This window comes from Myiozetetes cayanensis, unplaced genomic scaffold (assembly GCF_022539395.1).
Source record: "Myiozetetes cayanensis isolate MyiCay16 unplaced genomic scaffold, myiCay2020 scf7, whole genome shotgun sequence".
NCBI classification, from domain to species: Eukaryota; Metazoa; Chordata; class Aves; order Passeriformes; family Tyrannidae; genus Myiozetetes; species Myiozetetes cayanensis.
This window is the reverse complement of record NW_026087964.1, coordinates 21,776,658-21,920,836: the sequence shown is the minus strand read 5'-3', so window position 1 is coordinate 21,920,836 and position 144,179 is coordinate 21,776,658. Positions and strand designations below refer to the sequence as shown.

Sequence of the window (144,179 nt, the reverse complement as noted above, 5' to 3'; positions counted from 1 at the left end):
AAAGGCTGCCCCAAACCATTGTGGGTGTTAAACTTACTACAAATCATTAATGACTGAAATTCTAATTTATAATAATCTGAGGTAGTATTGCTCCCCCAAAACATCTCTAGCTATCATTAATTTTATTTGTAGAAGCAATTTTTCCTGATTATTTTAAACCACTAATATGCAAATGCCAGCAGAGGACTCTGTATCCAAATAGGAAGATTTCTTACCCTTATTAGTTCAGGAATAGGTTATTCCTTATGGTGGGAGACAGTGATGGGGAAAAGGCCAACACTCAGAATCTTGCAAGGATATGGCTAAGCCTGGCTGTATCTGTCTTAACCTTGAGGACTGGAACCAGAGGAGAGCTCTGCAGTGAGCCAGGTCAGTTTGCAAACAGCATAATGTTGCTGATGTAAAGTCAGGTCTTATTGACTCAGTCTGCCTTTCATGTAAGCGTGCACTGCTGTCCAACCAGAGCTGGTGAGCTGTCACCAGCCTGCAACATTAGGACTTTCAAGTTGTGTCTTCCCTAGGCTAGGTCCTCTCCACTGCATTGCATTACATCTGTCCAGCTCAAATACTGCTGGCATCCAGTGATCAGTTTCCACATGCATGCATACAGGAAGAGGGGGCAGAGAAGAAGGGTCTTAAAGTTGGTTTCCCCCAAATTGTATTAAAATGTATGGATAGGTAAGGTGATAGATCTTCTTAATCCTCCTTAATCATCATGGAAGGTATACTAGAAAATATCACAAAACATGAAAAAATTCAATGTTTCCATCACAAGGGAATCCAACCATAAACCACAAACTGATTGGAAAACTGTGACCATCTAATAGTTTTGATTCTTGTGTGGTTTATCATATACAATATATAATATATAGTGTGCAATATATAAATATGTGTGTGTCTGTGCATGAACACACCTGTGTTTTAAATATGTACAGACATGTTGCTATGTGTCAGGAAGGTGATGCACAGTGGTCCTTCATTTGAGAAGTTTACTCTGTAGTCCTGAATTTATAGCTGAGTTCCAGGTGAGAGCTTTCTCCTTCACAGATGCATGTTATCATTAGGATATAAAGTTCCAAGACAAAACAAACTTTATTTCTGATTTAAGAATGTTGTTGTGATGCACAGATGTGAAAATGACAGTATTGCATAGCCAGCAATCAGTATTTAATTTGTTAAAAGCTTGAAGAGAGAGCAAAAAATTTTCAACCGTCTTTTGTGACTGTTTTGGGGAGTGAACAATGCACTTATGCCTGGAGGTGATCATTCAGACTGATGGCAGGAGATGAAGGAATTGGTAGTGCTGTGGCCACAGCTGCCTGTTTTACTAGCTTTGTGTATAAATTAGAAAACATCAAGCTCTACCAGGCTGGTACCTTTCACAGGTACTAAATTCACACAAAGGAATAAAACCTGGAAGGAAAAAAAAAACACCTGGGATTTTTTCATTAATTAGAAGAAGAAAAAGAACACAAGCTGACAGTTACTATTCAGGTTTATGTTGAAATGAACATGTTGTATTGATCTAAGCACAGAAATGTGTCTTTCTTGTAGTAGTCAAAGGAAAGAATGGTCACATTCATCTTGAAAACCAGCATATTTTAAGTAAAGTTTTACTAATTTTTTGACGACCTGTTTAAAGTTGAAGGTTTGTAATAAAATATAAAGCATATCAAGTAACCTGAGTCATAATTTACTTAGGACACTTTTTCACAGCCCCATGTACACCCATTGAAAAGATGTTTCTTGAGATTAAAATGAAATGACTAAAATGTACTTTCCATAATTTCTTCTCAGTTTGTTCCTTCAGTTTGTAACTTTCCAATTATACCTTCCCAAGTCTCCCAACTAATTCCTGTCCTGTTCAGAGCCCAGAGTAAGACTGAGAATCAGCCTTGTAATTTTAAGTTAGCAACAAGCACATTCTCTCAATTGTACCTTGAAATTATTTTTATGCAAAAATCACTGAAAAGTATCAGCTGTGGTACGCAACTGAACTGATATAGGTGAAGCAGAGAGAGAGTGTCAACAACAAGAATTAACAAAGCTAAACCTAATTCTGTCTTCTCTCACTATTTTGTGATCACTTCTGACACTTCATGCTTACTCATATTTATTTCAGGCAGGAAAAGTTCATTTTGGATACGTGTATGGCACAAGTGCCATAGGGTGCCTTGTTATGCATGCCCTGCTGAACCTGATGAGTGACTTGGGAGTCTCGCATGGCTGTGTTGCAAGTGTCTTGGGCTATTGTCTGCTGCCCATGGTGATCCTGTCATCTTCTGCAGTTGTCTTCTCACTGCAGTAAGTACCAGTCTATCACAACAGGAATCCTGTGGAGAATAGTAAGTTAGAAGGCTGGTGTTGTGCAAAACATTTTATAATTGCTGTTTCTTTATTTGTTCATAGCATCAGGCCTCTCATCTTTATGTTTCCTTTCCTCCTGTATACCTACTTCTGTTGGGCAGAATGAAATAATGATGTAACCCTTAATGATTTGGAGAATTAGAACAAGCGTTTAAGATGTAGTAGAGTTGTATATATATATATATATATCTGAGATATAGTTGTGATGTAATTGCAAACCTGAAAATAACCAAATACTTTGAAATGCCACATGTACAGTAGTGTATGTATCTGTGCACATGTAGAGGATTATTCAGTTATATGTCTATGGATAGAAAACTTTTTGGCAAGCCTCTCTTTCCTCGTCATTTGGTAAGTCGTTTGAGATACAGACTACGTTTACCTCCCTGTTCACATATGGCAAAGTACAAGAAAGTTCAAGATCTTGTCTGAAGGCCTTGAGCAGTACTTTTACCTGTTTTAAACATGTTATTAATGGCAGTTTTCCTTCTTAGACTTTGTTCTCTGACATTTTTAACTCTCCAATCTGTAATTTATGGAACTTGGCAGCTGATAGATAAGAAAATGCCCCTGTTTGTTTTCTTTGGAAAAGTTGTGTGTGTGTGTGTGTATATATATATATAAAAAATATAATTTTTGTAAGGAAATTATGTAGCAGAAAGAAGATTTTGGGCACAATTCTTATTGCATGTTTCTGTGGAGCTATGATGGCTTAACATGACCACATTCCATGTATTAAAGTGTTTCTGAGCTGTTCTTGATAAGATGGATAGTAGTGACACTGAAGTGACATTTATTCTCTGTTGTCCTACACTTCCCATATTTTCTTGATTAACCTGTTTAATAATCCAGCCTAATAAAATGTGCAGATACATAGTCGTAAGACAGATGGGGTGAACTCCAAACCAGCTGTTACAACTGTGCAGGGTACTGTTGTCTGTACAAGGAATCCCCCATCACACACTACACATTTGTAAAATGCTGCAAATTTACAGACAGAACATATTTTGAAAATCTATAAATGCTATATTGTGATAACCTTTAAAAAAATGGAACTGTTTATTTCTAAAATGGGTTGATAATGTTAAGTACCTATCCACAGGATTCTGCATTCTTTCTCATTTGCTATATGAAACTGCTTGAAAAGAGCAAGTACCGAGGTTAGCTATTGCAAACATGCTATTAAAATTAAGTGGCAACTTTTAAATCCAACATACACTTCACTATTTTTAATTTAAAAACTTATTTAAAATGGCAAAGGAAAGACAGCAATACATTCATGGGGTTTTTAGTATTTGTAAAAATGTTATTTCTATGTCAAAGTCTAAAGAGCTCACCTCAATTTCTTTTTCACAGAAAATATACCGAACATAGTGCAGTCATCTATTGCAAACATGTAGCAATCAAATCTCAATTTTCACGATTAACTATTTCACTGTAACTAAATGAAGCAATATATGGGACATTTTGGGTACTAAATAGCACCAAAGAGAAAACTTGCATGGACCTAGATTTGTTTGTGCCCCATCTATGTTGTTATTATGTGTAAGGCCAAGTTGATTAGGTCATCTTTCTGTGAGAAACACCAGCAGACTTTTTCCTGGAAAACCTCCAACAATTCTTTACTGTCAAAGCCCCAGACAGAATGGTCAAGCTATTTCCTTAACTAAACAGTGAAGGAAATGAATGTAAGAGCGGAGAAAGATGTTCGTAGACCCAGCCAGTGCAAAGGACTCATCTGCAGGGTGTGAGAGAGAGAGTAGTGGAAAGGGTCTGCTCACATCTGTACCCCCATCTCAATCTCATGCCAGTGCAGCCCCAGCCCTTTTGTGAACAAGTGACCAAAGAAGTAGCGCTTCTCCCAGGCTAGAGGATTTGACCTCATGGATGTGCCAGACAAAAGTTCTCTGCCAAACCATTCCTTTCAGCAATAACACGTTAGATTGAGGTCTTAATTTGCAAGTGCACACAGGTATCTCTTGGTTCCAATATGATTTTATGTCATCTTTCCATCCTGCTTTCTGCCAGTCCTGGAACAGACCATAAGAGGCCATTGGACTTCAGTCCAAGGCAGAGCATCCACAGCTCTAAATTTTGCTACCGTGTGATAGTCCCCTAAAGAGTCATTATACTAGTTGAAAATGTTTATTGCATGGTATGTTGCTGTTGCATCCCATCCCTCTGCCAGCATGGGTACCTGCTGAAAGAGCCATCCATACTAGCTCTGAATTTCTGGCTTTCTGTTTATGTGAGAAGCTTTGCATCTCCTCTTGGAACAGAGGCCAGAAACTTGCTTCACAAAGCTCAGTGTAATTTCCCTGAATGCCACTGTATAGGTTTAAAGAACACTTAATTTGATTGTATTAAATCACATGTCCTTTAATGTTTTATTTTTAACATGTTGAAGTTGCAATGAGGTGCTGAGTCACCGTAAAATCAGTTCTCTCCTTCCTCCCTCAAAGTCCCAACAGCTGACAACACCAAGTACCTTACTGGCCTGGAGACTGGATTGCTAAGGAATGAACTATTTCATGTGATATGATTGCATTGAGTAAACTAAGTCAATTGCATAAGGAAAGCTTTGCTCATCATGGTTTAGCTGCAATAATAATATTAGTGGAGATGATTTCTGATAAAAGGACCAACGTAAGTATACGCAGTCTGTTTCTCCCTTCTGGTTCTGTTACGGTGATGCTTTGGAAGAGTGGGGCACCAGGAATGCCTTCAGGAACTAGCAGAGGTTTATTCTCTCTCGAAGTCCTTGAAGCTGGTACAGTGAAAATGTGTAACGCACCTGACCTCATTACTTCACGTACTCATGTACTTCAGCAGTATATTACGCACATGATCTCATGCATTTTACAGAAGCAGGCTGCAAATAGGCTGCAAATAAAGCATATGTGAAACATTATTTATTGGTGAGATTTTGTTCCTACAGGGTTTAATAGTGAGCCCTATGTATTCTGCAGGAGAATTTCAGTGGGCTTTCAGCCACAGTCACATAATCATCAGTTATCCAGGCCACCCTGCTCCTGAGAGGTTGCAGAATGTAACTTTAGAAGGGCCCAGCTGTCACCAAGGGGCAGCATGGAAAGTCACCATTCTTTCAGTGTACTGAAGGATGCCAGAATGAGCAAAATATTTTTCCTCAGTGGTTCTTCTTACATTCCTTACTTTATGCTCCGTGTGCTCCCTGTTTTAAAAGGCCGGTCCAGCTTTTTCCTAGGAGACAATCACCACCTTTCTACCCATTCAGCTGAGGTGTGAGTCTTTAAGAGCCTCCTCTCAGAGTCCAAGGCACATTTAAAATTTGTGTTGTGTATTACAAAAATGCTACCCCTCCAGGTCATCAGGATTCCTGATGGAAGAGTAGGCCTGTAGTGTCATTTTAGAACCTAACAACTTCTACAAGCTTATTTTGGCTGTAATAGGATCTTTGCTAATGTTAATATTACACTTTAGCTGCTGCATCTACTGGAGTCCCAGAAGATTTATTTCAAAATGCCTTGTCCTCTTAGCACTACTTCTGATGATGCTTTTATCCATGCTGATGGTTTTATCCATGCTGAAGCTTTTATCCATGATGAAGAAATTACTTTCTTGTTTACGGTTACAATTTTAATTTGTTCTTATGCTTGACTTTCATTATAATACTCAGTCCTTGGTTCTTCCAGTGACTGTTACCTTATCAACAGCAAGCTGATAGACATGAACTTGAGTTTGGTAAGATTTGATGCTATGTTTGATAATATGTGGACTCTGTCATGTTTCTTTTGTGTTTTGTTTCTTTTTCCTCCTAGGGGGATCCCAGGAATTTTGTTAGCTCTGTTTATTATTGGATGGTGCAGTCTCTCAGCCTCCAAAATTTTTACCTCTGCATTGGCTATGGAAGGACAGCAGCTACTGATTGCATACCCGTGTGCTTTACTTTATGGACTTTTTGCACTTCTAACAGTTTTCTGAGATGTATTTTCTGGTAGTCTTAATAAAGTCTGTTCATGGTTGTTGGAGGGGCAAGTGGTTATTTATTAGATTCAAATTATTTTTAGTTTACCTAGAATTACATTAAGTTCCATTAACAAAATTAGATTCTATGGCTTACTGGTTTTTTCCTAATGGCTGATAATGAAATAAAAAATCAAGTCAACAGGTAGATGGCCTCAGTAATAGTGTTTTGACAGTCTTACAGCTTAAGGAAAAAAATTGTATTGAGAAGGAAGTAAAAATGAAAAAATATGAAATAAATTATAATTAAACAAAAAATTCTGAGTGTTTATAATATAATACATGTGCTAGAGAGTAACTGGAATGCAATTATGTAAATATTTAATGGCCATAGTAAATCAAGTAAAAATGCATATTTATTTGTTTCAAAAAAAGCAGCTTGCCATCTTATGTAATTACTAACTAATATCCAGAATTTATATGCGTGTGTTTGGGTTTTTTTAATAAGAGAAGATTGAGTGGCCATGCTTTGTGATATTGAAGAATTACCCAAGAACAGGTTCATACAACAGAGGGAGGAAACTGGGAATGTTGTCTTGTTTTTTTTTTCTTAAGGAGTGTTACTGTCCAAAACAACATTGAACTGTTTGTAAATCACAGTAATGTTATACTTTAGAAGTGCCAGTAAACCACTGCCTGCTGTAGCTGCAGAAAAGCACCACGCAAAGTACAGACAACTCCTAAAAAGTCCCTGAAAGGCAGAACTGTATTTGAGCAAACAAAGTACAAACCTCCATAATTTTATCTGTCCCCTCCAATCTATTTAGTTTTACAGAAACCAAACATTTTCATAATAGCAATGAAGCACAGAATGCCCACGATGAAGTTTCAAAATATAATATTACAAGTATCAAGCTATCAAGAGGAATTGGAGACGTGTGTGCAGTCACAACAAGGACAAAATCAAGTACGCAGTGGTAGAGAAAATGAAGGTAGGTGTAGACAGAGCTAGGAAAAACAAATAGATGAAATAAAGGGAAATGTGAAGGCAATAAGTGGCAGCAGATTAGTTCATCAGTGTTTTAGGGTGTCTTTCTTCTTGATGTATATTTCTATGATCTTGATTATCTTCCAATTTATAGATTATTTTGAACACTTTGGTGAACTGCTTTCAAAATATTTCTCTCTCTAGAGAGACAGCCAGTGATTCTGGGACAGAGGGTTCTGATACTGCAAGCACTTATGCAGAAGTTTAGTATGGCAAAACTGCTCAAGAATACATAAAATTAATTGTGTTCCTAATCCTTTTCAGGTCAGAGGTAAATTACATGATCTGTTTGTCCTCAGGCTAGTGACTCTGTTTCTGAATTGAAAGAGCCTCTGGTAAAAATATTTCCAATTACTGTCATTTTTGGTTTTTTAAGAACTCTAATGCAAACCATTTTGGAATTCATTTTATCCAACTCAAATGGAACTAGTTCAGAGTAGAGTTCATGAGAAGTAAATGAAAGATAATGTATACTCAGCTGATTTCTTAAAAAATCACAACTCATTTATGGAAAAAATGCTGCATTTATCCATTTCTTTGCTGCAAGGCTATAAAAACGGGCACAGAGAGGCAAAGTTGGAGGTATGACCCTTAAGCAAATTGTGGCTATAACTAGGCAGGATCTAGTTGCATGTAAGTGGGAAGTGCATGAACTTGAAAGATCAGCGATTGTGAGCATGACAGATTTGGCCCTGCTGTATCAGAGAGTAAATTTGCCAGTAATGAGGCACAGATAAACACATAAAGTGACTCCAGGGTATGGATATAAAAATCAGATGGTTTGATTTACCACACACTAATGGCATTCTATGTCTCAATGGGGAAAGATTTGTATGGTTGCACTTGCTGTAAAGTTCAAAAAAGATGGTTTAGAAACAGATCCATTTTTCCCTACATTTCCTATTATCATTCATACTGACTAAAACAAGTATAAAACGACTTGATTCTGCAGCACTTTATATTCATTCTCATCCTGATCTGCATGATATGAATGGCAGAAAAATCAGTGAATCAAGCCATTAATTTGTCTTTTGACTTGTCATAGACAAGTCAAATTACTTATGGGGAAAATGAACACCTTGAAATTTTGCCAGAACATTTACAAAGCAAGTGGTAGCCTAATTATAGTTTTATGTTTATTCTCTCAGAATTTGTAACTTTTTCCTTTTCTTCACTGCAACACATCTCATCATTTTGAATGCTAACTTCATAACTCTGGTAAGTTCCTTTGGTTTACTTTGTTTAGCTGTGCTGATTTCTTTTTACCTGTTCCCAAGGGATTTCCAGTGAGTGCTGCATGCTGGTGCTGGGCTCCCAGTTTGGTGTCCTTCAGGGGTCTCTATGGTGACTGATAGGGTTTAACTCTCTTAGGTGTCCTTCTTCTACTTCTTTGAAATAAGATTCCTCATTTAAACCTAGCTCTTCTTTCTGAAGGTCAGCACAGTCATGGTGATGCTTTTGGTCCTGTTATTCCTGTGTGTGCTTCCTGAATCTAAAAATATTATGGTCACAATCACAAACTGGTACTTCATAAAAAATAAATGTTTTAAACAGATATTAGATCAAAATAATATGTATATTTGATAATAAACTCTTGTTCTGACTCTCTGGACAAGCTTTCCCAACACCATCTATCTTTCCTGTATTTTCTCTTGCCTGAACCGTCATATTTAACTTCCCCAATCATTCCATAAAAGTTTAAATACAAGCCTGGCAAACTGTTACTTTCAACTTGCCAAAGAGAAGATTATAAAATAGTAATGGGTCATATACTGATTTTTAAGTCATGCTTCCCACCCCAAAGAGTTAATAAGGTTTCTAATCTATCTTTGGTTTCTTGTTCTTTGTAGCATGCACGTCAAAGTTCAGTTCTGAATGTGCATTCACACACAGAAATGAGCACTTCCTTATGTTCCTTTCTGTTAATTCAAATTGTGATATCAGTTTTGGACACGGGCAGTATGGCAGAGGTGTAGGAGACAAACTGCCTGTCTCCCACTGTGCTTCTCATGTGCCAGACATATACAAGGTCACCCTCAGAAAGAAGCTTGTAGAATTCTGATGTAAGATAAACATTTTGCTATTCCATTGTAATTAAATGCAGGAGGGTATAAAGTGAACATATTCTGAATGGAGACCATAGCATGTGGCTGAGTATGGAAAGACAATAAAATTGCTATATCTAACTAGCAGCTGCTGACAAAACGTCAGGTTACTTCAAGAGACCTGGTCTCCTTGGCAAGTCAAGAGCCACTTCTGTAGTACCAAGGTTCCACTATTTATCAAAAATCATCTTGTCACATTATCTCTAAGAGGTTATGATACAGACCTTAAATGGTTTAACTGTTGATAAGCTGAACTGAGGACTGAAAGCTGCTGACACATTGAATTGGACACATGCTGTGTTTCCTGGTGAAAAAGCATTAGCAAAGGGTAATACTTTTCTGCTTTTCTTAGCTTAGAAGCCACAGAAGGTTTCTATACAAACCAGTGACCTCATTTCATGACTATGTTGTTTATGTAATTTGAGAATGAGACATGACAGCTCTGTGTCTTGCCTTAGACCTCTCTTACCACCATGGTTTTTTTCAGCTCCTTGCTAAACTGCCATCTTCATATGTTGGCATTTTCTGTTAACTGGATTATCTTAAGGGAATTTTAGAGTAATGTTGAATTACTCATCTTTATTTCTGTCAATAATAGGTATAAATGAAGGAAGAATTCAAGAAATTGTACCTGGTTTAAATTTCCTTTTTATTCCTTTATTGTCAAGAGCATATTTTGTGGTCATCCTGTTGTGGGCTTTTTCATGTGTAGTAGCTAAGAATATACGTATATATGATAGACATATACATATGTGAAAAAAAAAGCATATATGTCATAAGTTGCAAGACACTGGAGCTCCAACAAGTTTATGCCATTTTTGAGGGCATAATAACAGCATAATATCAGCAATCTGTTGACTCAACCTGGGAGATAATGAATATCCTTTCAAAAAAATCAGCAATTGCAGCATCTGATAAGCCCTATGGAGAATCACTGCACGTAATGACAAAGCTCACAGTGACAGGATGCATTTACTGGTTAATGCATTTTCTGTCAGATAACAAAAGGCTACTGGATCAGCAATTAATGGGTTACTGCAGCATAATGGTTACAAAAATCAACTGCATAATTAATGTCAACCTGCCCAAATCATTGTAATAAGAAATTGATCTCTACCTGTGACAGCATTACTAATGGATATGTTCCTTTTTAAATTCTTCTCTGTCAAAATTTGCCTATCACTGAATCCATGTCCAGTTAGCCTCTTGCCTGTTTATTCTAAGCAAACTGCAATGGTGCTATGAGAAGTACCAATTTTGCAGCTGTAGGCCATGACTTGTCTGCTTAAACAATCTCACCTCCTCAATGTTCCTGATGGTGCATTCTTAGGAGAGGTCAAAGCACATATAACAACTGTGTTTAAGTTTTTTGCCAAGTGATTTTGAAAGAATAACATCTGTGACAATGACAATATGTTTGCTGTGATTACCAAGTACATTTATTAGACTAATGGTCTCTTCATTAGCTTGAAACTGCCCAGTGACCTTGGTGCTGCATCACTGAACTAGATGAACGATGCAATTCACAGAGATCTGCATACAGTTGCATAATAAAGATCCTGGCCAACATGTACCCTCTGCTGTGGTAGCATTTTAATTATAATTGCAAAAAAAAAGAAAAAATCATTATCCTTCTTTTGCCATGACATTAGGTGAAGTGATAGTGGGTGAAAAGAGGTCACAGAAACACCAAATACTCGTAGTTGTGAATATAACAGACCACATGGAAAGCCACTGCTTTGCAGAGAACAAGAGGTAGATTTTCAAAAGCACAAAGGTCAGTCCTATCAAAAGTCACTGAGATCTGAGCTCAGTTGTGTACTGTGGTGATTTTTCTGACAGCCTCTTGACAAGCACTCCTAAGCAATCAAAGTGCAAAAAGCCACCAGACTACCACAGGCAGTCTCCCAGAAGAATGGTGACCCACATATAATTCTAGGTAGAGGCAGCTATAGCAATCAAGCATAAGAAGCTCTCTCAATGTGTGATTGCAAAATGTAATCCCTGGCTACAACTTTATTCCTTTGTTTTTTTCCAGTTTGTTTAACCCTCATCCCTGGACATTGAGTGGCCACAGTCTGTCCAGCTCAAGCACTAGCAGCTTCTTGTCTAAGCTCTAAATGATATGGAGTTTTACTGGGCTCTAGTTTTGCTCTTCAGCTTAGTAGATTGTGGGTTGCTCTCAATTCTGACCCTTAACACCTCTTCTCACTCTGCTGATTATCCAGAATTCTTCTTGTTTCTAATACTTTATTTCCTGGTTTCTGGTTCTAATTCATGGGTTTAGTCATAATCTTACCATTTCAGAGTCTGAACCCTTGTTGTATTCTTTTGATACTCCACTTACCTTCTAGAAAATACAGCACACAGAGAAAGAAGGAGTGCTACTGAACAATGTGAAAATATTTTGGACATAAAATCCTATCAGCACTTGGTCATCATTAGTCCTTTTGGTTTACACCAGACTGTGCAGTTAGGATTATGTGTCATCTCATCAGTAGTGTTTGAGAGAAACTTCTAATGTTTTGTGAGTAAAAGGTAGTTGTTTTACTGCAAATACCTTGTTGTCACCTGAAATATGACCAAGGCCTTAGAGGTGATACCACTGCATATCTCAATGAAAAGACTCCAGAAACAAAATACCCTAATGTTTAAAGAGGTATAAAGTGAGCACTAGATTTTGTCTCTCCATTGTAGAACAATGTGATAGTCATGCATTACTGTTCCATTGCTCTTCTGAATTGCAAACTGAATGGAGGAAGAGCACTGTTGATGCACTGCAGAATGTGAAACAGTTTAGGCAGTTATTCCTTGTGAAAAGTAGTAATGACACTTGGCTCTTCAGAAGAAGTAGGCGTGATAATGTGATCTACTTTAAAGTGCACTTGTGCATTTTGCTTGGTGAGTCAATTTGCTGGAGGAAGATGATACTAAGTGACACTAATAACCACAAAAAGGATGAGTGCAGCATAAATTTGCTTATATTTCAGACATTGTGCACATGGTGCATAGAGATCTGCAGAGTGTTGCAGAGTAGCAGCACTGCGATATATCTCACCTGCATAATGAGTACTGCTGAATAACTGTTGGCACTGCATAGGAAACCCTTTGACTGAGATATGAGCACTTCTAATGCTTCCTGCCTTATAAAGAGGACCACTTGTCAAAGGAGAAAATCACCCTGGAGATGTGAATTTCTGAGGGCAGAGGTGATATGTTTAACGGAGCACTTTGCAATTTGCTTCACCACCATCCCCGTCTATATGCTCACATTCTCTCTTTCCAGCACACCAGTCTGATTATTGCTTGGGTCCTGCTGCAAAGGAGGAGGCTCAGATCAGTCACTAAGGTTAGTGGCTAAGAATACCCTCAAGTGCAGCAAGAATCTCCACACAAGTGTACACCAGACACATGAGCTTTGTTCAGTGAATAATGTAAAGATATTTTTGCTAATATAAATTGTGTTTCTTTCCTAGCTGCTCTTGGCCAGAAGATGTATGTATGGCTGTTCAGCTCCTAGGCTATGACTGTGCCTTACTGAAGAGCTATGGTCACCATTTGACCACAGTTCTTACAGGTCCTTCGTCTGGTTCCATCAGATGAAATATTATGTGTGCTACATGATCAAGCAGAATGAAAGACATTTTCCTATTTCAGAATAATTAAAACTTTCTAACTGGTATAGCAGCTGAATAATCATAGATTTATGAAAAAATCACTGCAGGAAAGAACACTGTGAGGCCATTTAGTCCACCCCCTCTCTCAAAGAAGGTTCAACATAGTTTTTTACACCATGATATGACAGGATGACTTTCCTTTAAAACTTTAACTTTTCTCTCAGTAGATCTTTGAGATAACTACACTGAAGATCTACATCTTCCTTTAATGGTAGGTGGCATACACTGGACAGTGTGTGGTTGTTCTTTCTGTGTGTGTGTGTGTGTATGTACTGGCAGGGATGCTGAAGGTAGGTTCACTAACAGTAGACTGCTGGTTATCTGATTTTGAGTCGTTAAGTTACAAGGGAGACCATGGTGCAAGAAAAACTGCTAGAGGATCTCTACGGAGTCTAGTTCCAGATTTTACATCCTTGTTGCTCATTGCTGGAAACTCAGAGGCCATACCAGGGAAAGAGTCACTCTATACATGCCTGGTTCCTCATGCTTTTTGCTTAAAAATACACTTCTAACCACTATCAGAAAAGGGACATAGAGCTAGATGGGGCTTTGGTCTGACAAAAGACCATAATTCTTATGCTTATAATTATTATCCTCATGATTATTATTCAGTGCCTCATGGCTAATCAAGAATGATACCTAGGCAATGTACAAGCAGAGAATAGTGTCTCTTTCCCAAAGCAGCTTATGCTGGTGAAATATGACTGCTGTAGCAGCACACAATTGCATTAAAAATATCATTGCATTAAAACACTGCAAAGCTTTCCCTCTGTATAGCCTAAGTAGTGCACCACAGAAGGCACTTTGTTCTGTAATCTCTGCAGTATGGTACTAATGATCTTGTTGGGCTTTGTGTACTTTATTGCATAGTTTGTGTACTTGGGCACTTGAATGTGTTCTAGCTGTGCCAGTGGTATTTGCATTCTGATTGCTTAATAAAACAATGCTGCACATTTAAGGAAAGTAGAAATGCAAATACAATACATGGCAACAATAATAATATCCTTAGTGCCTACAAATCCCTATGCATGCAATGTCCTGCATTCAGATGTGAATGAACCAGACAATGTGAAGCTAAAGGCATCAGTTGGTGCATAAATTGTTTACAGGTGTTTACCAATTTTTTTTAAAGCAGCTCAAGGAGTTAAGGGGATGAAGTTTTGTGTGTTAAAAGGAATTATGGCTAATACACTGGATTGAGGCTTGGTCCACATGGGTTTAACTCAGGCACTTTGCTGGATTTCCTATCAGAGACCCTGGGCAATAATTTGGGCTTTGAATCCTAAAGGGGCTTAGTGACATATCCCATATCACTTTAGGTGCAGGTGTCTTTCAGCATCTGGCCTGAGACTTCTCAGTGAGGATAATGATACATTCACAATTCATAAAGATGCTGTGAGGAAAACTTAGTTCCTTAAAAACTACCAGGCACTCAGATGATGGAGCCTAAAGGCAAGTCACAAAATAGTCCTTTCCCAAATCAACAAGATTTCTTTTCACTTGGACGCAAGATCCCCATATGCACGTACCCAGTTCTTTAGACCCAGTGGACTTCAAATGGGATGGCCCTAATGAAAAATGATGGAATATGTGAATGATATAATGTGGTGGAGCTAAATAGGCAGCCTTCAGCTCACAAGATGCTCTCCTGCTTGCCATGTTCTCCTCCTCCTCTGCCTTTTCCCTGCTTTTTCCCTATCACTGTACACCTCACTTCTTCTCAGTGATCACATCTTCCTAGTGTGGGGAGGGGAAAAAATGAAAGATCTCAGGCAGAGTGTCTGTCCCTTCCTTTGATGATCCTCATTAAAATCTCCAAGGAGCAAGCTGAAGAGTGGAAAACATAGATGTCCCAAGGCCACCATGGGCCACAAATATGACCACTCCCATTCCTTGCTTAGGAGTCTTGGTTTTAAAATATGGGAGGTATAAACTACAGCAGGACTGGGAAATAGTTACACAGTTTATTGACATGAGGAATGCATCCTATTTAAGGCAGCTGAGAGCAGTAGAGGTATTTGTGCTGGCTCTAAACCCAGTTCAGTAGTTGCGAGCTAACTCAATAAAGGACTTCATTTTATAAATAGTCTGTAATGTTTTAAATAGTCAAATATCTGTAACTACTGTTGTTCAGTCTATTCCTGTAGGTAATAATGAGTCCAATGAGATCCAGAAATGTTTTTGCAGTAAGCTCCACTAATACATATATCCTTCTGTCCAGTGTGATAAGACAATGTGCATGGTCAGCAGTAACTCTTTACAATGGTTAATCCATCACATGCTCTTGATATTCTGTTTATTACTGTCTATTTATAGTAACTACTTTGTCCTTGATAGAGTGTATTTCATTTTAGCAAATAAATGCACACGCGATTTTTTTTAATGGTATTTGTTCAAAACAGAGATACAAATTCCCATTTTATCTAATAGAACAGCAACATAACCTAAGTGTTGGAAATTTGAGGGAAAGTTAGGACTCAACATTCATAAAACTTTTGAAGAACTAGAAGATATTTTGTTGTTTTACCTCAGCATATCCTAGGATGTGCTTAAGTGGACCAGATTTACAAATAAATCACTGGTAAATAGCAAATTTGGTGAAGGCATAGGCACAAGTAGATAAGAGGTCCAGAAAGAATCAAATTACAAAGGTGAGCTGTTTCCAATTTCAGGAGTTCAAAGTTAACTTAAGCTGCTGTGTCTCAGATTTCGATTAGCTTGGATCACTGAAAAAGCATTGCATAGCTTTGTGTTAGTTAGAAGTATGGAATAGAGGAAATTGCACTATTCTTTATACTTTTGAATACAAACACAAAGAACTGGGTCGATGCCTTCATCACAGAAATGCTTATATTATTTTGCTTATCCCTTTTCGGGTGCAGTGGGCATTTTATAAAGTTGCATTCCATTATTAAGGAATCTGAACTGAAATCAAATAGCAAGGAAAAGGCAAAATAAGATTTTCAGTCTGTCCAAATATTTCTTTCATATTAATTAGTCTGATCCTAGACAAATATTTCTATATCATCGGAGAAATTAGACTGAATTAACTATTTTCATTATTTTCTTTTAATGTCAGCTGGTTTTAGATTGATTTCTAATAAACATTAAACAGAGAAAATAATTTTCTACCTCACTTGTATACTACTCCATCTTCCATTAAAATCAATAGAAATTCTTTCACTAGATTCACTGGTGTTAGAGTAGAGCTTTTATTGTTCACTGTGAAAACTGAGAACATGTAAGTTCCCAATAATGATGGTGGATACCATTTCAGCTGTTCATAACCTGTATATCAAGTGGAGTATAATGGATATCAACACATATCCCAATATTATTGAAACTTTTGGAAAAGTGCACAAGGAATTTGTCTCTCATTTTTGTATCTCACTTCTAGGCAGTCTGGTTGGTGGGTAGGCTGGGACCAGTCCTTAGGATTTCTCTACTTGTGATGACTCATGGTGCTCTTGTAACCCTATTGTACTGTTCAGACACAATTAGGCATGCACAAAGAGATGCTGTGATCGAAATGTGTCTGGTTTCAATGTATAAAGCAATCACTTCACCGTCTAATGGATGTAAGAGATGTCTAAGGGCTTCAGTGAGCTGCTAGGCTATGCCAAGGAGACACCCAAAGAACTTTTGCTGGATGGTCTTTCTCAGTCTCCAGTTGCTGTCCTCCAATAACTTGTGTTTCCCCTTAGAATGTTACTTTTCTATATTTTTCCTTATGACTCTACTATGGGCTTCCTCAATTCTTTCTCACAACATTGAATTTCCACAGCCATCTAAGCCAAAGTTTTGTACCTTGGCTGGTTGGATCTAGATGTTGCAACATTCAGGTGAACTAACTCTAGGTGGACACCCTAGAGTTGAAAACACTAGGTGCTGATGGATGTTTAGGAAATAAAGTAATTTTTTTTGCCATTCCCTCTCTTCTTCTGAAGTCCTTTATCTTCCCACTCTGTCACTACAATGCTCTTATCCACTGACCATCCTAGGTTCACTGATCCCCTTCCCTGTATCTCAATCTCCCCCTGAAAGAAGTTCTTTGCAGGGTCCTGCATTATGCTGGGGAGTGATATGCCAGCAGTAGATCCAGAACCAAGGAAGCATGGTGGACATCACCCATCACTTCTCCTCCCCACCTCTGGTGGGTGGCACTGGGAAACCACTTAGGCACCACAATGCCAGACATTCTCAAATGGATGGGTTTTACAAGAGTGGAAACAGAGTCAGTTCAGGGAGTCCTGGAAGTACAAACATGGCCAGGCTGGGCCCCCAGATACCAGATCATTTGCTATTGTTCATTATACACTTATATTTTATTGTTCAATATGCGTTTACAACAGAAATGTATGATAACAATGCCCCCCTCACCATATTTTCTTACAACTGCATCCTCATTATACGTAAATCAGTGTATTCTGGTAACTCTGGTCAAGCCATACCATGTGTAATGTCTGTCAATCCTGCTTGTAATTTTAAAGTAACGGGAAGTGTGGGGAGCATTGATCGAGTAGGCTGTCCCCCAAGCTGGTGTAGAATGTACAATTTCTGTGATTCTGTGATTCTGTGATTTCATGCACAAGTTCCTGCAGTAAGGGGAATTAATCTTTCCTCCAAGAATGATACTAAAAACCATTCTAGTGCTCAGGATGGGAAACTAGTGCAAAAAAAAAAAAATTGGATTTTACTCTGAGTTGCACTACAGCAGACTTGGATCATCAGCAAATATCAGTGGGTGGATTGTAGGAATATCAAGACCTGAGATGTCTGGCCATATGGCTGGTCAACAGCAGGGTTTAGGTTTAAGGACAGAAAAATGGACAGTTTTCTAATTTCTGTTTTTCTATTTTTTTTTTCACAGTTTGAAATAGCTGTGATATGCCCGAGAAAGTAAATTTTGTGTTATCAAAATTGCTTTCATATTTTTAATGACTAAACTTGAAAGCACACTCCTTCTTGTTCAGACAAACATTAATCAGTAGAAACAGGTACTTGTAAATAAATTAACTCATGTCATAGCCTCCCCTACACCTTTCTCGCTTCAGAAGCTGAGAAATCACAGTATACCTTAGGGAAAATTGTCTTATTTGGTGTTATACTCTAAAAGGATCTGGGATAGAAATAAATACAAATCAGAAGTAAAATAAATGCTTTTCTCTAATGAAAAGAAGGAAACTGCTTGATTGGTTTGTGATTCTTAGCATCTACAAAATTGAGGTCACTATTGTGAAGGGGATCAGTCAGTTTCTAATCTATGTCTTTAGTGCAGCATTACCCAGTCATCAGAAATATTTAGGGAAAAGTCCAAAAAAGCTTGAGGCTTGGGCAGAATTCATTATTCAGTACCCAATTTTCTCCTCACGAGATGCTTTTCCTTGCTACAGCTCTGAAAGGTCTCTTGGAGGTGTCTTCTCTTTAGCAAGTCCATACATATCCTTAAGGGAATCATGAAGTATTTACTTTTAAAGCTATTTTGTAAACTATCAATCCAATACAAAGATTTACAACCATAGTAGGTAATCTTTGCTTACCGATCCCATAAATCATGTCTGTAAAATCACTATCCCAAGCAATGTTTAATGCACAAACTACATTGCACTAATGCTACATTTAGTCCAAGGAAAAATTAATTATTTAGCCTGATGATTTTTGCTGTCTTGGTGAATTCCAGCTTGATTTATTCCCATAGGTTTTATTTCATTCTTCCCATGAATCTGAAGAACACTGCACCATATGCACACCTTCTCTGTACAGCCCACAATCTGTTCCTGGCAGTGTGGGCTCAGGGACTGGCCATTAAGCACTGGGCTACCCCTGGATGCATAGTGGCATGAAGTTCCACTATGCTAACAGTAAAATATTACATTATATGATTGAAGGAAGTGGATGCAAGAAAGGAGAGACACTTAGAACACATTTCATTGCAGTGTTCTCTGTCTGCAGCAGTACTTTTTATTGTACAGCTTTACTGTACAATGAGTCCTTGTTGCTCTTCATCTATGTACTTACTTTTTGCAGAAAAATATATATAGTTCTGCTTAACTGTTTTAACAATAAGCATAATTATCCATTTTTAGGAAAAAACCCACAAAACTTTTGCACATGTATTTCCAATGACTTAAGAAGAGCGAATGACAGAATCGTATCACAGAGTCAGAGAAATGTAGTTTGGAAGGAACATCAGAGGGACACTTGTCCAACCTCCCCATCAGAGCCTCACCATCTCCAGCACTGAGTTATGTCAGCCGTGGGTTTGTCTCGCCAGGTCTTGAAAACTTCCTAGTATGTCCACATCATCCATGGGCTTCCTGTTACAGTGTTGCACCATACTCCCGGTGAGGTTTTTTCTTGATGCCCAACCTGGCTATTGCCTCTTGTTGTGCCATTTGCCACAGCTGAGGAGTTTGTCTCTGCAATTTTGTATCTGTGCTTCAAAAAGTTGTAGATTACTATCAGGTTGTTCTTCAACCTTGATGTCTCAACCTCTCTTCATGGGACACGTGCTGTAGGTCTGCAAACACATTTTCTGTTTTCTAACGTCAAGATAAATCTCAACATTTTGCTGAGAAAAATTTTATTGGCAAAACTGCCAATAACTTGACTAAAGTAAATATCTGAGATGAGACATAAGGGTTTAACATCGAGGCCTGTATAGTACACTGAAATATCTGAAAGGTATGTTTTATTAAGTGTAGCATTTTCACATTTTAGTGAATGCTTAAAATTAGATTTTCTTATGGGAAGTGGTCATGCAGCACAAAAGATTGTTGGTTGAACAAAAAGCTAGAAAGAAAGTATAGTGGGTATAGAAAACACTCAGATCAACACAACCCCCAAGCCTCTGTCCCAGCAGGACATTATGAGAAGATTTCAGTTTTATCAGCTTGTAGATAGTAACATGGAAGCCACTGGGAACATTATAGTAATTCTACAACTGTTTAATTCAGTAGACAATAAATGAAGTGTTATTTGGTTCCCTTTACAAGTGGAAGGGGAAAAACTTAAAATGGAGCTTGCTACAAAGTATGCTGTTTCTGTAATTTCACAGCATGACAATCATAGACCACTTAAAACCACAAAGTTGTAGAAATTCTCAGAACTTCTAAAGCATGCTTGAGTCGCTGGGGCCTTATGATACTGAAGGCAGTGTAAAACTGTAAACAGCATGTGCTAAGCTTCTGTGTTGTACAGCAATATGTTGTATATTGTCTTCTGTTTCAGACATTCAGCTGTTATCAGCGAGGCATAAAATTCCTGCAGATTCCAAAAAATTATGAACCCATCCCAAAAGTTACCTGTACTCAGGACAAGGTATTTGGGACCTTTGACATTACAACTGGAACTTTGGCACATACAAAACCCACACAGGTGCTTGAGTTTTGACTATGAGGCTTGCACATTCAGATCTCATATACTCCAAATTTCTGTATAACCCTGGTGAGCTGTCTAAGTAACTCTAAGCATAAATAGATGACTTGAAACATTAATTCTGATCCAGTAATTATATAAGTATTTTACATAAAATATACTGGAAGAGATCAGGAGACTTCCACAGGATATAATTTCTTATTGTGCTGAGGGAGATGTGGGTCTAATTCAGATAAGGATCAGAAGTGAATCTGAGCCTCCCTTGGGTTTCCCCCTCCCATATAACCATTACAGGGTTAAGTAAATATGTGGCATCACTACTTCCATGCTAATATGGGTAAGTGACAAGTGGTTTTGGCAGCTAACAACCATACTGAATAGTGAATTTGGCTTAGCATAAGACACTGAGTGTTTCACAGTACTTAGAAATGGCTTTTTTAGCTTGCTTGCTGTTGTGAGCTTAGATGCCTAACTAAACATGGATTCTGCTAGAAGTTCAGTACCACAGCTGTTAGGATTGGTACATCTCCTTCATTTATTCCCTCACCAGTTTTAGAGAAAACACCTCAAGTACCCCGACTTACCCCAGAAAAAAGTCAGACACACATATCATCAGATCAATAATAGATTTATTTTCCTTCTCCAAGTGGCATCAACAGAAGACTGTCCAACAGATACCCCTAAAAAGCTAGTTAAATGATACACTTCTGCTTACATTCTCTTTTTCGCTTTTTAACTTCTCAATTTTTTCCCTTTACCACCCTCATCCACTCCCAAATAAACAGGCTGTTCCTACTTACTTTTTCCTGTTGTCCCTAATTTTGCTATTTTATACCTCTTCAGTGTTTGTGGTATGTTTGCACTGCTAATTTCTATCTCCATCAGCAATTCCTTTAAGTTAGTGACCCCTTTTTGTTATCAATCAGTTCTCATTTCCACTACTTATTTTGTTGCTATCTTGTTAATGTTGCCACGTCAGAATTAGATTTCTACATATGTGTTCCCCCCTTATAGCTCTTTGTAGTATCTTATTATTTCTTGTGTTGTTATTTTGTTGTAGTAACTGCGTAACAGGGCTGGCCATCTGTGTGTATACCATAACAAGTGCTAGTCTGGTGTGTGTGGTGAATCTTGTACATTTTGGATACATTCCTTACTGCAGTAGAGGATTAATCCCTATTACATGAACAGAGTTATCATCTCTCACTGTTGGTTAGCACACCAGAAATATTGCCTGCTTCATAACAACTTGCAGACATGACATGTTGCTGCACAAATCATCAGGAAGTTTCTGATGGACACAAGAAGTATATATCATCCCAAGGTGCTGTGATACATTGAAATTAAGTAAAAGTTATTTTAAGTTGATTTTCCATATGAAAGCAGAGTACTAAATCATATATAGAAAGTAATATTCAAAGACTCTCTGAATTTGTTTCTAAACCTCTTCCAGATTTGCCCAGAATGACAAAAAACCTCTTAGGTAAATTTGGGGAGATTAAAATAAACAAAACAAAAAAACCACAAAAACCAACCAAGATCTGTGTTTGATTGCAAATAATCAGTTTCTTGTTTCTTTAAAAACATAAATAATAATAATAATAGAAAAATATCAGCACCTGTCTCTGTCCCAATTGAATTTTCTCTGCTTGGGAAACTGGGAAATTAACTGCTCCTGAATTTGTCTCCTCATCATTGTATTCTTGCATTCATTCAAGCCTTAACACTCTGTCACCCTAAAACATCTTCCCTGAATGCTGGAATGCCCCTGAGAAGTCAACCTTGATGCCTACCTCCATGACAGGGATGCACCTAACTTACATGGGTCACTGGTAGAATATATATCTCTCTATCATAATACATGGATATTTTCCTGTAGCAGATGTCTAATGTGAATGGCTTGAATTATTCCACATGAATACAACTAGTTCAGCCCAGATGGTTAATTCTTAAGACTCTTGTCTTCAAGGACAGAGAGCTTCTGAAGAGATTGTTTTTGAAAATATAAATCAATTCATTTTCGAAGGGTTTCTGTTATTTGCCAAAGGAAATGATATCAAACAGGTCACGTCAACTTTTTACTGTCCTGCCAACAAAAGGGTTGCCTGAAACATCTACTCAGTCATTTCAAGCAAACTCTACCAGCGGTAAAGTTCTCCTGAAGACCGCTTATAGTGCCTTGTGGTTTGAGCTGTCTCTCTTCTCCTGTAGAAAAGCAGTAGATAATTAGATAAATTATGTCTTAGAAGTGTTTCTGTAGAACACAATTTAAAGGGTTTAATATCTGATTAGCAGAGTGAGCAGAGGTGTGTTCAACTAGCTGAAACACAGCAGGCATCTGAATATTGTAATTTACTGGTCCACTGTCTTGTATAATTTTGTCATGGAGAAAGTACATCAAATATGTGGTTATGATAGTAGGATACATTCTTTTTGTAGCACAAAAATTTCTGTGCTTCCATTATTTTTACAATGTATTGAGTTTGTTAAGATATGTGCTGCTATTTTAAATAACACTGGTTGATGAATCTGCTGGGACTATGTTATGTGAAAAATTTCTTGAGGTTTATTGGGCTCATAATTTAGCTTCGAAATTGTTCCCTCTGGCCCTCAATACATGTGACTTCAAAGTGACAACTCATATGCTTAAATATTGGCATACTTTTGTTAAATTGCAGTTTTCCATGATTACATTATTCAGGATGAGTGTAGGAATCATAAGAATAACATCATGAATGAATAAAGTGAATGAACATGTTCAAATAAATGTTCAAATGAATGTTCAAATAAATGAAAAATCTACAGTGCCTTTCATTATGTGCTCTTGAAGGACAGCTACTTCTATGAACAAAAATTTAAGTACAGACTTAACCAAAGAGAATAAACCAGTCAGGGAGTAGGGGGTGGGTGGTAGAATTGTGAATGCTGATATTTTAATATATTGATGGATGTGATAGATCTCTTGATTGAAACAAAAGTAAGATGAACTTTCCTCTGAAGATGGATTTATGACCAAAAATCCTCAATAGCAGAAAAGGAGCCTAAATGCCCTGATGAACTATATCTGCTTGTTTTGAGGTGAGTTTATGTACTGGTTTAACCCCAGCCAGCTACCACATAGCACTTGCTCACTCCTCCACCAGTGGGATAGGGGAGAGAATCAAAAGGATAAAAAAGAAAACTCATGGGTTGACATAAAGACAGTTTAACAGTTAAGGAAAAAACCACACATGCAAGCAAACCAAAACAAGGAATTCATTCACCCTTCCCCTGGGTGGTTTGGTGTTCAACCATCTTGAGGAAAACAGGGTCCATCACACGTGGAAATGACTTGGGAAGACAAACACCATAACTTCAAATATCTCCTTCTTCCTCTCCCAGTTCAATATGCTGAGCATGAGGCCATGTGGTATGGAGTATCCCTATGCTCAGTAGGGGTCAGCTGTCCTGGCTGTGTCCTTTCCCAACCCCTTGTGCACTCCCAGCCCACTCGCTGTTAGTATGAGGAGTAGTAAAGGCCTTGATGCTGTCCTGCTCAGCAGTAACAATAACATCTCTGTGTTATCAACCCTGTTTTCATTAAAAATCCAAATCACAGCCCCATACCATCTACTGTGGAGAAAATTAACTCTACACAAGTCAAAACCAGAACAGTCTAGCAGATTTACATTTATTCCTCAGGACTTGCATCATCTTGAGAAATTGGCTGACTGAAACCAGCCAACTTGCCTGAAAACTGCTGACCTACAAAAAGAAAATTAATTAAAAACCCACATTATCTTTTAATCTCAGATTTTCAAATTCAAATCTCAGATTTTCAAATTCAAATTTCAAATAGCAATTGTTGCTATTGTCTATATGACTATAGACCTTAACTGAACCAGTCTGGACATTACTTTAGTTACTGAACTATGATGTTTAATAGGAAAGGGAAAGGATTCCAATGAGTACAGAGGGAGAATGGGTGTAACATATGCTATTCTAAGGATCTGAAATTGTTCTGTAGTGTATTTAAACATTAATTAACTATCTAAATACAGTTCAGTAAATAACGTATGCATAAAAGTAGAGTTTTACTGATTATTAGTTATGAATTGAAGTACTTGCATTAACGATAGTTCCAATATTATATATTGTATCACATACTAAACACAGAAAAGAACCATCTTACCCTGCAATATCAAAATACTTTAATTAACAGTAAATAGAACCACAGCTATATAATTCTTTCAGGCACTCGAAACCTCTATCCATCTGTACCTCTACACCATCACTAAAACAGGATATCGAGGGGCATAAGTCATGATGCACTCCTCTGCAACAACCTCTTCTCCGTGATGGTTCTTCCTGCACTTGGGAGGGCATGGGATAATGAGCTTGCTCCTTCTCACTGGGATCTTCTAAATATCAGAATAATTTCCATGGGAATGATTTTACTTCTCATAGCTTTTTATCATGGGATATATACTTCTATATTACGACAAAATCCAACTCTTGATTAGAGAGAGAAGTTCAGAAGGAAGATTCAAGTAGGTATCTCAGGTTACAGCTGCATCATGGGCTATGGGAACCTTGCCCAGCCTCTCTGCTATGAGAGATTACCTCCAGGATTTCTGACTCCATGACAGGATGAGACCTGAGCACATATTCCCTGCCTTTGCACATCTTGATTTCTTCAGGGGTTGACCAGGAGGGAGTTGACAAGTGCCCTGCCATGTACCTGCACTGAACCATTAGGGATCTCAATGGCACATCAGGATTATCTGACCTGAAGGCTGAATAAACTTTTCCCTTCCAGCAAGGAGTTTAGGTACATGAATGCCTTTTCCTTATTCTGGAAAGCCTATAAGCATCAAATAGCAGAACTGTTTTCTGCATAAACATCCCCCAACCCTTTGTCAGCTGGCACAATGTAAGGGACAGTTAGGAGTTAAAGGCAAGGAAGGTATTGTACCATGCAAGGGGGAGGAACTAAGGAATGTTATCTGGTTCATAATAGAAAATTTATAATGTGATTTTGATTGGTTTGATTGTGAATTGTAAAAAGATGTGATTAAATGCTTGGGTCTCTGTTTTCTTGACAAACAATTTGTTTGCTTGTTTTTTAGTAGAAAATATATGTTAAATAACCACCTATTTCTTTAGGTAAAAAACTCACTTGTAAATACTTCATTATTTTAGGGAAAAGGTGGGGAAAAAGTCAAGTATGGTATTTAATAAAAATACAATATTTAATAATATTTTTTAAACAGAAAAACAAACCCAAAGAACACTTATCACCTCTGATATTATGTGATTCCTGGTGAGAAGATTAAGTTGTGGGTTTTTTTTAATATGCATATTTATACTGATAATACTTGAGCACAGCTCATTTCATAAAAGCAAACATAGAAATCAATCATTACAATTCAATCTCTCTCACCAAAACTCATGTCTGGAAAATTATAATCTACTGTAGGATAATTCTAGAGACAGTATGTAATGTATGGAATGCCATTATTGTTACAATAACTCTTTACAGAAAAAATGTAAAGACAAGTAATTCTGTCAGCAGTTACTATGTACCTGCCAGATAAAAAAGTCAGATTCAGAAATATAAAAAATGGCATATATACATAATTATTCATCTTGAAGTTGCAAGAGAAATGGTACAGAGCTAATAGCTTATACTCTTTCATAGTGGAAATTGATGAAAAGCACATTTAATGTGTATATTTAGATTGATTTGCCATTTTAAATAACTTGGGAGATTTTTTAATTTTTGCAGTAAGTATATGAACTAAATGGCAAGAGGATATAAAAAAATAATGCTTAAGGCAGGACCAAATAATTAAAAGCTAGTTCAGAGAGAAAACTTGTTTACAAAACATAACTGGTTTTTAATTCAGAATTATTTGCTATCTGTTCCTTCCTTCAGCAAAGAGGTATTGGGTATTGAATCTGGGTGTTGAATTCTGCTCTGTTTCTGTTGCTTTCACAATTATTTCTTAATGCAAAGCTTATGAAAGTACACACTTATCTTGTAGGGGATTAACAAAAAGCATAACAAAAGGGAAAAAGCAGCAATCTGTGTAGCCATTTCATTTTCCTGAGCAGATCAGAATGGAATTACTCCAAAATCCTATATAATTTGTGATGTGTATCACAAGAGTCACCATAATTAAAAAGAGGTAATGCTTCAGTATTGTGAAGTTCTAAATGTCAGCTTTCACATAACACCCAGTTTGCTGAGCATGCTGCTCCAAGTCATGAATTACTGGTACTAACAAATTAACAAATTAATTTTTGGATATTAGCAGAGCAGAACACACATACACACCAAAATTGCTTTTTCCTTTCTATATTTTCCTTTTTTTTTTTTTTTTTTTCCCTACGGAGGAAATGGCATAGCAGGAACCAATCTAATACTTGTACAGAACAGCATCTATTTTTAGTAAAGTAGTTTTCACTAGATATAATTTGGGCATTCAGAATAGAATATGTGAACCATTGCAAATGTAACTCCTCTGGGTTAGGAAATAAAGCCCATACTTTATGTGACTAAGTGATTTTCTGACTTTAGGGTATGATCCTGATTTTGGTCTGGTTTTGCAAAGTCACAAACTCTAAGTGACTCCTGTATAAGACAACAAACAGGATATTCACTTATGTACCTTATACAGCAAGAACATACACAGATAAACCAAGTGACCTGAATGAAGACAGATTCACACAACTTGCTTCATTAGGACAGACTGCCTCTATACAGCTATGCATGGAGGAGGCATCCCACCAAAGCATAGATGTTTTCATTTGGCATTACGTTAGTGTTCTATGTATTCCACATTTGTTTCTTCCATCCCCAAATATAGTACAAAAAATAGTACTAAAGAAGTGATTTGTTCGTCTCTCGTGGGTTCAGCCTATTAACTTTTCTGTTTATTTGCCTGTATATGTAGATTTTTCATATGAAGCCAGTGAAAGTAGTATCTAAGCAACAGGCTGAACAATCCAGCTTTGTCCTGAGGACTCTATTCAGCATTTAGAATGGAGCATAAATGTAGGCAAGTTGTAATGGCTATGAGGAGTTTAACAACTATGTCATCTTACCTGGGTTTGTGCTAAGCAGCTGTAAGCAGTGTGTTATTTAAATGGTTGCTATTTCCTGCTTGAGGCAGCACTCCCACTGTTGTTACCACTAAAGAAACTACCCCAGAGATACTAACCTGAAGAAATGTTAGGAGAAAGATAATACTAGAAACAAAATAACACAGGAAAAAAATAATCGAAAAATCAATGCTATACTTTGTTATAGTCTCCACATCTGGTTGCAGGCATATGTGGGATTTAGCAGGATTTACTTTCCAGATATTCAAAGCAGGCTAGTAAGTTTTGAGAGCTTAGGATGTTATTTGAATTATTTTATATATTTCAAGGACCTGCTGTATTTTTTCACCTTAGATTAGTGTGTTCCTTGGAAGGCTTCTCAGAATTTCTGTTCATTCATGCCCATTCCCCACCAAAACCCAAGGCAGTGTGGTCCTCAGTACCATGGCAGATTTGGTTCTCTCACCTAGAAGGGTTATGTATGAAAAATAATCACTTTTAGTAAGACATCTATTGTGAGAAAGTTGTTTGGAAGGCCCAATTTGAATTTTCACTGATTGTGATAAAAAATACAAGGAAAACTTCTTGTATGATGTCTTGAAAAGAACTACCAGCACTGATGTGTGAGACTGAGTTTCCTATTGTTGAATTAAGTTGCCACTGTTTTTGAAGAGAAGAAAAAATCTGCAGTAATCAAGCAAGAAACAATAAAAATTCCCCATTTGTGGATCTCACCTGTTAGAGAAGTCATACTGATTGTATTGCAACTTTGATAGTGCTTCCAAAATTTTTGCTATGAAATGTGGGGACATCAGATGTGAAATATTTTCCATTTAGAGAAGGACTAGAATATCATATTCAAAACATGTCCTTAGGCTAACCAAAGCTGAAATTTTACAATATTAAAGGTGAGGGCATGAACTTGGGGGCTTAAAGAAAGAATTTCTTCTGCAAACATCGAGCTTTTCCATTGGAAATGAAAGAGTGGTAGTAATACTTGCTTTTCTATTAAATAACTCATCGCACACCACCAGATAAGATGCCAACATATTATTGCTATGAAAATGAAATGGAAGATTTATGTATGAGAGGACTCTGAAAGACATGATGTGATGTGTCTGTCTGTATTAGCAAACAACTATAATTGATGTCCTGGGAATTTTCATCTGATAATCCCAAGTCACTATATGGCTCTGGGACACTGGTGGTTCTTTGGACTCTGTTTTAGCCTTTAAGAAACAAATTTTAAATTTCTACATATACTGTGAAGTATTTTATAGTTGTTTGATGACAGAGCAGTACAGATGTACATATAAACTTCTGCACTGAATGTTTACAACATAGTTTTTTCTAAGTTTTCTGAGATAAAAAGAATTACCAAAATTTTCATGGTCACAGTGACACCCTTGTGCATAGGATTACAAAAATATATTTCTACAAAGCAGAGAGCACTTAAGGATAGTTAAGAGAAATAAGACTTGGCAATTTAATCTTGAATATCTTGGCAAAGGTCCATATTTTTGCTGTTCCTAATAATGTCTTTGTACATATTGACAAAGTTGGATTGTAGCTATACTCCTGTGTAATAACTAATACTTTTACAGAAAAGGTTTGATTCAGAATTATTGCCCATCCTTGGCTGCTTGTAAATTCCCAAATTAATAATGAAAACTCTGTTATGGTTTCAGATTTTCTAAAGTAAGCAAGTTACTAGTAATTCTCATTTCATTTGAAATAGAGATTGCTTTTGTTTTTGTCCTGTGCACCCTTTGAGTCCCTGTTATTATTTTCCATCTATTTGAACAGAAAAAAAAAAATCACTTAAAAGAGATGTATTAAAACTGATGATCATAGCAGATAGCCAGAGACTGTGTCCATTATGTTATGAATAAATCACTGCACTGAGGCATAATGAAGGTTGATGCATTACAGCAAGAAAGTAGTAGTGAGGGAATGCCCCAATAATCTAGAAAAATACTGCTTAAGATACCTGTCTAAAAAAGTTATTCATGGGAAAAAAAAGAAAGAAAAAAAAAAAAGGAAAAAATACGGCAAAGAATGTAATTGGTACCAGGCAAGAAAATACCAAGGAATGGAAAAAAAGGATAAATAAAAAGGATGACTAAATTTTCTTATCTTTTTTGTCTTTCATCCTGGCAATTATGTGTCAACATAACATATTTTAAGATTTAAAAAGAATTATTTTCCTTTTTTTTAACCAATTTCCAGTTAAAATTCTTTCCTTTTTGGATGTTTGCCATTTTCTCTGCTAATTTTCTATTTGCTTTCTAATGTCTTATTTATACTCCTGTGCTGTTGCCATATTTCTTTCCTTTTATTCTATTTCAATATTTTCTCCATTGTCTCTCTTCTCCATTTCTTTCCCTTACTCCAGTCCTTTTTTTTTTTTTTGGCTGTCCTCCATCAAAACTACTGCAGTATTTTTTTTTTCATACTATTCTTGCCAGTAAAATACTATTCTTGACAAAGAGAAAAAATAGGCTGCTGCTCTGGAGGTAGCTGGAAAACTGGCATAATACCATTGAAAATAATCCTGGCATGGAATAGACTAGACAACCTATAAACTTTTCCATATATTGAACTTCAAGGTTTTTCTGGAAGTAGTATTGGGAAAGATTCCAAAATATTAAAATCTGTCATGATGTTTTAATTGTGAAGGGCTTAAGGGACTATGGAGATACTCTGTTCTAAATCACATATTTCACACTAAGTGTTCATTTTGCATTTCATCTTGTTTTAAATTAAATAACAATAAGATGTTTTAACTATTTCAGCTCAGCCCTTCACTTCTTCTAAGTGGATGAGAAGAGTTTCTGTGCGAGGGGCAGAGGCAGATACTCTTAAGTAGCCTTTCCTCTGGAAAACATCAGTGTGAGTCCTGGATCAGCACTACAGTGCAGTGGACAGGGGTGAGCCTTCTGGCAATACATGTAAGGTGGAGGAAGGGCAGAGCTGAAGATTAAGGCAGAACATAGAGAAGTTAATACCTTGAGGACTGTAGTATGTCCATATGTTGTCTTTCCTTTCTTGCTTTCCTGTCAAGCTTAGCTGGATTTTCTAAGCACTGACTTTGAGACTGTAGACCTGCGTAGAGGGATCTGAGGGTTTTCTTCTTGGGTTTTTTTTATGGAACCAAAATTTTTTAGTCTTCAAGAACTTATGTATGTTTGGGCACAAGCATTTAATTATTTCAATTATGGTTTCCAATATATTGATATACACACTTCTGAAAGACTGCAGACATATGCCATATTTAATAGAAAACAAATATCCAAGGTCATACTGTTTCAGTCCCTCAGGAGACAACAATTATTAGTACAGGAGCCAGAAGAATACATGGTAGAAGCCAGCCCTGACACTGGCACATTAAACAGTCTTATAAAAGTTCAACAAACCTTCAGAAACAATAATTTGACATCTTAGTTTTCTTTCTCCTTGGTCAGCTATCCATTTGTTATGCAACTGCAATATAAGACAGCCATTTGATTAAGAACTTTTATTAGTGAGTATTCAAGACTGGAAACTGTCGGAAAAAACCCACAAACAATGAACAAAGTAACAGCACTTGAAAAAGTGAAAGATTCATTCCAGATTTGGAGCTAGTTTGCATTGCCATTTCTAGCACATAGGACTGAGCCTTTTATTTTCATATCTTGCTGTAAGTCTTTGCCAGCCTCCTTCAATTTCCCAAATAGCTTCTGCTTCACTACATTTCCATCTGTACAGAAAGGGCATGGACATAAACACTGATAAAGACTGAATGAAATCTTCCTTACCTCCCAGCTAAGGCAGGATCCTGGCAGGCTGTATTTTTCTTTTCAGAAAGTATTATGCTAGGGATTTAGTCTTTTATTATGATTTAAGAGGGATTTTCACCAGGAAGCTGGCAGCATCAAGCTTTTTTTGTTAGATGTGGCAGTGCTGTTTGGTATATAGGTGTGTGTGTCTTTATGCTGCTGTAACAACCTTCCTCAAAACAAAGTACCATTAACTATAACTTCACCTTTTAATCACTGCAGTAGACTAAAATAGATTTTAGTCTTGCATTTTTTTGGCTGAATTTTCCTCTGATTAAGAACAAGATGGAAGATTGACAAACATGCGCCTGCATAAGGAAGGGAATGTAAGAGCTACAATTTCCTCCATGGACCAGGGAGATATCATCCTTTATGGCTGAAAAACAGATTTCATGAGGATGTCATTTCCCAAATTAAATAAGCAAGAAACACTAGGATGGTTAGATGCTAATCCTGACTTCTTTTTCCCAATACCATTACTGTACTAGTAATACCTGGTAAAAATTTATCTGACTGTGTTGAACAATCAGTTCAACAGAATAATCAGTTCATCAGTTATCCCCCCATCCATCTACAGCAGAAATCAAGATTCCAGATTAGCAGAACTTGAGGTATAAGGTGTGGTTAAAAATTACTCTAGGTAATAACAATTTATTTTAGAAATCCGTAGAAATAGATGAGTCACTGAAAAAAAAACCCACTTTGCATCTGTAGTTCTGTTTTCTACACGAGAAAATTTTCCATATGAGAACATTTCAATTAGGTAGAAGTGTAACACATAATCAGAATCAAGCTGCTCCAAGTGATGAAAATACTAAGAAAAAAAGGATTGGCCACTTTGTACGTTGAAATCAATACCACACTGTATTTAGCAAGTGTTCCTGCAAACCATAGATGCATCTATTACTGAAAAAAGGGCACATGCATGTCCTAGAAAACTACAGTTCGATTACTTAGAATAGATAAATGTTTTTCCATGACTAAATAATGTCATCATAACTAAGCTCACATAATTCTCATTAATACCAATAGGAAGCTGATTCCTAGAAAGCAGATAATAGAACCCTTACACAGTTACAAGAAGCAGATTTGCAGCTGATTAATTAATAAAAACGATTAAATTTGCTTTTATCCTCTGATCCTCCCCAACACAGTTGCAAATGCATATACAGTCTGTGCCTTGCATTCTCATAGGTCAACATCTATTCCTGAGTTCTGAACCCTCTTGTAACGTAATGTAATGGTAGAAACTAGGAAAAAGGGCAAATTATGTTCTCCTCCATTTAATTGTTTTCCTTTCACTTCCAGGCAGTTCATCAGAGCTGCTTGAGTCTGCAGGTGCTTTCCTGCTTGTTCTTTGGAGTCATGTTCAGCCTCAAGGAGTCCCATGACAAGCAGTGGAGGCAGCTGTGTGAACACAGGCCAGGATGAGCTGGAGGTGTCTGCAAGAATAGGAGACAAAACTGGAGTTAATACAATGTTTGAGAAAACCATTTTCTTTGTAAGTGTAATAAAGGAAAAACATATGGAGGAGCAGACTGCAAGAAAGAATTGTATCCTCTAATGCTAGTTGCACAAATTAGAAAAAATATGTGGACTTCTAACCTGATTTGCAGTGGAAATGAAACTCTGATTGGAGAGTGACAGTTATAATGCAGGTTTTAAATTGTCCGAAAGACAGATGCCTGAACTTTTGCTGTTGTCTGCCATGACCTTATGATATAACATGAAGGAAAAGAATGTAAGCACTTTAGACATACTATTTTAGTGCTGTCCATTTTTCAAAACCATGGTGACTATAAATCCCTATACCAAAAATCACTGTAGATCAAGCTATGCTTTGGATGTGATTTTAGTTATTAGGGGTATATGAATCTCATTCAAACAGAGCTCTGGCACGCAAACATTGCCTTAGTTTGTCTTAACGTGATGTTCTTCTGCAGATGCCCAAGAGCAAAGTGCACAAAAAGCACATTACAGCATGTCATATGAAAGTTTGACAGTGTGGGCAATGGCACTTAATGAATTCCTACAAGACTTCTGTCTCGTACTGGTGAATTGTCTGACCGTTCAAGTCAAAGGACTCAGAACTGATCAAAATGCTTCAAGGGATAAAGAAAGGAGAAAACTCCCCACTCCTTCCATGGAAACTCCCTCCCCACTTCTTCCATGAAATTTTGCATACCTCACTGTTTGGTGAAATACTAGGCAAAGAAATCCCCAAAAAAGACCATTAAAAGGTATCTGCTAAGGTTTTTGGCTTCTCAGACTTCCTGTGCATATGTCATGAAACATCAGCCTGTGCTAGGACAAGAGAAACTTGTTATTTTCTTCTGGGACAGCTGTCCTTTCTAATGGAGGTGCAAAACTAGGTGGAGAGGCAGAGGAAGGATTTGCCCCTCTTAAACCAATTTATCAAATTTTTTAAGCAAGAAAAACAGTATTTTCACCTGTTGCCTCTAAAGAACATCTCCTGACACTTCCATAGAAAAGTGTGTGGTCCCTGAAAATTAAGCAGAGAAGACAGTCAGGGGGAAGAGGGGAGAGAAAGCAAAAAAGGCACAGAATGGGAGAACAGGTAAGGCAGGAACCAGAGAAAATGCAGAAAGGATCTTGTGCATTTTTTCATGCATCCTCCTGTTGCTTATCATCTTATACCATTCAGTCATCATTTCATTGATGATTGATTGATTATTTGACTGATACTTGAACTTGATTGAAAAATTTAAATTTACCTGTATACTGAGAATGAATGCAGAATCTGCTTTTGGGGCAAGAATATACTCAGTTCATACTATTATCTTTGAGTGCCATGTTTAGATTTTAATTGGTTTGCCCACCCTCTTCTGTGCAGTACAACATATGCAAAATAATCAAACTTTTCATTTTTAAGTATTTATGGAAAACAGTATCCTAAACTAGGAAAAATGGAAAAAAAAGATAGGAAGTAATGGACAGAAAAATGAAAGATAAAAAGAAGAGATTTAATCAGCAAACTTGGAAGACAAATTTAATCTAAAATACAGATTTAATGATCAGATATTAAGCCCCATGGCAAAATCTTATGATGCACACAAAGCAAAAGAAACCTTTTTCAAACTTCTGGTGTAGGGGTCTTCCTATTGGAATGACTGGGCCATGAATGTTGGCAACTCACTAGACACTAATTAAATTCAGTTTTTACTTTTTTAAAACCTTTTTCCTGTATTGTCTTAAAATATTTCAAAATGGAGGAAATTGCGGTGCAATTACAATATCTAAATACAGTGAAGACAGTTTTACTTCCTAGTTCATCATAACGTTAGTTTTTATAACAAGGAAGATGGACGCATATATAGTATTTTTCTACCTGATTTTCTAGATCTTCATTTAATGAGATCTGCTACATAAGTTGGACTTAAAAGGGAAATTTTTCTGTTTATGTGTTAAACTTTCATTTCTAAGAAGAGCCTGGGTTTGGCTTGGTATGCTTTTGGTTTTTTTTTTTTTTTTTTTTTTTTTTTCCAAATGGTATTTTAAAAGGAGATCAGGTAAATGAGGTCAGTTAGGATTTTGAAGGTAAATACCCCTGGAAGCACAGTACCTTATTTTCATTTAATAGCCCTTTGGATCTGTATATAATATCCCCCCTGCCTAGGGACACAATGTTGTTTTAGACTGAGTATGTTGGACCATGCCTAAATTAATCCTGGCCCTATATTTGTAGTTTTGAAAGTTAGTCTGGTTTGGTTTTGTAGTTAGACTCTCCCAGGTAACAGGAAGCTAGAGCTTTGGCTCCTTAGTTAGCAGCTGTGCACCCAACTGAGTGTGTTTATTATAAAGGAAGACAACTCCTCAAATTTCCACTCTTGGCGTGACCATGTTTGGCTTCAGTCTCTTTTTCTGGACATCACTGAAGATAAACATTAAAGGCAGTTTCAGTGTTGCCTTATAAAGATCTGGTTGACATAACATACCATAATGATATATTTCTAATCAGGCTATTTAGTGTTATCGAAGGATCTTTTAAAAAATGAATCATAGTGTGACATTTGAATATAAACGTAACCTATCTCAGACAACTCTCTGTATAATGAACCAGTGCAGTATAGCAACTGAATAGGAAATGAAATATTTGCCTAAAGCATACAGGTGATAACAAAACAATGGGACATTGTTGACCCATGGAGAAAGCATTTCACTGTTCATTTGAAGAAGAAGATTACTTCTATTTTGATCTCATTAAAAAAACTAGAAAATGTAGTCTATGGCATTATTCACAAAAATGCACAGTATTTTATTGTCTCACACCTAATTTGGAATTTTTAAGAGAGATTTAAGGAGTACAAAGGTCCAGTACAGCTTCTTAACATGGGAAGATTTCATTATTAATAGGTATAGATCAAATATAAACCTCTATTAGAAAACATCAGGAAAAAAACAGCATTTAAAATTAGTTTAAATCTCTAATGTATATTTTTGTAGAGCTGGAGGTTTTTGTTTCTGGTGATATGTTTACGTGTTCAAAAAATTATTCCTTTCTAGTCTCCCTTCTATTTAATTCTCTAACAGGCAATCTTTCCCTCTGCACCTCCTAGCACTTTCACTGCTTTTTTGCATGATTCATTGAGCTTTTTGTCTCACATATTTCATCCAAGTGTAACAAATCCCCTGAAGCCAGCATTGGTCTAGAAAAGGCTGAGGATGGGAAAACAAGCTATTTCATACCAGGGTTAAAGACTTTAGATTATTGTTCTGCATTATAATAACAATGAATTTGTCTACTTAGATTTTTCTTTTTAAATCAGAGTTCTAGTTGAGATAAACTCTGATTTGTCAGGCAAAATTGTATCAGGTAAATGAGAGTTCTGTAGCTGATTTCAGGGAAGCTAGGTTTTCACTCAATTTCTTTGCTTTTTAAGTTTCTAAGATAAAAATCTCTGTTCCGTTGACCTAATTTGCTGCATTCTCCCTTTCTGTTTCTACATGGTTACTCTTACAGATCAGTGGAACACAAAGATGCCTTCTTCCAAGATTTCCATTATATTGAAAGCAATCACTTTCTTCCCTAGAAATATGCCTCCCAATGATCAGGTAGTCTCAATCAGCTCTTTAGGGAGTATTACATTACCCATCAATACAAAAACGTATTTGGTGCACTGCTGTATTAGGAATACATTTGGTCTAACATATAATTTATTACCTCTCCTCAACGCTGAGCTCCTCTGGCCTGTGTCCATTCTGATGTATGTCCTGAGTGCATTATCATCACCGAACTAATAGAGGTAACACTAAAAATAACCATAAGAAAACTAAACTGGGAAGCTTTCAAAAAGACAAAAGGTATTTTTTTTTCGACCTCTTTTCAAATAGAAGTGTTTAAAGTTGTTGACCCTTTGGATATGACTGTTAAAACATAGTGTTACGATCTCCCAGCTAGAACACTCTCAACCACAGCTATTATTAATATAAATATAACACTATCAACAAATTTACTTTTAATGCAGTAAAAATGCTTGGATGGCAGCCAGCCTCTCTACCTCATATAAAAACACTCTCTATGATTAGCTATGTAGTAGAAATCTAATTATATGTTACAACACAATGCCTAAAAGATGAATAAACTGGCTGAGAACATACTCCTTCCACACATGCAAAATTTGGCCACACTCCTTGCATGTTTAACATTACTGATGAAGGTGTGCTTTTTGTCCCAGAGATAAGCATGGTCCCATAGGCCGAATTCTCCTCTGATTTACATGCAGTACAGACTCTGGGCTAAATAGTTAGAATATGCTCCATTGTCATATTGTGCCTTAGAAAAATTGTCTTTTTCCTATCTATCATACATCTTAAAAACATCACTTTGGAAAGGTGACATTGCACTTGTACGTGCCAGTAAAACCTGTCATCAGCTTGGTAGATGGAAATTAAATCAAGAAAAGCATGTAAGTATTCATGTAGGTCACAATCTGAAAAAATAATCCATAAAATTTTACTGAAGTTTTTTCTGCTTCCTTCACCAATTCAGTTACTGCAAACAGCAGTCATTTGCTGCACAACACTAAAACACATGAGAACTAAAGTCAGTTTCAGGTTCATGTAGGCAACTCCACATTTTAAACTGCCTTTGAACTACTCTAAATTATGCTACCTGTAAAGAACTGCATATCACATTCTTGCAAGTACAGATGGGAGCAGTGAAGAATTGTCCAACAGATTCTCCTGCATAGAGTTGCCAGAGTTGATGCTACAGTAACTGTAGTTACCCAAGTGGTGCAAAACTCCCACAACAGAACTGGGGTGCTTACTTAATAATTTTTCATTATAAAAATCTCTGATATAAAATTAGGCAACTGTAGTGAGGAAAATAGATCCTATATTCAGCTAAGGTGGTGGTTTCAACTTTAGCATCACCTAAAGTTGCATCACCTGCAAGGGGTTATGTCCTACTATGTAATAAATTTCAACCTCACGGAAGTAATTTTGCTTACCTTAGTCACAGAATCACAGGAAAACAGAAGGGTTGGGGTTGGAAGTGGGCTCTGGAGATCATCTAGTCCAAGCCCTGCACTAAAGCAGGTCTGCTCATAGAAGGTTACACAGGATCACATCCAAGTGGGTTTTGAATATCTCCAGAGAAGGAGATATTCAATATTCCATAACTTCTTTGGGCAACCTGTTTCAGTTTTCTGTCAAAACAAAGTTTTTCCTTATATTCAGATGGAACTCACCCTTTTGGTGATCCCAGGAGCCAACAGAACACAGGCTGTCAATGACAGGTCTAAGGTGCCTTTGCAACATACACAGAGAATAAATAAATAAACTATTTTTTAAAAAGTAATTTGAAGATTTTAATATTTTATGGGTTTCAGAAATATGATCCCTCAATTTCCAGTTCCCATCAGATGGAAGAATGAGCAACAACTTTAATGTTTCATGATTTATAATATAAAGTGCACTTCATAAAACTGGAACCAATGTTAAAACAACATTTATTAGTCAAATCCAAAATTAGCTGGCCATATTCTTAATTCTGTGTTAATGCTTTATTGGTGCTGATATTTGTATTACCTTTATTACCTGCTTGAAACACTTTAGTGTGTTCAGTAATTGAAATCTCTGTATTCCCTTGTACCTCAATGCATTGGATTTTAATTATTAGTTCCTGAAACATGCTGGTTTGATGTTTAATAGGACACATCTCTGTTTCACTTCAATTTTTTCTTTTAATCTCATCTTTATGCTTGACATCCTCCTTGCTCTTTCTCCGTATTTGTGGGATTTGTCATTCTCAGCAGCATTTGTGCTAAAAGTATTTTGAAACTTACGATGTAGAAAATAGCAGTTGTGTTTTATCTCCACATGTATACTACCAGCTTCATTTCTTCCACTTGAGTCTCTCAAATCCATGACTAGGTTAAGAAAATCTCCCATTACTCCTACAGCTCTCTTGACCTTTCCATATGCCTTTTCATTTACTCAGCCATTTCACACTCGAGCTGTTGTTTTGGGAGAAGGAGAAATACAGCATATTTTTGTAACTAGTTTACTCTCTCAGACCAATTCAAATTCAACCCTGAATGACACTGCAGACTTAGGAATGACCAGGTCACCACTGTTCTTCATTCAAGTAACAAAGCAAAGCAAATCAATGCCTACATCCTACATGAACACCTGCATGGGAAAACATGAAGAAGGGAATGCTTTGACTCCTCTCTGTGTTTTCTCATAGACCAGTTGGAAGGAAAACTCAAACACCTCCTCACCACAATGAATTTGCTGGCTCATTTATGCTGGTATTACAACATTTTTTTACCCTTCTCTAAATTCTCTACTCCAAAGTGAAAAGGGATGAAGTAGTCTCATTCTTAGGGCTGCTGCTCATAAGGAAGGATTCTTATTTCACATTTCTACTAGTTTCATCTAATCTATATCTGTTATTTTTAATAGCCTGCCTAATGTAATCTTCAAACCAGATTTAAGTTATGTCCATAATATTCTACTGTTCTTCATAAGATTACCCAATTTGTTAGACTTCTTTCCGTTTTTACATAGGCATTTCTTGTGCTTTAGGAAGATTATCTTTAAAGGCCTTCCAGACCTTTTGAGCTTCTTTTTTCTATGGGCCTGGCTTCCAGAAGAACTGCCTCCCACTTAAGTCTTTCCTGAGCAAGTCAGAGCTCTCTGTCATGAGATCCAGGGCTACTCATCTTCTTAATTTCCTGCAAGATCTTGGACTCCTCTGTATCAGCATCATTACAGTTATGGCTCCCATTCACTGCTGTCCCAGCCCCAACAGTTCTTATCCCTGACACCCTCCAGAATCTCCCCGTTGGCTTTTCCCTTACAGCAGGTGCCAGGGAGGTGGAAGTCCCCCAGGAGAACCAGTGGCAGTGACCAGAAATTCAACCATGACAGTTCTGTGTCCTCACATGGTGCTATAGTACAAATGTAGACACAAGGAATATGAGAGAAGACTAGCAGATAAAATACATTATTTCATTACTTCCTAGAAACATCTTAAAACAAACTAAGGTTGCTTTTCTGAGGCTGTTTTGGTTCAGGTTTTATTTTATTTTTTGTACTTTTGACTTTAGCAATAAAATATGATGGGTCTTCCTGTCTCCGGCAGAAATTTATTTGTGATCAGTGTAAACCTATTTGACTTTTGGTCAGCATGGTCATTCAGGATTTCATACTACAGTCATGTATAGTAATTGCACTCCTCTCAGCTTTCATTTTGTGAGACTAAATATGACGAGTTTCTGTAGTTTTGCCTTCTTTCCTTTTAAGATCGAGATATATTTTAAATAGATATAGTACAACTGTCTATTTTGATAAAAAAACTTGTAACAGTGAAGTAGTTATGTACAGGTCATTAACAGCATTTTATGTCCCATACTTAATCATAAAGAAAATATATATTTAAATATATGCCTGTAAATATGTTTGTTCTTTAGCCAAAAAAAAAAAAAAAAAAAAATTCTGTTGTTTGCAACATAGAACAGTTACAAACCACCAACATGGTATCATGGTTTTAAGGGAAAATAATGTGGTACAGCATTTCAACCTAAATGCATCTTTAACTGCATTGTGTTCATGTGTCTGTTTTTTGTCTGTTTTCATGACTTTTCCTTTTTTATTGTCTTCTAAAATGTGGGAGGCAGACATCTCTAAATCCTTTGGGTGGCTACCACTATGAATTTTACTTCATTATTTTTCTTTACAGTTTTTAATAATATTATTTTGATAGTGATAACAATTTGTTTTTCTGCAAAATCAAATGTACCTTGCTATTAGTACTACTGACTTTTTCATTCCCATGTGTTAATTCACTGTGTTATTCTTTGGACCCTTGACACTTTCATACCTTTTCTTTTTAGCTATCGTTAATTTATCATTATTGCAGCCTCTACAACTTTCTTTTGTGAATGCAGCCCCCTGCATGACAAAAAATTATATCTTTGTATTCTGATTTGGTTCTAGAATGGAACATTAGGAAGAAAATAAGAAGTACATAAAGAAAGAAGAAAAAATATACGGAAATTACAAACAAATATTTGTATTTCATTATGATATTTTGTCTTGCAGAATGACATGAATAGAGAGTAAGCTCTAAGGCATTATGAATAATTATTTTATGTTTTATATAAATGTTGTTTTATGCTATAGAAACAGCAGTATAAGTGATACAGAAGCAAAGACACAGTATAATCTTTGATCCTGCATTGCATGTGAACACCTTTACATTAGTCAGTACTCTCATCATAAACAATGGGGCTCTTCAAAGATTGCAAAAATATTTATATGTCCAGTGCCAAAATGGCACCTCCTGTTTAGGGATTTCATTCATATTAACTTTTGTGAATCAGGATAGGTTCTTGAATATTCTGTTATAGATCTGACCCTAAGTGTTTTGCAGAATAAGAGCCATGCCTGACATTTCTTCTTCCTTTTTCACTTAGTCGACAGAAACATAGACATACAATATGGCAAGCTAGAATATTACTAGAATAATGACATTTCTTAGTTTTGTGCATTTAAAAACTCAAGCATAATCTTAAGATGGAAATGCATCGTATATTATATTTTCTTTGAAATTTTTCCCCATAATGAAGGTGGAAAAGATTGTTGTGATCATCTAGTCCAATATTAGATAACCTAGAGCAAACAGGGAAAATCTATACTGGTTTTAGAGGAGTCCTAATTTGCACTACTGTAGGGAGCTCCCAAAATAAACACTGCTGCATTAATTTCTGTGTGCTAGCCTGTGCATACCCATTCAGACACTAAGTGCCTACTTATTAGAACTCCCGAGCACCACAAACACAAGCTGAAGCCAAAGGGAGCTGACTGTGTAGACTCTATCAAAAATACATGAAAATCAAAATCTTTATTGACAAAACAGTTACAGTCAGACTGTAGCTGCACCAGCACAAGTGTGTACTGCTACACCTGTGTCCTATCAGTACCTGAGGTTTCTGTATTTCATTCAACTTAGGTTCATAAAGAAGTGGTAGCAAGATAACATGAGATTCCATGTTCTGATGTTAGAAAAAGGTGCGTAATTACATAAAAGCTGTTGCTATAGCAAATGAACATATTATATGCTTCAATATTCAGGAACCAGGTATTAATGAAATACAGCCTAGCTTTACTATAAGTAAATCATATCATAGCAGATATATATGTTTGTTCCATCAAGCTGTTCATTTTAGCAGACTCTGGGAAATTGCTGCTTGAGAGTGAGAAAGAAATGAGCAGCTGAGCAGAACGTCAATAAGCAGCACTTCTATGGAAATGACTTCACATTGATCAACATTTAAAAGATGTTTTTTGGAAAGGATAAATGAATGAAGAAGGAAAAAATAGTACATTCAAATGCTAACTACAGCCTACACTGAGAAAAGTGAGAAAAATGTCATTGTCATACTTGGGATACAACTTGCATAACTATTCAGGCTATTAGGCCTAATTAACAGCAAGCTAACAGACTCTTGCTATGGGGGTGTTTTTAGGCAGAATATGTTAAATGTAGAGTTTGATACATCGGAGTTAGAATTTAAATTTAGGTTAGTGCAAATTTACATAAAAGACACATTTCTGTCCTGAAAAGGAACTATGAACTAAGTACTTTCAGAATGCTAATTCTGAGTGCTAAACTTAATGATGAAAAAGAAATTGTGCATTCTTCAAGGAACAAATCAAATAACATAAAAAATCAAATTATTCTCTTTTTTTTTTAGATAAAATAATACAATTGAGATATTCTAATGAAGCAAGATTAGTTTATAATTCTTGGGGTTGTTCTTTCTTTTGTTTTTGCTTTGCTATTGTAGTGTAGTGTAGGGAATACTCCAAACTGCTACAGTATGAAAGCACAGGCTTTATTTTAACTTTCATAAGTGACTGACTCTGGACCCAAAGAACTTGTCAGGTAAAGCTAATGCAGCTGTTGTCATGAATAATTCAAACAAATCACTTAAGCCACAGTATGATGGAGCTGACTTCACAGTGGTAACCTTAGTAAATACTGTCAGAAAAAGGATACATTAACTATATTAGTGACTGAAACTTCCAGTTCTTGGGAAGTAAGAATTGCTAAATTCTTTCTTGATTAACCTGACTGACAAAACTTCTCACCAAAACTTTTTTCCTGAGAACACATAGTTTTTGAGATCTTACTACTACTTGCTATGTTTCAAGCGCAACTTAAATTAGAGCTATGAATTACAATGGACTTTGAAGAAGAAAGTTCCTCCATTCCCAGAATCAGGCATGCATGCCAATTTCTTCAGATTTTAGTCCCAGTAGTGCAACTAAATAATCTATAATAATAATGTAAATGTATACAGCGCTGTTTAGGTCCTGAACGTACAAATTCCCACAGCACTAACTTTACATGTGAGTGCTTCTGCTTAACTCCGAGAATTAATTACCTAAATACAAACATTTCTAAAATTGTTTAAGACAGAATTCCAATACTTTCGGAATAATGAAACCTTACATATAAACACCTCTAAGGTTTAAAAAGGATGAATTTTGGGGCCAGAAGGAAAATGTGAAGAATGAGCCAATAAGGAACAAACATAACATACATATTGAAGTGTTGACTGTTAGAAAATTGACCAGCTCAGAGTCTTTAGAAAAGCCATTTCTTTAGAATGATGCTTTGTTGCCAACAAAGAATAAGATATAAAGGGACAAGTAAGATCTAAGAGTTCTTAACAGGAAAATAATAACTGTGAAAATGACAGAAATGACAACCAAATGGAGAGAAGAAATTGTGAAAGTGGCCAAGACTTCTAGGCTTACTGAGTCAGAGTACAGCAGCCTTAGAAATATGATTCTGCTGGCAGCTTCTCAAACTCGTCTACAATTTTAATGTCAGTTTTTTGGGCTGATGACTTTTTGAAAGACAACATAATCATCTTAAATTCTTACTAGGTGATTTGTGCAATTATTGCAGACCTGCTCATAGTAATCATCTGGAACTTTTTCTGCATGATGAGCTACTCTTCCTCTCTCATGCTGCAACTCAGGACAAAGGACCAAGTCCCCTTGGCTTCACTGGGAGCCTACCAGAAGAATTTCCTCCTTATTAAAAAAGTTAACCTAATTTATTCACTCGCTGGGATTACAGAATTTTTTTATAATTCTCTCTCTAAGAACCTCCAATTAAAGTGCCTAATGAGTATTTGTTCTTCTCCTACATATTATCTTCCACTTGGTTGTTCATTTCATAGAGAAATAAGGTTTTTTTTACAATTATAATTTGAAAAGTGGTTATGTATCCTTCATTTCATGTTATCCAATCACCTTGGATTGTATTACTGAATGATTTTTTTTTTAAATGATGCTGCAGTGTGTGAGACTTTAAAACAAGTCTCTTGGGAAGGAAACTCTCGCTTCCACCTCTCTCCTTCTCAGAAATGCTAAATGTTCTATTTACTAGATTTTACCAAATACAACTTCACAAGAGAATACAGAAACATTTTTTAAATGAAAAAAGGTTATCTTTAGCTAGGTAAATCAGTTCAAAATCTGACCGAGCAATAAGCCAAGTAAATGTATTAATTCCTGATATCCTAATTTCCATTTCAGAACTGGACAGTCTGAGCAGCAGTAAATGCATACTTTTATCTACATGAATTTTTTATAAGAATGACCTGGGTGATCTACATGATGTAGTCTGGATGATCTTCCTGACTTTCCTTTCTGTCATTTCCCCCTCTCTCAGCATGATCCTCTCATTTAAGTCTAGATTTATCACATAGCCTGGCCAAACCAGCACACTGACTGACTCCAGGGCAGGAAAGACTACAGTGAAAAGAAATTTTTTATCTGAGGAACTTGTCCTGCCTGTGCCCCTCCAGGCTGCTTCCAAAAGGGGAGTTGGTGTTGTCGCCTGCTGCTTGCACTGTGTGCCTGCCTAAGGGAACCTCCAAAAGACATTCTCACTAACATGACTTTTTCAGCCCTATCTCAAAACACTCCCACAGATAAGGAAACAGATCAAGGTAGATTTTCATCTGCGGATGTTTTTTCCCCTCCGCTTTACATTTAGTTATGTACCTAAAGATTTACTTGTTTTCATTGTACTGGCCTTAGACTTCACTCAAATAGCACTCCAGGATGCTGCTGCACTACACACAATGTAAACCTGTAAGTAGATGTTTCTTACTCCAAAGAGCACAAATATGTTCTCTGTGCCTATTCTCAAGAAAAATGACCGTTGGAATTTTTATGGGTTATTTTCATCAACTCAAAGACAGACGTTATTGGCCTGATATATACTTATTCACAGAGGAAACCATGAGTTGACCAAATAATAGGCAGCATATGGGAGCTTAATACAGAAGGGTCTGCAAGCATTTGGTAAAAGGATTTTTCAAGTGCCTCAGGCAATGTTGAGACTAGGAAGAATGTAGCACTGATTCTCCCTTCTTTACCTGATAATCCTCAGAAGAAACTTCTTTTCCTGAGTAATACATTAATATTTACTTTATGGATGACTTCTGTGCAATCTGCCGAACTCTGGTAGTTCTATGTGATAAATGATCTCACTCTGTTTTGCCAAACTATGTATCCTTAGATTACATATCCTTAGAAACACAAGTCACCAAAGAGAAGGTTTAAGATACAGTTTTTCTGAGGCCAGGCCTTCTGAAGAGGAGAAAAAAAAGCAATTGTCCCATTGCTAATGGCACCACATATGGCATGGGAGCAGCTCAGTGCTGCTCATCAGTGTGATGCTGCAGCATCACAGCCATGTAATGCTCTGGCATGAGTTGTACTACACATGGGCAAACTATTATCCCATATTACACAGAAGAGGGTGGACATGAAATCTGTCCTCTTAGAAATCAGCAGAAACCTTTCAACTGAGTCCTCAGGAGAAATAATATCTCCTACAGAAATGAACAGGACAATGAAAACCATCTCCTCTCGTGTCTTAAGGATTTGAACTTAGAGAAACACATGACAAAATGGTCAATAAACATTGATGCTGGGCTTTCCTGTTGCCTAGCAGTTCCAACGGTTTTTCTGACCTTTGAATGTTTTTTCTGACCTTTCTGACCTTTGAGTTTTCTGCATTTCACACAAAATAAACAAGGAAGGAGAGAATTTTATTTAGTTTTTTACAGTTATTTCCATTTTCAAAACTATTAATTGGTTTCAGTAAGTGGTCAAGGAAATGCACTGCAGAAATCTTTCCTGCACATTTGTTCTTTGTGACAAGCCCTTTCACTCCCACATAATTCATGTTTGAAGAACAACATCTAGTTGTCCAGGAGTCTTTTCTCAGTCTGGCAAAAATTCCTGATCCAATGGGTGGCTAGTGGATGTGTCTCCCTTAACACTAATCATGTAAAAGCTAGAGGAGTTCTCTCTCAACACAGATTTAGTGTATAGCAAATGGAGGGAGGAAAGTAGCACCATGGACAGATTTGTCCCACCTTGAAAGAGAGGCTGGATGAAGTGCTGTGGATGTGTATGTTACTGCTTTAAAGCAGAGAAGTCTACACTAGTGGTTTAAAAGGCCTTATCAAGCTTTGGATGACCCCTCATCTTGATCACAGTACACTAGTGAGGAAGTGACAGACTGCAGCTGTATCTGCCTGCAAAATGATAATTTTTACCCCCAGGTCTGAAGTGACTCTTGTTTAAATGAAGAACAAGTTGGGCTCCTGGCTCAGTGTGGCACAATTAAGGGTTGAACCATTAACATTTAGAGCGTTATAAAAAAAACAAAGCTAAATTGTTCCCATGCATGAACCACCCAGCATAACAGTCACATTTAGATCCAGCACTGATCTAGTAAGATGCAGTCAGAGAAATGCAGTCAGATTTAGGTCTCAGATTTTACTGGCAAGAGCAATTGTACATCTCTTATCCTACATATAGGCACAAGTCTGGGCTATAATATATTCCATCAGCACAGCCTGAAAGTATATGCATCAAAAATCTGGATGCAGGTGAGCTGTGGCTCTCGGTAGAAACAAATAAGATTAAAAAACTCTACTACAAATTTAGTTGCTTCACAGTCAAGAATCCAAACACTAACATGTTCAAAATCAGTGTCTGTTATCTGGATCCTAATGGCAGCTGACTTTTTTTCTGCTCTGAATCAACCCAATTCTATTGTCAAACTAGTGAGCATGCCAAGCTTCTCTGAAAATGAAGATCCCAGTGCGCCGTGCCACAGCAAAGCTTCACGACATCAAATACAGCATTTGTGTCCCACCAGGGCCCATTAGATTTGTGCCACCAGCACAGTTGAACATGGCTTTCTTTTGTGCCCTCAATTAAATGCTTCCTTCACTCACAGTAAAGGCATGCTGATAGACGCAAGATGGGGAAAAACGCTGGATGCTACTTTTGGAAGGACGACCATTATTCTAGCACTCTGCAAGTGTTGACCGACGCGACAACGTAAGAGAGGCACAGACATTTGGGGGCGGCTGGGAGATTTCAGAGTGAGGATAAATAATTTCAAAGCTAAGCAAGCCAGCCGAGGCGAGGGGAGGAGCTGGGGTAGGGGCTTCGCTCTTCCCTGAGCCGAGCCTGGCAGCACGAGCGCGCTTTGCCAAGTGGCAGCCGGCTCTGGCAGCCGCTCTAGCCCGAGCCCAGCGCGGCTGCGGCCCCGCCGGGAGGAGCGGCAGGGGCAGGGGCAGAAGCAGGGGCAGGGGTGCCCTCGGGGCGGGTCGGGCCAGCCCAGCCCAGCTCATCCCAGCCCGTCCCAGGGGTCGTGCCGCCCGCCCGCCGTGCCGGAGGGCGCCAGAGCAGCGGCTCCGTCCAGGCGCTTCCGGGCGCGCCGGGCGGCGGGGGAAGGAGGAGAAAGAGGAGAAGGAGGAGGAGGAGGAGGAGGAGGAAGGGAGGTGTGGGTGGAGGGGAGGGGAGGGGAAGGAGGGGTGGAGGGAGGCTGGCTTTTTTAGGAGGGAGACCCTCCTTCGCGGCCGCCCGCTCGCAGCCATGGCTTTGAAGGAGGCGGGCGGCAGCATCCTGCCCATCAGCGACATGGTATCGGGGCCGTCGGGCTCGCCGTTCCCCGAGGTGGTGGAGCTGAACGTGGGAGGCCAGGTGTATGTGACGAGGCACTCCACGCTGCTCAGCGTCCCGGACAGCACGCTGGCCACCATGTTCTCCCCGTGCCGGGGCGGCCCGGCGGCGGCCCGCCAGCTGCCCAGGGACAGCCGGGCACGCTTCTTCATCGACCGCGACGGCTTCCTCTTCAGGTACGTGCTGGATTACCTGCGGGACAAGCAGCTGGCGCTGCCCGAGCACTTCCCCGAGAAGGAGCGGCTCCTGCGGGAGGCTGAGTATTTCCAGCTGGGCGACCTGGTGAAGCTGCTATCGCCCAAGGTCACCAAGCAGAGCTCGCTCAACGACGAGGGCTGCCAGAGCGACCTGGAGGATAGCAATTCGCAGGGCAGCAGCGACCGGCTTCAGCGGGCGGCGCTGGACAAGCGCTCGGGCTTCCTCACCGTGGGCTACCGCGGCTCCTACACCACGGTGCGGGACAACCAGGCGGACGCCAAGTTCCGCCGCGTCGCCCGCATCATGGTGTGCGGTAGGATCGCCCTGGCCAAGGAGGTCTTCGGAGAGACCCTCAATGAGAGCCGCGATCCCGACCGCCCCCCCGAGAAGTACACCTCCCGCTTCTACCTCAAATTCACCTACCTGGAGCAAGCCTTCGACCGGCTCTCCGAGGCGGGCTTCCACATGGTGGCTTGCAACTCCACCGGCACCGCCGCCTTCATCAACCAGTACAGGGACGACAAGATCTGGAGCAGCTACACCGAGTACATCTTCTTCAGTAAGTGCTGTCCGTGCCCCCGTACCGTCCCGCTCGTCCCCACCCCCGGGGGATGCATGGCGGTGTCAAGTTAAAAGTACAGGTGCACCCCCCATCCTCCAGCCCTTGCTTTCCCAAAGCATCGTGTAGCTGGAGAGAAACGGGGGCTGCCCCCTTTCCCCTCTCACTCGTTTCTGTCACCGCCACAGTTCAAATTCCATTTTGTGCGTTGTGGGGGCGGGACAGGGCTGCCTGATGCCCCGTCCGGAGCGCGGCGTGGAAGCAGCTCCCCCCACTCCGTGAAGCAGCCGGGGCTGCTGCCACCTTTTGGTGCCGAGGGGAGAGCTGACCCCCACGTGTCGGGGTCTCCCGGGGGAAGTCGCGGTGGTTCGGGATCGGGGGGCTGCGGCGCCCGGAGGGTCCCTGCCTGGCTGGTCGGGCGCGGGCGCGGTGCGGGCGCGGCTCCGGCTTTGCTCCAGCGCGGAGGGTTGCGGTGCTCGATGCCAGCCAGGCGGCGCAGAGATCTCAGCGGCGGAGCCCCGAGCAGGGAAGGGTTTTAATATTTTATTGCTGCGTTTTCTTCAAGTGAGCGCACTGCGCCTGGGCACGGTCCCCGGGAGGGAAGAGGCAGCGAGGGCACAGCCAACTGCCCGAGGAGCAAGAAAGAGTCTGGCTCCAAGGCGGTCGAAAAAGGGAAAAGAGAAAATAAACCACTGCATAGCCAGTACACAGCTCCTGAGCAACTTCTCTAGTTGTCTGCGGGTAGCCTTGAAGGTTTCGGGTCACTTGCAAATCGGAAAACCGAGCGATGACGAATGAGTTTCAATCTGGCAAAGTATGTAGTGCTATGTAGGGCACTGGCTGAGCAGCGGGTTCGGGTAATGAAACCTCAGCTGGATGGAGAACACCAACCTCTGGCAGAGATTTGTCTTTGAAAGAAAGAGGCGGTCTTAAACGTTACAGATGTGTTTGAGAGTCGAGTGAGCTGGAGGAAGAGAGAGGTGTTGTGCATTCACTTCTTTCTTCTGCTGCCTCTCTGAGGTCTCATTGCTCCCTAAACGCATGAGGGACGAATTGTCAGTGCATCTGCCTGCCTCTGTGATGAGGTGGGAGATGCAGCCTCTAACTAACTTCAGTAGTAGGGCAGCTGAACATAAGCAACTTGTTTTGCATGCAAAACTGGACTTAGACACAGTACTTAAAAAGGAGGGAAGTGTGAATGGTTTTCTACTGGGAGGAGAAATTAATTACATAGTTTATATTGCTATATATTATAGAGGTGGTTACCACCCTTTGCTGAGCGGACTGAACTACTTAGATAATCTTGAAAACAATATTAAAACAGTGTTTGAAGAGTCATTGCATAACTTATATCTGGTCATATTTCAATAAGATGTGTAAAAACTGGGCTGTAGAGGAGCTTCACATTCTCCTCGGTGGACTTCTATTAAGTATTTTACTATCAAGTATTTTATATTGTTAAATAATTTTTCAGGGAAAAACAGATGTAATTATTTTCTGAATAGTAGAAATTCCTTATTATTATCAAGACTATGAAATAGTCTGTTCCATTTGCTCAGAAATAGATTTGTAGGTGCATAATTATTTGTGTGCGTTTGTGATACTCATAATGTTTTAGTTATTTTTGTGTGTGTGTCATGATGAGGTTGCTGTATACAGTCCTCTAATTCACATCAGTGTTCCAAATTAATCCCTGGTGTAATACCACTGATTTATGTGGAATAATGCCAGGGGTGAATTGGATGTTGTACATCATGATTTTTGTTTTGGTTTTTAGTACTCCAGTTTCTGATGTTTTAAAAGTAAAACAGTTGTTTAATTACAGAAATTGATAAATGAATTGTTAACTGAAAATTTGTCTTTGCTTAATGTTTTTGGGTGGCTTGGTGATTGGTTGTTGTGGTTTGTTTTTTACTTCTGAGTGCAAAACATGGCCAAGATAAAAGTAGGCTGAAAAGATGTCGAGCATATTTTAATTTTTGTTGCTTGTTATGCATTTAGAAACCTTTTTGTATAACAACTTTGTACATTATTTGGTGATCAGATAGATTTTTCTGAGATACAGCAAGATGGGAACAACATTTAAGAAAATCACCGAAGTGGGAAAAGAAATATGCGAAACACAGTGCCAGAAGTAAATACTTTAGGGGTTTTTGTTGTTTTCTTTTTTTCTCTTTTTTAAACCTGACTAGATGCCCAGTTGATAGAGACTGTTGGTTAAAAGAATACTTTATTATAATAATAATTATAAGATACCCGGGATGGATTGGGTGCTTGCTGTTGCCTTGCCTGACTGCTGCACAAGAGTCCAGCAAAGAGAGAGCAAACCTTAGAAGCCTTAGTGCTCTGCATCAGGGGTGGGAGAATGGGTCAGGATTACTGGCTGTAGGCTCTCCAACAACATTAACCAGGATCATGTTCCTTCCTCGCTCACAAGCAAGACTTATGACACAAGGAGAAGAGCAGTTGCTTTTCAATTCATTATTTGCCAAATGTCCCCATGAACCCCATAAAGGAGGCAGTTTTGTTTGGGAAGCTGATGATTTCAAGAGCTCTCAGGGAGAATGTACAACCCTGGACTGTGTCTTACAGACAAAAAAATATCAAGACAAAAGACTTTAGGGAACCTATTCCAGTTTTGGCCAGTGCCTGAGGCTTAATTTGGTGCTAGTGGAGAAGAAACCTCGTTTTATGTCCCACTGGAAAAAGCTGTTCCTGCATTTGCATTTGTTATTCACAGCATGAGCTTCTGCAACCAGCAGCAACTGTATTAGTTGTTGGTTGGCAAGCCTATAGCAGTCACATAAACTTCTCTTTCACCGTTTCTCCTGAGGGCTGTGGACAGTTCTGGTTCCTAGTAATGGCAGATAGCAAAGTGATTGGAAACATACATGGAGATGTATACATTCTGCCTGTTTCCTTAGGTCAAAAGTAGCTAAGTTTCTCACCAAGAGCTGCTAAGGAATATTTGAAGGCCAGAGGTTTAATCTGTGGTTTGTGAAACAGTTTTCAGGTCTGTTTCTATTATCTCTCAAACTTTAGTAGGTTTTTTGAGTTGAAATACCATCTATCACTTTTCTAATAAAATGGAAATTATTTTATATTTTTAAATATTCCAGCAGATCAAATTCACCTGGGATACTGCATATAGAGTTAACTAATTTATGAACTGCTTAATATCTAGGGATGGATTAGTTACTGCAGACTAATTCTGATTGGAAAACCAGAGGTTGTTTTAAATTGTTTACCAGGAAATAATGCTTCAGGCTTTGGTAACATGTCCTGACAAATACAAAACCAGACTTTCCTTCTTGGTGTGTATAAATCCTTTAAAAAAATTTTACATTCTTTGCCCCCAGTGGTGTTCAAGCTATCATGCATGCAGTGACATCTTCATTTGAGTACACAGTTAAGTCTATGGCCAGAATTTACCGTGCATCTTGTATTGGTGGCTTAGTTCTGAAAAGTGCTCGCACATCTGTTCCATGTGTCCATTACAGTTCCCATCTCCTAATGGTCAATAAAAGGAGTAAACTTTTACATGGTAGTGAAAAGGCTCTGTCAGAGTCTAACACAAACTTTTCCTTTTTTTGTTTGTTTTTACCCCCCAGTAGCCTGGTACCATGTTATTAACGCTCTCACTTCAACACACGTGAGGACGACTTGGGTCAGGTTAGTGGTTAGTGTAACATGCAATTCATATGGAGTTTGGGAAAGAGGCTAAAACTCTTTTGCTGCTTAGTTTCAAACTGCTGTAGAGGACAATGTATTAATAACCTGTTGGTGTGCAGTAGGTGATGGCCTTTACTAAAGTTCCTTCTAACTGGAAACAGGAGACCTTGCTTCTTCATGTGACTGCAGGCACTATAAAATATCTTCTGTTAGCTGGCCTCTTTGTGAGAAAAGGGTGCACAATGTTTAGGGTTTTTTGTTTGGTTGTTTTTATTTTTGGGTTTTGTTTAGTTTTTATTTTTGTTTGTTTGGCTTTTTTTTTTTTTTTTTTTTTGTGGTTTACTGTATCTCTTGGTATTGTTGTATAGCACAAGATTGCCCATGCGTGCTATTACTATTTTTTTCTTCTGTGGAATCTAATTGGTCTTAATGGATTTTACATTTAGCATCTGCTATGCAATCTGACTTATGGGTGTTGAGAGCATTGTGCTCAGCTGGAAGCTTTCTGTGCTGAACTGACATCTTTATTGTAGGAAGAATGCAGTACTATTTCCTGAAACTTTGATGTGCTTTCTATGTTGACACTCCTGTTTCACATGTGAATTTCTGTTTCCTTGTCTCTTGTTTTTGTTTGTAACAGGTGACATTTGCATGAATTTATGGTGCTTATTTTCCACTTGAAGTCACAGCACTCTGAAATTATATTGGTTGCTGTGGAAATTGTCATAAACAAGTGATATTAATTTTGTAATTGGTGGGGAATAAGCCGTTGGAAGCAATGAAGTTTTAGGAGACAATATGGTATTTTGAAAAAAAAACAAAATCCAAAATGCAAACAAAATTATGCCACCAACCCCCCCAAAAAACCCACCCAACAACAACAACAAAAGCCAACCAAAATTGTTTGTGTCATTGCAATAAAAAGAAGAAAACAGAGGCTGACACTCGAAACATAGGGAACAAATGTATGCAAAATACTTTGAGGTGTTTGCTCTGTAAATGCCAAATCCAATTCAAGATCACACTGGGACAGTGAGGGGATGGTGAGTCAGCAGATAACCCTTAACTGCTCTTTTGAGGGCAGAGTGGTGTGAGAGCCATCCTGCAGGATGACCATACCAAGCTGCTCTCCAAGCATCACTGCTTATTTGATGGAGTTTTTACTGTGTGAAGTGTATGTGTGTTTGTTTTTTTTTAATAGGGAACAAATATGTGTAAGATTTGCCAGGCTGAGGAGAAAAGAGACCAAGACAAAGGTAAAAAAAGGGTATTGCTTCTCTGTGACACATTGAGATAAATTTGGACAATTTGCTTTGAGCCTGAACCAGAGCCTCAAAGATTAGAGTACAAATTTGTGGTGGTACAGGATGACAGAAAGGATTAAATCAGGATCACAAGCACAGTGTAGAAAAGCTTCAGGTTTCTAACAGTGTCAAGATCTAGGAATATTGTTTCTGATAGGACTATTGAGCAAAGCCCTTTAAAGAGAGATTTTGTAGGCAGTCCTGTGACTTTGGAAAACTGACATAAAACTTCAGGATATTCTGCTTTATTATTTCAGCTCAGCTGTAATACATCTTAAAAATAAATAAATAATAGACTATCTTGTCATTCTTCCAAAATATATGTCCTTGAATTGCAAGGGATGAATCAAAGTGTACAGTCATAAATTACTAATATAAGAATATCTTATGCTACCAATTGACATAATGTGATAATCTAGACTACTGGTAACTGGTATTCTGATTTTAGTCATCATTTCAACTAAGAGACTCGATTTCACAATTATTTTAAAATGTGAGATTAGAAACTTTGAACAAATCTGGCTTTTTAGTAAAAAATGAAAACAGCCTACAACAGCAGCTGGTATAAAGACACTGCTGCAGTGAAAAACTGTGCCAGGAACCTCTTGATTTTTCTTACACTTTAGTCAAAATATGCAAAACTCAACACAATGATTTGTGATCACATTTTATTCAGTATATTCAGTTTGTGGTCTTACTACAATGAAATCATATTTTTAAGTCCTGTGGGGCCTTTTTAGTATTTAGAGCTGAGTATTGGAACTGTTTTGTGGTATTTTAAAAGTAAAATTAGAGATTAACTAAGAAAATCAGCTATCCTGGGTATTACATACAAGGATCAATGCTAGATAAGAAGTAAGCAAGAATTGGTGCTTGCAGCTGTTATTTCTGATGTTGGGAAATGGAAACACGCTGGTTTTGATATTATCCCAGACTGGTACTTCTTGTGGATTACTTGGGAAAAAGAGTGACAGTGTTGGAGAAGCTGACTTTGCTGGATCTGTACTATTTTGCAGGAAAAGCACTTCTTGGTGTCAGATCACTTCATAGACTTTCAAGGATTTATGACAGTAGTTGCAGGGAAATGTTTACTTTTCCGCAGTAGGATGAGCAAATCATATTTTACTTTTTCTTTAGTGTCAACATGAAATTCTAGTTATCTGCTGTTCAAGCACAGAATTTATGCATACAAAAGCTTTCCTTTTATTATTGTTCCAGGCAGATGATTTAAAATTATAACATTTCTGCTAATAAAATACATTTTACAATATGTTTGCTTTCTCAGTGTGATATGGCTGGTATTTCACTGCTGGTTTTCTCCTTTGCAGCAAATACCATATTTATTATACCGTGGTGAGAATTTGTGTGGCAAACTAAAATTCTCCAAGCTTTGCACCAAGAGGGATTTCATTGATTGTCACATTATCCCCTTTCTGCCATAGTCCCACATTTAAACAGAGGTCTGCAGAAATAAAAAACTGCTCAGGCAGCTCTCTCAGAGGTCAAAAGTAATATTCTGTGGGTATGAGGAGAGAACTGGCCGAAAGAAAGACCCTCTTCTTGGTCCAGCTGAATATCACCATGGCCTGAACAAAGTGACCAGATGTAACTGTTTGGGTTCACTGTGTTACCAGTTTAAGGGTGAGATCTTTGGTGAGCCAGGTGCCTAGGTGGGCATAGAAGGAATGTGTGTAAGGTGGTTGCATCCATCTCACATCTCTGGGCTGCTCGAGACTGGTGGGCTTGGTGTAGCTTGCAGCCAGCTTAGCATTGTCCTGCATTGTCACAGCAGCTGGGCAGGTCCTGGGCATCACACGCTGCAGGAGAGGTGAACAGCACAGCCACGCTCTGGATTCTCTTAGATTTTTTTCCTCTGAGCTTCTATCTCCAGATTTGGAGTACTTTACTGCCAGAGTCACGTAAGAAGTCTGTTACAGAGTTAAGCTGACCAAGGTCATATCTCCGGGGCTTTTTCACACTGCAAGTTGGTTATTTGGCTGGTGGTTATTTGACTTGGTATAACTGTTGAAAAAAGCTGATGGTGCTATACCAGCTAAGATCCTAACCTAACAAACAGGTGTTATTTTTATATCCAAGAATGATTTTATTTCATTTCCATTTCCAAGATCTTTATTTCTTAAAGCATGTGGAGTACTAATGCCACTCAAATCATAGCTCTTTTATAAACTGAGCCACTGGAAGTCCAGTGGAAAATGCTTTAAAAAAAATTACTAGGCAAATTTCATTTTGCTTTAGCAAATCAAATGCTTCATGATGGATTTCCTGGGGAGGTTGCTTGCTCCAGCTTGATAAAACTGCATGTTCTTTTTGAGAAGAGGTCATTTATACTCTACTTAAAATTCATATATTGACTAAATGTTAAAAGAAAAAAGCACTGTGTCTAAAATGAAATCATCATTCTCAGCAGTGTTTAAGTACTTTTATTTAAATGTTTTTTGTTATTGTTTTTTGTTTTTAAGCCAGTAACAGCTCTTGCACATTTAGCTTTTGCCTCATATAAATGCAGGAATATTCAGTGAATTCATTCCTTTTCTTTGTTTTTTTCTTTGACCTAAATGGGATTAATCATGTATATAAGGGCCAACAGTGTGTGAAACTCAGAATCAAGTTCCATTCAAAACTGCATCTTCACTGGGACTGAAGCAGCAAATAGTCTTGTGCTAGTGTTTCACATAAAAGTGGAACGTAAACTACAGGAGTGGTTATTTGGTTTCATAATTATTTCTAAACACATAATCCTGGCAGGAGTTAAGAAGTGATGATTTGTATTTTTTTTAGTAGCAACTTTAGAAACTAATACCATTCCACTTTGGTTGCATTTTATCAGATTGTGGTAGCTAAACTTGTCATGTTTATTACATATTGACAGTTTAGCTTCAGAAGGCATATTGAAACTAAAGACAGAATCTACACTGTGCAACTCCAATTTATGTCATCACAGTTCTAAATATTTTGGGGACTTCACCAGACATTGGTAAAAATCACAGTGGTAGTAATGAGAATTTCGTGTTTCCAGCAACAAGTTAGATACAATACTTTAAAAACTTTTCTGCAAATATTATTTCTTCTTGAAACTTTATACTGTCGTTCCCAGAGTTGCTCAAAAGAGGATTCAAAGGAATGGAACAGCGTGTTTTCCTGGTTTTTGCACTATGTGGTCTGCCTGGCCATAAGCAGTGTCAAGACTGCTTTCAGTTACAGCTGCTGTAATGATTCCTTCATCAATATCTTGCAGCTGAGAGTAGCTAGGTCAAAATTTAGTTGTTTCCTTTCTCTTTGCTCCTAGTATGCCTGAACCCTGTGGCAGGGGCTCTGAACAGAAGAGGTGCAGAGACAAGGAGACAAGGGCTACTGCCTCTGGGGACTGTCACTGCCTTTGGGTGACTGCCATCTCCTCGGGGCTCTGTGCACATCGGGTTTGCTTTGTCCTTCTCACCCTGTACCTGACTTGTTTTCTGTTCCAATGACATACACTTAGGAAATAAGGAAAACTAGTGCACTGAAGTAGGTATGCTGCACATCTCTTCAGGGGGAGAGTGTGTGGGCTGAGAAACATCATCATTTTTATGAAAGAAATTAAATATTCCAAGTCTTCACTTAGCATACGTTCAGTTGTATTATATTTAATATGTACAGAGATGTTCTCTTTGCATGGGAAGATATGATTCAGAAACAAAATCAGTCAGTATATTTTATTTTTTATGTAAGCAAACAACAATAAACTTCAGATGCATTCTTACCTTTTCTCTTTAATCCTTGCTGAGTTTCACCCTTTAGCAGTATTAACAAATATTCCCGAAGGGAGAAGAGTTGGTGCTCGGGGACTCTTGTTACATTTTGTTGTAAACAATCTTCTGCAACTTAATAGTGAATTTTTTTGTATATTTTATTGAATGTTGATGTCTAGAGTTTCTTGTTAGGATTGCAACTAGGTCAGTGTATTCCATGAAAGTTATTAAAAGTGTACTATCTTTCCAAAGGCTTTGTGTTGGTGAACGTTTTGTATGTGTCAGTGGGATCTGTGAAGCTTTTTATTTAATAATAGGAGGAAAAATGGCCTAGAATTGCATAATTTACGAAATAAATAAATAAATTCGGTGCAAAACAGTTACTTTCATAATGTCTTACTAACAGTTTAATTAAACAAGTTTCCCCCCACCCCCATCTGTTACCATTAAAACCACAAGCATGTATCCACACCTGCAAAATGATGACAGTAATGACAAATGTCCATTTTGTGTATACAGAAGTATTCTCTAACACTCTGGTTCTTAATCCAAGCTTTTTTTTTCTCATTGAAACTCATGAATACAAAATAATATGAAAATCAACTACAGAAGGGCTGGAAGGCAGATAAAGTAAATCAGTAAAATTGAGTGCCAACAATTTAATCAGTGTAATGTGTAGATAATACAGTGGAGAAAGATTAAAACTAAACAACACTTTTTGCTAGTTTTTCTTAGTTAACACATTTTCTTTCCCTTTCTTCTCACAGTCACCCATTTATAGGCAGTCACTTCTCAGTATTGTTCTCTTCAGACAGCTGTTACTACTTCTGTTGTTAATACCTACTGTGGCTTTTGAGCAGATCGGTAACAAAGTGGAGTCATGGCTACTCTTATCTTTCCACCTATTTTTGTCTCTTTTCAGTGTTTGGTAGTATAAATATCACTCATTCTGTCCTTCTAAAAATACCAATATAGAGCTTTTTAAAAGTGTGATCAATATTGCTGAAGTTACATGGGCTCAAGGGGGGAAAAAAAGGAACAAAATAACTGATTTCTTATGATGCAAGATGGAATGGGACTGCACTTCAAGTAAGGTTGTGTGTGTTCTCCTTATATTTCAAAATTTTGACATCAAATCCCACACCTGTCTTTCTATGTTTTCCTTTCTGCTTTTTACCCATGTGAAGCAGGAATCCCCCTCTTTGCAGCAGGAACTGTCAGTTTCTGTATGTGTAGTTAAGCCTTGTCATATTTAAAGCATAAACTAAAACTCCATAAGGAATATAGTTAAGACCACTGTAATTAGCTATCTTGCTTGGAATTTTTACTTTCCCAGGACCCATAGATTTTAATTTTCTCTGTCAGCAATCCATCAGAAAGTTGTGTATATTTACCTGTTTTAGTGTTACCATAGATTGAAAATAAAAATTTCTCATCTTCATGCTCTCAGTTTTTTTCTGGGCATACAATAAGTGAATATAAGGTTTCTAAGTCTTGTAGACAGACAGTCAGTGTGGTTTTGCTCCCGCCAAAACATATGGAGTAGCAGATAGTGATATCCTCTGGCTTCAAAATAATCCTGTAATTTAGGATAGAAGGGACAAAGTTTTCAGAAATGTTCCAGTCATTTAGATATATTGAAATTTTTCAAGTTTTACTTCATAATGTGCTAAGTTTATATCTTCGTATGACTTTCAGCTGCCTAGTAATCCAACCTCCCATCATAACAACACTCACATTTTTATTCTTCTCCTTTCATTATTTACTTTTTCCACCTGTAGCTGAAGTAGTTTGGTATCTAAATTGGTGGAATTATGCCCCTAAACCATTGCATCTGTGATCACATTTAATTACAGGAAGCAGAATGCACTCGTGGCAGAGGAGATTAGGTTAAATGCTGTCTGTCTAATCAGATCCCTGGCGACTGTCTCCTGGCAGTGCATCCTTCCTAAATCCCACTGCTGGGGATGCCATGAATAAAAACTGCATGGCCTGTGTCCATGTCTGCAGAAAACAGTTTTGCTTTTCTGAGTTAAGGGGTCTGATGTGGACTTCGGAGTAAGGCTGAACATGGGTCACCCCTGCCAAAAATACATATGGGGCTCTTGGTGCTTTTGGGTGGGCTTGGCTTTGTGGAGCCTGTGGCTGGGTGGGGCAAAGCAGGGCTGTGGGGGGCTGGAGAGCATAACTTATCCTACTTTTGACCAAGAGGTTGGACTATTCTTAAATTATCATGTGGTTCTCTTTTCTGATGTGATTTGCATTGGCATTGGCTATGTGAAAACACTTCTCAGAAAAGGAAAAGTAAACTGCTGCAGGTAAATGAAGTAGATGCTACAAAACTATAAATTCTGATTATTCTGAAAATCAAAAACTTCAAAGCCTTAACTTTATGTTGTCTTTTCACTTACATTTGTGTGTCCTACTTGTAGTCAGAATTGGAACAATTACTTCAGAAGAGTTTCTTACAGGACTTTCTGGCCCAAATTTAAAACAATAAAATGTTAAATAGGCCACAGTTAAGAAAATATCTGAAAAAATTATCAAAATAGGTGTTGGATAGCACTGCGGTTGTTGGTGTCATATTGCTTGAAGAAAGAACTCAAATATTTAGCATATTACCACTGTTTAAAGCTTTAACCATTTTTATTGCCATTCTTCAGAGAGAGTCTGTTGCTATCTGTCACAAAGGTGACAGAAAACTTTGGATTTCTTTCGGTTACTCTCCATTTCGATGTTTTTAATCAGTGTTGAGCTCCTTTAATGTGACATATTTTTTCTGGAATTTTTCAACCTCTGTACTTTTCCCTTAGCATAGCTTGAATCAATTTATATAGCAACTGCATAAATGATGAACAGGATTACTTTGGCAGCCTGAAAAACTTAAAAAAAAAAAAATCCTAAAGCAAATATGAATAATGCAGAATTATTTTTTAGTAATACATTGCTGAATGGATGCATAGCATAAACAAAGATAGTTAATTATTAGGATATTTAAACACTTTTAATTTTTTCCTTCTTGAAATTTTAATGTAAGAATAGAACATGAGACACTAGTAACAAGGATTATACAAAAAATTGTTGGCTGTTCCTCTTACTTTTCCCACATTATTATAAAGATTGCTGAAGTGGTGTGTCTGGAGGCTCTTGGTGCTATTAAAACTTCTCTTATGACAATAAACTAAAACAGAAGCATTGCTTGTGTTGATTGACACCTAATGGATAAATATACATCCGTGGAAACAGAGAAGCAGCTTAATAAATAGATCTTGAGAAAGTTCTTATGTCAGTTGTGGGTTGTCAAAACACTTTCAGTGTCAATGAAATTGTGTCAGTTAGGCCTAGTAATATATTTTTTTCTCTAAAGTTATTCTCTTGGATGGGGAATGTATTGTTAAGGTACAGTATATTTCCACCAACAGTTATGGTGATGGAGGGATTGGGCAGATTGGTACTGATATCCTTGTTACAAGCTCACCTCCATCTTCTTAGAGAAGGTTTGGGTGTATTGATGGCGTGAGCTGGTCTGTCCCTCTGTGTCCATGTTAAATATGATGCAAAATGTATGCTTACGGTATTAAAACCTTGTGGCTTGGCTGTATTTTGCTTCTGGGAGAGTGGCAGAGCTGGCTTCCCTAGAGAGGGGAAGAAGGGATCCTGAGGAGCAGCAGCTACAGGTTTCAGTGCATCCCTTCCTCTCCTCCTAAGTTGGTGTAGTGATCCTATAAGCAGTGGATTGTGGAGCTTGGCCCCTCACTGATTTGCAGGGGTGGCCTCATTGTTTCAAAACTTCCTTCAGGTTCTTCTCCAGACTTTATTTGGTCTCTTAACTTTGCTTATGTCTGTGTCATGAGCTACAAGCTTTTTTTTTCCACAATCTTGAGGGCCAGATAATTGCTTTATGTTTTCAAAGTCTGAAATTCCTATATGATTATTTGAACCAGGAGCCTACTGTCTACTGTGCTACATTTCACTATCTTTTCAGTGTCCTCTTTCCACCCATGTTTGTAGACTAACAGTGGAACTATATTAGTAATGTAGCAACACAGTATTGCCAAATATTTTTTAAATCTAATATATCATGATCTTAAATCTATGCATCATATATCATTATATTTGTCTATCTATATTTAACAATCTAAATATTTAAAGGAAAGACATTAGCTAGATTGTAACATTCTGGCTCAATATTATAATTGAGTCATATGGTGGCTTGGTAGGCACATAAAAAAGTTCCTTATGAAAAGTATTTTGCCTTGTAATGTTACTGATGGACTTTGAATACTTGGCAAAATACTTTATTTCTTTTTCATAACCTACATGAAATAGAAGGTTGTACCAATATAGTTCAGAATTACAGTGACATATCATATATAATTGTTGTTAGTTTGTACATTTTACAAAAGTTAAATGAATACCTGGTTGATCCCTGTGATTATTAGAATGTTTACAATGTTGCAGTGGTTTGTTTTGCACTATGGCTCACAGTACAAAAGAATTCCTAAATTATTTTATACAAACTCATGTTATGTGAACTTTTTCATTGACAGCGCTTGTATTCTAAACAGTATTTTGTTGTGATAAGGATGATACAGAATATCTGCACCAGCCAAGCAGTATGTAACACTGTCTTGCTACAGTTCTAGAAAGAAGTAGGCTAGGGTGTTGAGTATTTAAAATTCTCGATCATCTCAGTGGTAATATGGAGATTACAACCAGTTGTAGAAATAGTGAATAATATAAAGGTGTTTATAAATCACTGATCTTTATGAAAGCTCTGCAAGTTTTGTAAAATTATCCTATCTATGCTCCGTTGGCTCATTTCATGTGCACTTAACTTCATCTGTACAAAGCTGGTCCAGGTGAAATGGGTCAAATCCTTTGCATGTTCATAGAGAACAATTGCAGGTAATTTCATAGGACAGAAAACAATGGAAACTGGGGCTGCATGGACAAGAATGTTCTTGGAAGACAAGAAAATCTTCAACTAGTACAAATGAAGAGGCAAAACTCAAAATTTTCCGATTTTCCAGTCCTGCAGGTTGTTATGTTGCAAACTTTCCATATAATATGATTTAGACAATCAAGTCTTGAAACTGTAAATTTGCAATAAAATATGTGGTAATTAAGAAAAGCTCTTTTCTTCCAAGACGTTCCTGACATTAAATACTTTCGAATTTTATTTTTAGTTTCACAGAGTTACACCAAATGAGGATACTGGGACTAAGGGCTCTGCTGAGCCTGTCTTACATGACACAGTACAATCTAATGGAATCCATTGCAGCCTATCAAGTAAGGGATTTTCCCTAAAAGTAAGGACTTATATGCATTTTCATAAAGTAGAATGATGAATGTTATGACTATCATGTGTAGGTGTTCAAAATTGGTGGAAGCTAATAGAATTTCATCTGCCTTTTAGTAAATACTCTATTCTTTATTCTTCTTATTATTATTCTTTCTTTGTTATATTGATTTTCCACACTAGATGGCAGTGCCTTAGCACTAGTGCGTGATAGGGGAATTGATTTAATTTGTCTGGGGGGGTGTGTGAAATCCTTCTGTTTCATGTTTCCTTCTACATACATAACTCAAAGAATTACAGATAGGAGACTGTTTTTTGATGAGTCTCATATGGATGGGAAAAGGAAGATGCAAATTATTTCCTCTCTTCCTTTGTACAAATGAAAGTCTGTTCAGGCTGATTGAACCAGGCTTGCCTTGGCTGTATGTGGGATGAACTGGGACTGTCTCTCAGTCCTGTCCCCAAGGAATTGGGTTCATACAAACTTCAAGTGAATGCTGTATTGAGTTAGAGCTGCAAGTGCATCCAGATTCTGAGCAGATTGCCTCACAGTTTTGAGCCATATGTTGTCTATACTGAGAAGTTAGTGAGAGAAAACACAGTTTCCTTCTATTTCCAAGAAAACCCAAGTGCCACAGATATGGAGATGGAGAGCTGCGAAATGCTGGGGTGTGCCAAGATATTACAGTTTTAGTGATGTAATACAGCCAGAGCACATTCACCTATGAGCTGGGATGCAGTCCTGGACTGCATGTTAGATGAAAGACTGGAAGTTTGCTAACTTGAAGTATTTTAACTAAGTGAAAGGTCTGTGGAACTGATGGTGAGGACTGTAAGGAGACCATGATTAGAAACAAATGGGCTCTGAAAGTGTAAATGTCGCAGTAACAGGTGAAAGCTAAAAGCTGGAAACTTGAAGTTCAACTTGAAATTAGGATACAATATTCAAAATTTATGGGTGAGGTCCTTGGAAACACAAGGTTATTACAGAAAGAAAGTGTCTCTAGTTCATATTTTCAACCTTCTTTAAAGAAAACTTCCACTTAATCCTGTGAAAGGAGGAGACAGAGTTTAAAAAACAGCAAATATATATAGATTCTGCAGTTAAAATAGAAGAAGTAGACACACATCATTATCTGGAGAAAGTAAATGCCTTAAAAGACAAGTAATGATAGGAAAAAAAAAAAAAGGAAAGAGACCTGACATAAGAATGATTGACTGTATGAGAAACAGTTGAAAAAAAGAAGGCATAAAAGTGCCTGGAAAAAACCCCATATGTCAGGAAATCAAGAATTGTCAAAGAAATATTTTCTTCTTGTGAAATTCCTGAAGAGTCTTTTCATTGTAGGGTATGCTCAAAAATAAGATCATTGTTTCAGGTTTCAGTCCAATTTATGCTTCACAAAGGTAAGTTTGACACAATGCCTTCATCTTTTTCTCTGGAGTTAAACACTGAAAAATCAGGAAAGCTCTTGCCGGAGGCTGGGAAGAATACTGCCATGAATACATTTTCTTAAAATTTAACTAAACTTGGTGTCTCCTGGGACCTCACTGCATGCAGCTTCTGCCTTATTTATTCGATTTTATTTTTTGCTGCATCCCTACTGAATGAGCTGGATAAAACCAAATTGAAATACAGGAATACAAATTTTTCTCTCACTTTTTTTTACTGAATCTGCCATAGTAGCTGAAATTTCATTAATACTACTGGAAGGAAGGCAGGGCAAATAAATGTTTACCTATCTTCTACTGCAGCATTCACAGAAACTGAATATTTTTGCAAATTACGCTGCTGTTATTTTCTGTCATTTTTTGCATGTCACAAAAAGTGATAGTCCTGCTTATAATTTATTACATATCTCTGCCAGAGCAGAAGATGCAGATGGCTTGCTATAAAAATGCAATGCAAATTATGTTTGATAGTACCTCTTAGATGATTTCTTATTAGTTAGGGCAGGCAACAAATGGTGCTAAATTGGAATTTGTCAGGAATTTGATGCTGAGAAGTGAGCCTCACGCTTGGGGCAGTTATGTGGGAGGTGGAAGTTTCCAGTTCTTTAAATCAGAGAGAACAAATGAATGAATATAGATTTCCCACCTCACTGATGAGTCTTCTGATCCCCAGGTTAGCTTTTCAAGGGATGTACCTATTCATTTTGCAAAAAGGATGTTTTTCTTTCTGAATTTGAATATAAATATCTTGTCTCTTTCATAAAACAGAAACTTCCTTTCCAATTGGACTTCTTCACATCAGAAGGAAGCATGACACAGAGTTGTTTGAGGAAAAAGGTACAACATGTCTTGAGAAAAAATGAGTATATGGACAATATTGTGCTGATATTTGAACTTGAGGAGATTTCTTGTTCAGAGGGATTGTTCTGTTGTGGTTTGGTTCTCTTTCATCTTGTGGTAAGATGATTAAACTGAGATTTTCCCTTTGTACAAGGAGTTTGTCTTCAGTGTTCCAGACACACAGTTTCACAGACTGGACGACAGAGACTATTCAGAGATCTGGGACCCATTGGATACCTGTATCCATTCTGTAGCTGTTTTCCTTTTTTTTTTTTCTTTGACAGCCGTGCCCAGCACTTTGCAAAGCAGTAGGAACTCTTTTTTTTGTGCATGCAAGCCAAGAGCAATTCACTCTAATGGAAATTTTTATCTTGCTCACATGGCAGTTCTGATTAAATCTGAAGAACAAATGAATGACAGGATGCTTCAAATCATCCAAATGACTTGTCTTTACTCATATCCATTATTTAATTGAGAGCAGGATTTTTGCCTTTAAGAAACAGGCTTTGTAAGCATAAGGATTATCCTTGTTTGTTGACACAATTCTAATTCAAATTTTATTTCCTCAAAAAGGCAAATTGTTTTCTTGGGTTTACTTTGGCTGTGCTTTTGAAAATCAAACCCAAACAAAGTGCCAAGTCTGTCCAATTTTGATAATCTGGCATTCATGAAGAAAACATTCAAGTTGTTCTCTTTAACCAGTGTTACCTGTGGATTTATACTGCTGGTTTCCCTCTCCAGAGTTTTGTTTGCCTCCTCTTGATTCTGAAGTGTCATCTCCACAACAGGAACATCAGAGTTGCCACTCTTGCCAAATTAATGTTACTACTCCTCTTTGCAGCTTTTATGCCATCCACTTGGTCAAATTTTGTGGATTGCACTAGAATTACTCCAATCATCACGTGGAAGATATCCTTCCAATTCACAGGACTTGGGAGAAGCATCTTAATCATAAATTCAATTTTGAATGGCCTTTCTTGTCATAGATACTCCTGCAAAATATTCATTAAGTACTCCTGCTGTCTTCCTGATTTTTGCCATTTCTTCCTTACTTGGATATATACAGGTTTTTTTTCTTCTCCTGCCATCAGGGAGTAATTTGGGTTGGAAGGGACCTTAGATCATCTAGTTCCAAACCCCCCCTGCCATGGACAGTGACACCTTTCACTGGACTAGTTTGCCCAAAGTCCCATTCAACCTGGCCTTGAACAATTCTGGGGATGGGGCATCCACAACATTTCCAGGCAACCTGTTCCAGTGCCTCACCACCCTCTCAATAAAGAATTTCTTCCCAATATCTAGCTTAAACATACCCCTCCTTCAGTTTAAAGCCAGTCCCCCTTGTCCTATCACTGCATACCCTTGTCAAAAGTTCCTTTTTGTCTTTCTTGTAGGCCCCCTTAAGGTACTGAAAGGCTGCTCTAAGGTATCCCTGGACCTTTCTGTTTTCCTGGCTGAACAGCCCCAACTCTCTCAGCCAGTCCTTGTAGGAGAGGTGATAAAGCCCTTTGATCACCTTGGTGGCCTTCTGTGCACTGGCTCCAAGAGGCTGATGTCCTTCCCGTGCTGGAGGTCCCAGAGCTGGATGCAACATTCCAGGTCTCAGATGGGCTGAGTAGAGGGGCAGAATCACTTCCCTTGACCTGCTGGCCATTCTGCTTTGGATGCAGCCCAGGATGCAGTTGGCTTTCTGGTCTGTGAATGCACATTACCAGGTCATGTTGGTCATATTCCTCTTCAGAGGCTTATAAATTAATTCATTATCCTTTCCACTGGGATACGATTTTCCTTTTACCTTTCTTTTCTGGGTTTTTGTTGGTTGGTTGGTTGGGTTCTTTTGGGTTTGGGGGTTTTTTTATTATTTTTTGGTATGTGCATTTTGATTATTTTTGTTGCTGTTACCATTATTGTCCACCTTGAAGGGTTTGGAGTTTTTTGGTTTTAATTTAAAGATCTTTATACATTTTTTCTAATTGGAATACATTGTTCTACCAGCAATTGAAGATGTACCCATGTGTGTTTTTTCACATGTAGTCCACTGTATCACATTTTATTTCACTTGTAGTGAAGTTAAAACCTTTAGAAAACATCAGCTCTGATTGTTTCTTAATTGTCTTTGTTTTCTCATATCTATCGTGCCACACATATGGAAAACAGCTGGCTCCCTTGTTTGCATTCCTTAACTGTTACTTCCTATGGTCACATGCTGTTCCAAATCAATGCAAGTTCTTTGGGTGGCATAATGGAGATAAGAGATTGGTATTTTCTTTATAAAATGCTGTACTTCCTTCTTTTTCTTTCAATTCCTGTTTTTTAAAAGAGGGGCTGAATTACATAATTTCACTGTTTATGCATTCTTAATTTACTGCATTCACGAGTAAAATTCTGCAACATACTCAAAATCATTTACTACTTTTGGTTACTGCTGTAGATTCAAATCCTCAGTCCAGCTGAAAAAAACAAGCTTTTTACTAGAGAGAAGGTTCAGATGCAAGTAGAGGAGCGAGAAACTTCTGCTGTAGTCTGCAGAGCTCTGTGAATATGTTCTGCTGGGGGATCTACAACAACACGCAAATTAGCATTTTTGACGCTATCATTTTAACTGCCCTGGGTTATTCACAGAGTCAGAATGCTTAGTCAGAGACTGGTCCCTCTCTGTGTGTTTGAGGACAGTTTCCCATCGGATACAGCCTCTTTTATAAAAAATTGTGCAAGGAAGCAGATGGGCAGCAAGACCCCTTGGCCTGTCCAAATTTCCCCCAGTCTGGGTCTTTGGTGAGTGTTTTCCTACAGTACAGGTGGATGCCTGCACCAAGTCCATCAAGGCAAGTGTTTGGCCCTCTGATTTCTATGCTTGCTGTGGTTACTACTGAAATCAACATTTAGGGGACCTTTTTTGTTTTCTTTTTATTTAGCAAATACCTGTTTCTTTCAGATGTAGAGTAGTTATGTCACTTTCTCTATGTGAAGAACTGAGCACTGACAGGACATAGTACTCAAAAGCTAGAGCATATGGCAAATTGTGGCTGCTCTTACAGTGCATAAGTAGCAAAGATTTATGCATTTTTATTTCTTAAGACGGGCACACACATAAAAAAAGTAGGCATAAAGATTAAGTAACAACTAATAAGATGTTGGAGTCTACATTTTTGTCCATTTTTTATTTGTTGTGATTTTTAAACTTTCTGCCTCATTTCAGGTAGTAAGGTAGATTTATGTCCTTCCTGCTGTTAGAGGCAATAATTTATAAAACTAACATGTAATAATATCTGTGCTAGTATTGCTACATCATTATGTAATGCATTTTCTTATCTTTGGAAAAGTTTCTAAGAAATGAAAGGGAAAATGGCCAATTTTACCTAACTTGAAAATTATTTTTAAATAAAAAAATTTAGAAGGCATCCTAAAAATTAAATGCCCATCAGCTATTTTTATTACCTGTACTTTATTCTGTGGACTTGATTTTCCAGTTTTAGGTGTGTAATTTTAGCATTGCCTCACTGTCATTTTAACTTTGTGAAATTTAATATTGAAGCAAGCATTTATGGAAAATGCTGTTCTATACAAAGATGATGAGAATCATGAAGCATTAAAATGCAAGAGGAATTGTTTGAGGGGGGAAGGGAACATCATATTCAATGATGCTGTTTCTTAAGAAGTCAACAACAAAAGACACAGGATATTTATCCGGAATGATCACAGCACTGTATGTAGGCAGAAGGCAAAAACAGAACTGGCATTTTAATTTAAATATCCAAAATTGCTGGTCCTGAGCAACTCAGTTACTACTATTAAAATTATTTTTTTTCTTACTTTGGAAGCTCATCATGATTTGGGAAGCTGTGTGTTGTCATCGGCTGTTCAGTTCACCACTCCTCCCTTTCTGACATTTGAATACAGTGAGTGGCTTGTGGCAGTGCTGCTTCTCCTGGGGCTGGTATGGGCAAAGCAAGCTGGTGTCCAAGGCAGGGATCTGAGATACTTCATAGAGACAAAAAATCAGGGCAAACATGGGAGACTGAAAAAAAGGGCAGGGCAAGGTGAGAGAAAGCGTTTTCAATGTCTAAGTGGCTGAGGATGATTTAATTGATCGAGTGCTAGTACAAACCCTAGAACACAATAGATGCACAAGTACATCCCTGTTGGACTTCGATGAACGTGCCTAATGTTTTATCATTTTGGGTCATAGTGCACTCAGTTTCCTATTTGACAGTTAAAGTATCAGTGGAGTTAAGAATATCCACCCTGAAACATTCTCTTCTGTTAGCTTTAGTCCATAAGTTTTTTAGTACTAATTGCTGTTTATTTACTGTACTGGAGAGATCAAATGAAAATCTCTTGAAACTGGTAGAGAATTTTTGTTTTACACAATGAAGAGACAAAAATCTCAGTTTATGCATGTTCTTCCCAAATCACATTACAGTTTTCTCTCCATTCTTAAACCACGTATCATGTATTTTTCCTCTTTTTTGTTTACATTTTTAAAATACTTTCATTTGGAGGGTGATGATATTTTTCATTTTAAATATTTGCCAAAAATCCCTAGGCAAAGGTTGCTGAATTTATACTCTGAGTATGTAATTCTTCTTTCCCTGGCTGGAGGGTGGAACTTGCTTCTAAGTATGATGCTTTTGGGGAAAATAAATAATGAATGTTATCTCACTCCTCCTTCCAGCTTTCAAAAGAGTTTGAATATTCCTGAAGGACTTGGTTTATCTTAAAGGTCTTTTCCAACCTCAGTGATTCTGTGATTTTATGATATTCAATTTGATTTTCTAGCAAATGAAGATATGTGAAAAGAAAAGCAAAAAAAAAAAAGAACCGCTTATTAAGTTTCCATAGTAACATGTATAGAATATTTGCAAAGGTTTGATTTTTTATTACAAGCTTCAGTTGTCTGGTATGAATAGATCAGTCTGGCATAATGAATTTTCCTTCATGTTTTACTAGTTTTGACTCATCATGGCAATATAGGCAACAATCAGTGTGATGTTCAGATGAAGACACTAGTGTTCGGCGTCTATATAGACAATTTCTCATTGTGACAGAATTTTTATTCATCTACTGTATTTATTTAATGGAAGAGCCTTGTGAGGAAAACTTCATTTGACTTCATTTGGTTACAGACCTCTTAAGAAAAACATGACATGTAAGGTTTGAAATCCTGTTTCTTCTCTTTAACTATTGGTGTTTTATATCTTTGTGTTTCAAAGTTGCTAGTATACGTTGCCCATTTGGTGATGTAATGATGCTCCTTATTGATGTTCTGTTCTCTAGGAGTGAAATCTCTGAAAAGTAGTATCTGTGAGGCTGTTATAATTCCTGGAAGTACGGCAATGGGCCCCAAACCTGCACATTCATGATTGCTTAAGTAGTTCTGCTGTGGGTGTATGAAGGATGGAATCCAGCTAAGGTCTGGCAGGGAATCAGTTGTAGTCTGATGCATTTTTACTTTAAAGGTTATGTAAATTAATGGGGTACAATAATAATTTTATTTCTGTGAGCTGAAATACAATTGATCGCACTCATTATGATGTGGTCTGGAAAGATCAGAGATTCTCAGTTCTTCTAGTGTGGCTGTGTGGGAGCAGAGTGACAGTACTTTTATTATTCTTATCACAGGATAGGTCTTCCTTCCTGCAGGTTAGTAGTGAACCTTAATGTTGTATATAATCCTGCATCTCCTTTTGTAGGAAAGGAAAGTTAAGGTAACCCAAATATTACTCACACATTTCATTAAAGAACAAAATATAATTAGCAATTAATTACCACAAAGAATTGGTTGAGGTGGATTGTTTCCTCTCTCAGTCTTCATTTAGAAATATATTTTGTATCTTAAAAGCAAGGGTAAAGATTAAATAACAGATTTCCTCTAGGAACCCATTGAGATATCTTTAGCTTTCTGTTTAATTTTTCTCTCTGTGCAACTTCTAGCTGTACTGGTTGGCTTGTAGGAAAGTAGGATTCAAGCATGAGAGTGACGTTCCTCATGCTAATGAGCTAGTCTTTTGCATTAATAAATAAATTTAAAGCCCTCTGTGTCAATTTAAATGTACATTTCCATCAATTTAAAAACTATCATTCTCTTCACTATTGCTACTTTTATTGATTAGAAAACACTTTAAAATGTCCAACCTTAGCTTTAGTCAGAGTCAGTTTATTCTTTTTATGTGCTGATAATGCTTCAGTTTAAATAGGTCTTCTTCCATTATAAAGAAAAATAAGATTTTTTGTGTGTGTGTTTTGGTTTGCTAGAATGCACAAGATATGATTTTGTTGTGTGCTACCATATGATAGTGTTGCCGTTCCTCTGATCTCTAGTAGCTTTATTTTCTGCATCCAGTTCTGTGTAACTGTATATTTTCTGAAGAAAGAGAGAATTATATAGATTACATTCAGTGGGATTTTATCATTGCAGTGGCTTTTACATGTTTTAGGATAATATTAATTATTTTCACATAGCCAAATCATGCAGACATTAGTTTACCTGATTAGGGTAGTTATATCTTTTCTATCCTTTGTTTTCTCCATGTGAGAAATTTCTTGTTATCAGCCTAGCAATCAGTTCACTTGATAGTGGTATTACATTTCAACCCATTACATTTCACACTACTTTGATTCTTCTTTCATGATATTCTGATCTTAGCTTATTGACTTATCTCAACCCTCTATTTTTGAGAAGGTTTTCCTTGATCTCTGCTGTTTCTTAGTGTTTTTCCTTTTTTGTCTGTAAGCTGTTGTCTCTCTTTACCACCATGTTGTAACCATGCTGCAGAGCTCACAACCTAGAGATGGAGCACAGTCTGACCACAGTGAATGCAAAGCTGCTCTTTTTGGTTTTTTAACATAAATTTCACAGAATCATTTAAGTTGGAAAAGACCTCCAAGATCATCAAATCCAACCTTTGTGTGATGACCACTTTGTCAACTAAACCATAGCACTAAGTGCCACATCCAGTCATTTCTTGAACACCTCCAGGGATGGTGACTCCCCCACCTCCCTTGGCAGCCTATTCCAATGCTTAACAACCTTTTCTGTGAAGAAATTCCTCCTGATGTCCAACCTGAACTTCCCTTGGTGCAGCTAGCGGCTATGTCCTTTCGTCCTGTGTCTAGTTGTCTCCAAGAAGAGACTGACTTCCACCTTTCTGCAACCTTCTTTCAGGTAGTTATAGAGAGTGATAAAAAAAGCTTCCTTTTCTCCAAACTAAACTCCATCTCCCTCCACTGCTCCTTGTAGACCCTTCACCAGCTTTGTTGCCCTCCTCTGGACACACTCCAGCACCTTGGTGTCTTTCTTACAGTGAGGGGCCCAGAACTGGATGCAGTCCTTGAGGTGTGACCTCATGAGTGGGGTGATCATTTCCCTGGTCCTCCTGACCACACTGTTGCTGATACAGGCTAGGATGCCATTGCCCTCCTTGGCCACCTGGGCATGCTGCTGGCTCATGTTCAACCACCTGTTGACTGCCACCCCCAGGTCCTTTTCTGCTGGGCAGCTTTCCAGCCACTCTTCCCCCAGCCTGTGGTATTGCATGGGATTTTTGTGACCCAAGTGCAGGACCCAGCACTTCCCTTTCTATAAACTATTTCTTTGACATGTAACTATAGTGGCTACTTGAGTGGAGTAGTCCAAATACTTCTTCATACTGCTTTAGATCCAGTGTTGTTTGTCATACTGTGCTGATGCTTTGACAGTCAGTCTTCATTGTTTGGTTTTTTTTCCAATATTTTTAATAAGAATATAAACCTATATTTGTTAAAGAAATACAGGGAATGTATTGGGGAATAGAGGCTTTAACAATCACTTTTGGTCATCATAAATATATATATATATGCGTATATATATATATATGCATATATATGTATTTGATCTCAGCATCTGCTAAAATTAGAAAAGAAATTTTGAGAGGAAGGATTCTATGAAAGGCAACACAGAATCTCTGACTGGTTTTTTTTTAATTGTGCAGCAGAACATCAATGTGTTATTACACTTTTCTGTGTTTTGTTTATTCCATCACTAGATAACACTGACAGGTGGGACAGCTGACATTCTCATTAATCTCACTTTATTTTATGTAGAATTAAAAGCAAATGTAGATAAGAGCTGCTGACTGTGGAATTTCAGAAGTTTCTTTTTGACTGTTCTGGTGCATAAACTGCTGAGCACTCTAGCTATAAAATCTCCTTGCTCTTTGAAATTGCCAAAGTTACTGTAGAAGCAATTTAAAAGGCACTTTAAAAAAAAAAAAAAACACACAGAAAAAACCCAAAACTAAATACTGTAAAAGAAAATTCCTTGCAATATGATCATAGTAAACATCAGACACAAAATCAGCATTTTTCAGATTTTGAGTGCAGTTTTGTTTTTCCTTGGGAAACACAGGTTTTTATTTTTGGTTTGTTTTTTTTTTTTTTCATTAGGCTAAACCCCTGATCTTGTATCTCAAGCGTTAACAGAAGGGAAGAGGAGCTGTGATAAATGCCAAAATGAGATGTGGGTAAAATTAATCTGAGAATAAAGATCCGCAGAGCACTTACTGTCATTTATCACAACTTGCTATTTGACAGTTGTGTTAGGTATGGACTTAAGATAGGTACAGTTTATTAGTTTTTTTCAAGAGAATTCCTTAGTTATAGAATTTGGAATAATCTCATAATTGAGCAGAGTGGCCTGCTGTGCATCTGTGTTACATTTAAATTTTAGTCAGTTACCAAATAATGTGCTTTTTGTCCACAAGAAAGCCTCTCGTTTTGATGCACACTAAAAGGTGTAGTAGAGTGATTGTGTTAGGATCAGTGCTGTTCAAAGGGAAAGAAATGCCTGTGTCAGACTTTTGCCCTTTTCTAGTCAAAACAGCGTTGCTTTTCTTTAAAGAATCTAGAGAGTTAAGATTATCACTGATACTTTTTTTTTTTTAAAAGGATGGGTTATAGAATACTAAAATAGTTTGGGTTGGAAAGGACCTTTTAAAGGTCATCTACTCCAACCCTCCTGCAATAAGCAGGGACATCTTCAACTAGATCAGCTTGCTTAGAGCCTCATCCAACCTGACCATGAATGTTTCCAGGGATGGGGCATCCACCACCTCTCTGGGCAACCTATTCCAGTGTTTTATCACCCTCATTGTAATAAACCTCTTTCTTATATCTAATCTAATTAGACCCTTTTTAGTTTAAAATAATTACCTCTTGTCCTATCTCAACAGGTCCTGCTAAAAGTTTATCTGAGACCATAATATATCATGCAATTCAACTTGGAATCTCATCATAACCTGAATATATACATAAGTATTTCCTCAAGTTTTTGAGGTTTTTGTTTGTTTGTTTGGTTTGGTTTTGGGGGTTTTTTGTTTCTTTATTTTTGGTTTGGTTTGATTGTTCTCCCCCCCCATTTTTATGTGCTTATTTTTCTATTACTGGTAACTAACAATCTTACATCATACGATTGTACATGGCTTGAATACTTTATTACATTTATGCTTTTCATGATTTAATATTTGCTGCTTAGTAGATTTTTTTCCTTTAGCTTAATATGAAATTAATTATATCTTAAACTCTACTTGTTCCTCATACTTGATGCTAAAGATACCCATTAGACAGGAATCCTACAATTCTTACAAAAATCAAGCAACAAATTTGATACCTGATGTGAGTGTTCAGAGAACTGCTCCCAGCTGAGATATTAATTTTGCATTGTTTATCACAAAGGTAACTTGCAGAGTTATTTCAAGTTAAAGGCCAGAGTTATGTCCCACTGAGATAATAGCAGCATATTTCTTTGTACAAAAGAATTGGTCTAATTGCATTTTTAACTGTGCTATTAATTATGGTAGCCATACAACTGCATACATTAGAATTAAAAGTACTTTACATAGTACATTTGGCCCTAAATTATCCTGTGTTTAAAATATATTTTTAAATTTTTACATGGTATTTTGTTGCCTTGTTTTTGAATTTTTTGTTACTGAAACATAATGTAGTGATTCAAGAAAATGAGCTGCATAGAGTTCTTGAACATTTGAATGTTTTAAAAGCAAGGTATGCTTTTTTGGTTTGTTAAAGAATGGTATTAGTTATATTATTTATTAAACATTAGTAATTTGAAGGGGAAGTTAAAACTTTATCATGTGTTAGAGTGAAAAAAGCATTTTGGGTTTTAGTTGTCAGAATTCTACATTTCACTGGAGTAAATAAAAAGCAGCATTAAAAGAATATTTAATCATATTGGCAGAAACTTCAGCAGCAGTCTTCAGTCATATTGTGTGTTTCATAGCTGTTCCCAAAGTTTTTAGGTAAAATGTGTCTAGATCCTTTGACTGAAGCTAGACAGATAGGTTGTCAGCAGTTAGTTCTCCACCAGAGACAATGGCAGTATAATACTGTGACAAGCTAAAACCCAGCAATTAGTCTTATTTCTCTAGATGAGTATTCATAATAATTTTTAAACTGCTGTAGTCCCTCACATTTGAAGATTTAATGTACTTTAACTATATGATTTAATGCTTATATCACGTGTGGCATTACCATTTCCTTTAAATACAGTGTAATGCAATCAGAGAATAAAATACAAATCTGCAAGACATTTTTAAGAGCTACAGTAAGCATGTGAGTAACTGGAAATTGTACTGCTTTGCAGAATCAAAATGCAGGTGAGGAATTACATGAATAAATTTAAGTGTTTGATACAGGAAGGAAAGGAAAGTAGAAGGAAAATACTTCTAGTCTTTTCAGTGCAAACTAGTTCTCCATGCTGAGCTTATGTAAAAAATTGAAAACTAACAGTAGGAAAATTGCAGGCTAAAGCAACATCTGTAATAGTGGCTAAAAAGCCATTATGAGAAATGTTAGTCTTTCAACTGAATAAGCAGCTAATGCGCTGGAGATCTGGGTATTTGAACCCCATATGGCAAGGAAAACCTTTCCTGTGCTTGTAACCACAATTACAGGCATCATGTTTAATAAATGGGCTCAGCTCACCCAGATATGGTCAGCTCTTGATTATCCAAGGATGAATTATTCAGACTCAGGCTTAAGTGTGCCGATGGTGCGGAGACATCGGAGCTGGCTCTGCATGAGCTGATTTCATTTCAGGAGGAACGTAGGCATGCCCAGGCTGAGAGCACAGTATGTTCTTCACTGCTTGCCGGGTGCCAGCTGGGGGATTTCCCTGTTCCACAGACATCAGCAGTGCTGCTTTTTTCCCACTGCACCACCCTTACACTGTGTTCCTATGGCTGAATTTTACATGTATCTTTTATTATATGTAGGTTTGAGTTATCCAGGTTATCCAGCCACTTCAGAGTCTGAGCGTGTATACTGAAGAGCCAATTGTTTCCTCTTTACATTTTTTATGTAGCAATTTTCCAGGAAACTATATTAAAAGTAGGAGTGAAATAAAAAATGCTAATTTCAAAATTATAACTTATATGTGACTTCAAAATTAGGCTTACTGCTGTGTTTTAGTAATAGGATTCATTATCTCTTCTAGTGTCAAAAAGACATTCTTACTACTAACTTAGACATTTTGTTTGCCTTAGGCTTTTGGTGCACAGTGAATTTAAAGCATTCCTGCAGTGTAATTCTTCTGCACAAAATTGATAAGACTGTCCACTTCAGAACTTTGGAGTAGATGCACTCTGCAATACATAAGAAGTAGCATGAGATTTAAATTTCATGCGGTTTTATTTCAGATCTTTTTGACAAAAAGTATTAAGTCTCACTTTATGATATTTTCACATCTACCTACAACATTTTAAAATTCTCATTGGTTGTTTTCAATGCTTCGCTGTAACATGCCACATGTTTTGAAATGTTAATTGCACATATATATTCACATATGTAATTTTTTGCTGTAAAATATGTTTTATGCTAACCGAAGGCATCATTGGCACTGTCAGACCCGTTGATTCTCAACCACAAAGTCCAATCTGTGTCTTGTGAGTTGTCTTTTTATTTATAAACTATAATAGACACAGTCATTTGGGAATACTATAATGGAAATCTACTTATGAGAAGTACTTATGTTGCTATTAAATGAAATTGTATATTTCACTACTAATATGTAGGTTTCAAACTGTTTCTTTCCAAGAACAATATTCCAAATGCTTATCATAGCCATTCATATTTGAGTTACTCTCCAGGATGTAAGATCTAATCAACTTCATGTAAAAAACTTTTATGTTTTTTGAATACTTCCATGATGGAAATGAAGTGCATTAAAACACTCTGCTCAGGATGACTTTAGCTACCAGGTTAAAGCTTTGAAATATTTCATTTTCTTTCTTTGAAATGTCTATAATTGAATTCCTGGTCAATCAATGACGTGATATCTGTAATCATAAGATGCCTTTTGTTTAATCAGTATCATCAACTGCCTCACAGAGAAATGTGACAGTGTAATATTACAATCAATGAAATCATGTGAAGTACATTTCTGAAAGGTTAAAATCTACATTTTCACTATTTCTGCCAGGGAGTAGCTGAGCAAGAAAAAAAAAAAAAAAGTGAGCATTTTGAATAGTAATCTTTTCCTCTGGCCTTTAGTTCCACACAATATGCTAAAATGATAGCTGCTTTTGAAATACCAAGCGCATTTGTCTTTGAAAAATTTCCAACTTTTTCATTTAATATGTAATGTCAAACTCCTGTTGAAATGGAAATAAGCTAGTATCAGTATTTTTGCTTATTAGTCCACCTGTAATTCAACCCACCTGCATCTGTCCCTCTGGACTTGGCTATAATGTGCAAGCTGGTCTTTTTGTTACACAGCAGGGCATTTTCTTATTAATATATGTAACTGTGTTTGTGATATATTCCCAAGGGCTTTGAAAAGCCTTCCTCTGTGTCTCTGAGCCAAATGGAAAATGTAAGACTTCCAGAAAATTTTCGAAAGCTTTGATGTTGCTAATAACACCATAGGTAGGATTTGTTTTTGAAACATATGGCAATAAAGATAAGAGGGTGTTTCATGTTTAAATCTTCAGTTTCAGGATTCCTCATTACCAGCACACAACCATCAGTGAAGTCAGTAAAGTTTCTGCCTTTAAAATGAACTATTTGTCTTCAATTTCCTAGACCCTTCCATCGTAATTTTAAGCAAATTATTACATATAAAAAGAATAATCAAAGGAAGATACAGATACTGACTTCTGTTGTGAGAGCAGTTCCCTGATAACTGACGCTCACACAGCTGCTCAGATTTTAGACTTCTAACTCTCCACTTCGCAGCAGAACATACTCTGCTCATTTTTCCCATTACTTTGGGCTGTCGCAGTTGTGATCCATTTTCACACTTGTTTCAAGCAGCTTTAGTATAAACAATAAATCACTTCAGCTGTGTGTTCACAAAGATTGTCTCTTGCAGAGTAGCTCCCAGTTGAATCATCACACTTCCCAGCCATAACTAGCTGCCTTTCATCTATGTCCATTTGTTTAATCTGCCTTTTTAATTCCATCCCTACTTACAGCTTGTCAACATTAGTGACTACTCTTCCAGCCTCAGCCTTCCCATTCCCCTGCACTGTTGGTAAAAATTGTTTTACTACATATTGCTTCCCTCTGCTCTTCCCTCCACTTACAATCAATCTATCGCTGTCCTCAACAGTACCCATCCAACATGTGTATTTGCAACTTTTCGTTGTCTGTATAAGTCTGTTGTAAGATGGGAAATTAGATGTCTAAGATGCAATTAAACACCTCACACAAGACAAGTGCCTACCTTTCATTATTATGCAGCTGCTTCAGACCAGACCAGATGGGCTAATTTCACTGTAGACAAGATGTACTTGAGGGTCCTAGGCATCCATCTTGAGTGATACCACATGCTTTGAGATCACAAAATCCAGAAGCAGCTACAAGCCTGTAAAGTGTGCACAAAACATGCAGAAAGTGAGGATGCAGCTCACTGTCTAAGCAGTTATTAGGTGAGGGTCAGACTGTGTTCTAACTGATGAACTTCACCTTACGGACAATGCCCCTGCAGATTGGTGAGCTCCACACCATGAAGGTGTCACCAGAAATGTACAAAACACAGCCAGCTGATAAAACTAGGAGAAATAGGACAGACAAAGAACAGGGACAAGGCAGGGTTGGAATAAGAGCTCTAAAGGACCATGGACCATTTTTCCAGTCTTTAGAAGCATTCCAGATAAAATTAATGGAGATATAATTTTTATCAAACTCTACCATCAATACCAAGCCTTCCAGACAATGAATTTTTTTTCTCATTTCTTGCACGCACTCTCAGTACTTGTATCTTCACCTTTAGCTGCAGCTCCTCAAGCCTGATACAGGGTTCTGCACAGGTATCTTGGTTTGCCATTAAGTCTGTTATTTCTGTCTACTTATGCCTGCAAAAGTAGCTGGTAAAAAGACATGCATTCAACTCTGCTCATCCCTCCTGGTTCTGAAACTATAGGGGTCTGAAAACTGTGTATCTCTCACACATTTGGCAGAGGCCCCTTACTGAAAGAAAAAGTGTGTGGGAATTGGAAGAGATGACATTCTCTCCTCTCTTGTGCAAAGTATTGCCATGTTCAACACAAGTACAGAAGAATACAAATCATCTGGACTGTCTTCAATTCCTCTAAACAAAATTATGTGGAAAAAAATGACATGTTTTCTAAAATTCTTGTCCTGTATTCTCAGATTCTTTGAAACTTGCAGTGCACATGCTGACAGGTTTTCTGCAGTAGTGTGAGTGAAACCTTCCCAGCTCTAGACTGTCCTGTCTTAGCCAGGACCTTACCATTGATGACAGGAGTGTCTCTGCAGCAGATCCACAGAGCTGCTTTACTAGAGCAACTCAATAATTAAGCAACATGCAGTGAGGTTCAAACATCTACACAGAGTAATTCTGTGCATAGCACCACTACTGAGATGGTCAGCAATTGCACAGTTGCTCACAGCATGCAAAATTACACATACCACATATGTATAACTTCCCATTTCCTGCTTCTACTCCCTAGTCTATCAATGGGGTTTCTGGGACAATCATTAAATCCAGTTTTTATTATTTCATCTGTATTTGTATTATCTCCCTCCATGCTGTCATCCTGTCCACCAAAATTGTAATCACCCTTGTACATATATATTTCTTTTCCCTATGTGACATACCCATCTCTACAATATGCACATCTAGTACATATTTGAAATACACCTACCTCCCTCAACTGGGCAAGTTTCCTGCGAGACTGCAAGTACCCATGTCCCATAAACCCAGCAGCAGTGTGTCTCTCTTGAGTAACAGGAGTAAGGAGAATTGGGCTGTAAATCGGGGCTGCTTGGTGGTGGAATAAAATCCCACACATTCAGCAGAGACATAGGTGGAATCTATGTTGTAACACTGCTGCTCAGAGATTGTCTTTGCCCAGCTGCAGATATGACCTGCTACAAGTGAGGGATCTGACAAGCTTTGTTGGCTGGTCTCCGTCAGGAGTTCTTTGTAAGGCACTCTTAAATGTCTATATCATTTATTCAGCCTGATTGTTTGATGGTGATAGCTTAAATGAGTGAGATTTTTGGCAAAGTCCTCAAAGTCATTAGAAATGCAGGTCTGTTGCTGGATATGACAGGACCTGGTAACTCATTAGTCACACCAGACAAAGAGCAGAAACTGCTGCAGTAGATATTTGTGATCTTGACTCATTTCAAGTAAGAGTCTGCCACAGCCTGGATGTTCTTTTTGAAAAACACAGAGGCATCAATGCAGATTCGAGACAACAGTTTCTTGCGATAGTATCTTGTATGTCACACAGAGTAATCTGTCCAGTGATACACTCATTTATCACTTTCTTCTAGATGTGCTTTCAAACTCAGAATTTTTTGGGTATGTTATAATGTGTCTAAGATCACTCAAAAACTGTCTTCAAGAATAGTGATATGATTTTTTTCTTCTAAACGATTTTTCAAACAGTTTTTCCTCTTAACATTCAAGGAGAAAATGTTCTGGTGGTGGTTATGTGGTGGTCATGTCTAGGACTTGGGTGGCCAAGGAGGGAAATGAATATCCAGACTTGCTACAGGTAGAATGGCACAATCTGACAGCAAGTTGCAGTGGTGCATCACGAGGATGGTGATTGAAATACTGTGCAGATGAAGTGCAGACCCCACATGTGGTTGAAGGAACAGCCACTTGTAGCATTCAGAGATTCATCAGAGCTGAGCGGTGGTGGCAGCAGTACCCTTATCAGTTTGTTGAATTTGTGAAACTGAAATATCCAGTCAGTGACAGATGATGTCAGGCAGAAATGTACCTGTCTGTGATTTCATGTTATGCCTTTTCTTCCACACATCAGGTGCCATAAGTGTCTATAATGGCAAAGATAGGCAGTTGAAAGAATAGCACATTTTGTTTTGGGAATAGTCTCTCATTTCAAAATATTCTTGAATTTAGAGAATTCTGAAATCAAATTCCGTGATGCAGAGGCACTTATATTTAGTTACTCAACCCATACCAGTTGTGCTAATCCAATTTGCAGGCAAGCATGGTATTTCAGTGACTGCAGCAGCCCTTTATGTGTGAGTGCTTGGTGCTTGTTCTCAAGACCACTGCTTACTTCTCTGAGGAGCAGTACCACAGTCCTGCTGGTTCTGCTCATTCTTCTGGAGGATTACACCCTTCCTGACAGAGCTCCAGAATTGTATCTGTGGAGTGGGACATGTCTGAAGAAGCAGTGTCAAACAAGTGTGACTTCTTGTGGTTAGCCTTTCCTTCTTTAATCTTTGCATCTCTTTAGAAACCCAATTGATAGCCTGACATGGCAAATACTGACTTAGGTTGTTATAACTTTGTCCTCTTTATTGTTCATCTTATCTGGTTGCTGGATAGCAGCCTGTCTGGTTTTGACCATATGTCATTTCTTTGCACTTGTGGCATTTCTGGCTCTGAAAAAGCAGATTTTTTTGCAATAAGTATATTTGCTGATTACTAATTGCCTTTTGTAATTCTTGAAACTTGACTGTATTTTTATAAATTCATGAAAACATTTAGTGCTGTTAATATTAATGACACTGCTTTTTTTTAAATGCTTAGCTATCAACATCAGTAAATCATTACCATAGGTGGGCACATGTTTCTCATGAAAAGTAACACTGTAGAATTAAACAATATACAAAATACGGCCAAGTTCGTACACTACATCACCATAAGTATATCACCAACAGTGATCCATATAATAAAGTAGGTAGTTGTCAAGTGTTTCAAAACTGCCACTGCTCCTAAATAACAATATTTCTGGAAGATATTGCACATGCTTTGTTGAATTGTTGCTACTGATTATTCCACCTGAGTATCATGTAGTTATGACTGTTTGAAAATGCTCTGAAATAAACTCAGTTGCCTTTTCCTTTTAGAAAACTAAAACTCAAGGTACTTTGCTGATTTTACTTGGTTATATACAAAATGACAGTCCTAGTTGGGAATAAGTAGTGGTTTCTATTTTCAAGGGGTCTGTAATGAATAAAAAGGTTATTGTATGGAAAGTATGAGATACTCAGGGAAACTTGAAAAACATCAGGGCTTAGCAATTTAAGTCCACTCAAGAATTAGTTTAACTTATGGTTTATAAAACTGGAATGCCAAGGACATTCAATTCTATACTAGCTTCAGAGATGAGATAAAAGTTCTATTGACAAGTGTCACTGAAGATCAATTTACTAAATTGTTTCAACAACAGTTTCTGTTGCCTTCATGAACTATGTTTATAAAGATTTACTTTTCATTTTGTTTACTCTAATACTGTATTGTTTTTAGTGCTGATACAGCTCTCTTTTTCACTTGTGACCTTTTTTGCTATATTTTTCAATATGTAAGTGTGAACTAGAGAATAGGGAGAGAAATGGAAAGTACAAAGGAAATCGAAAGTTCAAAGCTTTCACAGAATGCCTTGAGGTTCTTAAAGTCTTTCAAGTAGGAAAGTATGATGAAAATTAATTACTTGCTGGTGACAAAACATAATTAAGAGATAATAATGCATAGTGCAATATACAAAATCTAAACAAAAGTCATAATATATTATTAATATCTTAAATATTTATCTAGAAGCAATTTTTCAACCCAACATCCCAATAATTTGGTTTTTTAGGTACACAGATATAATTTAAATGAACTGAAATAAAGGTTTCCAAGTGAAAATTGTTATATTCGGAGCTATGATATTGTTACATCTAGATTGCATTTCAAATAAGGCCTTCTTCACTAGTAGATTCACACCACTGAAAGTTGGTTACCCTACTTTAATTTGTCTTTAAAAACTTTTTTCTTGTCTATGAGCTTGTCCATTCTTCAATTTTTGCTAAATACCAACAATTGTAACTGTAATAATGCTCATGTCCTGAATGTGCTTGTGGTGAACCTTCACGCTTCAAACTTTAGGCTGCCTGTAAGTATCTAGTCTAGGTAAGGTTTAAAGCATCTGTGTTTAGTTTTGTATAGTTAATGGAGAGAGATACGTCCAGAGGAACCTGGAGGATTGAAGTCTCACACCTTTGTCATGGTTTAACCCCATCCAGCAACCAAGCCCCACGTAGTCACTCACTACTCCCCCACCAGGGGGATTGGGGAGAGAATTGGAAGGGTAAAAGCTAGAAAACTAGCAGATTGAGATAAAGGCAGTTTAACAGGGGAAGCAAAAGCTGCAAGCAAAAGCAAACCAAGGAATTAATTCCATTCTTCCCATGGGTAGGCAGGTGTTCAGCCATCTCCAGGGGAGCAGGGCTCCATCACACGTAATGGTGATTTGGGAAGACAAACACCATCACTCCAAACTCCATTCCGCTCTTCCTCCTTCTTCCCCTCAGTCTTTATATACTGATGTCATCCCTTTGGTCAGTCTGGGTCACCTGTCCCGGCTGTGTCTCCTCCCAGTTTCCCAAGCACCCCCAGCCTCCTCACCAGCGTGGCAGTACAAAAAGCAAAGAAGGTCTTGGCTCTATGTTAGCCCTGCTCAGCAGTAATAGAAATATCTCTGTATTATCAACCCTATGTTTAGCACAACCCTACACCAGCCACTGGGAAGAAAATTAACCCTACCCCACCGAAACCCAGCACAGGTTATTTTAAGATAATGAGATGACCTCTTTTAGTGTTAACTTGATTTTAGCTGGCGGTAAGTTCATGCTCTCAAATGTAAAACTTCGTCTGAATAAAAATGTAATTTTTTAATAGGTCTTCAATATTTTTAAGAGGTGATACAAAGCTAATCATAATGTTGTAATACAAAATGAGCTCTTTAACCATTTAGAAGAAAGAGAGTTTGGAAGTAGATGAAGAACATGTTAATGAGGAAGATCTGCTGGCGGAAGTGTCATGTAGTTAAATGAAGTACACATTGCCTTCCAGCTTATGCTACAAAAGATAGAGTCAGGAAAAACACGTAAGAGCAATGTCAAATAGCAAATGCCCAGAAAGGTGTATGAATACTGATGACCCTATAGGGGTACTTTCTCTGCTTGTGCATAAAGATACAAAAATATTTTGCTGTTAATATTTAAAATGTAGATGCTGGTGTCCCAATTTATGAGGCCTGAAAATAGATCTCTGAATACACTTTGGGAAAAAATTTTGCAAACTAAGAGTTTTCCCTAAAATTTAATACATTTTGTCATAAGAAACTGTCTGACCAAGAAAAGGTAGATAATTTTGTTGGCAAATGATAAACTACTCGTTCTAAAGTCAACATTAAACTTTACCTACCTAAAATACTTTTGAAGTAACTATTATTCACAGATCCTTTGTACTATCTTTATGACTTGATCATTAAATTTTAAAATATGATGATATTTTATGTTTAAAGAAAAGAAAACCTGGAGACACCAAAGCACATCACTTGGTGTCCTGAAAAAGTGATGAGAAAATAATTCATAATTTATTTGCAGGATTTTATTTTTTTTTTCTCTCCTGCATGAACACTTCACATAGAATACTTACACAGTATCAAAATCTAGGTGTCAAGAACTAGGTTAGTTTTAAGTTAAGTTCATAATTTTGAACTGATATGATTTTTTTGGTCAACCGTTATTGAATTTAGAACTACTTGACGTGTTTGGACTGATAGGATATTTCTGTCCCTTAGCTGCCACTCTGTACAACCCTCTTCTAGAGGAAGTAAAAATAAATAACTTTTTGTTTGTTTTTGGTTTTTTTTTTGTTTGTTTGGTTGGTTGGTTGGTTGGTTGGGGATTTTTTTGGTAGATGATAACATCTAAGTCTTCAGATATCTCTGTGATTTGCTGTCTGGAGTTCTGAGTTCTGAGTTCATGACCTTTGATACTGAAATTCTTTCACTGAAAAATGTTCATTAAAAACAGAATATATTATCTTTTCCCCTAAAAATGACTAAATGCTATAATATTTGTGACAGGGAAAATGAGTGTTAAATGTAGATGTTTATAAACTTAGAAAAAGTTTATTGATTCATCAATGACAACAGAAAAGTAGAAGAGAAAAAACGATACTCAAAGTGCTCTTAGAGAATGTAGAAGAGATGTTTTTTTCCTCATGTTTTCTTCATTTTATGAAAGCAAATCCATGGTCTAATATATTTATTCTTAAAGAGCAGTGGTGATGATTAAAGTCTAGTGGTTGTAGGTAAGCATTTGACCTTGAGAATGATAAACACTCTCCTAGTTCTAAATAATATTGCTATGTACTTGCAAGTTTTAAATGGCAATAATATGATGAAGGATATCAACATCATCTGCATAAGAAAAAAAGTTTATAATCCTTTCTGCATTTGATTGTAAAAGTATTTGTAAACTCTCTCGCCTAATATATGTTGTTATTTAAATTTTATGTATCTTTTTTTCAGGCACCTATTTTTACTTAGAAAACTAGGCAGAGAGTGTTTGCTCCTGTTCAGTGTTTCCACTAGCCCTGAGTATTTCTTCACTTCACTACCAGTCAAAGATTGATTTTTATTTGTTTTGTTCTAAATGCTCAGGGGCAAAGTGGAAATAATTGTATCTTGTTTAAGCTAGTTGAAAATCTCTGCCTTCAGGGGCAGCCCATCTGTGCTGGAAGGCTTGCCCAGACCAATAATTTGCACTTTATGCGTTAATGATTATTACAACAGCAGCTCTTGCAAGGACTGTTCTAATATAAACTTACCCTGGTGTTCTTCAACATGTATGATCTTACAGCATGAAATATGCTTTATTACTGATGATATGAAATAATAGTAACATGCGGGGTATTTGTTCCTTTGTTGAAATGCCTTTCATTAAAAACTAAACCTATTTTGAAAAACTCAGCTCTCAAGTAGAAGATGAGTAATGGACAAAGTGACTTGTGAAGATCAAATTGTTTCCCCTCTCATAGTTAAGAAAACATTTGCCTATGAAAAGTGCATACTGGATTCAAATAAAAAGATATTAAAATGCAGAATCATATAATCATAGAATGTTAAGGAGTTGAGAATGAACCTTAAAGATCATCTAGTCCCAGTCCCTGCTGCCATGGGCAGGGACATCTCCCACTAGATCAGGTCGCTCAAGGCCTTATCCAACCTGACTTTGAACACTGCCAGGGCTGGGGCATCCACAACCTTCCTCATCAGCCTATTCCAGTGACTAACCTCCCTCACAGTAAATTTTTTTTTCCTAATATCTAGCCTAAATTTCCCCTTTTCCAATTTGTACCCGTTACTCATTGTCCTGTCACTACAGTTCCTGATGAAGAGTCCTTCTCCAGCTTCCCTGTAGGCCCCTTTTAGATGCTGGAAGGTTACTATGAGGTATCCATGCTACTTTCACTTCTCCAGGCTGAGCAAGCCCAACTTTCTCAGCCTCTCATCATAATGGAGGTGCACCAGTCCTCTTTGATGCATGAAGTGAAAGAAAAGAACTTTCTAGACAATATTAGTATAGATAAAATAGAGAGCAGGTCTTTAATTAAAGCACTTTAGGTACACTAAATACATAAGTGCACTTAAGCGTACAATACAGTATAGGCCTACTACAATTTTATAATACCAAATAATTATCATATCTGATGGATACATCCAACCCGAAAGTTGCCCACCCCCAGAACCTCCCTCCAGTCTACCCCTTGGCACACCTCCCCGGAACTGAGTCGGAGGTCTCAAGACACCTTTCTTTTTCACCATCATCATCTTCAGCATCACATGCCTTCTCTAAAGCTTCTTCAAAGTCTCTGGGCCTCCTAGGTTGCTTTGACTACAATAATACTTTATGTCCTTCCAGGTACGTGTCCCAAACAAGATGTACTTGCTAAAATATTTTTCTTGAAAAGAGCATTAAATGAAACTTGAAGAATTTTGAGAATTTGATACAAAGCATGAGGAAGGGAGTTGAGTAACTGCTAATTGCTATTTTAAAGTGTTAGAAACTATACAGCTGTATTAAAAATCTTTATGCTACAAATCTTAAGAATCCTAAGGCATCACTCTTATCAACTTGCCCCCCCTGGACTTGCTCTAACAGTTCCATGTCCCAACATAAATCCCAAGTAACATCTACTTACTATCGCAGTATTTGAGAGAATAAAACTGAGTACCATTAGAAAGGATAAATATCTGGGATTTAACACTGAGAGGCATCTTTTTTTTCTTTTCTTTTTAGCTAAACTCCCTGTTAAAGGAGTGTTTCTGAGATAAAATGAAACATGAAAAAAAGAATTAGGCAATCTCCAGTATTAAAGTGAAATGATTTTCTTAGCAGATACAGGTAAAGAAGTTAACAAGTTACTTTAGAGTAGGTAGCTGAAAAACCTGAAGCAGCTTTTCCTGCTGTTAATTCTTGTCATGGCCACGCTTATGAGAGTGTGATGAAGATGGTACCAGTGTTTTAACCCAGCTCTCTGGCTACGGGCAGTTCCTTTGGAATCTTAGAGTTCTCTGTTGTGCTGCAGCCAGCTGTGAACTGGTACCATGCAGACTTTAGTTTGAGGGGCTGTAATTGCCTGTCAGAAATACCTCTGTCCTCTCATTCTGTGCTGAGCACAGTTAGTTTCACAGCTGGTTTAAATGGATAAAAAAAATAAAACCTCATGTGAATAAAGGTCACAGGTATGAAATATGCCTGCTATTACCATAACAGAGTAGTGGCCAAGGTTCTGTGCCTGCATATTTGCCCAGCTATTGAAAGCCTGATGTCTCTTGAGTACTTACCATGTGAGAGCATATGCAAAAGCCCCATTTATGACTTGGATTCTTTTTTCTTTGCACCACTGCAGTTTAGTTGATTTGTTTGCTTTTTTCCATATGCTGCTTAATATTGACAGAACAATGCATTTTTTACCCAAACCTTTTCTTTGATGTAGGTGACAGATTATTCCATCACTAAAGAAACGTTCAGGATGTAAAGAAACCCAGTGATTTATGCACCTTGCTTCTGTTTTCAGTTCTTTGTTTTTGTTATGGCTTTGCCTGCTGTGACAAAAAACATAGTGTTGTTGGCCTAATTATTCCATATACCTCTTTCCATTTTCTCTAATTTTTAAATAAAAGCACATGAAAACTGTGTTTTTCTAGGATTTCATGACACCTCATTTCCTTTTCTTAGAGCCAAATTCACCACTGTGAACAAGTTTATCTGCCAATAGTGAATTGTCTACCTGTCTTTCTATCTTGACTATGTTTCCTAGCTTTATTACCGTGAGTCAGCAGAAGGAAATTTGAAACATGCTCCATAACAAATGGAAGCTGTCTATGAATACAACCTTTTTACAGTGCAGAGCCTTTACAAGTATAAGCTGATTTTTATGCTTTATTTTATAGGGCCATGCTTCCTTTCAATTTTTTTTTCATTTTCAGAATTGAATGGCTTGTCATATGTGATAGGTCAAGACTAGGCAAGGGTTTTAACCAGTAAATAATTAGCCAAATGATCTTATATTTCAAAATCACTGAGATTTGTAAACATGAGCTGTAATTCTGAAAATTCTGATTATTTTCATGTTCAGCTTTTTCATGTGAAGTGTTCTTGTGCAGTTTTGGAAATGTTGCCTTGTCAGCCCATATGGTCAGAGTTAGCTTCCCAGATAAAGTTCCTATTCTAAAAATAATGAGAGTGATACATTATTTTATGTAGTGATACACTGTTTTATATCACAAGCATTAAATGGATGACTCAGAGGTGATCCCGAAGATTTATGCACATAATAAACTTTAAGCATTGGAGTAAATTTAAATTTGCACATGAGTCTTCCCAGGATTAAATTATAAAATTTAGGTGCTGATTGCCAAATATTTACACTAAATACTGACAGAAGTGTTCTACTTGGTAAACTAGGTTTAATGATACATCATGCCTTTATTTTTTTTCCTTGCTTGAGGCAAAGACAGTGGCATTACCTTGAAATTGTCCTTTCTACTTTTCCCTTCTTTTTTATACTTTGCCTTTACTTAATTTTTTGGGTGTCAAATACACAGAGTCAAAGCAATTAGAATTTTTTAGGTGTGTTTTCACTCTAATTTAAGGGCTGAAAGCTTTACATATTCAGAAAGACAACATAAACAGGTGTTTATATTTAGATCAGATCTGAAGCTTCCAGGAAATGGTTGTTATCAGGTGGTTATACTAAGCATAGAAACAAGATTTTATAAAAACATGGATGAGAAAATTGCAAGATACTGTGCATAATAAGCAGCTGCATTTTGTTTAACTTGGGTAGTTTATTGGCTATGAGTCAAATCTGTAGAGATGCCTCTTTTGGGATACTGTTGGGTAAGGAATACTTCAGTTGGATTTTTGAGATATAAGGTCAATATGAGGGCTTTGCTGGCTGCTCCCTTTGTCAGGTGGTTTCAGTCCTTTGTGTCCCAGTTTTTCCATCTGTCCTCAGTTTTCCATCTGTAAAGTAATTGTACTGATTCTGATTACTCTCATGAAGTGTTTTGATATCTGTTTATGAGATAATGTCTTTAAGAACCACATACACTTAGTACAATGTAACATACATGAATATATCTCTTTATTAAAAAGTCAAATTATGTGACATTTTACCTACCCCAAATTCTATGACAGTTCTCTTGATTTACCAAGAACCCTCACACCCCACCCCATTTTGGTCTTCTTTCTCCAAAAGTTGCAACCAAGCTTATTATTATTATTAATGATAATAATAATTATTTATTTATTATATCTTAAAATGGTTATTGGCTTTTGTAAGTTAGAAAAAAATGGTGCACCTCAGTAGATTGAAATTAAGACAAATCCTATTCCCTTCTTCCTGTCAAGACTTTAAAGCCAGTGTTATGATTGTAGACTTATCTTTTGAATTTGGATGCTTGGAATTAGTGTTATTTGTTTAAAAATTCGTTGTCTACCCAGACTAGCTATTAAATATAGTTCACTTTTGTGGACTTATGTCCCTTTATATTTCATAAATGAGACAGAACCTACAAGTTCAGCTGTTGACTAAGTCCATCTGTTAAAATATACTAGAATCATGTAGGGACACTATATGGAGAATTTAAATATTCAATAATGTTTTCATATTCCAAAATGGTTGAACTGCTGTGGAAGAACAGAAGTTATTAGGGAGTAGATACATCTTTAGGGAGAAAGTCACTTTCAGGCTACTAGAACTGATGACGTGTGTTCAGTGATGTGTCTCATTCTGTAAATTGCAACAAAAGTAATAAAAATTTAGAGCTGTTTTTTGTTGTTTCTGAAAAAGTGTCAGGTAATTAATCTTTCTTAGTGCTACAGTTCTGTGGCTTTCAGTCTCCCCCCTTCTCCACTCAGCTCTTTTGGCAATGTGGTGAGCTGTGAGTGGTATCAGCTACCTGTCACCCACTGAAAACCTTGGTAAAATTATGCTGAATTGCTTGAATGCAACATGAGGCAAAATTTAGCTGCAGCATCTTATTATCCTTGATCTCTCTTCCTTCTCTTTTTGCTTCTGGCTGTCATGACGGTGGGGATGGGGAACCTAGTTGTGGTTTAATATTTGTTCAGGAGACCAGTGTTGGAAAGTTCAAGTGGCCTGCCCCAAGCTGAAACAGTAAACGCTGCTGTGAAAATTTGTAATTCTCACTGAATGGAGAGTTACTTGAAAAGCAACCATATTCATATGACTCACAAAGGTCAGGGTTTCAGGAAGGCCTACATGCACATGGAAACAGAACTGGATACTTAGAGAGAGGAGAATGTTATAAAGAAGAGTTTTTGAAAAGGAAATCCAAAACTGAAAAGATGACATTCCAGAAGCCATACTCAAAATCAAGACCATTACACACAATCCTATGAAAGAGCAAAAAGGAATGCAAGTTGTCACAAACTCCTGTGATGAGTGAAATTTGCAGTAAAAATAGCAGGTTCTGGTGTCAAGGTAGGACTTTTCCACATTTAATAAAATGTATTTGGATGTTCTGTTAATGTCACAGCATTGGCTCATTTCATTCTAGAGACACACGTGAAAATAAACCAGAATCTGAACTGGCACAAGGCAGATCTTCACATTTTTACCAAGGTAGATGGAACCCACTCTCATTTTCTTGCCAGCTGTTTAATGCCAGATTCAGAGCTTTGTAATGAGGTTTCATAATATGTGCCCTATTACTCTGGCTGGGGTTCAGATCAAAGCATTTACTCTTTCATGTTCTGTCCTTGCATGTCTCCAAATGTGTCTGTTTGGCTCTACTGGTCTTAATTGGCTCCCTTGACCTTCAGTTGCCTTCAAGTACCACAAATTCGACTTTCTATGGTGAACATATGGAAGATTGAGGCATTAAAAGAAAAGGCTAGTTTCATCTGCTGGCAATTAATGTAATGTTATTCATGCATGTAATAGATTGCTCTTTTTTACTTCCAACTAATTAAAAAGGTCCATTTTAGCATCAAAGTTCTGAGCATCTCCATTGTGACTGACTTCCCGTCCTCCCAAGCAGTGTTCAGAAGTGCTGAAGGAATGGTCCCAAGGCTTCCATTAAACCTCTTGGAAGAGTGAATCTTCCCTAAAAAGAGAATATACATTCAGTTCCATTTCTGTATAGGTATGTTTATAACTTGAGAACTGGTCAGTGTACCTCAGAATTGAGCAATGAATACAAGAACAAGACATATACCACTTTGGGAAGTTTTCCAGCCACTGAAAGAATAAAGTTCCATCTGCTGTCCACTGATAGCAGGCCTTTGGGAGTTATTTCAGCATAAAATACTAGCATAATGGACAACAAAAATACAGTGAGTGTATCTAATGTATCATAAAGAAGCATCATTCACTTCTTTAGAAAGATTATAACAGGAGGAAATGGCTTTATTATCATAAAACGATATTAAAAATAACAGTAAGTGTAGTAAGAGTAAATGGTATATGAGATTTGTCATTCTTTAGTATCACTAGAATGTTTGGCTTATGTTGAGGAACTCTGCAGTAAGATTGCTGTCACTGAGACAGGATTTGATAGGCATTACTGATTGGTACTATTACATTTTTTTTTCCAATTTCTATTTAATGTGTAAGTTTTCAAACTGGTAGTTGTTCCTAAACTTTGCATCTTACAAATAGAACAAAACTCTGTTTCAGTTGAATGATTCATGTGAGGGAAAATGTATGTTCTTTTTTACAGTTTATTGCATACTTTTAATTTCATCATCTGTGAAAATACTGCAAAGAACTTGTAGCAACCCTAATAGAAAAATGATGAAGTTTGTGTCCATTTCAGCTACTCAAGGTATTCCACATGGCAAGCTAAGGATTCTCCTTAACAGAGATTTCCAATCTGACAGGAAGTTGTGGACCAGGAAAAAATTAAGTCTGAATTATTATAAAAAGAATTATCTGTAAAATCATGTGTACTTTATTCCTTGGTATTTTTTTAGAATGTATTGCAAATATTTTCTTACAAGAAATTGTGAACAATCCTGTGTGGGTGTGTACTTGCATGTATAGGTATTCCATCAGGTGTTTCTGCACGCATGTGGAGACAATGAGGATGAACTAAGAAAAAGAGTTGATTTTGCATTTTCCTATCAATGTGGCCCACAATCATTTTATCTTTCTTCATACAGTGAGTTCATTTGTCTTTTTCTGGTTCCAGTGACTGTGTAGTGTCTTGTATTCAGAATACTTTTTCTTTACTATACAAATTCACAGTTTCAGGGGAACAGACCTATTGTAGAAAATCACCATGCTTGGGAAGGGAAGAAGGGGAAAGGTGGGAAATGCTCGAATGTTGGGAAACAGCAGATGACAGAGATGCTGTTCAGTGAAGATGGTACACAGGGAGCTCATAATTATCATAGTATCCTCGTAGTCTTGTGTTACAGTACAAAGCTTGTACATTAATTGGGATCACTGTGGGTCTACAACCCACAGCTATGGTTGGTCACAGTCTGCAATAGACCATGTGATACATAAGGCTTTTGTTACCTGAGCAGTCATGTCTAGAAACAAGCATTTTTTTTCTGTCATGGATGTCTAGGTCTCTTGTTAGCATCCTGGAATCCAGAAGACAGAACTAATTGATTTAAAAGTGGATAGGTCAGTCAAAATATATGAATGATTATATTCTTAAAACCAATTTTTGTAGTTCTTTTGAAATTAATGGGAACAAGGATATTTGCTTTTTATATAACACAATATAAAATATATATACCTGCTCTTGAACCTTGTAGAAAAAACTACTGATTAATGAATTAGAAGGAAGTTATAGGAGATTGAAAGCAGTATAATTGAGGTCAGAAAGTGGTCATAAGATAATATCTTAGCTTATTAGTGTATTAGATTTTTGTCTTTGTAGCAGGAACTATATCCACTTCACTATTTACGGGATACCCAGGACAGTATGGCCTAAACTGTGGAGTTCAAAGCCATTACTTTTCAGTGCTGTAGTGGCATATTACCAGTTTAAGGCTATTTTATTGGTCATACGAGTATCACTCCTTCACAGCTGACAGAATACCAGTCTAACATCACATCTGTCCTTCTAACCTCGGGAGTGCTGAGGGCTTTCCTATACCTCATTAGCTGTGAATAATTTATAGTTGCTGACAGCTATCATAATTTAGAGGGGTGAACCCAGTTCACACTAAAGCAAACTCTGAGAGAGTTCATGTAAATCTTTGCAGATGCTCTGTAAAATCTTAACTGGGTTTAATGTATAAGATGAGTGACAAAATTTTATATTTAGCATTAGCTTCATGTCCTTCTGTTGTAATTATACAAATGCTCTTCTGTATCAAAACATAGTTAAACTTTTAATCATATATATAAGATGTTCAACAAAACAAATCATGTTAGGACTAGAAGATGTTTCATCTGTATGGAAAAAAATTTCTGTCAAGAAATCTTGATTGGGCAGGAGAACATTGTACATAGTTGCAAGTTGCTTGCACAAGTAATTTTAAAACCGGACTGCTTTGTATTTTGTTCTGCATCTCAGTGAATTCGGTATAAGAGCTCATGGGAGGCTTTTAGTTTACAGCTTTTTCCTATGGCAGATGCAGCTAAGAAGCATTTTGTACTGAGCAGTGTTGGCCTGTTGGGCAAACACAGTGATGATGTATCCAGGCATGGCCTCTCCTGAGACATGGAGGTTTGATAGTATCTTCTTCCTAGCATCTGTGGGCCCAGGGTGGATGATGAGTTTATAATGATTTTGTGAGATGGAAAAGAGGAAATACAGAAAATATATACAGAAAGAAATATAAATACATATGAGAACCTGCTTATTTTTCATTTCCTTGCCTTCATAGCTTCAAGTCACAGCATTTGATAACCTACTGTGACTTATAGCATAGACTGGAGAAATGTTGAGCTGCTACAAGAAAGGAGACATATGCCAAGGGACATGTAAACACCCAGGCAGAGGGGAAATTATTCAACTGGAAACTGTTCACTACAATGATTGCTTTTATTTAAAATATAAAACCAGTATTGCTTTATCCTGGAAAATAAAAGATAAACCTGACTCGTAGGGACAAACCCTCATAAAATATTTCAGTTAAGTGACATTAGATAAAGTATATTAGTAGCAGAATTTCACATTAGGAGCACATTTTTAATTCCTCAGGTGCAATTAAGGGAAGTTCATATACTCTGTAAGTATTTGAGGCCAAGACAATAAGAACAACTTTAGTTTTAATTATTGATTTGATATTGTTAAGGAAACATTTTTCCCCATCTTCTGATCTCCAGTGTATAATGGTATTAGAGGATGAAGATAATAGAAATAAGAAAATTAAATAGCTGTTCTTAACAGGCAGAAAGGCAAAGATGAACCAGTGGGGCAGTCCCAGTTCACCAGTGTATCATGACAGGCTTAGTCCATGGAAGTAGGAACTCTCCTGGTTGTAGCAGCAGCCATGTAACAGTTACTGAGATTTAGAGCTCCTTTACTACAACTCTTTTTTAGGAATACATTTAAGCTTTTCAGTTCATTATCTTCTACAGTTAGCAATGCGCTATATATTTTTGGTGGTATAACATCAACCCGTGGTATAACTGACAGTGGAAGTCTGTCTGGCACTGCACCGTGAATACAAACATAGCAAAGCAATATGGCCAGGGACTCAGCTGAAGGAAATCACTATCTGCCTATTCTGGAAGAAGTGAAGAGAATATGAAAGGGCAGCATTAACTTTTTGCAGTTTGTAGTAAGTGATAAGTGATTAAAAGATGGTACATAGGGAGCTCTGGGATGCACAGGGCATAGTTAAATGGTTGGAGATGCAAGTAAGTTTAAAAAACCTCCATGAATTAAAGCTATACTGTTTGTGATTTATGTGTAAAAATATTCATTATCTGTGATTGCACAGAAACTATCCACTTGCATGTGAAAATTCCTTGGACTTAAAAATATTTTTTAGAATATTAGTTGCTTAAATTTCATATAAAATCACACTGCCTATGTCTGTTATTCACTATACAAGGTTTGTACAATGGAATACATACATCTTAAATCTCAATTTCAGGATGGATTTTGGAAGGTACTTTTTAAAAACTGTTTACAGAGTCTCATTCTCTATATTCTGCTCCTTTATTTCATAATTCCAGGAATTATGTCAAAAATAAGGAGCAAAACCAATCCAGACAGGCTGTTGATGATTTTTTCCAGCAAAAGCATATTCAGATAAATTGTCTGAATCATGAAAAAAATTAACATGTTTAGAAAACATACACCTGAAAATGGTTCATTGTTTCAGAAGGGGCTTAGCTACATTTGTAATGCATGTATTTTGTAATGAATATTTAGCTCTGTGATTTCAGCCACCCGAAGTGTCAATCTGCGCTGCCTATGAGAATAAAAGCACAAGATAGCATTTTTCCCTTGTCTCAGCCAGATGTGGCTTTGTTCATTCCCAACACAGGGTGTATGAACACATTTAGTTTACTCCTCATGTGATTCAATCTACTATTCTTCTGAGGGTCTGCAGGAGATAATTTTATACTCAGCTCGTTATGCATTAATGTTTTTTCTCTACAGTACAGTCTTTCATTCATTCTTCCTTAATGTTTTGCCATAGCTGACAGATGCTCTGTGATTGTGAGATTAATTAATAAAAACATTACCCTAAAATAGCATCCCAAAGTGCCTTACTCTCACTTTCCTTGCTGTATTACATGCTTTGCTGTATTTTCTCATTGTCTTTAAAGTCTTTCTGTTCATTGTAAAGGTTTGTATCACAAAATTATTTTTGACATATGCAAGAGTCCATTCAGGAATAAATGAAAGTACATTGTTGCTTTTATTAGAAAAGTTTGAACATTGTGGGTTTTTATTGGAGTCCTGTATGAGGAAAAAAGTTGTCCTACTAGCAGCTTCGGTAAATTTTTGATGAATCTTGGGTAGGCAGTCCCAGAACCTCTGTCCTAAAAATGCCAAACCTGTATTTACTGGTTGCCGTGGGAGGTTTTTGTTGTCAATCTGAGCTGTCTCATTTGCCTTGAGGGTAAATACTATGCTAATATTTGTAACTTATATAGAATTGATGAGCTGTCCTTTCTTTCACTTAGTTATGAAATAAAAAATTACCTCTTTCCTCATCTTCCCAATTTCCTTTCTCTGTTTTAGTGTAGCTGGATATTTATATTTCTTTCTGATTCCTTTGCAGAGGAACATGCTAAATGGGAATGTCAGGCTTATTTGCAGTTGACTGTTACAAGAAACAGTATTTTAACAAACCCAGCATGCCAGTTTACTTCTCTTTCTTTTGAATCCTTTGGAAAAGTCCATGTCCTTTCAGTGACCTCAAAAAGGTACTCAAAAGGCATGCAGATAATATACACCTCAAGGAACATCTGTTGAAAGAGACCAGAAAATTTACTTCCTTCTGCCTTCCTAAGTGTTGTCCCAGCAGTCCAGAAACTTCTCTCAGGGCAAAAATGAGGAAGAACAGCTGTGTTATTCGATATTGAAGCTGCTGTTTTTCCCAGATGGCAGCACAAGAGAAACTATGGAGAATTTATTCCCTTCTGCAGCTCTATGCAGCTTCACAGAAGTGAGACACCATCTGAACCATAACTGCTTCTTGAAAAACATATAGGTAATGCAAATTTCTAAGAAGCTGGCTCATTTTTATTTGAAATGTTCATTTGTGTCTCTAAAAGCATTAAGGTGGTTTCATTATCTATTGGTAATGATTGTTATGCACAAATTTTCTGATTACTTGTAATGACTAGCAAGTCAGTCAGGCTGCCTTGGCCTCACATTGTTTATAGTTCTTTAAAAAATCTTTCTTACTTATCTACAAAATTATTCACATGATAAATAGTTTCTTCACGAGACTTTCCATTTTATCTCATCATAGCTAAGAGTCATATTTTCTGCTTCAGAAGTAGGGAGAAGATTGTAAAACTGAGCTGAGAAGACCTTGCCAGATTAAAAATGTAGAATATACATAGTGGGTGGCTAAGGTTTTAAAAATTAATGGAATTTCAGATATTTATTATTTAAATAAGTGCTGTTAACAGCATGACAGAACTGTTTCTTAAGTAGACATCAGCGTGGTAGCATCACTATAACTGCAAAGAATTTTATCCTGTCGTCTTAACTTCTTGGCTTTTCATGTGCTCCCAAACATCTCCAAATGCCTATTTTTCTTACCCCTTCAAGAAGAAAAGGATAACTTTGTTACTTTGCAGCATTTTAAATGGACTGACAAAACATAAATTCATAAAGATTATGAAGATTGCTCTGAGGTGAGCTCTCCTAAGTGTTTGTGACAAGTCTTGACAGGGACAAAACATGACTGTGAATAAATGTATAATGTACAGGTTCCAACATTAGCTTTATTTGAAGAATTAGTATAGTTTAAAATGATTTTTTTAATGTCTATGCTTTATATACTCCTAATAGGAATAGGGAATAGTATTTTGCATAAAGAGAGTAATCGTAGCATCTTTTTTCTAATATATCATTGACAGATTAAAAGTCCGTGACCATCCAAATAAGTCTTAGACATTATGACATTGAAATCTTAACTTTCCAAACTTTGGGATGTTACATAATTACACAGTGATTTCTAGTAGGTATGAGATATTTGTTGGCAGTTTTATTTATGGAAAGAGAATGATTTCAGAGATTCTTTTGAAAACACTTGTAAAGAGTTTTCTAAGCAGATAAGAGAAAGGAAATTAGTGGATTTCAATCAGCTGAATTGCAAGCAAAGTCATCATTTGCAGAGGTCCACCACCCTGCATGATCATGTTCCTGCAGGTTTTCTTCTGGGTCAAGTTACTCTGTCCATTTTGGACTCTTCTCTTGAATGAAGATTTCTGCAAGAGCTACAGAAAAGAGATAATCCTTTGTTATTTAAATTCAAGTAGTTGTTGTGAATGGATTCTGAATCTTTTACATGTTCAAGTCTCCTAAGTGGCATCAAATAGTCATTTTTGTGCCTCTGCTCTTTCGTTGTTTCGTGACCCATAAGACTATGTTATGACTTGAATGTTTTTTCTATTTTTTTTTTTTTTAAATCAATAGGAGAGTCAGAACAGTGGTTTATAATTGATGCCTATGTCCTGAAGACTTTACTGTCTTCAGACTCAGGACTGGTATTTTAATATTTATAAAAACCCCAACAAACTGATTGATCAAAGTCTTAGAACTAAGGTTTAGATACAAGTACACCAAAAATACCAAAATACAAAAATGGCAATAAGGTATACACATACATTTAAATGCCTGTCATGGTAATTTCAAAACAGAGTTCAAACTTAAAACTTAATTGAAGTTATATCTCTTGGATATATATTAATTTTTTACTTCACTTTATGTGACTTTTCTTGTTATTACAATGTTATTTTCTCAGTATTATTTTAATGAAAAAATGTTTAAAAACCTATACATTGTTGTTTAAAACTTGTAATACTTGTCCCATAATATTATATATGAAATGAAAAAATATTCTTTTTAATTCTCATTTATGTTGCTAGATCTGTAATATAGTTCAGGCATGACATTTTACCATCTCATAGAACATAAGATTTACTTTTCATAAAAGTGTTTTTCATAAGAAAATTGACTAAATCCTTTATTAACCTTCCTTTTAAATTTTTTTTAAGATTTCAGAAGCTTTAAAGAGTTAGAGTTCATCCTGATTTTCCAAGGTCAGATGCATCTGGCCTTTACTCTGTTTCACATTACTTTTAGTTCTTTGATTCAAAGAATCCTTTATTGTGAAATACTGTTTTAAGCTTTACGTCCTGTAAGTCAAAAGTAATATCTGCAACCTATATTGATAATAAAGCAGAGGTCGTTCCACAAAATTAATTTGTTCATGTTCATACTACTATTATGTTAAGATGTTCCAGTGCAACAGGTCTATATTCTGGTTATGCAGAGTGAAGTGGGGTTTGAAATACTCTGTCCTGAAATAATCTGAGATGTAAGAATTGCTTAATCTTACCTTGCATTAGTAAGGCAGTCTGACATTACATAACTGATGATCATTTTTCAAATTACTACTTGTGGTTAAATTCCTTGATTGTTTTACTGAGGATAATGAATTCTATTAGCATTTTGATGAATCTTCGTTTCAAAACTATGGTCTGCTGTATAACAGTGAAACCTATTCCAAAATGTGCCACTCCCTCTGTAGCTTTTAACATGAGAATCAAGTAATACAATTTTGTGTAAGTATTTATTCATTCAGCTTTCCTTGTTAGCAGTAAAAAAGTGGTTAATACAGAGTGAGTAAAAGGAATTCATTTCACGGCAGTTGCCTCTTCTGCTGTTGTCTGTTGCAGTAACCTTGACTGAGTCTGTACATAGTAGCTCTGATGAGCCTTTATTTTTAGCCAGTAACTCCTTGTAGTTGTTAGCATGAGTTCAGGTCTCATTCTGCATTACAGTTTTATTCCACATGCAAAACAATGGTTCCAGGTTAGAAAAAAAGTATCTGTTCATGCTTCTCTCCTCTGGCTGCGCATCTATAGCCACTCTTTCAAAGAGTTCTTGTAGGCTAATCACTTTGTTATTGTTATTGGTCTTGTAATGAAATACAGAACCAGTACTCAGTCCTCCATGGCTGCTTGCTCTTCCTCAGGCATCCTCAAGCTGTCACAGCCATGTGTTAGTGAGTATGGGAAGGGGAAAGCCAGTCTGTTGCTGGGTCTTGAGCCTGAAATCCAGCAGATGAGTTCTTTAGGGTGCGAAAAAAAAAAAAAATATGTCCAGTTCAGTATTTAGTTATTATTACAGGTATTTAGTTCAACCTGGTACAGTTTTGTGCATGAGAAGAAGCAGTAGCATCTGAACTCAGAATAGTGAGTTTAGGAATATTCAGTCACCAGAGACAATTTCTGGGATGAAGCTTTGTGTGGAAATACCTCCACTGTGCTCAGTGCCATTCTAGATGTCAATTTTCATGGGATAGGAAAAGTCCAGAAACCAGTCCAGCTCTATCAATATACATGTATAAGCACACACTAAAACATTCTACTTGCAAGTCAGAAACAAGTATGAACAATTGACAGCCCACTAGAATCAGGGAAATGGCAAACAGCAGAACAGGCTTATTAGGGATTTCTGAGAATTGTTATTGTGATTGTCCTCCAAGCCCTCCACATCCAAACTCTCAGATGCTCTCCAGACTGTAGAGCTGCAGTGTCCTCAGGTTTGTTCCCAAACATCCTGAAGGTGTACCTACCTTGGCATTGCTGTTTTAGCAGGTGGGGTTGGATCCCTCCTAGCTTCTTGCAGAAGCTAACTTGGTGTCATAAAGTTTATCTTGATAATGGCTATTTGTGGTGGTAACCCAAATGAGTCTGATTGGGGGCTGCCTTCTCAACATGCCCTTACCATATGTGTCTGCTTCTAGAGGATGTTGACTCCAGTATCCATTTAGCTACACGTTAAGTCAGGATTGGGAAAGGATTAACTGTACACATTTCAGTTCATGTGTAACCTTAGTGCAACAGCAGCACTTTTTGAATGTAATGCTTGCAGACACAGGTTTAAGAATTACTCAGGGGAAAACCTTGGAACTGTTTATAAAACAAATATATACAAATCATCTGCTTTGTTTTAAGAGCAGAGTTGCTGATTTTTTTAATTCTTTGAAATTCAGCCTGATGGTTCCTGGAATTACTTGCAAATGTATTCCACTGTGGTTTAGTATCATCAGTGGGAAGAAGAGTGTGAAGCTGAGCAAATCTCTTGCCATCTGGAATGTAACCCAAGCACCTGATAGTTCCTTTTCCGAGTCCCCTCAGGAAGCCTACAATTATATAAAATGTTTAATCAAAGCTGTTATGCCAAGTATAACTGCAAAGCTGACATCAACATAGGAAAAGAAAAGCTAAATGGCTCCATATGAGCTGTTCTTTTCACTCGAATTTTTGAAAGACAGGAAGAAAAGATAATACCAACTTTGCTTCCTTTATCTGTGAGTTACCAAAATCACCCTTTTAGTAAACAGTGTCCTTCAACTACTCTACGTTTTTATTGTCACTTATGTTAATTACAGAATTAATGCTCATAGATATATGGCTTTGTTTCATGAAGACTGAATGTTTATTCAGTTGCTTACAGACATGCTAATTTCTCTATTGTAACAGTTAATCGGGTGAAGCTGACTTAAACCCAACTCTCTTAATGTGCTTTTTAAATATTTTTTTATTTCAGTTCTTAAACAGAAAAGATGGATACATTAGAAGAGTGATTAAAAAATGAACACAACTGATGAACAATCTGCATGTGATCTGTATTTTATAGAAAAGTGATACCATTAGAAATATTTTATCAGACTTGGAGGGTAAGAAAAAAATCCCACTTGTTAAAAAGCTTCTATGTAAAGCCTACTTTAAAAGTATTTTGTGAAATACTGTTGGAATATAGGCCTGTCATATTTGGGAACAACATTTTTTTCACAACAGCCTGGAAAAGCAAGTGATATTGTGAACAGATTTAGTTGGAAAATTGCTTCCATAAACAATCTTTCACTAAAGATCAGTTTAAAATTTGTTTACTCAAAAGAATCAGTTTAAAAATATTTTTGAACATCACTTTTTTTTTTTTTTTAAGTAACTCAAAGCAAAGCATAAATTAGTGAAGAAAATATTAGCATAAGAGAAGTGATCTTATGGATTATTGTTCTTTTTGGAATGGAATTCTCTGAAGCTTTTAAGTTCACAACATATTAGACACTTCAGGATATATAAAAATTACTACCACTTAACTGAAAATGCTACAAGAAAAATCTGAATCTTTTAAATATTTGCTAAAAATTCTAAAATATAATATATGTTTTCTACATTTTCTTTATTTTTGTGTTTGCAGTGTATGCCACAGAATCTTGTGCTAAAGGTTTGTTCCTCCAAAGGAAGAGACTGAAAATGCTGAAAAGCTTCTATGTTCAGTAATATAGATAAATTTCATCTAGGTCATTCAAAGAATTTATTATTTATATAGCTGTTTAAATAATTGTCTTTATGCAAGTTTAAAATAGCGATAAATTTTCCATAAAAGGATAGTGCTACATTACCAGCTGAGGCTTTGGCTGCCATGTTATATCTAGTAATTTTTAAAATATGGGTATGTGAAATTCCAATTCAGAAAAATAAAGCTCTTCTGGTACCTTTTTGTAACACATTCTGGCATGGACAATGATTTTAAAAACATGAGAAAGGGATATAGAGCTCATGTTCTCAAAGTCACTAAGGAAGCTACAAATTCCTTAAAGCTAAAGCTTTATTGTGCATGACTGTTTGAAGATTATCAGGACACACTTAAAGGACTTGGTTAGAAATAAATCCAGAATCCCTAAGGTCCAACAGGTAAGGAACAGATTCAAATACCTTTGTGCCATCTGACAGTTCTACAAATATGATTCCACTTGTTGCCTTAAGGCATCCAACTTGGCCTCTGTGAGTGTACAGTGCTCACTGAATAAGTATGGGTTGGAAGGAACCTCCCAAGGTCATTGAGCTCAGTGTTCTCCCTGAAGCAGGACAGTCACCAACCTCATGGAAAGTCAGCCCAGCTTTGTTTAGTTGAATCTTGAAAACTGCAAAGGAAAGGGTTTCACAGCTTCTCTGAGTGGCATGTACCAGTAAAATTTTCTCCCAATGACCAGCATGAACCTTCCAAACTGCAACGTGTTGCTGCAAGATTATATCACGTTACTACATTATCAGTCGGGAAGAGTTTTGTTCCACTACATGCATATCTAACCATCAACTAGCTGTGAAGTTAGCCAGTCTCTTCTTCTTTACAGGTGTTGGAGGAGTTGGCAGGTATTGCTAAAATCCTTTCTCTCCACAAACTAGCAGTGAAGGCCTAGCACTGTGACTGACTTATAATTCCTTGTAGGAAGGCAGGGAAGGAATCCATACCGAACTGGGAGAAGATGCAGTAGTGGCTCTGGTTTTGCGGAATGTCCTTTTTTTTACATCAGGAAAGCTTCTGTTGTTCCAGGCAGCAAGGAAATCTTCACCTTCATCCAGAGGTGATTTGGTTCAGCAGGAAAGGAGCATGGTTAGATCCCACCGTGTGGTGTAGGAAGTGTACCATCTCAGCATATTTTGAATAGGAGATTGACTTGAAATTTTCTAAGCCTTACAGCTCTCTGGGAAATCACACTGGCCTAATTCGAGCTGTACCAGAACTTCGCTTACCATCATGTCTTTCTGCTTACTCCCATTTCTTTTTTAATAAAGAGGCTGAAATTGCTGTTAAGTTAGTCTAAATAACAGGCTTATCCTGCTGTTTTAAGGATTACTTGTATTTTAGTCAGTGTGAACTTGAAGACAAACTAACAACTTTGAGATCAGCTGGAGAAAGGTACTTTACATACATCTGTATTAAAAATGAAGAGGTCTGCATTAAAAGGCTTTCAAAGAAACATACATACTGAAGCTATGTTAGCACTTACCTGTTATGAAGCTGTATTTGAGAAGTACCAATATTATTAGAAGCTTTTAACCAGAAAGAATTTGAAAAATTAAAGTAGTTAGTTAGAAGATACAGAGCAAAGCAAAACCCCTCAGTAGTGGCTTGGGAAAGCTTGGGCAAGAAAAGTGAAAAAATCTTGAGAGAACTTGAGTGGTTCTCTGTTATTTCTTAAAATGTAAAGCACCTGATCCCCATGCCAGTAAATATCTATCAAATGATGCACAAGGTAAATGCCATAATTTCTCTCTTTCATGTCTCTGTGCCCTTTCAGAAACTCTCCAAAGACTTGTGAAGGGGCCCATTCATCTTCATGAGATACTGCCAGGCAAATGAGAACATCTCAGGGACGTGGGTACAGATAGAAGCCATCCCTGGAATGTCTCATGGCTTTATTTCAGTGTGCCTTCTCATTTTTTCTACTCTATTTTCATCTCTTTTGAGCTTGCTGGTAATTAGAGCATAAAGCTTTATATTTGATAAACAATTTTGCAACATTGTGATATTTTTCTGCTGTTGCAGTGTTTTTAAGACTGCTGTATGTGTTGTATGTGTATGTGCATGCAGTGGAGACAGGAAAGGATTCATTTACCATTAAAAATTCAAATAAAACATCTGAGACAATGTTGCTCACAAAAATCATCAAGAAATTAGTGGGAAAATCATTTAAGCTACTCCATTTTTTCTACTGCATGATATTTTTATACAGCATCTTTTTACTGAGACTTACATAAGACCAGTGAGCTGTATAACACCCTCTAAATGTTTTCATTAGTAAGAGAACTTCAACCACTAAAAGAACCTCAGCTTACACATACAGTATGTTTGCAGGCTACCTCATCTTCTTTTCTGAGTCTTTTGGTTCTTCAAATATAGAACTTTTCATTTTCTTTTTTAGTATATTGTTAATAATTATTTTTTCTTAATTGGCAATTAGTTTTTTACTTGTAAAATACTAGAAATGTGCTAGGCAATCACTAAAGTGATTTTACATCTGTCTCTAACTCCTTTCATTTCCATTGCCCTTTCTTTTAACTATGAATTTAATCCTCCTCATTGAATTCTCTTCAATTTACTTCATAGCCTTGTCATACTCCTTGACAGTCCTTTATATAAAACATGCTGTCATTTAAATTATGAATGCTTCTATTGCTTCTTTGTAGCACTTTTCTGAGTTTTACAGGGTACACCTTCAGGTAAAATAAGTTTGACCTTGTTTCGCGTGATCAAAGAGCAAGCAAGACTTCTAACAGGAATTAAGATCAGCTTTGTCTCTAATGCTGCCAACAGCAAGGTTACACCATCTGGATTGTTCCCTACAAAATAAGGTCACAGAAGTCAACTTCTGAGCCCAATAATGAAATCTCCCATCTGCTAAAGAGCTGAGGTGTTCATTGCAATTAGAAAGAATTATTTATTTCAGTTATATATATATATGTATGTGTATATTTAGGAAATAATATCAAAGAAACTAAACACCTCTGACAGGCATTCATTTTCATCTAATCCTACCAATCAGTGGTGATAGGAGTTGAATCAGCTTTTCTAGACACGCTGCATTCAGTCCTGCAAAGACATACAGCGGAGGTCATAGGATCAGCTCAGTTTTTTAGGCGCTTAAACACTCTCATCGTCTGAATTGGTCATCTACTTATGTGAATTGTAATTAGCACATCACAGCCATTTGCTTCAAGAGATTTCTGGAACTTTATAGAGCAGTTCCTGGCTGAAGAAGCAGTTGTTAACTGCTCTCTTCATTTGGTTAGTATAACAGAACTTGAAAATTGGAGTTTATTTATAAGGATTTTGCAATCATAAATTTCAGGTCCTGGTAAGAATTTGAATTCATTTAAAACTTCCTTGGAAGTTTTTGGAAACTCAGAGCCAAATGGTACAGATTGAAGAGCTTGAAAATCTTTTGGCCATGATTTTCAAGCTGTATATAGCTTTAAAAAAAAAATTACACAGTTGTATTCCATTATATTAAGGATCAATTATCCCTCTTAAAATTACAGCAGAAAACAGGGGCCCTGTTTTATCTTTTGCTTCTATCCAGTGTTTACATTTCCCAGGGAAAATCCTGAATTTTCAAGAATGCATCTTGCTTTGTCTTCATGAAATATTTTGCAACTTTAATATGACATCATTAAATGGAAGAGGTTAAAAATAAATTATATAGGAAATCTCATAAAAAGGAACTGCAGTTCTAGCAAAGACTATCAGAGGTGGGGCTTTTATAATACAATGAAATATTATTAAACCTCATATTGCAGAAAAACTGTTTAAAGTGAACTATTCTCCCACTTTAGCATGCAAATAGTTGAAAATGCATTACAGCCTACACTGAACACTGTGTAAAGAACAACAGAAGTAGTTAACACATTAAAAATATAATGCTTCAGGCCAAATACTTTTAGAAACTCCAATTTTTTTTCCATTTTAAGGATTAAGAGATTTTTGCACTGCATGAAAGAATTCTTATTTCAGACCATCTGCCCCTATTACTTTTTTTTGTTTTGATTTGGTGTCTAGACTAGTATCTCTGCTTTTGTAATTAGGGTTTTAAAATTGATTTGTCTTCTGGTTCCAGTAGATAAAGATAGAATTTATCTGGAAGTGATACTGTTTTTTTCAGGGTACTCCTATATCTTTTTATAAAATTAAAATAAACATATTAAGACTTTAGTGAAATAGAACATGAAGACTTCAGGGTTAGCCTCTTGGGCTCCTTCAGCAGCTTTTGCTGCTGTTCATTTGGACTTTTTCTTAGTCTTCTATGATGAGATACTTACATAACTGCTCTGACAGAAGAATCTTTACCAGTGTGTATTTTGGTGCTGAAAATTGCACAGGTAGAGCTGCTGATTTTCAGAAGCTAAAGGCAGGTGGTGGTGACTCAGGGATACTTTGAGATGAGTAAAACCTTGAGGCCCCTGCAAGATGCATTAAAGAGCCTCTGGTCTGCACATCCTATTGTAGGTGGCCTCTGTACCAGGATAATTTCCCAGCCAGAGGCTGCAGGTTTCAGGCTAATGCAGATGAAACCCACCCAAGTTCTGAGCAAGCTCCAATCCAAGTGTTGCTCAGCATTTGGCATTTTAACATGTGCTAAACCTGGTTTAACAGAAACGTACGCTCTCTGCAAAGCTCATTGCCTTCAATATGTGTTCCTCTCATGCCACAGTTTCCTGCCTAGTTTTGGCTCAAAACACAGATGACGTGCTCTGTGTGTGTGTGCACGCCTGCGTATCAGTAGAACATTTACCAGTCCACCATTAGTCGTTCTTGATCTCTTACAGGGAGCCTTCACGTGAGAAAATTGGCAAAGACACATAGTGCATTGGAAATCTATATCTGATACTGTATTTCTATAGCTAGCAAATGTGTAGTGCTTTGACTTTGCTGGAGGCCTGCTTACTATATGTTGTTTAAGTTTAGCCTACACTTTAATAAGATACCAATAGATTTTTTTTTTGCCTTCTTTACAGTCAATAAACTCCAGAATCATCAATTTAATAGTTATGAATATAACTCTGTCAAAAGTTTAACTTTGATGCCTGTTTTATTTTAATGGTTTGAGGTTTTTTGAGTTTTTGTTCTTTCTCTTCAGATAATTCTTCCGTTGTGTGTATGTATATATTGTTCCTATAAAATGTTTTTGCATCTCATACTACAACAGCAGATGGGAAATATTCCTCATTCCACTTACAGTAAAAATTATTTTCAGACAGACTTCATAGACCCACTAGTTCTAACAAAATCATATACTGTGTTAATCTTTCTCCTTAGAACAAAGTTACTGGAAAGTCAATGCAATATTATTTGGTGATACAAAAGAATTATTATTAAGCTTTTTGATAACGATACCTGTAAACATCAGGATTTTTAACTGCATAAATAAAAAATGGAAAGTCTTTCTGAAGTTTACTACTTAATTTCTGGGTTTATGCTTCCTTTAAATAAACATAATAATAATAATAAAATGGGTTACAGAAGGAAATAAGATACATTTCTTGTGCTGGTAAACATAACTGCTTATGTCAATAATGACTTGGAATTCAGATTTTTTTTAATAGATATAGTTTGAGTATGTATTAACTATATTCTTAAAGTGGAAGTGACAGCAGTAGGCATTTGTGAAGACTGGTTTAGGGGGTAAATGTGTTGGTGACCTGTTGCTGAAAGACTGTCTTGTGTTTGCGATTGAGGTACAGTGGTGATCAGGAAAATGAAGTCTAGAGAGACTCTGGAAACTGTTTCAGAGTTGTCTACAATTACTTTATTTTTGGGGCTAAATATTATATACTAATTATATATAGTTTCTTTATTTAGAATATTATGTAGAAAAATGAATTTATCATCTGTTCTTCAAGACCTGCCAGTATAAACTAGAACTAATGAAATACATTTTTCGTAAGATGGTTGTACTGCCTGATCAGAGAGGATGCTTCCTCACTCCTTGAATAACAAGAGCCAGTTTCAGTAGTACTGGGTTGGAGTGGACAAATAACTATTCTTCCTGAATGCATTCTCAAGGGAAAGACAGTCTGGAGCACTAATGAAAGAGAATTATTACTATTTTATGATTTGTATTTACTTTTGTTAATTTGAACTTTCTTGATCTATCAGTTTTCATTCTAAAGTAAATCTGTTTTGAGTTAGTGTGTTTTGATAAGAGCATAAAACTTACCATCCATCCAAACACTGCTCCTTGAGAGTTAAATCTCTCTGACAGCTCTTTTACTTCTGACTATAATACAAGTTGGAATTTACTTCAGAAACTGTCATTTCAGAGACTTCAACCAAACTACTCCTTCATTTATCAGCACTCTTAAGTCAATAGTTGTCTCTTATGCACTGGGAAGGAGAATAGTAGGAATTAATATATTTTTCCTGCCTCTCAAACTGAAGATGTTGAGATTTATATACCTCTTCATTGCTCTAGTAAACTTAGTGCTTTCTGTCAGGAGTAGGGTTTATTTCTTTCGCAATCTTTGCTGTTGTTTGCCCTGGCTGTGATACAGGGCTTGTATCTGTGAAGCTGACAGCATTGTTCAAGGAGCAGAATAAATTCCTTGATGTGAGACTGGGCTGAGCTCTGCTAATGTAATTTGATGTCTACTGGAATGTAATCTTGGTAGCTTAAAGTTAACTGAAGATAAACTGTGTGCCTCTACATTGACTTTGGTATTGACATGTAATGGTGGTTTTTCCATAACCTTGCAGTGTTTCACATCAGCTTTATGTTAAGCAAAGTTGCTTGGGCCAGCCTGATAGCTCAGTCTGTGTCACAAGTTTGCAATTAGGTTATATCTGGTAGAAAGGTTTGGAGTTTGTTCTTTTGGGGTTCTTTTTGTTTTGTTTCTGTTTGTTTGTTCGTTTTTTCAAAGGGATGTATATTTACAAGTATACCTAAAGAAGCACATGTTTATCTGTTCTGGAGAGAATGTTCCAAGACTGGAGCTCATGGGATTCGTAGAACAGGGAATTGAGCATTTAAAGCTGTCTGCAGAAAATTCAAACTGTCTTTCAGGGACTGCATTTATGATCTGATTTTGAAGAAGGCAAAACCTTTTGCTCTCACTTTTAGCCACTATTCAGGAAGAGATTCCGCATTTGTTTTTCCATTTGTGTTCTTGTTTCCTGACAATTTACTTGCTGCTAATGAACTGTGGCAACTGGTAGAGTAGAGGGGAGAAATGGGGTCTCTGAAATTAAGCATTTTGGTGACAACAAAAAGCATAAGATTATTGTGCTTCAGGTCCCCATCACTGCTCTGGTCTAGAAGGTGACTGATGTTCTCTGATTCTTCATTAATAAAGCCTGTGGTGTCTATATGCTTCCAAGGACACGTGAATCTTCTTTTCTTGAGAGGGTAGAAAAGCTTCACCTCTGTTGGGATGACGTGGTTATCAGGTGAGAATAGGGTTGTATTTCAAGTAGTCTCATCATACAGGCTGAAAATACTTCTGCATCTAAAGGGAAACAGAAAAAATTATGATTACCCCTGCTGATTACTGGCACAATATAGCATCGGGCATGAAATAGGTAAGTGTGTATAAGTGAGATCACTTGAGGATTTATAATTGCTCTGTTTTATCTAAAAGTGCAATAATTATTTCCAAAATATGTCTTTAGGATATGCTGGTTCTTCTCATGCTACTGAGTTCAGGTGTTATAAAAAAGGACTTAGCATTCTTACCTTTTAGTCCAATTACATTTTATTCATTTTGCTTTATTCAGCATCCAGAATATAACAATAGTAACTGTAAAAGTCCTGAGGAGGATACCAAATTATTATTACTAGACATTAGATTTTTTTTCATAGCTAGCATTCACTGTAAAATTGTGTAATTTAAGTTAACTAGGATTCTTTCTGGAATTTTCTATTATCAGACAGTTTACTAACCCTTTAAAGGAGATTTAATTATTGGTATTATTAAACTTGAACATGTCTTTCCAGAGTATCATTTTTCTTGATCCTGTTGTGGGGAATGGAGATTTCTTATTTCTTGAGTTTAGCAGTGTTTTAAGGAAAGGCTGTAGCAGAAATCTAAGGACTTCCTCTGCAATATGGCCCTCCCCATCACAATTGGGAAGGGTGTCATCTGGTTCAATAAACAATTAATTTTCCAGAAGTATCTATAAGCATCCTTTGTGTTATACATTTTCACTTTTCAAAGGTTAGGATATTTAAGCAGGACTAATCTGTACAATTTTAATGCTATATCAAAACTTGTAGCTGTTTGACTTTGAATAGTCAAAATTGGTTTATCCACAGGAGGGAAATTCCAGCTCACATTGTTTCCACAAATTGAGTTATTAATAATGAGTCAGCATGTCTATGGGTAATTCGTAAGGCAGAAATAAACACCCATTTCACCAAAACAATACTCACTTTGTCATGTTTATTCTTCAGTAGTTGTTGATAAAACTTGGATTGAAGTCCTAGAAGTCAAGAGTGTTGATACCCTAGTCTTGTGACTCTTCCACTCTGTAGTTACTAGGATAAGTTCTGTAAACAGGAAGGCATTCCGTAAGTAGCCTTCTTCCTTCAAGAATCAACTTTCTAAATATTTAGGAATCTAAAAATTTTGCATGTCCAGAGAAAGGCAAAGATGCTGGTGGAGGGTCTTGACCACAGGTCTTATGAGGAGCTGGGGTTTTTAGTCTGGAGAAAATAAGGGTCAGAGGGGCCTTATTTCTGTCTCCAGCTATCTGGATGAAAGTTATAACCAGGTACAGGTCAGTCCCTTTTCCCAGGAAGAAGTGATGAGACAAGAGAAAATGGTCTCAAGATATGCCAGGGGAGGTTTACATTTATTATTGGGAAAAATTTCTTCACCAAAAAGGTTGTCAAGCACTGAAATGGGCTGCCCAGAGAAGTCGTTGAGTTGCAATCCCTGGAAATATTTAAAAGATGTTTAGATGTGGCACTTAGGGATATGGTTTAGCAGTGGTCTTTGCAGTGCTAGGTTAATGGTTGGATTCAGTGATCTTAAAGGTCTTTTGCAGCCTAAATTATTCTATAAAAATATTTCCTCATTTACATTGTTGCCCTTTTTTGTTGTAACTTTCTCTGTAGAATTCAGTCTGCTACATCTAGGAAAATATATCTTTAGTTTGTGCTCTTGATTACATGTTTATTCTTTATGTTTTCTCATTTATTTAGAAGACATGAGAAATGAAGACTTTTGTGTTTGGTGAACAGATTAAATGAAAATGTCCCCAAACTACAAGGGACAACAAAGAATATGCCTGTCAACCTTTTTTGCTCATATATGTTTGTGTGACTCAAAATAGTTAAAAAATTGAAAGCAGAAAAAGCCAGTCTCAAAGATTTCAAAATATTACTCTGTAACTTGTACATAGAACTTTGATGTCACAGTCAACAGCCTGCTTCATGTCATAAAGCCAAAAAAACCTCTTTTAGGCTTCCTTTACGCTACAATTTTTTATTAAAAATTTCTTTAAGCTTTAAAATCTGAGCCTCAGAAACTACTAACCTTCAGAATTCTTCAACTTCTTTTAAAAATATCACTACTGGGAAATTGATGCCTCATATCTACAATATTCTGTCACAAATGAAGAACTTCATACCTTGCATGGATACTATCAATTTCTCATCATGGAATTTGTCTGGATGCTGATACTAGTTAGGTAGAACAAATGAATGAATATGTGCCCCAAAGGAAAAGCATTTTCCTTCTGAACGTTTATAGATTTAAATTTAATTTTATTAGAACATACTCATTCATGCTATCTGGATGGACAATCAATGAATAAAAGAAATGAACTGTTGTGTGTAACATTCAAAATACTTCCAGTAGGCACTGAATTCAGAGTCACTTATTTTCCATTTTATAAATAGGTGTTTATTGCCCACGTTCCTCTGTTAGTTATTAAACCACTTCACCATATAGTAGTAATGCCATATAGAGAGAGATGCAGTGACACATGGGTACAATAGATAGCAAAAAAAGATAGCAAAAACCAGGGATACTTTGAACTCTTTTCTGAAGCATGTTTCTGATGAACACAGAAATATAGGGTTAGGGATATATATAATCTTTTGAAAGAAATATGAATAATGCTTGGTATGAAGGCTGTCTGCATGCACACTTCCTTATCTTTGTATTTATCAGATATGGCTGTTGGAAACAGTTTTATATTTTGTCAGAAATGGCAATTTGACAGAGTTTTCCTTCATTATAACTGTTAGTTATTAGAAGTATCAATGCATTTTACTTCTTTATCTGAAGGAAAGTTTAAGGAAAGCACAGGTGATGGGGAGTATACTAATAGAAGTACCTAAAACTTTAAAGTAAACACAGTAACTTTGGCAATATATATTAAGTTGTAAAGTTCTTGGGGTAAAAAATGTAATAACCTATTAGGACACTTTCTTAAGACACTTAGTATCTTCTTCCCTTTCCTGTGTTCTATACTGGAAATGGAGACTAAAATAATCTGCCCCTTCCTGCTCTCCCCAAAAGTAACATACATGATTTGTAAATTTTGATGAACTTCCAGCAACCTGACAAATAGTAAGAAGCAGCTGATTTGGTGGCCACTTCTGTTATGAATCTCCATGAAAAAGTAGTCAGTAAAGCTCTTGCTTCTTTCCCCCATCCAAGCTCTTACATTAGTGCCAGATTTGGGTGTATCCTCTGCGCTGGAAACACAAAGGATCTCTGTCTGTGTGCATGCTGTCTTCTAAGGGTGGCCCCAGTGCTGACTGGAAATCAGTATATGCCACTGGGTTTCACTACAAGCCTGTAGCAAGGCTACCAGCCACGTCAGTAATCTTCACGTGATTCAAAAGATCAAGCTGGACGCAGGGGGAGTGTGCACCTTCCTCTCACAGCAAAGCTTTTTTAAAAAGAAGTCACATTCTAATCCAGGAGGTGATGGGAAAGCCTTAACTGGGATTGTGTGGTTCAGGTGTTACCTGGGTGGCTATGACAGCTCTTCCTTGAGTCCCTTCTGGTTCTCCTCGTGGTTCTCTCTATAAGGATCTTATGCAAAACTCTCAATAGAGAAATTGTACTTACAAGTTATTATCAGTTATGAGAAGTTGCTTGCTATGATACTTTTAGATTATTCCCAGAGAAGTAGTGCACCACTTGTACCTTTACTGCTTAGTTCAAAGAATCTAAAATTTTACTGTCAGTGTGATACAGAATTTTGGTAACATAGCATAATACACTTTTCAGTCATTTAGTTTGAAATTAGTTAAATCAAACCCATAAAACCGATGAAAGAGGAGGAAATATAATAAAATCTGTTAATGATTGCATCTTCATACTTCCTTGTTTCACGGTCTCCAATGAACCACCTATTATCACCTCTAATATCATGAGATTAAAAAATGTTCTCAAGTAGCAAGCTTCTTTTATTCATGAATGCCCAGGATATATACTGATCAAATTATTTATTTCACAAAGTGTGACTGTATTAGTAGGTTTTAATAAAACATTTATGAAAACACATCAACCAACCTAAGCTGCTGTACCTAATTTTAAACTGAGCAAATATCAAGCACTCTATCACAGCAAGGTCAAATGAGAAAATTATTCTCTACTGAACTGGAATTAGATAATCAAACAAATTAAATCCTCAAGTTAATACTAAAAATACCCTCTCTATATATGTGTTCTATGTGAGTCTAAGGATGTGGCTGCATGTGTGGGTTACAAATCCTAACTAAATAATTTTGAGAGTGGTTTCACTAAATAGTTTGAATAGTAAGTGCTTTAATGTTGCCAAAAGGCTATGCTCTAACATCTAAATTACCTCTGAAAGGTAATAATAAAAAAATCCACCAAATATACTTATATGGAGATTTAAAATCATTACCAATATTTATCCAAGAGATAAAACCCACCAATTTTACAGGTATTGGACTGAAAAATAGAAGTTTATCAGACCTTATTTATCAGAAAGTGCCAAGTTACCAGCTCTAGTCTTCTAAAAACTACCCAGTGCTGAAGAAATCATTGAGCAAATTTCCCCACTCTGTGTGGACTCACTGGATGCTGTCATAGTAGTGGTGCATTTAAACATAGTAACCCTGCAGAGGTTGCATGGATACACTACCATTTCTAAGAAGTGAAAATATAAAGTACATCTCCAAATTAATAAAGACAAAATTAAGAAGAATGAGCTGCTGAAGGCATAGTGGACCTTGGACACTTTCCCTCCCGTAGAACAGGGCTACACAGGACAGTAGAGCACATCTCCAGCTAGTGCTGATGAAGCTTGTCCAATGCCAGAAGTGATACATTTGATGCATGTACTGCACCAGTACTGCCCTGGTGCTCAGGTGTAGCACTGAAAATACACCATAGATGATTCTCGGTGTAATGAATGAGCTGTCAGTAACTTGATAGTCTCAAACTGAAGTGTAGCACAGAGCCACTGTTTTTTGAATTGGTGAAAGTGTTTCGTACCTAAGTTAAAATAAATCCCTACTCCTGGCTGCCTAGCTCTCCCTACCACTGAACTAATTTCACAGAATATTAATATACAGTTAAAAGTGATAAACACAAGGTAATACTTAAATCTACAAAAACTTGTAGAACTTCTCCAGTCACTTTTTTCTTCACTCTGTAGTTTCACAGAGGGCAAATTAGGACCAGAAGTTTAAAAGAATATAGAATTCCTCCTGAAAGCCAAAATCTCAGAAACTTTTCTTCAACCTCCCCATCTCATCAGTCCCATTCTGTTTGTACATGCAGACTAAATGCCTGTCTCAGGGCTTAATGCAAACTGTCATAACATCACTTTTGAATAAATGAACACTATTTATTGCTGATTACACATGACTAGAGAAGGTCTACTCTCTGGGAAATGGCACTCATGTCAATTTTATTCCAGTTTCATCAGATCCATTTTAAATAGAGTAGAAATGGCAACTGTTGTAATTAGTTTGCAAAAGCAAAAAATTTAAAAATTAGTTGTTACTTTCTGATCAGGTCTGAAAATGTTTTCTTGTAGTCTCTTATTTCTATCATGCTGTGGAAACAGTAACCCAACACCTCCTTTTGCTTCATGTCCTCCATGTTTCATGTGCTTTTAAGGTTTTTTGAAATGTCACATGCTCCTTTTCAGACATCTTTTTAATGAAGAATTGAGAAGAACCATGGAAATACAAAATCCCATCACTGATCTCAACCTAAAACATGGTTTTTATTTATATAGACTTCACTAAAGTCTATTGTATTTTCACTCTTCCATAGAAGTACTGCTTTTATTTTCTGACTGTCATATCCGTTTTGTCCTTTTGGTTTTGTGTGTTCAGCCTGTGTGTTTTGCACTTGCTGCTTTTCTGCCCTGATTCCACAAATGCAGCTGCCAATTCATTTGCATTTCGTTTTCTATTCATAGCCTATGAATTACAGGCTGTAATTCAGTTGATAGTGTGTACAGGGGCAGCTACATGAAGCCCTACTGAACCCAGGGTGAAGCTTCAGCATCTGAGTACTGCACACTAATTGTTATCAGTTTTCAGGATGGGGCTGTGCATAAGCAGCCCAGTTTTCCACTCTAGTGCTTCCCTTCATTTGAATCTTTCTTAATACTTTTTCTATGATATCAATAAATGAGATCATAATTAAAACCTGAATAGATCAACAGTGCCTTTTTGTAATCTCTTAATCCTGTACTAATATTAGACATTGGTGTTGGTTTTTTTTTCAAACCCTCTGCTTAATATGTCTATGCTAGTTTCTAATTTACTCAAAGATTAGCCTTGGTAAACCAACCCATGAGTGTTTCCCAGCAGTCAGCTGATTCTTTTTCAATTCTGCTTTTACATGATTTATTACTTGCTGAGGGAGCCTAATTAAATCTAATGGACTGCTGGTATACATCTATTGGAGTATTGACATTTTATCACCAATTAGGCTGTATTCCTTATCTTAATGTGCTGTTAGCTGGCTTTGTATCACTTCACCTTACAGGATTAGGAAATGCTTCTTCCTCTGTTTTTCAACATATTTGTTTTCAATTAAAGTGTTGAGGTGTTTTATTTGGGAAATAGAAGCTTTACATGTCAGAAGATAAGTATACAGGGTGTAAAGATGTATGTAATTGGAAGGCATAATCATCTTAAATATGCTTCTCATTTTCTTCATTTGTATTCTCTCTCTTTCCAAAATACATCCCACAGTTTGATAAATTAAGCTCCCATATGCAAATCTGCTTTCAAGCTAGAATTGCTTTCATTGTTCCAAACCATTTTGCAACAAGAAACTCCTAATGATTTCAACTGTAATATCTTGCTAAAGTGTAGTGCACGCATGTTTCATTTGGAGATATCTCTGCAGAAAAGACTGCCCCCTCACTTTTTGTCCTGAGTGTCTCATACCAGTAGGTATCTTTAGACTTCAGAAGGGGGACTCTATGGCACTCTGCAGTATTGAAGGCATGGGGAGCTGTTGTGGGAAGTTTAACCCAAAGCAATGGTTGCAAGTGTCAGTGCTGCTGTAGGATTGCTTAATGCCTGTTAACTCTCTATCTCTGCAGCTGGTCATTAGAGAAAAACAGCAGCAAAGCAGATACAGGCAAATGTACTGGTACAGCACCATTTAGATTGCATGTTTTTCATCCCTCGTTAACTATTTCTTATGTTCCTCACCAAAGGAATGGAAGACAGAACTGTTTCCGAGATGAAAAGTCCCCATTTATACACCAAATATCTCTTCACCCAAAACCACTGTGGCCATGTGCAACCAACCTTGTGGGAACAGACTCTGAGCCATGCTCTTTCCAAAATCATGCCCAAACTTTTTCTGAAAAAGGGCTTGTTGGCGTTGGATATAATGTTTAAAGAAGACTGACAGTAGTTACACAGTGTGGCCAATCCTTCACCAGTAGATGAGTTTTCTTATATTTACTAGTATGTATTTATTTATGGAGGTTTTCTTTTCACGGCTCAGCCTTGTGCTACAGTCCAAAGATTTCACTGTATTCACTGCATTAATTTAGGTTGTAGGGTGAGGAAAATCAGCACTGAAATAAATGTCTGTGCAGAGTAGTGGAAGTGAGAGTGGGATACATAAAATTTTGAAAAAGGAAAGTCAGGCCAAATGGCAATAAACAGTTACAACAGCACTGATATCAGTGAAATCAGTAAAAACTATTTTACCCAGGAACATCCAATACTTAGTGTTCTGATATAAGTCATAATACATATTCTTAACAATAGCTTTCCATAATCTATGTTATGTTGCATTTATATGGGGTTTTTGCACATGCTGTGATGCTAGTTAGGTGCTATGCATTTTCTCTTTATTTTCAGTTAGTATTAATGATGAAATTAATAGAAAATAAAAAGTGTTCATATTAAATATATTCTGTTATTGGTAAAGTATTTGCTATATATCAGGAGACCTTCTCAACAAGAATATTGTCTATTAACTACAGGATTTTTGAGCAAAACAACCTGTAAAATATTACAGGATATAAATGAAAAGACTGCACTGTTGTTTACATTAGAAATACATGGTATCTCAGTGATACAAGGAACGTCTCTGATGTATGATGTAGGAAACAAACAAGAATGATATATATTAGTGCAACATTGAAATTGTGATTTGAGGCACCTGAGGTACCAGCACATTAATTTATTTACTGTTTCAGGACTCAATAACCTCTTCTAGAGGTACACAGAAAATAAGAGAGAGTTTAAGCTTTAGATCTATTGTCCCCCTTCAGCAGGATCTAATGGAAGGTGTCTGCCCTTGCTACTTTTAATATTTCGCTTGAATTCTGCCCCTGTTGATGACCTCTTGTGTTGGTGTATGCCAGTTATCTGCCTTACAAATATACTATGAAGAAGAGATACATTGCTTTGGCTTCCAGGGGGATCGTAAGTCTAAGTTTCCCCCCTGAAATCACAGCACAGGTGTATAAATATAAATGTAGGTTTTTCAGGATGAATATGGAAGAAACCTTAAAGGTTCCTCTCCCACGAACAGATGTTTAGAGTCCAGTGGCAGTGAATATTCTATTCAGTTGCTTCTGAGACCTTCAGAGGAGCAAGATATGTTACATTTTGCCCCAAAAGTGGACACAGTATACAATTTTTTTAAATAAAGTAACTGATTCTTCATGCAGATAAACTAGGGAAATATTAACATGACCCCAAAGAAGTAACCTTACTGAATTACAGGAAAGGTTTGTTCATATGTGTTTATGAATTTACTTCATAACTTGTAGCAGTAATGACTCTGGATTATGATTATTTGTTTTTGTTCTAGACTTATAGGCAGCTCTATGCAGATTGTAGTGATGATGGCAATTAAATGCGCATTAAAAATACCATTACTGAATAGTTCTAATATAATAAGTATCCTGCTTCATAACTCATTATTACTCTCATGATGATTTAGCAACTTGTATCACAGATGCTTTAGATGAATTAGCAACAGCAGTGGAGATAGCAGCACAAACAACATGCTCCACTGCCTGCCTTGTGCTGAAGAAATTACAGTGTGGGAAGAGGGAACACAACGTTGTGAGTGCTGAGACTGACAGCCATGGAAGTGATGAAGTCTTATGAAATCAACAGCATGTAGGATACATAATCACTGACTGTGATGACAGGGTTTCACTAAAAGGTGGACCCGCTATCATTACAAGTAAACAGAGCTGTTAAAACAGTTTCCAAAAGATCAAGAGCAGCATACATAGTTTTAAATAGATAATAAAAGTTGGTTGAATCCAGCAGATCTTCTAACACAATCTCATCGTGTCTCCTACCAGTTTAAAGTTTGTGAAATATTTTTTTAGTTTGTATTCTTATTCTCATCTGACTTCAAGATATTTTGTAGTCCTTTCTTGTCAGGGATGGCACACTGTCTTGGTCCCAAATGCTCTACTGAGAGCTTGTCTGATACCACCATGTTTGTAGCATGATGTGTGCAATACATGTGCTACTGCCAACTGCAGAGCAAATTGCCCAGGAAGACCTGTTGGGTAGGGTTTGTTTATTTGTTTGTTTGTTTTTATGGGTAGAATGCAGGATTAATAAAAATTACTTTGTTTATAACTGACCAGGTTCATTGTGAGGCATGACAAAAAGCATGCTGCATTTATTTTCTTGTAAGCTGTACACTGTGCTTTTATGTAGTCTGGGCAAAGTGAGGAAAGATTGGTTCTGCCTGGTGCCCTCACTGGGTGTACTGAGGGTGGAAATGGTCTGTAAATCTTCTAGGTGTGCAATTCCCAGAAAAAAAAAAAACTAGTTAGCCCACAGCACAAGCAATTCAAGGAAAACCTGGTTTTGATTTTTTTTTCTCCTCTTTATCAAAAGGTTTTGAGAAGTACTTATAAGGAAGTTATTTAGGTAGATCTTATAAGGAAGTTATAAGGAAGTTATTTAGGTAGATCAATACCTAACCTGTTGCTGATTTGTGGGTCTCATATATGTGGCTGAGAGATAATTCTCATTTTACTGAATTTGTACTATCTCAAGTAACCACACATAATCCTGTGTGTAAACTGATCAAACTGCAAAATCTTGTTGTTCTGCTCGTTAAAAAGCCTCTGAACTCATAATTGGCTAAAGGCATCTTATTTTTGTTCCAACATTGTCATTTCTGTTTGCATTGCTTTTTCTTCTTTTGGGCTTTCAAATAAAAAAAAATATTAAAAAAATAAAAATAAAAAAGGTGAAAAAAGTTAGAAGAAGCATTTCCTTTAATTTGAAATTGTCTTTTGCAAGCATGGGAAGCCATAATTAAACACTGCATTCTGGGTCAGGTCTTACCTGTACCTTGTTGAACAGTACAATATTTCCTTCTGGGTACTGCCTCACTAGTCATGTTCTGGAATTGCATACAACTTTTTCTTTAGTAACTGTATTACTTTGTTTGGAGGAACTTTGATCAATTAGAGCAACCAATTCTTGGCTCTCCTTTTCTTACCACTCAGATGCTTAAAGAAGGAATTCTTGTTAGTAATGACAAAGATGCATTTTGTACCATTACATTTCATCCTGTTTCTATCATTTAGGTCTTCAGAATAACCTCATTTCATCAGTGTGATCTTCCTTCTTAACTGATAACTTTCACCTTTGAGTCACCATATTTTAGCAACATGCTTCTGTGCAAAAGTCATTACTATGAATATTAAATGAGACTCAAGCATGATTCTGAACAAAAAAGCCACTTGTGACTTTTCTGTAGCTCAATGATTCGACTTTCAGTGCATTTTCGCCTCCAATTTGCTGAAGTGTGTAGCCACCTTTGTATTCCCATATCAGTCATCTTCTTGCCTGGCTTTTTGCAGGTCATTACTGCACAGTTTCACAATACTCCTCAAATGAGTGAGAAATTGTACTGATATCTTAGGAAAATATTTATTGCTCAAAATTCATCTTTTTGTGACACTGCAGATTCTATTCCTATCAAAGTATTTATAGGAAATTCATCACCAAAGTCCAAGAAACTGGTGGCAAGCAGAAAAATATACATATTTACATATAAACCCCCTCAGAGGACTGCGGCATTTAAACAATGAAAGTTCTTCCTTCATGTATATAGTTTTGCAAAGCAGTTAGGAATTCTTCATACTTAAATGCCCAGAAAAGTAGGGGATTATTTATATTAATTCTTGTGTAAAACTGTAAGAAAATGCAATTAAATCATGGAATATCTCGAGTAGTTTTGTTTAATGCTTGTTCATTCCAAGACATGTGTGAGGTAGTATTCATTTTATGATCAGAGTTAAAATAAGTTCTTTCTAATAAAACTTTAATAATAACATGAAAGCAAAATGAAGTTTAAGTTTTTTGGTCTATCTAGTATTTTTAATCTCCATGACAAAACTCGTTAGTACCATTTTACAGCGCAGAGAATAACTCTGCCACCACTTTCTGTACAGTCCCAACTGAGAAACAGCTTTTTTCCCCTTTACTTGGTGACATTTTCCTTTTGGTTATTAAAAATAGAAAAGGACAGCTGCATACTTAGATGTGCATTAACTTCATAAATTGTTAATCCTGAAAAGACATGCTGTTCACAGAGGGGGTTAGTTTAATGTTGTGGGCTGCCATTCAGTGACTATCACTGTTTCTTACATTTGAAGTCAGGCACATCAGACAATATTTGCTTCTCTGTAAATTTAGCCTATTCTCAAGGTATCCCTTGATACAATAAAAGTTTCATTTGTTTCTGAAAAAATGCTCAAGTAAAAACAATAGGCTTAATTGACATGATTGTCTAGCTGGTGTCCCTGAGCAGAAAGGAGTGAGAAGCATTTTTGCAGCATGTCTTGAAGGTCAGCACTGATGCTTCTCCTTAGAGAGCATTGGCTCCCAGCTCTTCCCTGGGGGCTCTCTGGGCACTCTGTCCCGATGCCCATTCTGTGTAAGCATTAGGGCATCCAGCCACAAGTCAAACACAGGCAGGATGTCTGGCCCCACCAGCACATGGGCACCACTGCAGTGTACCTCTTTGCAAGAGGCAGGTGCCCATTTTCCTACATGGATGCTTCGAAGAAGTGTTGGACAGGCATCACCAAGTGATGTTAGGAACCTGCAGTGGCAGGCAGGGCAGAAAAGGAACATGGTACATTTTCGTGGGTACTTATGTCCCAGTTAAAAAAGGATTTGTGGTGGCTTTCATCCAATGTTACTTTTGTTAGCTTTGTCTCTGATCAGCTGCTGTATACACCATCTCTTCACTCTTTCACTCATTCCCTTCCCAGCCATAAGCTTTTGCTCAGACTTTATCATTAAACTGAAATGCTCAATGTGCTTAGCAAAGTCTTTATCAAAGAAACATGAGGGGGATAAACCTTGAAATTTTTCATTGCTTACATGACAGGAGAGTGGCAAATATCTCTAAGCTGTGTTCCAGTTAGGGGAAAGCTGAAAGCCACATCAAAAAGAGAAGATTTAGGCGTATTTGGCCAAACTTCTACAGCTGAGTACAGCATGTTATCCTAAGAAACTCAACTCATCTATCACTTCATTCTGGAAACACTTGCAATCCCTAGCAGAGTTTCCCAGTTTCTGGGCTTTTAGCTGTCCATGTAAGTGTGCCTAGACCACCTACTGAGGTTGTTCCACAAGGCAGAAAATAATTCATCATCTAAAAGTGATGAATCCTTTTCTAGAAGCTATGTTTTAAAAAGCAGGAACTGTAAGAAATGAACTGCAAAGGCAACACAATAGTTCCAATACAGAATATAATCCTAACACCTGATCACCATGAAAGCATTTCTGAGTTTTTAGAAACCGAGATGTTTTAGCAGGTGATAAGAGGAAGAGGAGCTAAGAACCTCCAGGTCCTACTGTAACATTGCTGAATATAAGAGCGTGTCTCTCTTGCACATGTTCAGGTTAATATGTAAGAGTAAAAAAGACAAGCTCACTGAACCTAACTTGTGTTCTGTTGTGAGCATGATGAAAGACCAGAGCACCTTCATCAGCACTGCTAGTGTGAAGCTGGATTCACAGCAGTGCAACTGTGTTCAGAATCCAAGCCATGCTATAAGAAATGTAACCATATGAATGTGCCAGAATTGAAATTCTCATTATTGAGTGCAACAATAGCAGTAGGAAGCAAGGGAGGTGATGATTGTGAGATAATTGCTTGCCTCCAGCTGCTGAGGAAATAAGTGACTTTTTTTTGTTATAGGGATATATTATGTAACATCTTGCTATTAGTAGAAGTGTTTCTGTATCTGTATTTTTAGTACTGTGTGTGCATTAGATGCTGCATAATCCAGAGATACATTTCTTCTAATTACCTTACAATACACCTTAAAATTGTTGCAATTTTTTGTCCCTTTCTCCCTTTTATTCTTTCATATAAAGACATTAAAATAGCTTCTGACAAATATCATAAAAGGGATCAGTGGAACCATTGGTTCAGTTGTGTCACAGACATAGGGTGCTGTAAGATGTGGCAGATATAGCACTAGTTGTGTTCACAAAAAACTGCTGAAATATTTTTTCAGTAAAAAATATTGGTTTCATCAAAAGCTGAAATATTTTAAGCACATGGATTTAAATTGTTCTCCAAAAAAAAAAAAAGCTTTAAGAAGAAAAACACATTTTCGAAAATGTTGAAAGTTATTAAATAGCTTTGATCCTTTTTTTTCTTTTAACTTATATGGATTTTCCCATTTTCTTTACATTATTTTACAGAAATACAGCATGCATCTCACTTGCTGAAATGAAAAAAATTATGTCTTAAAACAGAAGATAGAAGTCAAAATACACCCTGAGCAAGAGAAGAAACAATAGTGTTCTAGACCCTGATTTATTTTTAAAATCCAGTATCTCAACTATGATTAGATATGACAAAAAAAGTGGTTTATTTTTTCTTATTATGAACATCTGCTGAAGAGTGTAAATTATAAACAGTATCATTGATGTAATGTTGAAAAGTACAATCAAAGAAGCTAGTAAGCTTTCTGTGAAGTTTGGTATTTGATTTGATTTTGGTTTTAATACAAGGAACAGTTGGTGATATTTGTGTCAGAAAGTATTTCATGACTGGTATAAAGAATCCAGTTTAAACTCTTTCTTTAAATAAACAGAACATATAGCTAAGATCGCACCTCTTACTTGACGTTAGCATAATTAGAAAGAACACACCCAGCAAGAGTAGTGGAATAGCACCGTGTTGCAGTCACTGTTCCCAGTTTGTGGAGCCCTTAAGCTTGGTTCTGGGGAAATAAAGGATATATCAGAAAAGTGACTTGTCTCTACACATTTGCCTTTTTTTGTTTTGTTTTGTTTTGTTTTAAATGCAGACAGTCTGTTTCAAAGGAAATCTCAAAGCTTTTGTTCTGTCACTAAAAGTCCCTGCCAGCGTGCGTGTCTGTCAGTGACCTTGCCTGGGATACAAACAGCTCTAAAGCTCTGCCATTTGTGCATACTAAGGGTAATGCAAAAGCTGGATCTGAAGTGTGCAAGTTACAGTATCTTGTGAGAAAAATATAGGACTTTATGTCAGCACATTTTTCTTCCTCTTTTCCACATCCGTTGACATTAAGTCTAGTTAAAAAAACAAATAGGAAGGGATGATTTTACAAACTTCTGACTGTAGAGTGAAAAATCAGGCAAAGTCAACCAGAAGCAGCAGAAGAACCAGTATTGTAGTCACTGGATTTTCATTCATCTTTTCCACCGAGGACTTCCTTTGCTTTCCTAAATTTGTCAATCTACAGTAATACTGTGACATACCCACATTAGCAGACCAGAAATAGTAGTAAGAATATACAAGAGGGACCTTTTCTGCAGTCACATAAGATAAACCTGTTACCTAGTTTATGATCTTGATTTTAATTTCTCTTGGCCCGCCTGTGCTGTTAACCTTTAACCCTGAAATAAATTTGGCATTTAATTTGTAAGAAATCAGTGGGATTTAATCTAGCATATAATTAGTATCCAGTTGTCATACAACATTTTCAGCAGCAGGTCTTGAAGCATTTAACAAAAGGGACAACTTAACATTTTACAGATGGAGAAACTCAGGCACTGAGACTGAAAACCCTGACTTTAATATTGACTTTGAAAAGCAAAAGAAGATTTCATTTTCAAACACAAAAACAATTTGTTCAGGGTAACTACCCTGTTGTATTTGAAAGCTCAGTGTACAGCTGAATAGGAAAGATAAACTATCATTGATAAAGTTTGGTTAAATTAATTTATTTTACACAGGAATCAAAATAGTAGGAAAAACAAGTATGTAGGAAGCAAAATATTTCACTAAAAGAAGCCTAAGACCGATGAATATAATAACAGAGAGGTATTTTGATACTGGGTTCCTTTCTGGGAAATATTAAAATTGAGAAGGGCAGAGACAGCCCCTTCCCTGATTGATAAGTGGTTAGTTTGAAGATCTGAGTCACTGAATTGACTGGTAGGGGCCATTGTTGGACCATACCAGTCCTAGTGTATATACACTTCTCTTTTTTGTCATCTCTGGATGGTGACAGAAAAGAAGCACCACTTCAGCTGTACTGAGAAACAGATTTCAGTTTGAGTTGCTAAAACTGAAACTTCCAAATACAGAATTGCAACTGTTATTGCAGACTCATGTCGGCATCTGTAAGGCAACAGATGAGTCTTAAATTCTGAATTAATTCTGATTAAATATTCCCAAACCTTATGAGTGTTAGAGGAAAGATGTGTTTTCATATGAACTGCCTTTTTTTTTCAATTTTCACTTTTTGTGTGGTTTAGGTTTTTTGTAAACTAAGATATTACATCTCTTATTTGAATGCAATTAAAATACCAATTATTAAAAAATAAGATTGTATTCATTATAAATTGATCAATGATAAAATGCATCAAATGCTGCTTTTCTAACTGACCTTTTTTTTGTGATAATATTCCAAAGTAAAGATTCCATATGCTTGGTCAGTCCTCTATTGAGCCAATCAAAGATGGAAAAAGAAAATAAGACAAAGTAAGTTAGTTTAGCTTAAATTAAACTCTAGTAAAAAAATTATTAACTGTGCCTTTGATCAAACTGAGGAGGAACTATTGGAGATAATCAGAAGAAGGTTATTTTCTGTGTAATGTTTTTGGCATAAGGTAGGTTGCTGTGATAAAATCAAAATTGCTCAGGTTTGTTTGGCAAATGAAATTTGGTGTGAAAATTTTCAATAGTACTGTCTGTTCACTCTCCCAAGTTGGTTTCTAAATGTATTTTTCTTTCCTGCTCTTATTCTTTTTTTTGCTATGCCAAGCTACAAAAGCCACTCAGCCCCTAATTGAAACATTCTTCAGATAATTTACTGGAATGTAAGATTGTAGCAAATTGAGTATCTCTCCTCTGATATTCTCACACTTTTTTCTTGTAGGGCGTTTTTTGTTGTTTTCTTTGTCCATTATGGCTAAATTAGATATTGACTAATAGTACATTTATTTCAGTATTGCTCAGGCATGTTTTGTGAATCTCTCAAGATTATTATATTTATTAAAAAAAAAATTATAAGAATAATGTAAGAAATTAAATTTTCCCTAAAGAACACTGTTATTCACTCTCTTTGGATAGCCTTCTATACTCATTTGGTATTCAATTTGCCAAATATTGGAAAATCAGTCCACATTTTATTATTTTAAATTTTGTTATTTAAAAACTTTGAAAATATAGTTAATATCTAAATAAAGAATGAGTTTTAAAAAAACACATTTCAGTCTGCGATGGCCATAATTTATTCATTTCAAACTCTAGTAAGTGACTAAATATCACAGTTATGTGTATTACATTTCCTGATAAATATCTGAAACATTTGAAATAAGAGGAGCATGAAGTCTTCCTATTCTTTCCAATGCTGGTTACACCTGGACTAGTACATCAGATTCTTTGTTATTTGTTCAGGGATGGGATGTAAATGTAACTCTTGGATGCAACCAGTGGTCACTTTAGAGAAAATATTTGAAGTATTTAAGGAATAAATAAATATTGCAGGCAAGAGATCACACGTCATGTTAAATTAGTAAGCAAATTTGAACCAGAAGGGTTTCTGTAGGACCAATTTTATAAGCCTAAAGTTGCTCAGAACAGATCTGGTGCTGTTTAACCTTTGAGTTTCCCTGCAAGAAGATGGGAGTTGTTCATTGGGAAGAGTCATGTTGAGGCAAGAGAATGTGGTAGAAAGTACTGAGGAAAGCATGGAAAAGTCAACCAGTAACTAGTTGTTCTAGAGACCTATGTAGCTGCTTAACCAAGGACAGAGGAAAGTTTTCTGGCAGCTGACACTTTTATTTATATGCACATTAAATTCAGATATACTGAAGAAGCAGGGTCTTACATTTGGATGGAAATGGATTATGGGTGCTTTTGTTAATATTAAAAGCAGCCTAGATTTTAAGCCTTAAATAGGCTTAGTTAGAAATCTGAATTAAATTGTATTTGTAAAAAACAATCTTTGTTTTCCATCTCTTCCACCCAGACTTCAGTATCTAGCAGTGGAAAACATTACTTTATCTGTTTCCAGAGCATCTGCTTTGTGTTGTTAAAAAAATAATCTTTGTAGTTCATTGTTTTGACCCTTGTTTCTCAGTTCTTACATTGAAGGTCTCATTTTATGTCAGATGTGCATTGCTTGTCCTCACACTTTAGACCTTTAGCTGCCTGTCCTCATGTTGCCACTGTCATTTGCTATTGTAATAGAAACTTATCTCAAACCAGACCATGGTGACCTTCTCTATTCCTTGTATTCATGTCACCTTGGAGGCTGCTTCTTACTTGATGGAGAAGGTACCACTAACATCTGCAAAGTTATCATGTTATTACCCTTCCAAATCCTCCTTAAAACTCTCTGGTTTTATGCTGCTTATATAAATTTTTACAAAAGATAAAACAGCTCTTGGTCTGAGACAACCAGTCTATTGTGATAACCAATTTTTCAGGTTTTTTGTACTTTCACCTCTCTCTGTCTCTCCCCATCTGTTGTTTCTTGTCGTGTTTTAACCTGATTTTAACACGTTCAGGGTAAAGGTCATCTATTAATTAATGATGATACAGCCCAGCTACATTATGTACAATGTAGTCTACTACTAGAACATTGTCTGCAAGTATTATCTAAGTATTAGTCTTCAAGTATTATCTAAGAAGTGTCTGAAGAAATTTTGCAATTGCTGTTGGAATACCTGTATGCTTTCAGCTTTTAAGTGTGACCAGTGTGACTGTCCCTGAAATGCTTTTGCATTTGTCCTGTCAAAAACGTAATTTGTTCTGCAAATACTGAGGATTCTGTTAAGAACTTAATTGTCTTTACTGTACTGTAGTTTTAATCTCTGTGGTTTCACTCTTTCCCAATGAAAATTCATCTCATGAGTTCAACCTTCAGGTATTTTATCTGTTTGTGGGATTATGTCATATAGTAATAATACTTTGTATGCATATATAGCACTTTAATGTGCAAATTATTTACAAACTTGCTTTTTGCAGAGAACAATATGTTGTGGGCAGAGTGAATTCATTATCCTTTATATACTCAGTAATTTTGGTTTTTACTTAAATGTATAGCATGTAAATATGATTTTGTTTTCAGCATGTGTTTTCAGATTTTCTGTAGCTATTTACTCTGAGTTAATGCTTCAAATTGTTCCATAAGGGTGATCTAAGAATTTGGATTTAAAGATAGTGGGTGATTGGCATGTATTTACATAGTTTAGTAATGCAGTGCCCCATAAATTTCATATTGTTTTACTGTATTTTTCATGTACCCGACCCTAATGATAAAATAGGTGAATGGCACTGCTACACCATTGAAATGTAAGTCTGAAATGTACTTCGTGCTGTATACACAGAAGTGAGAAAGACTTTGCTGATGACCATCTCTGTTACTTACGGAAAGTTTTCAGCAAACATTTCTGGTCTTTTCGCAGAATGCTTGCAGATTGAGACATTTCTGTTATCCCAGGGACCAGCAAGGAAAGGCATGAACTCCACAAATATGATCTTGAGTGTATCCTGAATTGTTCCCTCTTAATGTTTGAGTCTCTAGGGCAATTCACTGTGGACCCTTATCCAGTTCATATAATTCACTTCTAGTTCTCAGTAATCAAAAGTAAAATGCACTTGATTAAAGTGGGCATTTCCCATTGTTTTGCACTTGCTTATTACCTCAACTGCAATTTTTGCATTGACTTATTGCCTGAGTATCATGTAAGCCTGCCAAGATGGCTGATGTCCGAAGTATTTATTTATTTAACTTTTTCTAAGACCAAAGCAAATGCATGGTGTTTTCACAACTTTCTACCAGCATGTTTTATACACATTCTGTAAAGTCACAATAACATTAATTTATTTTGCATGACATTAGGAAAGTAACCTGTAAAATTGAGAGAGCTGGAAGGAAGAAGTGAAGATTTCATATTTTATCTAAAGTGACTGACAATGCAATTGACAAGGTCGTATGAGATGATATGAGACAAATAGAAATAGAAATTATTGAGGAAAAATTGTAGTTTGGTATTGAAATTGAATGGGGAAGCAAGCCACAAAGGTGACATTTGATCCTGTCCCTTTTCTACTGTTTGGGATTTTTTTCCTGTTGCTCATGCTGTTAGAACAAAGTAACTGAAGCCACTGACAATCCCCAAAGAGGAGAGTTCTTACCAATAAGTTATGAATAATCTTCCTTCCAAGGCACTGTGAAAGCAAAAATTCCTGAAATTGCTGTGTTAATCACTCTTCCTCTGCTTTAATTCGTGTTGGAGCTTCTAAGAGAGAAGCAGTGACTTTGGAAGTGACTGAATCCCTGAAGTCCCATTGAAATATGTTTCTGACTGGTAGACCGTATTTGAGATGGCATTTTTTGCATTCCACATATCCTTTCATTGGAAGTAAACTGTATTTGATGAAGACATTATTAAATCAATATATTTAATGGATGTGTGTGTCAGAAGGTGGCAAGTAATTGCTTCACGTATGTTTCAGACTGCTGTAAACCATCACTGAGAAGTGCAGTCCTTTCCCTTGAATATGCTCTCCCATCCTTTTGTTGCCTGTTGTTCTGGCATAAACATTATGTGGCCACATAGGGAGCCACATCTGACAGCTGAGAATTTAAAATTAATTTAGGAAGAAAGAAATGTGAGTGGTTCAAAGAAGAGTGTTGCTTATCTGAGTGAAAAGAGATTCAGCTTCACATTGCCTGAAAGTCTGATTAGAGCTTTGCCAAACACAAACCTGGTGGCTAAAAGACTATTTCACACTTGAGCAGATGCCCAACCAATATTAATATTTACAAAGCAGAAGGCAGCAGCCAATAATGTGGTTGACAACAGACTGAAATTCCTGATTGACTTACAAGTAGATATGTTCTTAGAAGAAAAGGAAAAATGAGAAATGGGAATGATAATAACCAGCAACCTCAGAGGGACCCCCAGGGAATGGGGGGCTATGTCAGGGATAAACAGGGATATAGAAGTCCATATCCTTCCCCAGGCCAACAGCTCTTTTCTCTGAATGTTATCTGAGGATACCATAATAGGATAGGAAATAGAACTGAACCTCTAAACCCACAGGTTAAGGGAGATGCATTTAGGATGTGTTTCTGTAATGTGAAGATGGAGCGATTGTCTTTCTTTTCTGTCACTTTTCTGTCACATTTTGTGCCCATGTGTTGGCTAAACCAGAGTTCTGTCACTTGTGCTCACGTCTGGCTAAACCAGAGTTCATTTCCCCACAGCAGCCCTCACAGTGCTTTGCTGTGCATTGGTAGCTAGAAGGGTGTTGATAACACACCAGTGTTTTGGCTACTGCTGAGCACAGCATCAGCACTGTAACATTCCTCCTCTAGGCAAGGGCAAGATGCTGGGAGGAGACACAACCAGGCCAGCTGACCCAAACTGACCAAAGGGTCACTGACCATACCATATGATGTCAGCTCAGATATAAAAGCTAAGGAAAGGGGGGGCACTCCTTTACAATGGTTGCCTGCTGAGAAACCTCTGCATGTGCCGAAGCCCTGCTTCCCGGGATGTGACAGGCCATCACTCACTAATGGAAAGTAGAGAATAAACCTTGTTATTTTCCGCTTCACTTCTGTACATGTGTAAGCTTTCACTTTTGCTTTAGTAAACTGCCTTCTCTCAACCTACAGGTCATTTACATCTTACTCTGTTTGCCCTGTCTGGCTGGGAAGGGAAGTGCTAGAGCAGCTTGGTGGGTACCTGGCATCCATCCAAGGTCAACCTTTAATAGAGTATGCTGTTAGCTGCTTTCTTTCTTTCTTTCTTTCTTTTTGTATCTTAATCCTGCATTTGAGGTGATTACAAGAAAATGGTTAAGAAAGAATAGTTTGAAGACATTTAATATCCTTGACATTGAGATTCTCCAGTAGTGCCCTGGGTGTTGAAAGAAGTTAGGGGAAAGAAGCACTGAAATCTTAAGGGAGTTTACAAGAGCAGCATGATCAAATGTCCTGCCTCTGATCATTCCTGTAACTCCTTTTTGTGGTATATTGAGATACCACTCTAGATAAGCCTTACTAACTTTCAAAGGCCAAATTTATAATTTGGTGGAGTTAAATATCAATTAACAATTTCTTTTAGGGAAATACTGCATCTAATAGGTATCTAATAAGTATTTTTCATGGACAGAACAAAATATTTTAGCTCTTAACTGATAACTGCTCAAAAATAACCAGTCGAAAAAGGCAATATCAGAGCTGAGCATGAACCTACTTCATGGTTTGTAAATGAATGGCAGGAACATCTACCAGATGTTACCGAAATATAATCAATTTGGGCTATTTAGTGTAGCAAGTGAAGTTATGGAAGAAGCATGCTTTTTATAAAAGCTCTATTCATTTGTCAAGTATACCAGTGCATTAATTTCTGAGATTTCCTTCAAGCATTGAAATTATTTTAAGTGCCTATATTTTCAGATTTTTGACAAGGGAAAAATATTTCTGCAGGTAGAGGGAGAACAAATCAACCATTCTACATGTAAAATACATTTGTGCCAAATTAATTTCATTCTAAAATAACCAAATCCCTCCAGTCTGAAGATCAAGTTCAGTTGTACTGCTACTTGTATAATATTTGTATTTTATTGCTATTGCTCTGCTGTTAGTGGAGAGTGATGTAGCATATGATCACCACTGAAGAATGTGATGACATCTGGATCTTGCTTCAGGAAGAAAATTCTATACTGCTTCAGTGAGTCCTGTTTCACCAAATAACTTAATATACAAAATGTGACGCATCTGGTTGACTCTGAAAGTTTATGTTGCCTGCTAGGAACTTGTCAGATAACTTTACAAAATTCCTTCTAGGATTTTGCAGAAGATTATGCAACTGTTTGCTAAACAGTGCTCTCTACAAGAGTAATCAGATGGGTTGACATCTTTAGCTATGAAGTATTAACCTAGTGATATAATCCCCAAATGGATAAAATCTGTCATGCATAATACACAGGGGTAGATATTGGGAGGTGGTTTCCTGATTTTGAATCTTCTGATATTGATTCAGTTTGTATCTTCTCTGTTCCAAACTTTTCGTTTTCTTCTCGTATGTCCAACAGGGCATTAATGTTGTAGCCATTTCGAACTTCACAGAATAGAAATATGGTCTTTAATGTTTGACTCTGTTTGTAGTTGCATATAAAAACTATTGGCCTTTCCTGTCATCTTTATCTTACCTACCTAGAAAAGACACTTCTCAGAATGACTTCAAATTTTTCAGATTAATATATTTAATAAAAAGCTACACACTCTTCATTGGTTTTACTGGAATGCAACAAATTGCATGGCAGAATTTCACTCTGTCTCCTATTTAAGTACTCTTTGGCCTAGCATGAAACCCAGCTGGTAAAGTAATAAATAAAAGGAACATGGGTTGGTTATTTGTTCAAAACAAAATTCGGGTGAAATATCTAATGAATTCAAGCTGGGCACAGGTGGTTTATTGTGTATTTTCTGTCATTCCAAATAACAAAATAGTTCCCTCTCTATATAGTAATTAGTCTTTTGATATTGTGAACAACTTTAATATTTAAAGTACAACTTGACTGGAAAGCAGCAAAGAAATTTTCCTCCTTGATTTAAGTCATTCATTCTACTGTGTCCTTTCTGGGAGTTAGTTTAGCATCAGGTGGTAGTAAACGTGACAGAAAAATATTTTTATGTTGTTGTGGGGTTTTTTTTCTACTTTTGAGACAAAGCACTTATCACTTACAGGCATGTGGTCCTAATCTGAAAGATGAATTGGTTCATTCACTTCAAGTACCACATAACCATTCACACACCATCAAGCTTAACACTATTAAATGGTAATTTCCCCTGTGGGAGCTAAGCCCTGTACAGCTGCTGTTGCTACACAGTGTCTTTTTATCTTTCCATGGCAGGTAAGGAGGTTTAAATAAAAGCCTTCATCAAGAGTGCAATCACAGACATATTCTTCCTATTGAAATGTCCATGAAATAGCAAATAAACACTCCTAAAAGTCTTAATATTATGAAACATTACCAAGAAGACTTCAGTGTACAGTTCAGACTTTGAAATTTTGTGATGGAATCAAAGCATGTGGGATGGGTTTGGCAATAGAAGACAGGAAATATTATGGGAAAATTTGCATGTCCTATGTAAATTCTAAATGTAGTAAAAACATTTCTAAATAATCAAAGAGTGTGTTTTGCCTTCATCTCTCACTATCTCCATGATTTAAAAAAAAAAAATCTCATAATTTCTTTATTTTATCTACATGACTCATTGAACACCTTATTATTATAGGTTCTATATTCTAACAAACTTGATAATTAAGTATATGGTGAAGTTTTCTTTAGAACATAGAATTAATGTGTTCTCACTCAAATATTTGAGGGCTAAAGTATTATTTGCAGTAATTTTACTTGGCTTCATCTAAAAATGAATTGTCTAGGGATGACAATAAAAATATGCTTTTGGAGTAAAGTACTGTAAAGTTATAGAAGTCATTCTATCTTCCTTTTTTTTCCTTTAAGAAGAGACAGTATTTTTTCACCCTTTCTGTTTTCAGCATTAAATTGCTTTATTTCTAAGATAAGTTTTTGCATTCACACTAGAATGAACAGGCTTTATTTTTTAATTAATTTTGTGGAACTTAAGGTCACAGAGTGTGACTTTTGACTTAAACATGGTCAACATTTAAGTCTTAATTTTTTTTTTTTAAATGAATGCAGTTTTGGACCCAGACTCACAGCACAGAATCAGCTTATTAGTGAAGCCAAACCAATTTACAGGCCCTGTTTTGCCAGAGCATAGGGCATAGTTTACAAAACTGTTTTGATGAAATGTGAGTAACCTAAGTGTTATTCTTCATGTCAAGGAAACCCTTCTGAGATTCACAAGCCTCTGCAGCAGTCTCATTTGCAAGCCAACTTGCTTGGCTTTCTTAAATCATGTAAAATTCAGGTTCTGTTCAAAGCACTGAAGTTGATACGTCAACAGTGCTAGCCTTTTTACCCAAGAGTTCAGGACTTAGCACAGTAATAAATCAAAGCCTCACAGATACTAATTCTCTCCTGTGCCTCAGGGAAGTTAACTTGCTTCTTCCAAATGAATATTTTACCCTGAAGTAATCGAAAGTGAAAGGGACATTCTTTCTTTTCTTTTTTTTTTTTTTTGAAGCTATTCTGCTTTGCAGTGACTAAAGCCAAGCCTCAGTTGGAGCAAAGAACATGAAAGTGTGAGCATTTGGCTATCCATCGCAATTCATCACTCATCTCAAAGGAGGAAGAAAATAGGAAAGGCTGAATTTCAATCCTCCTTTCTGAAAAATACTTCACTATTATACACTAAGCATTCTTTGGATCAGGCCTTTTAATTCAAAAAGTGGTTTGAAATTTTGTACTAGATGAGACCCAAATTGGAAACTGAATATATTTTTACTTGAAGCGATTTGAAACCACACAGCATAAGGACTCCTACACAAAATTTTATACCGCATAAAATTTCTATGCTGAACTCTTCAGTTTTTCCCATAATTGCAGAGCTTGTCAAGAGCACTTAGATATTTCTCACATTATATACTCAGTTATTAGTATTGTTTGTTTGGAATGTTCATAATGGATAAAATTTATCCATGGGCAGAGGGACAGCTGAGGACTGCATGCCACTTAATTCATGTATAGGCCTCCATATTAGCCTCAAAATGGACATTTAGTGGAACATGGCCTTCCGTCTCCCCTCCTCCTTCCACCCCCCCAGAGCTAAGTTAGATGTAAATTGCAATACCTAAAATTAATAGCAAAGTTTCTGTGACAAGCTGTATGGAACTTAAACTCACATAAACTCTCACTGCTAGATCCAGGCAATGGATTTAACTTGATTTTGTAGTGATTAAATAGGACAGAGTGCAGTGGTCAGGAAGTGTCAGCCCTAAAGCTACAGTTTTAACCTACAACTCTAGTGGTAAGAGGCAAGCTGAATCCTGTGCTGGTCTCAGGGATTGAATTCACATGTTGAACTGAGCTCTAAGAACAGGATTTTCTTCTAAAATACCATTTCTATGCCACTGAAAGTGTCAGGGGTTTAGAGCTATCCTTTTATAGCTTTTAAAAATAATCTTTTTTATAAATAAATTTAAAGTGAAATTAGACATAAAAGGTAATCCTTTACTACTGAAGTGTGATATTAAGTACTCAGACTTCTGGTAAGGAAAGTGTTCCCACAGTAGCCATAACTTGTCATCAGATTTCACAGGTGACTTCTCTCTAAGCATTCAGTTTTGTGTAATACTTCCACTCATGGTGGAAGGTAATAAAAAGCCTAGATATATTAGATGGATAAGTCCATCATAATGTAATATTTGATTAGGGTTTTTTTCTATGATTGTATCTTAATTATAGTTAATTTTACTTAGATTCTTAGGATTAAATCATACAATACAAAAGATTTCATTTTATATTCACTCTGTATATAGTGTCATGCAGGTAGAGGAGAAGCTCATTCAGGTGTTTAACTTATTTGTGTCCAAGACTAAAGGTCCTTTGTAACCTATAAAAATAAGGACTTTTCACTATGCAAAACAATGTGGGGGAAATTGCATTTCATGCAAAATCGTGTGAAAATCACATAATGTCAGCGTTTTCAAGCGTGCAAAAATTAGGACTCAAACCACAAATAATATTGTTAGATTAGAGATCATTTCTTCTGGAGGTACAAATAAAAATAACCCTTGTTCTCATTGCTATTATGTTTCTGAGCCATTCAGTAAAATCAGTCAGTTTAAAACCCTGCCCTCCTGTTTTCATTTTTTAAGAAATCAGTTCCAAACATGGGATTTTTTTAGTGTTTCAGTATTTTACATCATAATTTTGTTAACAATTTTGCTGCAATTTTTTGAAGGTATTCTTGAAAGACAGAACATCTTTTTGAATATGTTTGTTCAAGTTCCCATAAATATAAAGCATTTACTAAACATTTTTTGCTTATGCAATAATTAGTTTTGTGTATAGCGGTATCAGTTCAAAAGAACTGATATAATTAATTGGATTATTTCATTAATTCAATAGGCTGGATCTAGTAAGGCTGGGGTCTGGGTTTTTTCAGTACATTTTAAGAAACAGAAAATTATGAAGATAAAATACCTGCAAGAATATTGTTTTTACTAAAATTACATCATAAAAGGAATCAAGATTTTGGGGTTGGTTTTTTGATCTTTTTAATTTGTCTAGGTTTTTATTTAAATCAACAAAAAAGGCTTTATTTTATAGTGCTGGCAAGGGGATTGATAAAACTCAGTTCACTTTTTTCATGCATATATTCTGAAACAACAGTGAAAGATAGCATCTCTAACATGTTCTATTCTTCTTCATTGAGGTGCTGCATATTAAACACATATAAAGTATTGGTTATGGGTTTTTTTCCAGATGACTGTTTTTATCTCAGTTTCAACTCTTATCTACATGTCTTGCATCCAGCTATAACTGTGGCACTCCAGAGCTAAGATTTTCTATTCCTCATGTCAACACAGTAGCTACTAAAATAGCTAATAGCAGCAATCTATGCATATGTTCACAACTTCTTTTACATTCTGCAGTAAAAATAAACTGAATTATAAACAAATTATTTTTGAGACACTGTAGGGCTGAGTAGCTGAGTGAAGATGTTAGTTCATGCAGCTGACACTGTGCATAGAAGAAACTGGGCATTAGACCTCGAGAGAGGAGAGAATCAATTTGGATTGAAGGGGATCTTTAAAGGCCATCTAGTCCAATTCCACTCTGCAATGAGCAAGGACATCTTCAACTAGATCAGGTTGCTTAGAGCCCCATCCCACCTCACCTTGAATGTTTCCAGGGATGGAGTTTCTACCACCTCTCTGGGCAAACTGTTCCAGTGCTTCACCACCGTCATTGCAAAGTCTTTCTTCCCCATGTCTAGTCTAAATTTACCCTCTTTGAATTTAAAATCGTTATTCCTTGTTCTATCACAACAGGTCCTGCTAAAAAGCCTCTCCCCATCTTCCTTGTAGGCCCCTTTTAGGTACTGAAAGGCTGCAATAAGGTGTCCCTGGAACCTTCTGTTCTCTAAGCTGTACAACAAATCCATATGCTGAAGTCAATAATGTGGATTTTATTTAACAATGAATGTGAGGAAGAGAGAGAAAGAAATAGAAAATGGAGGGGAGGAGGAGGGAGTGAGAGAGATCAAGCAGAAGACAGTCACCATCCGTGGATACAGCTACACCCTGTTGGTCCTTCTTCGCCCTAGTTTTCTTGGTGAAGGGGTCCTGAGTCATTCAAAACTTTCCACTATTTATACATTTTAGCAAACAAAGGAATTAATGCTCATTGGCTACACAGTTCTCTTATTCTTTTGGTTAATTGATTCCCTCACTTCTAATGCTAATTAGTCCACATGCTCAGTCTTTTTCTTCTTTTGAGTTGATGGGTTTCTTGAGTCTGTGGGCCTTGAGTTGGTGGTCACGATCTCCCCTTGCAGGAATTACCTTTTGCCCAGTCAGAGCAGATTTCAGTAGAGCAACTTTCCTCATAATAGAGGTGGTGAGTAAACCCAGGTAAAGGGCCAGTTCACTTTCTAAGACAGATGTAGCCATTTAAGAACATTAAAGCAAAAAGAAGAACTGAGAAGATTAATGTCTGCTGGAACTGCCTGGAGGAGAAGTGCTACCTGGGTTTTGAAGAACTGGGCAGTAGAGAGGGCAACTGGACATATCTTTGTAGAGGAGAATGAGCTGGAGAGGAATAAGATACAGTGACTCAATTCCAGCTTCTTTAGGATGAGGAACAAGCAGCAGGTGGAAGATCCCAGAAGGGGCAGGAGTGGAAGAGACAGGTTGTAAATCAGTGATTGTTTTAGTGTTATACGTGGACTTGGCAGTGTCAGGTTAATAGTTAGACTTGATCTAAAAAGTCTTCTCCAACCTATGTGCACAGTGGAGCAAACATACTTTCTCTGTGTTTTTAAGAACTATTCTGCACTCCTGGAAAATGAGTAGTTTCAGGTAGACTGAACTGTTTGAGTATCTCCAGTGTTATTCCGAAATGGCTGAGGAGGTATAGAGGAGAGTGCGGCAGCATAGAGGGCAATAAAGAGATATTTTCTGAATTAGAAATGTAGCTAAATTTATCTGATAATCCCTGATGTTGAAAATTAAGCAAATCTTTTGAGGATTCTTTCTTATGTATTTAAAAATTCTTTTGAGTTTCAGCAGGCAGAAAATATTGTGAGAAAAACCTCCCCTCTAGCAGAACTGTTACTTCTGTTAATAACACACTACTGAGAAAGCAGTGCAGAGGCATATAAAGAATTCTTTGTGAGGGAGGATTTGTTAATTTTTAAAAGGAGATGTGTGGGAGAAACTTGTGTTTGGATTAAAGTAATTCTGAATTTAGGAAATTCAGTGAAGCATACAGAGCTCAGTGATGTAAGGTACTGAACCTCAGGGCTGTGATCCAAAAAAGCATTCAAATACCTACCTATTGTCACACTGCTGAATAATCTTATAGCAGAAAATGGATTTTTTTTATATTCTTGAAGGTGTATTTCAATGCTTTTTTGAAATTCATCCATAGTACATTGCAGATTTTAGCCCATGAGAAGCAAGGAATACCAATAAAGAACTAAGTGTAATGAGACCAACAAGAAATAACATCTTGATGTATGAAGTTACAGAAAAAAAAATAGGAAAGAGAGTTGAAGACTACAGAATATTGTTAACAGAAAACTTTAGTTTCTTAGTCACAGAGTGTGTTGTTATATTTGAAGAAGTCAAGATTGTAAACTAGATTAGATATTGATGTTAATTGCGTTATGGAAAATCAGTGACAATTCTGAAATCACTGTCTGATTAACTACTCACTTCTGTAATTGCATGCTGCAAAGCCAGAGTAGTTCCACAATGCCAGCTGACTGTCAATTTAGCATATTCATATAATAGTTTGAGGTGCGAAATGCCAGATACAACAATAGAAGGAAGTCATGTAAATCTATTTAAGAAGGTGAACATATTGCTGGAAGAGAAGGAGGAGGGAAATCGCTGCAGCCATGTGTTAAATATTTGGGTTGAATATAATGAAGTAGAAAACCGCTTGTGTTTTTCATTCTGCATAATGTATACAAGCCCTGATGGATTGTTACGTCTCATTGGCTCTTGGTTATTCATGGGTTTCTCTAGATGGACTACAGAAACATGACATGGCATCCTGGGATGCTGGCTAAAACAAAAGAAAAGCAGGTGGTTCAGTGCTGCTGTTGTTAGATTATTCTTTATTTTCCTTTGTGTTTTGCTTTGACTTGTTTTCCCCTGTGTCTCATAAAATATTTCAATCTTCTTAGATTTCTTTGAATCATAGAACTACACTATCAAAAAGACACTGGAGTGTTCACATTGCTTCTTCTTTCTTTATAATTGTAGTTGTGTTTCTAATTTGTTATTCTGAACAAAATACTAAGTGAATCAAAAATCTCCTCCCAGTTCTGCCCCAGTGACTCAAGGTAGAGCTGTCATACCCTGAGTTTTGGTCTAAATAACTGATGCTGGTAGTGTCTGGGTAATCTAGTTTTCTTAAGATATTTAGATACCTAACCTATTTGGACACTTTCAGGATTTGTAGCAAGCACACAACTGCCATTAAAGCCCCACTCTACATTTTCATTTAGATGTTTAAACATTTTTGAAATGTTTCCCTTTGGTCTGATCCAACACCTCTTGAAATCTGTAGATATTTCTGTCAGCTCAAGGTAGTGTCCTAATTAAGATTGTGACGTTTATGTGATGTCAGCATAGCATAATTTCACTTCACAGCTGGAGTGTTGAAATAAGGCTTCAAAAATGAAAATACTTGCACAGATTTAGCGGCGACCACCCAATTTTCACATTCATATTTTGCTTAAGACTTCAAAGCAAAAATGATAAATGGAGAAAATAACAGCCTAGATTTGATTTTCAAGCGTGTGAAGTGCCTAGCAGTGCCTGCCAAGAGGCTGGTGGGCCGTTCCCTCAGCCATGGCAGAATACCTCTGTACCCATAACTTCATAACCTCCTTTTCCCTGCCAGCTTGTGCAGTAAGAGGTGTATGGCTGAATTCTGAGCTTGCACCAAGGCAAGTCTGAAATAACAACTGACAGGAAGAAGCGTGGTGAAATCACTATAGGATTAAAAAAAAAAAAAAAAAAGCCTAAAGACTCTGTCGAGAGTGAGTGATCATTCTGTTATTCAGGGTTTAGTACTTCTATTTCCATCCAGGACTTCTGCAGAGTTGACATCTGGAGAGAATAGTATCAGTAGACTGTTCAAGGAAGGTAAATTTTGAACTTCCAAAAAAAAAAATAAATCTAAGCCCTTGGAATATTTTTATTCAAGTGAAGACCTTGCAAATTGTATAGTGGTATCTCCCTAATACACCAAAATCTAATTTATCATAATAAAATTCTTGCAGTATAATAGCAAACTAGCTCATTTAAACTTGCCAGCAAGGATTTCCTCTGCAACTAATCCATGAGCATTATGCACACTTCATTACCTGGATTCTTAGGCAGGCAGTGAAGTTGTTCGTGCTGTAAACATTTTTAGGAGTGAGAATTTTGAGGACCAGACCTTCAACTTGTGTATTAGTTGGGTATAGTTCTTTCGCCTACAAGGAAATACCACCAATTTATGCCAGCCAAGACTCTGAATCACACTTTTCTAAATGGTATATGATCCGTTTTCTGTGTAAACCAGTGCTTGCTTAATACTTTTTCTCTCCTGCCTTGTATTAGGGCCCCCCCAGCGAACCGTTTCCCCAAAACAAGACCATGAAGAAAGAAAGCATGACAAAGTCCTGGACAAGGGCAGTGAAAGTGGGACTTCCTGTAATGAGTTGTCCACCTCGAGCTGTGACAGCCACTCGGAAGCCAGCACCCCTCAAGAAAATGCCACCAGCGCTCAACCATCCACAACCCACCAGCCAAATACTCTGACTTTGGATCGTCCATCTAAGAAGGCCCCAGTACAGTGGATGCCACCGCCAGACAAACGCAGGAACAGTGAACTCTTTCAAACTCTCATTAGCAAGTCCAGAGAGACAAATCTTTCCAAAAAGAAGGTGTGTGAGAAGCTGAGTGTTGAGGAAGAAATGAGGAAATGTATCCAAGATTTTAAAAAAATCCACATTCCAGATTACTTTCCAGAGCGCAAGCGTCCCTGGCAATCCGAACTCTTACAGAAATATGGGTTATAGTAATCAACTCTTTCCATGACGCATCTCTGGGGCATTTGATGTTTATTACATTGCCGCTAACTTACTGATGTCCTCCTTCTGACCAACTCTGCCACCAGAGCTATTCCTGCTGCTTATTTCTTTCTGTGAACAGTGGATGTTGGATAGTACATGTTTTTCTTTAAAAATATATATAAAAAGATAGAAACTTAAAAAATGCAAGAGGCATCTCACCTAAACCACTTCATAATAGCAAAGAAAAAAAGTGCATGGTCAAGGAAGGTGGTTTTCTAACTGTAGTCAGTTGGGCTTCATCATTGTTTTGGAACTTAACACATAAAAGTTCTCAATCATCAGTTAACACCTCATTTTATGTCACCGATAAAGATGACTCAGACTTGCTAAGGATGAAGAGAAACAGGGTTTAAAATTCAATTGGACAGATTTTGGAACTAATTCCCAACATTCTCTCAATGTTAATGCAATAAAGCAAATACCTATTTTGCATGAGCACAATGTTACAAATAAATCACACAAGAACAAGAGGTTGTCTGTTGCTTGGAGAACTGTTTGTTTGATACCAAGCCTATAAACGTAAAACGTCTAAGGGATTGAATTTACTTTGTTCTGGACCTGTGATTTTTTTGTGTGTACAGTGTTCTGTATGTAAGGATGGTGTAAATATGCCTTATATTGTTTTATTATTGCACCAATAACGTTCATCTATTAGTGCTTGTCAGGATTATTTCTGTGAAATGCAAATTTACGGCAGATTGTGAAAACTGGTTTGATGGTCTGAAAGTTTTTGTTATGTTAGTCGCTAAAAATGGAGAAAAATAAAAGAGACTTTAATGTATTTATTAAAAGAACCATATGGTAGATTTTTTTGGCTATTGTTATCTCTTCTCTCTTTTAAAAGTAGAATCAAGCAAATTGTTACTTTCTGTTTAGTGTTCCATAAATACTCTGTTAAAATAAACAAAACAAAACAAAACAAAAAACATTTCAAGTGAGGGGAAAAATATTTAGGGTAGTGTCATTTAATTGGAACCACCATAGAGATTCTCCAAGAGGAAGAGTTAAACTAAGAAGCAGCAGGCACTGAACTGAAAAACTGAGGGGTTTTACTGACAGAGAGGAAAGCAGTTCCAATTTGACAAGATCACAAGAAGTCAGCTTAGAAAGAGAAGATTTAAAATATCACAGCAGAGTTTGGTACATTGACAAATGAAAAGTTTCTGTGAATAGTCAACTCTGTGACAAACCCGTTATCTCAGCCATGAGACAGGAAAATAAATACCTTTCTCATTACAAGAATGCCAAGAGGACAACTGTGGTTTGGACATCCATAGCTGACATGGGTAAGGACCACTGAAGTTTGCAAGAGAGCTGCTGAGTTCTTACAGACTTGAAATTATTACTGTGAGCACACGAAAGTACACGAACACATTTAGAAGTGTTCATCGCCATACTTGTTCTGTAGCAGAAACTGCACAGTTGTGTCAGAAGAGATGGTTTATATCTTATGGTAATTTTAACTCATTTAGCTAAAGTAAAAAGGACATCTTGAATTATAATTTCCAGGGTTATTCCTCATACCTGTATTACTTTTCAGTCCTACAAGAGGCCACTTTAAGAAAACTTAGCTTAGCAACTTCATTCACTCTTTCTCTTCTTAAGCTATCTAGTCTCCTTTTCAGTTAATCAGTTGGCTTCAACATCTTCTGACGACATTTTAAAACCTGAAAGACTGTATCTGGGGTAAGTTTAGTCTGAACTGATGCAGTCCAGTGTGAAATCAGAGCTTCTCAGCTCTGCCCTCATGTTCCTTGCTTGCTTGCTTCTCTCTGGTCCAAAAGACCCATTCTTTCTTTTGAAAGTTTACTGATTCTTAGACAAATTTAGCATTTAATTTCTCTTTTCTAATATTTTGCTTCTTAATCTTTACCTGATGAAATTACCTGTTATTTAACCATGACTTACCTCCAGTGGGTACAATTGTGGTTTTGCTTAGTATAGGCTTAGACTATTACAGAGAGTTTTCTTTCTATTTGGGATTATACCTTTTGGATGCAGACGGCATCTTGAACCTTCCCATTAAACTTTGCTGTTGAGTCTGGAGATTTGTCTTGCATTCCTAGTTATTCTCAGTACTCCAGGCAGTAACAGCCCGGTGTATGCTTAGGTGATTGTTT

General features: G+C 36.9%; 2 protein-coding genes and 1 long non-coding RNA gene across 3 annotated transcripts in view; 2 read left to right on the top strand and 1 right to left on the bottom strand.

Annotated features, from left to right (window-relative positions):
- YIPF7 (Yip1 domain family member 7) overlaps positions 1–6,330 on the top strand; it is an 11,540-nt gene extending 5,210 nt beyond the window's left edge. The window contains exons 4-5 of the mRNA XM_050338386.1: positions 2,123–2,304; positions 6,168–6,330. Of these exons, the coding sequence (XP_050194343.1) occupies positions 2,123–2,304; positions 6,168–6,330 (345 nt within the window). The remainder of the gene's footprint in view (positions 1–2,122; positions 2,305–6,167) is intronic.
- A 24,453-nt stretch (positions 6,331–30,783) lies between these two features.
- On the bottom strand, positions 30,784–48,737 carry LOC126651855 (uncharacterized). Its single transcript, XR_007631799.1, has 2 exons — positions 48,590–48,737; positions 30,784–32,865 (listed from the first exon to the last, which is right to left on the bottom strand). It is a non-coding gene; the product is annotated as an uncharacterized LOC126651855 (long non-coding RNA).
- On the top strand, positions 47,832–142,865 carry KCTD8 (potassium channel tetramerization domain containing 8). The gene is made up of 2 exons (XM_050338226.1): positions 47,832–48,725; positions 141,545–142,865. The coding sequence occupies exons 1-2, from the start codon at positions 47,882–47,884 to the stop codon at positions 142,003–142,005; spliced, it is 1,305 nt and encodes a 434-aa protein (XP_050194183.1). The 5' UTR covers positions 47,832–47,881; the 3' UTR covers positions 142,006–142,865.
- Positions 142,866–144,179: the final 1,314 nt, after the last annotated feature.

Bases quoted from the DNA above. Each gene is read 5' to 3' on its own strand.
- KCTD8 (XM_050338226.1), top strand. From the start codon at position 47,882: ATGGCTTTGAAGGAGGCGGGCGGCAGCATCCTGCCCATCAGCGACATG. The intron at 48,726-141,544 runs GTAAGTGCTGTC...GCCTTGTATTAG, and splicing joins CACCGAGTACATCTTCTTCA to GGCCCCCCCAGCGAACCGTT.